Here is a 144,179-nt window from a genome sequence, read left to right as displayed (position 1 = left end):
TTTATAAAATAACCAATTCTTATCATATATTCTCTAGAAATCATACATGAAAAAATATTTAATTTATTATTTTTTCAAATATTTTTATTTTAAATATCGTATACATTTGATATATTTATAGTATTACATTTATACAATTTTACATATAAATCATCACAAAACATCGTTTGAAAAATATTAATACAAATTATATTATATTATATTTATGTCTATACTTTCTTTAAATATTTTTATATTTCAATTGACTTTATATTCAATTTCACAATCTGACAAAAAAACTTAATTGATACAAGAAAAGAAAATAATAATATTTTTTCAATATAAGTAATAATATCGTGACTATCTAGATTCATTCTCATATTATTATACTAAAGGTATATATATTTCTTAAATAACGAGATATTCTCAATTTTTCTTAATTATACTTGCATAAAAATTAATTGATTAATATAATTATTGCTATTTCATTATTATTATTATTATTATTATTATTATTATTATTATTATTATTATTATTATTATTGGTTTTTTTTTTTTTTTTTTTCGAAATAAAGTACCTTGATCTGATCATATGTACACGTACATTTTTAAATTTAATAGTCATCGTGCAAATTTACTTTAAAATTCCATATTATTTGATTCTTACACTCAACATTCAACTTATCGTGTAAAGTTTTTATTATACTACTATGGCAGCTACAACACACATTAATCCACAGCGTTTTCAACATCAATATTTTATGTTTTAGATAAATATTTTAACATTAATACATAATATATAACAATTATTATTTTTTGATCAAACTCATAAAATTTTTTTTTTTTTTTTTTAATAATTATATAGAATCAAAATACTTTTTTTTCTAAATTTATTGATTAACTTCATATGATAATTAAAATAAACAAAAGATTCTGGAGTAAGTTTTAAAGTAAAGATTTTTAATAAACATTAAATTCAAATCGTATACTATAATCGTATTAAATATATTTAATAAATTTGCCAATAGTATTCGGGCAGTCACGTAGTGACTGTAGGTTGCTCGTAATTTATTAATTAATAATCGTATAAAAAATCAAATTTAACATTATTATTATATTTATTATTTTACATACTCAAAATTTTTATTCATCCAAACTCTGCCATATTCGCTAAAATTTTTTCGATATTCATATCAAATATTCACCAATAAGCGGCAAAATTTAACTGTCTTGTTGAATATTATTAAAAGTTGAATTAATAAAATACAGAATAATTATTCTTCAATCAAGTTTGTATTGCAATTAATATGAATTATAGTAATTAAATATATTATTTTATTGAACAATTGGTAATAAGAATAAAAAAAAAAACCCTCAAATAAAATAAAATTTATTATAAAACAGTTAGTTTATTTTTATTTTAAAAATATAAATTCCAACATAATTAACTATAATCGAGACATATATTATAAAGTATATGCTATATAAAAAAGTAATAATGCTCATTATATTTTTTCAATATATTGGATAATATACTTAAAAATATATAATATAAAAATTTTTTTTTTAATTGAGAAAATGAATATTAAACATTTCAGTTTAACTGAGAAAATAAAATGAAGAAATATCTAAAAAGATCCAAATATCCCAATATATATATATATATATACATATATATTAAGTAGATTTTGGAGTCAACATACAACTCTGACTATGAAAAACTGAATTAGACTTTTTTGGATTTAGATTATGATGTAAGCTTGGAATAAACCTTTTAAAATTGAAATTTATTTTTAAATTCAATGATACCTGCATAGAATTTAATATTTGTCAATATATAATATTATATATCATATTCGTTCATTCCAAAAATATTTAATTAAAACGGTAAAAAAAAAATGTTGATTTAATATATAAGTATAATTTTTTTCATGCGGGTCAATTGTTTGTATTTTTTATAAACCAAGTTTGCTGTTTGACAATTTCATAAGTTACAAAATTATTTAAATTTACCTTAAATTATAAATGAAACTATTATTTTTCTAATTTCATATATATTATTAAATTCTTACTGGATTTTTTTCTACAAAGCACTTATAAAACTTATTATAAATAAAACTCATCATACTTTGATATTTATTATTATTATTATTATTATTATTATTTCTTTAAAAATACAAATATTAATAATGACAATTGACATGAAATTTGACTTGGATGCCTTATTAAACATGTTTTATTATAGTCACGAGTCAAAGGCGGGAGTAAACTTACTCTACACTATGCCCGTTATTACTAACGCTTTGCCTCGATGAGCTAGCAATCATTAACCAACATAGTGTAATTTTTTTATCAATACTTTTTTTATTATTATATACAAATTAAACTCATTTCATATCATTTGCTTTATTCTTAATCATCAATTACAATTTATCAATCATTTATTTATTACTCATATTTTTTTTTGTAAACAATATTTATTTTATAAAAATTTTCTTTAATACTAAAACATCATTTCACATTCACAAATTTTTTAATAACTTGATAGAATTAATAACTACAAATAATTTAAAATAATATTTTAGTATTGATCTTTAAACTCCAACAAATTTATATATATTTTATATATGTTTCGTAATAAAAGTGACACTTATTTTAAAATATTTTAATATCTAGAAAACAAAATGACCTCTTCTTATTGAATAGAAGCATCGGAATCTTAATAAATATTCTTTCTTTGCCTTTTTTTTTTACCACTGTAAATTGTGGTAGTATTATTCCTGTTGTTATTTCAATATAAATGATTACATACATTAAATTTTTTTTTTACAATATTTATTCAACAATTTTGCTATACTAATCATTTTTTAAGCATTCCTATTTTTATTTACGAATCAACGGCATGAGTAAATTTATACTGTTCTCTATAGCTCATTACTATCTACGCTTTGCTTCGTTCAATAAACAATTATGAAGCAACATAGTCCAATTTTTTTTTATAAATACTTTCAATCACATGTTATAATTTTCTCACATTTCATTAACTATCTTAAACAATTCTGTAATGTTAATTTAAAAAATTTTAATATGTTTTATATTTTTATTCATTAAATTTTTTAGTAAAATTGAATAAAGAAAAAAATATAAATAATACACACAATATTAAAGCGATATATTTTAATAACGTGACAATAGTAATCTCTTTTCATTATGCATTGAAATTATTTTTTTTTTTTTTTTTTTTAAACCAACAATTTTTTCTTTTTGACAATATCAGAAATTATTAATCAATCGAATTAAAAATGAAACTGTTATTTTTAAAATTATAGATAGTACATTTATATATTTGAATTTTTATAGTTTGCGCATAACTTTAATGACTTGGTAAACTGCGGTAGTACTTGAGCTAAGCTTTTTGAATGCAATTTTATTATAATCAACATTAAAAATGTAAAAAAAAAAATTTTCATCATAGTCTTAATATCAAGAGCCGAAAAAATAAAATTAATTATAATATATATTTACAGTTCTTTTCTTTTTATTATTTATTTTACTTATTTATATCAAAATTTATCTTGAGTTGACTATTGCATGTTTATATTTATTAAAAACATTTTTTAAAAAAAATTTTTTTTCTTTTAACATTATATAAGCACCTTCGATTATTTAACGTTTGTTTATATACTGTTATTTATGTGTAAATATATAATCCTGTCATTTATTTCGATAATTTATAGAACCATTAAAATCTTCTTTAATTAAAATTAACTATTAATTAAAAAATACAAATTTTCAAATGATTTAGTAAACTGTGCAGTAGTACTTGAGAATGAATTTAACTACACTTAATAACTATAACTAAATTATGCCCTTCTTTTATAACTATAAATTCATTAAACTTTTTTCAAATGAACAATCCACATTTTTATTTTCTTTTTAAAATTTTTATTTATATTTTTTATTGATCACTGTTATATTTTAATTGATTTTTCATTATTATTATTTTTTCAATTTTAATTAACTTTCATTCAAATTCATTTTATCATTATTCAAATATTTGTATTACATTGAAAATAATTTAATCTTTCTCTCTCTTTCTTTTTTTTTTTCTTTATTTACCCAAATTTCTCATATATGTTAATTTTGCATTAAAAGAACCTAAAGTCTTTTAAAACTCCAAAGCTTTAATTTTTTATCATTAACTTTATGTTCTTATATCCGTTAATTTTAATACTTTCAATATTAAAATACTTTTAATATTACTTTTTAAAAAGCATAAAATTTTTATTTTTTATTATTGTTTCAATATTATTTTTATAAAAATACAAATACTAATCGTTATAAATAGACGTGAAACTCAATTATGACTGGTTCACTGATTTTCTTACATTTGATGCTTTATTACACATCTTCAAGTCTCACGAGTAAACGGCGGGAGTAGACCTACTGTACAAGATGCCCAACATTACTGACGCTTTGCCTCAACCAAGCAATATTTATAAACCAACATAGTTTAAGTCTTTATAATTAACTTTAGATTATTTTTATTACTATAAATTACAATACACAAATCAATAATTTATTTTTTATGTTTTCACTTTTTGAAGGATAAGACTTGCCATAAAATCATAAAAAATATTTTTCATATGCCATCAATATTCAACACAATAATATCAAGTACATTTTTATATACTAATGCATTAAAGAGATACAACATTTTAATTAAAAATAAAAATTTTCCTATATTCAATGTTACGTTCTGGCTCTAATTAAATTTAAATAAAATTTTTTTTTTTGGAAATTTTTTTTTTGAAGTCTCGAATTATTTATTCGCCACGGTGGGCGAATAAACGGTTCGACTCTTCTTAGAATTATAATTAAATAATAAATTAATAAATCGTTACTTTGTTGGCGATATTATTTTATTCATCACCAACAATGTAACGGAAATCTCTTGCGATAAGAGAGTCGCCGTGGCTCGCGGATAGTCTAAACAGATGACGACGCATGAGACCCGGGCCACGACGATTCTCTCATAGGAAACCTGAGATGCAACGTTAACACTTTTGATAATGTATAATACCAAGGAGGGACAGAATCAAGGCAGTCGATCACAAGATCTAGAAGAGCTAAGAACTCTACATAAAACTGCTGGCTTGATCCTGTCACTCGGACTTTAAGGCAAAAATATATGTCCGTACTTTACCAAATACGCACTCCTTATTTTGAACTTTGGGCGCTGTCACCGGCAGCCTAATAATCTCATACCTCATATTTGGCGCTGCTACCGGCAGCCTAATACTCTCATCTGTTTTGGGCGCTGATACCGGCAGCCTAAGCACTTCCCTTCCGCATCCCAAAAATTCATGCCGAGAAGCCGAAGGTCAGGCAAAAAGGCCCAGTTCGACCGGATCATTCGAACGATCCACGAGGATCTCGGTCGTTCAGTTCACCAACGTTCCCGCCTAGAGATCGTTGCCGAGGAAGTCCTCCTCGATCCGGTAACGTTGGTCATTCCAAACCCGGTTAATAAGTTACCAAGTTCTGGTATCGCGTCGAGTGAAGTTCGTGACCCGTCGGGTTCTGGTGGTATTATTCAGCAGCTGGAGTCACTCGCCCTTAAGGAGGAACCGGGCCCTCCAGGCTCGTCTTGTCCAGAGGAAGCATCAAGGGAGAACACAGTCTTCTGGACTGGTATCAGTGAGGGTTGGCAGTTGATTCCAGTGGACGTTCCATCCGTCCGTCCGCCTAGTGGGAGCATCCCTTTCCACGACCCTCGTTAGGGGAATTATTCTGAGGCCTATTTCAAGGCCACCGGCAAGGACGAGTACGCACCGGCGGAGGAGAAGAAACTACGTAAGAAAGGGATTATTTGGGCCGACTTATGGGGCCCATAATCTCCACCATGGTAAGTCATCAAAACATTTTCAGAAAGTTGGCGCCAGTATGGAGCCGCAACTGGAATGCAAGTTTCTGAGAAAATTGAAAGAAAACTTACCGTCAACTTATGATTGCCAACTTTTGCCACCAACTTTCTCAGAAAATGTCGCGAGTGATGCAAATCCCCACTTGTGTAAAGACCCACTTACAAAAAATATGTTGGCAGCATTGATCACTTGAGAACAAACTATACATAAGAATTGCATGCAGTATAGACAATTATGCATATTTTCGTCAAACGATAAAACTACCGATCGAGCCAATGTTATATTCGAAATTTAAAAATTTGGCTGTACAATAGCGCCCTCGTAGGCCAACAACGGAAGGTGCAGAAGAAAACATAAATATTATGGATCATTCATTGGATATTACACGATAATTCAATAAGTTCAGTGAAACTGTCTAATTTCAACTTCACACTTACAAGTTATATATTATCAGTTAATTTTTAAGCACTTAAAGTTTCTTAGTGGGAATTTGCACAGCGCAAAGTCCCACTCAAGAATTCTAGTACGTAAAATATAAAAAATTATTTTTTACAAACTTGTAATCCCTATAGGAATTTGATTGATATGCTAGACACTCCATAAAATTGATATATCTTTAATTAAATAAAATATAATTATTATTACTTGAATTAACGAAATTCGAATAGGTATCAAGTGGGAATATGCTCATAGCAAAGTCCCACTAAAAACTCTAGTACCAAAAATTAAAATAATAATCTTTAAATTGCTCGTATTTTCTGTAGGAATTTAATTGACATGCTAGATACTTCATAAAATTGATATATTTTTAATTAAATGAAATATAATTAATATTGCTTAAATTAAGGTAATTTAAATAAGTAAATTTGCACCGTGCAAAGTCCCACTAAAGAATTCTAGTACGCAAAGGTAATATAATGATTTTTACGTTGCTTTTATTTTCTACATAGGAATTTGATTGATAATAGATCCTACCTAAAATAGACATCTTCAATTAAATTAAATATAAGTATATTAGGATATGTCGAAAAACACCAATAATATTTTTTATTTTTGGCACCACTAGAAATCGATAGGATATCTCACTGTGCAAATTCCCACTTGATACTTATTTGAATTACCTTAATTTAAGTAATAATAATTATATTTTATTCGATTCAAGATATGTCAATTCCAACGAGTATAAAGCATATCAATCAAATTCCTACAGAAAATACAAGCAATTTAAAAATTATTATTTTAATTTTGGGTACTAGAGTTTTTAGTGGGACTTTGTGCTGTGCAAATCCCCACTTGATACGTTTTTCGTATTACTTTAATTTAAATTTTTTTAAGTGAGTAAATGTTTTTAATTAAGTTTATCAATGATTTATTATCGAAATGTATGTATTTAATTCTTTTATTTTATATATTAATCTCAATAAAATAAATAAATTTACAACATAGTATTGGAAGTTTCTTATTATTTATTGAATAATTCCCTTACTCTAAGTTTAAATCTTTTCTCGCTATAAGTCTTAAAAATTTATCACTAAAATTACCTGATGCGTAGTTTAAAATTTTAAGCCATTCAAATGTAAGAATTCTAGACTGTCATTTTTTTCGCTACTTACTATTCATTTTATTGTCAAAGTAACTCAACGATGTTTGTTCCTCCAGCTCGAAGAAAAATTCGTGCTTCAAATGATTTACATCATGATGGATATACTTATAATAAACATAAGAAAATTGGTCAAGACCGATGGTACGTAATTCTTATTATCTCATAAATATGAAATTTATATGGTTTATAGTAATTTACAATAATTTTCGTAATTTTTTTTATTATCATATTTTTTTGCCTACTGAGTTACTGAAGCAATAAATGAACAGCCGTTTTCTTTATATTTCAATATTAAATCCATACGAAAAAAATATGTATGTCTCATCAATTTCATATTTCAGACATATATGAGGCATATATGTCTCATATATGAAATTTGCCCGCACATATATATTTTCTTCGTACGGGAAGGATGCAACAAAATTAAAAGTCAAGTTCTAAAAGTTGTCAATCAAACAGCAATGAAGTCTTTTTTTATGTGATTGTGATTAAAGTCTAAATGATGTAGGTGAGAATTATATAATGTTCATTTACTGGTCGGGCTCATTTACTGTACTAATCACTTTATAAGATACAACAATTTAATTGTTCGTCATTGAAAAACTTACGGTGGTTTGAAATCTGTTAAATTTTTTACTAAAGTTCATATCCATAGCATATATGTAACGTCGGCACCGAACCATTGCAATTAATATATAAATCTTGTAACATCTCGGATCAAGAATAATTGTAAACGTGCGTTTTGATTTTACGATTTGAAAATCGAGCGCAAAGTCTAACTGATTCTACGGCCATCTATTAGAATAATTTGTATATTAATTAACACTTCCTTAGTCACTTGGGGGCCATGTTAGAGGCCACCTAGATCGAATTCGAACTTAGACGACAGTGGGGTAGTTCCACCCCTCCAAAACTAAGATATAAAAGGGCCAGCAAATACCTGCTCGAAGACTTAGGCCCTGGCCATCAGCTAGAGTGGACTGACGACGCTTAGCGAGGTCCCACTCTAGCACCAGGACTCATAACAATTTATTTGAGTCAGCCTAACGATATCTAGTCATTTAGTCCGACATTCAAGTGCAGGCAATCGATTCAAGTGCAGGCGATAAATTCAAGCGACACTCAAGTTCAAGGATCAACTGAACATTGATTCAAGTTCAAGCGCTGGAACCTACCGCCACGCCTAAGAGTGTTCATTGTTTAAAATTAAATTAATTCTTGTGAATAATTATTTCTATAAACTGGTTCACAAAACCAAATTTTGTGAAGTTTTCGTCTGAGTGATTCGCCAAGTGTCCAGCCCGTCAGCAGCCCAGGAACCTGACCAGAATCTACGCTGAAGATCCACCATGCAGCGACGCCCGATACCATCAGTACGTCGTACTCAATAAAATCCAGATAAGATTATAATAAAATTTTATTAATTATATATCTCTCTCTTCAAGGCGACATTATCACAATATTCAATAGTTAATTTAGTCTTGGTGTGTCCAGTGAAATTTACGCGCGAAATAAATTTATTATCGCTGGACACTCAATTAATTTGAAAAGAATTTAATCTTATATAAAGGGGAATTTTGTACATATTTGGGAATTTGGTTAAATAAAATTGAATATATATAATAATTGAATTAAGCCTAAAAATTACTTTCATCACCAGTGTCTTAGCGAATAAGTTTAATTTCAGCCGCGTGTCCGGTCAAAACGAGTCGACCTACTCTCTGAGATCTATTTCCCGCGTTCAGAACCAGCAACATCATAATTAAAATTTATATTTATTATTAATAATTAATTATTTAATCGGGAAATTTTGTAACTGTGGTTCGTGGCTACTGGACACGGAGTAGCCAAGGTCACCGTTATATAATACTTGATTCAGACTGGCTTTGCCTTATTTTCTTTTAAAGGTAACGACTTGCTGACAATTTTCCGAGAAGATCTCAGCTTTTTTGACTTAAATTAAATTTTTATTAACTTTTAGAGCTTTTTTTTATCTTAATTTGAATTGATTCGTATTTTTTGATCTTAGTTTAAACTTATTCATCTTCACTTCGAGTACGACAATCATTCACCTTACTTTTGACTTGCTGAAACAAGTCGAAAAAAAGTTATTTATTCGCCTTACTTTAGACGTACTCAACAAAGTCAAAAGCAAGTATGATAATTTGTTAGTATCATTGCACATCTGCAATTTTTGTTTTAGGTATGTTGTTTGCAATCAAAAAAAAAAAAAAAAAAAAGGGAAAGGATGTCCAGGAGCTTGTAATATGTACAGGCCTCCTAGTTGCGAACTTGTTTTCTAGCCAGCTCACGGGCATGCATGTATTAAATTTCCCGAAGTTCAGGAAGTATTTGAATTTAAACAAATTTTAAAAGAAATGACCTCAAATGTACCTCTTGCTGGTCAATTAAAATCGGTTTACGATAAAGCTTCACTTGGGTAAGTTAGTTGTTCTACTTCTGATGGCTTCTGCGCATCAGGCGGGCGCATGACTTTTTGCCTCTCAAGCAGTTAAATGTTTGAAAATATTATTTTAACCAATTCCTATCTGGCTACTTGGCTTTGTAACATCCATAAGAGCAGTTTTAAGGCTGTTTTTTTACCTATTGATAAGGTACAAAATGTTGTCAAAAACAATCAGATATTTATGTCGTCAAAAAAAAATATCAGCTTAAAAGACTTGACAAGAAAAATGGCAAAACATAATTTACAAATTGAGATAACTTTTTAAGACGGACTAAAAAAGACAATTTTTCTATGAATCTTAGGATCAACATCTTATTTATATAAAAAAAACTTGACATTGAGACAAAAAAAAAAAATTTGTCCTTTTTAAGACATCTTAAATTTGTCTCTGGGCTACTTGAGTTGAAATAACATTAAAATTATACTCAAAAATATTAATCAAAATAATATTAAAATTAATTAATTCATAGAAATATATTATAAAACTATAAATTAAAAAAAAAAATATTTATCTCTTTATATTCATTTATGCTACCATTTTTATTATAGGAGAACCACAGCCGTGACTTTTTGTCCTTATTCTAAAGTTCGTTTCCAAATGGGACGAGATTACCGAGGTAATCAGCCAAGAAATCCAAAAAGTTTTGACGTCTATTCTCGATTTTTTACGACCGCCGAGGGATTAAATTTATTGGCATGTGAGTTACAAACTAAAAAAAAAATTAAAACTTATCATAAAATTTAAATGGAGACAAAAGTTATTGGTGGTGGAAGTGAAGCGTCGTTAATTCTTTTGAGTCCTTCGTTTGTATCATATTTTGATGACCGTTGTAAGAGAATGTACATCGATGGCACATTTAGGTGTTAGCCGAATTTTCGGGTGAAAACCCGTCAGCCTCAGCAATTACTGGTGATTTCGGGGTCACTTTACGGTGAGGTAGATAACAAATATAAAACAATCTTATTTTTCGTTAATAACATAATCTAGCTATTAAACAATTAAAAAATTAAACGTATTTACAGCCACTTTTGATTGTCACATATTTTTTTGTAATCCCCAGATAGGAAAGTACGACGGGCCCAGGCTTGGCTCAGGCTTGGTTCAACTATGTTGAACTCTGGACCAAGCTTGTAAGCCAGCCTTGTTCCAGCCTTGGTAGAAGTCTGGAATGATAACTGGGTGCCAAGCCTGGTTGCCAGCCCTGACCCATGCTTGGTTGCCAGGACTGGCCCATGCTTGGTTGCCAGACTTGGCCCATGCATCGAAAAAACACATAAATTCAATTAAAAAAAAAATTTATTATTATTAAAGTACTAGAGTTTGTGATCATTAACGTTTAAACTATTTAAGTGAAGTAAATAACGTGAAAAAAACTCGGTGAAAATTCTGCTGGGCTCTGGGCGCGAACTGCCGTCCTTCTGATTGCTGGGTTTGAACGCTGGCTACTGGACGAACGTACTAACGTTCAATTGAAACTTTTATATGTTCTACTTGTTCATTTTACTACAACCACTCGGTTTTATGAAATATAAAGAGCAATTTAATTTATATTTTCGATTAAGAAAGAAAAAAATAATTTCGTATTATTTATATTATAATTACATAATTTTTTAAAATAAAATTTATTAAATTTAATTGATTATTTATCAAGAACCCAGCTTAATTATCTTACTCTACCACCATAATTCCCAAGTTAGGGTGACTCTCGGCTTGGCCAAGGCTAGGTTATCTAGTGTTGGCCGATGTTAGGGTAACCATCCAACGGCCGAGGCTAGGTTATTCAATCTTGGCCCATGTTAGGGTGACTCTAGGGTTGGCCAAAGCTAGGGTATTCAGTCTTGGCCCAAGCCTGGGTAATCATTGGAATGGCCAATACTAATTACCCAGTTATGGCCCAGGCATGGGACAGTATAGGTTTGCCAAGACGGGCTTCCCAATAATGTCCCAGGCATGGCCCCGTCGTTCAACTCGGAGGCTTCCTGTATGGGTAGAAGTTATTCATAGCTGGGTCCTAGCTAGGGTCTACCGTGGAAACCCAGAGCTCGGTGAACTAGTTCTGGTTCAAGCTTGGGCCAATATTGAAGAGCTAGAGCAGGGTTACCCATGACTGGGTCTCGTTTGGGGCCAACAGCGGAAAGCCAGCGCTAGGTTGCCCACGACTGGGCCTTAGCTAGGGCCGACACTAGGAAGCCAGAGCTGGGCTTACTAGTTCTGGTTTAATCTCGGGCCAAGGATGGAAAGCCAGCGCTAGGTTGCCCACGACTGGACCTAAGCTAGGGCCGACATTGGGAAGCCAGAGCTAGGTTGCCCAGTCCTGGGCCTTAGCTAGGGCCGACACTAGGAAGCCAGAACTGGGCTTACTAGTTCTGGTTTAATCTCGGGCCAAGGATGGAAAGCCAGCGCTAGGTTGCCGACGACTGGACCTAAGCTAGGGCCGACATTGGGAAGCCAGAGCTAGGTTGCCCAGTCCTGGGCCTTAGCTAGGGCCGACACTGGGGAGCCAGAGCTGGGTTACCCAGTCCTGGTCCGTGCTTAGCCCCGTTGTCAGAGCTTGTAAGTTCCTACATGGGTCGGTTTATTAGTTTTAAATATATAGCTTTTTTTAGAGCTTAAACATACAAGTAATTTCGAGCTGTAAAAATGAATGGTTTGTTCTTTCAAAATTAATCAGCGAAAAGTACTCCAATTAGCGAATATTCACTGGACAAATAGTTTCAAGCATATGGGATTGATTTTCCGTAAATATTTACTGATTAGCAGTACTTTTTACTGATTTATTTGAAGAGACTGGAGATTGGCCTATAGGATAAATTGTTATGTAAATTTTTTATTTCATATTTTATATGTTTAGGTTTTTCCTGTAATTTACGTGTTAATGCCACGAAAAACTGAAAGCAGCTATTTAAACGTTTTAAAATACGTAAAAACTTCGATAGCTCCGGATTGGAATCCTGATTTTGTTATATCGGACTTTGAACAAGCTATCCACAATGTTGTTTCAATAACTAATCCTAATGCTCAACGAGTCAGCTGCTTTTTTCACTTCACCCATGTACGAATAATTTTTTTCAGTGTAACTTCTTCACTCATAGATCAATTTTATAAATTTTGTTGATATTTAACAATAATAGAATTATTAATTGTCATTAGGCTATTGAAAAAAAATATGAGAAAACTAGGATTAAAAAAATTAATTAAAGAAAATGATGAAGCCTATAAAATTAAAAAAATTATTATGGCGCTTCCTCTTACTCCAGCAGTTGAAATCTAGAAATTATTTTGGGATGTTGTCGCTGTAGCCACGCCATTGGTATCAAAAGCATTCAATAAATTTTTCTCGTATTTTTTTAAACAATGGATAATGTGTAATCCCCCTGAAGACTGAAGTGTATTTGATAAAGAATTATTTAGAACAAATAATCCATCTGAAGCAATAAATAAATCGATCAACACAAAATTAGGATCTATAAAAAAACCCTCACCAATGCTGTTTACACGTTAGTTTTTAATTTTTACATCAAATCCTGCTTAAAAAAAAACGATAGATTCTCATAACTGTATGCACCCTGAATAAGAAAATCGATTTAATCCATGCTAAGTATATATCTATATATTAGACGACTCAAATTATTTTCGATCATTTCAAATAATATTTCTTGATTAGGGTATTACGGTTCATGACATTCTTGATAGAACTCATTCATTTTCATAAAGTCTCTATACCAAATTATGAGAATAGATCGGAGTATGGAATTACCACGTTAATAAAATGAATCAGTAAAAAATACTGCAAATTAGTGAATATTTATTGTAGAAATAGTCTAAAAGTGTATCACTGATTCCATCAGTGAAATACTTGGGACTAATTCTCAATAAATATTTACTGATTTGCAGTACTTTTTCACTAATTGAGTTTAAAAGAATATACTATTAACAAGTGCTATTGTTTTCCTAGGCATCTCAGTTAGACATCAATGTAATCAACACCAGAAATTAATAGCGGCATCCAAAGGGGTAAACATTCGTATCAAAAACAATCCAAAAGTCGACAATTGTCAACTTTTCGATTACCATTCGGTGAAAATTCTTTGGGAAAAAGTAAAAAAAGGAAGTATCTCGGCTGTCGAATTTATAGAATTGGTTATCAATCATTTAAAATATGTTTACAAAGAAACTTTAAAATTTGTTACTGAAAATGGTAAGTAAATAAAGAAATTAACAATTTAATGAATACTGTCCACTGTAACACGGAAAAAAATAAACTTTAAAAATTAGCTTTTGAAATTATATCCCGGGTATCAATATAGAGAATTTTAGCATTCCAAATAATAAATTTTATAATACGTGTCGTCAATTTTCTAAGTATCACTTACGATTTTTAAAGTTCAAATAGTAATTTTTCTTGCATACACAATAAATTTTCATATTCATCCTATAATTATTTACGTTTTAATTTATAAATTAACGAATTACTATTTAGAATGATAGTATTTACTGATCACTTTATTACTGTATTACTTGTCGTTTCTTAATTTATATAGTTTATTTTTTTCCGTGAAAAAAAAAAAAAACTTGTATGTTAAATTATGCTAAATTTCACTCTAAAATACATCTTATTTTAGAACCGGCCACAAGAAGCTTAATTACTGAAGACTGTATTTTTCTATGAGTGATAGTTACACAGGAAAATATATATGAAATCATTCATGAGAATGGTGTCCAATTTTTGAAGCCGTCATTCAAAAAAGTTTTATTCTATATAGCAATGACCAGAGTAGAACAAAGTGTGTAATTACTAGATTTTACTTTTCTAATTATACACAGAAAAAAAAAAATGTAACTTTTTCTATGTTTGCTTAGTTATTATTGATATGCTGACATAGAAATTTTTCCTATACGAACAAAAAAATACAACTACACATGTAACCCAAGAAAATTACCTGTTTTCCTGATTATATATTGAATCCCAACTAATATTGATTAAGATATTAATTTTATTCAATAATTAAATTCTTTTAATTTATTTTTCTTTTTGTAGTTAAAACGAGAAATAGGAGCATTATATTTAATGCCATATATCAATTCGATGTAAAGAAACAGGTAGTTAAAGAATTCCATGAAAAATTACAAGAAACAATATAAATTAAGTTAATAGTGTTATATTTTATTACTGTACTGTATTTTATTTTATAAATAAAGTCTATCGATAATGTAATATTATTTTTCAGTTTTTTTTCTTTACATTAATAATCGCAATAAAGAAAAATCTAATAAATGATAATAAAGATTTACAAACAAAAATTAAAATCAAAATTTTCATTGATAATGAAGAGCTGTAACCATCGCATGATAAAATTGGAAATGCTTTTATCAACATCTATAGTTTAGTATCGTATGATAACGCTGCCAACTAGGTGGGACTTTGCACAATTGGGAATTTGCATCACTCCCTGCGTTAAAAAGTAACCGCGCATGAGCTTTTACGTTCAAATTGACTTATAGAGGGTCAAGGAGGCAAAGGGGCTTCCCAAAATTATGTAAAAAAAAGATCATTTTTGACATTTAAAAATATGATCCTAAAGTTAGCAGACAATTGAAAACTTTCTGTTTGTTTTTTTTTTTTTTTCAATAACTTAATTATAAAAAAAAATTAAAATTACGCGCATGTAGAAAAAGAAAAACGCTATTAGTGCATTGTTTTTTTTATAATAAATAAAAGTTTTTTTTTATAATATTTAAAATAATTATTTACTTTTCTGAAATTTGCTTTTTTTTCTGGAGTTTCTCAAGCACGGAAAAAAATGATGCTCAAAATTTTAATAGTTTATAGTTTATTTTCGACTTAAAATTAGTATATTCGATACTAATATCAAACCAGGATCATTGAATATACAACCAAACGGCTATTATTTATATTAAAATTTGATACACATACAAGCCCGGGTCAAAAAATTAGATCAGTTTTGAGATAAATTATAAATTCAAATGTTTTTTCTTTAATTCAAGTTTATTAATCGTATTTACTTTATATAGGAATTTAATCTGTATTCGCCCGTACTATTCCTTACCGAGGCCAAAATTAGACTTATTTTCATACGATATTTAGTCTGTTTTAATTCGGGTTTAGACTAAAAACAGACTTTTTTGTTATAATTATTTGCCTGTGTTCAATTGGTTTGAAGGACTAAAACAGACTTTATTTACTATAATTTTTAGTCTGTTTTAAATCGCTTTTAGATCGAAAACAGGACTTTTTATAAATATAAATAATAACAATAATAATCTAGATTTATAAATTTATTTCAATTTTTTGGTATTTGAAACATAATAATGCGCTTCCGTAATAAGATGTCACAAGAATTTTGATGTTTTCTACTGCCAAAATATTTTTGATTTCATCCAGTAAATAAGAAAAATTTCTTGACATTTTATGATTTTTTTCATCACTTTTATTCAATGCTATAAATGTGTACCCTGACGGTTTTAAATCAGCCTGGAAACACCCTGGGAGTGGAAACACCGTAGAATCATGGTGGATCCAGGGTGGTTACAGGGTGGGTTTGTGCCATTTTATCACCGTGTATACACGGTGGTTACATGGTGTTTTCACGATGGTAAGACGGTGTACCCACCCTGATTCCACGGTGTATTCACCGAGATTCCACAGTGTATCCACGGTGATGACGCAGAGTGTACGTGGAATCACGGTGGGTACACCGTGTAACCACTGTAGAATCACGGTGGGTACACCGTGTAACGACTGTGGAATCACGGTGGGTACACCGTGTAATCACCGTGGAATCACGGTGATAAAATGACAAAAAACCCACCGTGTAACCGCAGTGGATCCACCGTGATTCCATCGTGTTCCCGGGGTGTTTCCAGGGTGAATCAAAACCGCGAGGGTAGGCAAGACAACTAAAAATTAAGCTGTCAAAACTTTTATTAACTGCCGACATTTTTTAACAAATGGAAAATCCGAATTTTCGATTGCACCTTTACTAAAAACTAAAAAATTAATATTTTGTTTATTTCTTCATTCAAATCCAAGATAAACTCATGTACTAAAGAAATCTTTTTGATTTTTTGATTTCAAATGAAGCAGCCATTAATTATCCTGCCTATTGGAGACTTTTTTTTAAGAGACTCTTCTCTCCCTACTACCACTGGTTTGTTTTTCAATATTTATTTATGAAAATTTAGCAGAATATTCTTGGAATGATGCTTAATAATGTCACGAATTTTAAGAATTTTAATAAAGAAGGTAAGGTAAAAGCCCCCATTATAGACAGGGTCCCTACTATTGACATATTGTTTTAATTTATTAATTTTTTAATTAACTGTATGAATAATCACGTTGCTCAATACTTGTTATCAATTTTTTAATATTTTTAAATGGAAAAATAGTTCAATTTTATTTCCGGGAATAAATTATTCGCTGTAAAAAAAATTCATTTTCCCGAGTAGACCACCATCGCTAGAATGTTTTGAATTTCTTAATAATTTCGTTTAGAGTGATCGTATTTTTAGAAACGGATTTCTCTATACAGTTCTAATGTAAGTGTATCATTAAAAATTGTTTCAGGATATTTATAGTTTAAATAAACCCAGAACCATTGATTTAGACTGATAAATCTTAATTATCATTTAAAAATATCGGGTGTCAATAGTCGGTACATAAAAATTCACGTGTGTCAACTAGCGACAGGCCACAAACTAAAGTAATTAAACCTTCTCAACATACATATCGATGTATTTATTTTAACACTGTGCTTAGTAATTTCATAATAAACAAAACATTAAATAAAAAATTCTCGAAGCACGAATAGTGTCGTCGAATTTATAAAAAAATAAAACTGTCATAGATGAATTTTTAATTGTAATTATCGTGTTTTGTCGTTTTTAATTAAAATATTTGTAATTAATTTGAACCTAATTGACGGTGGTCTTTAATCATTTTTTTATAAACTGCTGCGTATGCGCATTAGATCTATCAATAATGGGATCCACGGTATGTCAATAGTTGACTCTGATACTATTTTACCCTGTCAATAATACCTACATTCAACTTGTTGCAAACAATCACAGACATTCTTATAGTGTCAGTAATGGGGGCTTTTTTACCTTACTTTAAAAAAAAATCACAAAAATGTTTTTTTTTTTTTGTATCTCAGGCCCTTTTCTCACCTTAAGTACAGCCCCCTTCTCCACCGACCCTTAATAAATAATTCGTATCAAAAAAACAAATTGAAGGGTTTAAAATAATATGAGATGTGACAACTAAAGTTTCCACGCTTCACATAAACTTTATTAATTATTTTAATACATTTAATTAAGTTCTTTAAATAGCGTTGAGTTAAACTAAAGTGTAAAGCTCACAATTAAAATATAAATAATTATCGTAATTTATTTCTTTACCTTCTAATATTCTTAATCTCGCAGCCATTCTTTTCATCATTTTCTTTTATTGTTTTGTTATCAGTAAAATGTTACTAATATTATTCTCTATTCTATTGTTTGATTAATCTAATTGTTTTAAACTTAATTTTTAAATCATTACATTATCGGTATTTTACAACTAAAAATTCGTATAAAAAGCGTTATTACAGTAGTTATTTATTTTTAAGTATTTTATTTTTCCATAAAGAAAAATTTACAAAAATTTTTTCACTTTTTTTTTTTTATTTATTTATTTGATATCTAAAAATTAAACCGACTATACTTTAAGTCGTTAATTTAATATGTAATGACGGTCGATATAGAGACGGTATAATCCCCTTAGCAATTTATTTTTAATATTTTGTATATTTGTAAAAAATTTTTATGCAAAATAAAAATAGAAAGTTTTTATTTATTTTCTTTTTTTTTCTAATTATTGTAAAGAAAAATTCATTTTACATGGCTTTTATTTTGAAATTCAAACACTGAATAAAATACCTGTGTAAAAAAAAAAAGTTCAATGCAAACGTCAAAATTTGAGACAATTTCGAACTTTTGTAATACCTCAACATTAATAGAAATACGAATATGACAAAATTATAGGATTCCCGGGCGAAAAATTTAGATCTGTTTTAAAATAAATGATAAATTCAAATGTTTTTTCTTTAATTCATGTTTATAAATTGTATTTATTTCATATAGGAATTTAATCTGTTTTTACCCGTATTGTTCCTTATCCAGGCCAAAATCAGACTTATTTTCGTATGATATTTAGTCTGTTTTAAATCGGGTGTAGACTAAAAATAGACTTTTATTACAATTATAAGCCCGTGCTTAATTGTTTTTAAGTACAAAAACAGACTTTATTTACTATAATTTTTAGTCTGCTTTTAATCGCTTTTGGATTTAAAACTGGACTTTTTATAAATATAAATAATGATAATAATAATAATCTAAATTTATAAATTTATTTTAATTTTTTGGTATTTAAAAAATGCTAATGCGCTTCTGTAATAAGATGTCACAAGAATTTGGATGTTTTCTAATGCTAAAATATTTTAAATTTCATCCAGTAAATAAGAAACATTTCTTGATATTTTAAGAGTTTTTTCCTCACTTTTATTCTATGCTATAAATATGCAGTCAAGACAACTAGAAATTATGCTGTCAAACTTTCATTAACTGCCGACATTTTTTAACAAAAGATACTAAGTAAAATAGTAAACAAAACAATCAATTTTGTCGCTTAATTTTTTTTTTTATAGATATTGCCCATAAATAAAAATCTTCTAAGTCCATGATTAAATCCAGTTTTGTCCTTGCAAATTTTCAGAACTAAAATTTTAAAAGTTCAAGAATGAATCTAGTTTTATCTGCCCGTAACACAATTGTATTTTAAAACAACAGGTCGAAAACAGCTTAAAATTTTTGTAAAAGATCAAAAACTGATCATATAGTCCAGTTAGACTAAAATCAGATCAAATTTTTCAACCCGGGTTGAATTGGAAGACAAAATAAAAACTTCATAAGGAAGTTACCAGAGAATTTGTTTATTTTTTTACTAATTCTTTCAAATATAAAGAAATTACTTTAAAAAAAAGCTAGAATTTTAAATTTTAGTTTCTGTCGATATGAAGGTTTGTGGAAGTTAGATTTCTTTGAACTTTTTTCGAACTATCAAACTCATGAGATCTATCGGAATATTGTAAATTTTGATTATTTCTGCTATTCAAGTAGAATTATTTGCAATTCAAAAAAAGCTTGAAAAAGCCAAGAATCTTAAACTTTCATACTGATAACTTTTCTTGAAAGTCATTTTTGATTTCCGGGTCAAAAAATTTGATCCGATTTTAGTCTAATTGGATTATTTGATCTGTTTTTGAATTTTTACAAAAATTTTAAGCTGTCTTCGACCTGTTGTTTTAAAAAACAATTGTGTTACAGGCAGACAAAACTAGATCAATTCTTGAACTTTACAAATTTCAGTTCTGAAAATTTGCAAGGACTAAACTGGATTAAATCAAGGACTTAGAAGATTTTTATTTATGGGCAATATTTGTTAAAAAAATATTAGGCTACAGAATTGATTATGTTGTGTTTACTATTTACTTAGTATCTTTTGTTAAAAAATGTCGGTAGTTAATGAAAGTTTGACAGCTTAATTTCTAGTTGTCTTGACTGCATATTTATAGCATAGAATAAAAGTGAGGAAAAAACTCTTAAAATGTCAAGAAATGTTTCTTATTTACTGGATGAAATTTAAAATATTTTAGCATTAGAAAACATCAAAATTCTTGTGACATCTTATTACAGAAACACATGAACATGTTTCAAATACCGAAAAATAAAAATAAATTTATAAATCTAGATTCTTATTATTATTATTAATATTTATAAAAAGTCCTATTTTTGATCTAAAAGCGATTAAAAGCAGACAAAAAATAAAGTCTGTTTTTGTCCTTAAAAACAATTGAACACAGGCTAATAATTATAATAAAAAAATCTATTTTTAGTCTAAACCCGATTTAAAACAGACTAAATATCATACGAAAATAAGTCTGATTTTGGCATCGATAAGGAATAGTACAGGCAAAAACCGATTAAATTCCTATATAAAATAAATACGATTTATAAACTTGATTTAAAGAAAAAACATTTGAATTTATCATTTATTTTAAAACAGATCTAATTTTTCGACCCGGGAATTCACTTTTTTTGAAAGTGATTTTTTTATATTTGAGTAATTTAGTAAAAAACTAAAAATTTTCTAGTAACTTCCTTATGAAATTTTTATTTTGGCTTCTAGCTCCATCCCATAATTTTGTCATATTTGTATTTCTAGTTCAAAAAAAGTTCGACAACAGTTCAAAGTTTCTCCTATTTCGAAGCTTGACAGATCGAATTTTTTGTTTTGCACAGGTAATAATTTAATGTGAGAAAAAAAAAGTTGTGCTAAAATTTAATTGATTGAAATTAAAAAAAAATAACTTGATATTTTTTAATTAATTTGTAAGCACCCTGCAGCAAACCGCTTGCTATATTTATATTTAATATTTATTTATTTTTAATATAGTTAAATATTATTCACTACGAATTCGTAAAATGTCGATAATATTAATATTCTCACTACGAGTCATATTGATTTTTTTTGTAAATAATTTACATCAATAATTAAAACAAAAAATTTTTTCACGTTAAATTTTTTCATTAATATTTTACAGTTAATATTTATGTATATACAAGATTTACATAATTTTTCACTCACTGTTCTATCGATACTTATTTTTAAACAAAATGCAGCATTTTAAAGTGAAAGTGTTATTTTAAATAAAAGTTAACTTTTAAAAATCAATTAATGAAAAAAGAACGCTAGTATTTCATGAACACATTTAATAAAAATTCTTATTCATTATAGAGTGACAAATTTCTTAAAATAATTTTTATTGAATATTGTAAATAAATATTCTACCAATTAAATAGAGAGGAAATTTAAAAATTTTTGAGATCATTTAAATTGTTAGTCAAAGCGTTCCCTGATTGAAGACTAGGGTTAAATCTGATTCAGGGTTGCGAATTCTTTAATGAGAATATTTACAATTAAAAATTAAATTTTTAATCCGTAATTGAAATTAGATTGATTAAAATTACGGAATTAATTTTTAATTGAAAAATTGAAAAATTAATTTTAATCCAGAGACGCGGGATTCAAAATTTAAAAATTAATTCAAATGTACACACGTGGGATTCAAAATCAAAAAAATAATTTTTAATCAGACAAGTCAAATTAAAAGTTTAAAAATTAGTTTTGGAATTGACATGTGGGTTTAAAATTTAAAAAATTAATTCTAATTCAGAAACGTGGGATTAAAAATTAAAAAATTACTTGTTAATTCAAACACGTGGGATCAAAAATTGGAAATTACTTTTCAATATAGATACGGTACGCAATTAGATAAGTAATCAAGATAAAAGATTTGACGGCACTCATAACAGGGAAGAATACTGTTTTACTTGACCTTCAAGTTTAAATATTTTTAAACTTACTCTTGATCGTCAGATATAATAGAATTTGAAATAAAAAGATCATTCATAGTTGAGACATCTGAGAATTAAATTTTTTAAATAATTTTCAGTGTAAACAGAAAATTTAAAATTAAAATAACACTAATCCGATGTTCGGAATTTAAAATTTTTTATTTAATTTTTGATATGATAATAGAAAATTAAAAAACGGAATGTAATTTTTGAATTCCCTTTAGCTATGGCTAATTAAAATTTTTGATTTACTTTTCAATTATTAAATATGGAATTTGAGATTAGAAATAAATTTTCGAATCTGGTTTTCTCAATTAAAATTGTTCATTTAATGTTTTATTTTAAAACGTAGATTTAAAAACTAAGCCATTACATTTTAATGCTACTTTACGAATTAAGAATTTAAAATTTAATTTTTAATTGAAAAATATAGGATTCAAAATCAAAAAATTTGTTTTGAATTCAGAGATGTTGAATTAAAAATTAAATAATAATTTTTAATTTGTTGTTTTTGGATTATGAAATATAAAAAAAATTTGATTGAAGCACTAATGCAATTATAAATTTAATGCGCTATTTGCAGCCCTGATCTGATTGTAAAATTCTAATCGGGTTTAATCGAAAAACATTAATTTTCTTTTTGATTTCTCATTAATTTTTAATCAGATTCCTTAAAAAACTTCCAATCGAATTTAATCGGAGTTTTTAATCAGGCTTTTTAATTGATATTATATCTGTTTTTGTTTTCCCATTCATTAATTATGTACTTAAATAATGTATTAACATAAGAAAATTATCATTAATAGTAATAATAAATTTGTTCTAATTGTTTTATAATTAAAAGTACCGCAAAACTTTATTTTTTCATTTATTTCACGCTACTAATTTATACTCAATGAAATAAGTTACAATTGTCATAAAATTCAATTAAATTTATACTTAAGAAAAAATAAAAATACTAATAATTAGTCAGATTTATGTCTATCCCTACCCTTCAAATTGATAGACAATAAATTCATTAATTATCTTATTAATTAGTAGTAATCCTTAATTATAAATATCCTAGACCTTACAATGAGTTTATGCCTAATCTTTTTTTTTTCATTTTTTTTTTTTTATTCCATATGCACTTTCATTCAATTATACTATTTAGAATCTATTATATATATATATATATATATATATATATATATATATATATATATATATATATATATATATATATATTTATATATATATACATATAATTTTAAAAATTTTTTACAAACTTATTTTGTAAAATATTTTTTAACCAATATAATATTTAAATGTCATTCATTTTTAGCCTTTATAATACAACTTTTTAAAATAATTAATAGTTAATTAGGCAAACTAATGAATTTATTTATTAATAAGTACAAAGACCTTTTTCTTTTATATGTTAATTACTAATATTATTATAAATATATCCCGTACGATCTTAATTAAGACCATTTGGCATCTCTTAATTTTTTTTTAAATTTTTATAACAAAATAAAAATAAAATGATACCGCAGTATAAAATGAAAAAAAAACTCGGATTTTTTTAAATTCAATTAAACGTCACTAAAACGTGACTTAGACAAGGAAGTAAAATGTTTTAGGGAAAAAAAAAATGTGTGTTAATAATAAAAGTGCGCAAAACTGTTACAAGTATTACGCGATCTCCCCGGTCCTCAGCTGTGCGTTTGTGATGACGATGGCGGTGGCGGCGGAGGTAGTGGAGTGCCGGTGATTTCCATCCATCTGCTTTCGAAGAAGTTTCTCATAGCATGCCCTGCTTTTCCCACTGGACTATCGTCTTCATTGAATACTTCACAATTAATAAACATTTGTCTAACATCAGCGCAGAATTCATCGCGAGATTTATAACTAAAAAAAAAAATAATAAAAAAAAGAAAGTAAAATATAAAATAATAATAATTTAATAAATTTAAAATAATAACTTTTTTAAACACTGAGAGAAAAAAATTTGAATTTTCAAGAATAGTGGATTTTAATATTTTAGTTACTTAGTGCCAAGCAGTTATTTTTTTTTAATTACTTGCGGAGTACTAAAAAAAAAATGTGATTTAGTGTAAAAAATATTATTAGACATTAATTTTTTTATTTAATGTTAATCGATTTTTTTTTCTTTTCTTGTAATTAAAAATGTCAAGAACATAATCCCAAAATTTTAAGTCAATCAGAGCAACCCTGACTTCACTCTTCTCTAAGTTGAAAAAAAAAAAATCACTTTTTTCTTCGAAAACTTTAAATGCATTTTTCTCGAAACTACTTTTTCGAAGTCCGTGATCACTGCAATTTGAAAACTACATGACTGATTTATTTCAAACTTAGTACACGGAGAAAAAAATATAGTAGATTTTACTAAAAAATATGAGAATAATTAGTAAATTTGGATAGTAATCTTGAAACGCTTATGAGTTATATGAAAAATTACCCGGGCAAAAAATTGCGTGGCCGCTACTTATTACGACCTCTAGCTACAGCTTCATATCTATGTTTTCATACAACTTACTCTATAATAAAGTATAAATGCACTTCCATTTCACTAGAATAAATTTCATAAGTAAAAACATCTTATAGAATATTAATAAATTGAGATACCCGCGGGTAATAAGGCCTAAGTGACAGAAATGATTTTTAAAATAACCGCCTCCGCTAAAGGCTACTCTAGTAGAAGGGTCTTGCATAGAGATCTTACGATAAATTTATAGTCCCGATACCACGTTTTCTGTCTTTTGTATTTCATCATCCGTCATACGATGTCGTAGTGCAGAAGAAATTATAAAAAACAATCTAGTCTTCTGACTCTTGAAAAGGATACTGATAGTTTCAAGTGCTGTTGTCCGTATGAAAAAATCTTATACTGTCGATAATATATGACAAAATATATGGTAAATAACTGAACATATATGGCGGCAAAATTATTAACATTGATTAATATATAATTAATCATATATAATAATTTATACGTTTAATATTATAATAATCCATATCATTAATAATATGTGTGATTATATACATGTGATATTGTATCAAAAATTATATGTCCATTTTATATATTAATTTATAACGTGAAACATATGTTTCATATTATAAATTAATTTATAATTTCAATATTATGATAGTCCATGTAATTTGTCATATATGTAATTGTATACACATGATATTACATCTCAAATTATATTCTCGTTTTATATATAAACTTATAATTTAAATATTATGATAATTTCGATATTATTATACAAATAATTTAAAATATATATTCATACTAAAAATTAAACGAACAAAAAAATATAAATAGTTGTAGTTATCATGTAACTACATAAAAATACTAAAAATATCATAGCTTACATCATATATCAATAAGTATATAAATCTATCATATATTTAAATACATATATACAAATATATGTGAACATATATTTATATAATTATATATTTACATGTATAAATATTATATGTCAGTCATATAATTAAGTCGTATATCTTAGCATATAACAAAGTATAGTATAAAATATTCTAAGCAATACTTATAAGTTATCAAGTAAAAAATATATATTACCGATATATATGTTGCACATTATAAGATCATATAATATTTCGGCAAAATTTTGTATATGGCTCCATATATGACTTCTTATAATTCCATATAATCATCATATATTTTGAGTTATACTGAAGCTCATATATTGCTTTTTCATACGGGTGAACAGAACAATCTAGTCTTCTGATTCTTAAAACGTATTGTTGCTAATTTTAAGTGATGATTCATCTCTACTTTCGTTTGTTGATGGTAAAAATTACCATTACTTGATTACATTTTATCGTTAATGTATTGAAATAAAGAGTAATGATACATTTCGATAATTAAATGCAATATTTTCGATTCTATTCAAAATCTCCCTTAGCTAGGCCTTATTACCCGCCGGTACCTTATTAGTCAAGTACGCGAATAATAATTATACTGAAATTTATTAGTTCAAAACTGATGTATACTTTTATTTTTGGTTTTTTAACTGTCAATACGCATGTTAGTAGCTTGAAGATCCCGACGATTGGTTTCTCCTAAGTCTTTTTTTTAACTGCTTCATTTTTTCGCTACTAAAATCAATTTCAACTAATTTTTTTTAAGAATTTTTTTACGATCGCAATCAGTTTTGGCAGAAAAACAAATTTATCGGATGTTTTCAGTCAGAAAAAAAGAAAGTAAAAATTTTTCTAATGACGAAATTCCCTTTTCCAGTATATATATAATTCCTTGACGTTTCCGGGTTTTCCACAAATGTGGCCACCATGATTATTTTTATAAACAAATAATTTTAGCCGACCTAAGATTCAAACCGAGACTTATTACCCGAGACCTACGACATTTAGCCACTGCGACTTTTGGAAATCATATTTTTAATAAGCTTTTAAGTTAATCATCGACGTTTGTCATCTTATTAATTTACACAACTAAATAGTAAAATTGAAATATTTAATAGTTTTATAGAAGTAGCTCTCGGTAAAATTAATATATTTTTATCTGAACCAATGAGAAATTTCGTTTCGTTATAAAAACAAATTTATTTCTTAGTGCAAGAATTTTTTTTTATTTTTAATTAAGGTAAAAGCCCCCATTATAGACAGGGTCCCTACTATTGACATATTGTTTTAATTTATTAATTTTTTAATTAACTGTATGAATAATCACGTTGCTCAATACTTGTTATCAATTTTTTGATATTTTTAAATGGAAAAATAGTTCAATTTTATTTCCGGGAATAAATTATTCGCTGTAAAAAAAATTCATTTTCCCGAGTAGACCACCATCGCTAGAATGTTTTGAATTTCTTAATAATTTCGTTTAGAGTGATTGTATTTTTAGAAACGGATTTCCTTAAACAGTTCTAATGTAAGTGTATTATTAAAAATTGTTTCAGGTTATTTATAGTCTAAAAAACCCCAGAGTCATTGATTTAGACTGATAAATCTTAATTATCATTTGAAAATATTGGGTGTCAATAGTCAGTACATAAAAATTCACGTGTGTCAACTAGCGACAGGCCACAAACTAAAGTAATTAAACCTTTTCAACATACATATCGATATATTTATGTTAACACGCTGTCTAGTAATTTCATAATAAATAAAACATGGAATAAAAAATTGTCGAAGCAAGAATAGTATTGTCGAATTTATAAAAAAATAAAACTGTGTCCTAGATGAATTTTTAATTGTAATTATCGTATTTTGTCGTTTTTAATTAAAATATTTATAATGAATTTGAATCTAATTGACGGTGGTCTTTAATCATTTTTTATAAACTGCTGCGCATGCGCATTAAATCTGTCAATAATGGGATCCATGGTATGTCAATAGTTGGCTCTGATACTATTTTACCCTGTCAATAATACCTACACTCGACTTGTTGCTATTAAATTAATATATTTTTTATTTGATTTATTGCTATCTAGGTAAATTAATTTAAATAAACAAGTAGAGACATCAATTAAAACGTCTAATGCAAAAAAGTTGATTATATTAATTTTAAATACGATTAAAAAATTCAAACAATAACAGACATTCTTATAGTGTCAATAATGGGTGCTTTTACCTTATGTCTTTCTTCAATTCCTTTTTTTTTTATTCAACCAAATAATTGGTTTTCTGAAGTTTTCATTTGTAATAAATTTGAAAACTTATCAACTAAACTGTCGAAACATTTGCTTAACGAAGTTAATTATTAAAGTCTCGCAATAATTTTCTTAAAATAAAAACAATGAATTTAATTTTAAACTCAAATTACTGATGAGTTTTTATAGAAACAATAAAAATAATGACTGTAATGAAATTTTTTTCTCTCAGTGAAAATAAAAATCTAAAACTTACGCAGTATCTTGAAGTTTTTTCTTGATGCTACTCAAGTCCATCGGTGTCTTGATGATTTTTTTATAAGTCGGAAACTGTTTGGTGTTGACAGGAAGTAGAAACGGCCAAGCCTCATCCTGCTGTTCCAACTGTTCAAGCAAAATTTTACAAGGCGCTAGCTCGCGCTGTTGCTTCTTTGTCAGATTCCTGTTGTTGCCAGTCTCCTTACGCGGCGAAGCCGTTGGCGTTGATGCTTCCGAGGGATTGGCCTCCTCTACGTTCGTGTTTGATGCTGTCGAAGGCGTTGGACTACGACGCAAAACAATACAGACAACAGTTATTGCACAAATCTTGCGCTTGGCAAGGCGTGTACTGGCTCAAATAAGCATCGAGACCTTCCTTAGGTGTAGGTTATTATTTTTTAAATTTATTTATTCATTTTTTATCAATAAAACTTAAGTCGTACAATCCGGAGATGCCTGAGATCAAGTGATTACTTGTTTCGACAATTAATTATTAGTTTAAGACTAAAATTTATCGTAAATAAATAATTTAATTAACAGAATAAATTAATTTAAATTATACATTATACCGATTTATGGTGTTTGTTATTTATTTATATAAATAAAAATGCAAATAGCATCGCAGTCTAAGTTGATGATTAATTGCATTTTTAGCATCAATGTGGAAGATTGACCCCGCATTTAATATTTTCTGGTTGTTGTAGAAAATAGGCACTTGTTCGACGATCATACGATACTTTAAGTGTTATCACTTTCCGAAGCTGTCAGTCTGACAAGTTATATAATAGCACAATAGATGTAGAAGATTCTTTATGTATACTTTTTTTTTTTTTTTAATTTCGTTTATTCAAATTTCAGCTTCTTATCCATTGCGCTCGTTAAATAATTATTAAATTAATTGTTATTATTATTGTTATAATTATTATTATTATTATTATTGTTATTATTATTAATATTCGTAAGTGGCTTTTGTAGTTTTTTTTTTCTTAAAAAACTTTTTTAATTAACGAGCTGACAAAGTTGTTTTTTTTTTGTTTTTTTTTTAAACATTAATCACCTAGCGGGCGGATGATCAGAACTTTCACTGTCTCTGACGTTGCCTCCTCCTTTGGTATGACTCCGACGACTGCTGTTTCTCTTTTTCGGTTGCTTACTGTGACAATTTGAACAATACCATTTTCCTCTTGGCATCTTTAATCAAAATTTCTTATTTAATATTTATTATTCTGTTAGATTGTTGCTGTTATTTATTACGCACCTTCGGCATCACGGGATTGTGACAGTCGGTGTGATAAGCCCTGGGACACAGCTCGCAGAGGACTAAATTTTTTCCGATTCTTTTTCCACATACTAAGCAGTTTCTTTCACCAGTTGCTTTATTCATACACTCGTGGCAATACCTATAGATAAAAATGGTTATCAGATGTAAGAAAATAAAATATTATTTAGATAACGGATTTGAAAAGATTTGAGAGGCAGTGACCCAAATTATGGCCATTTTTAGACGCCCGCTTTCAGTTTTCTAAAAATATTTTATGACCTTGAACACTCATCCCCTGATTGAAAAAATTCCGATTGGAATTCAATCGGATTTAATAAAAAAAAAAAAATTCATTAGATTGGAATTTTTAAATCAGATTCAATCGGAAAATAATCATTTTTTTCCGATTTCATTCTGAAATTTACGATAAAATCCGATTATAATTTTCCAAGACGATATAGGGGTGGGATCAATTGAACCAGTAAGTTTAAAAACTCGAAAAAAATAGAAAAATGAATTGTCCTTTTCGAATTATATTTTAATACACTAAACCTTAGTCTGACCAAAATTTCGAATCAATATCATGATTTAATTTTTTAAAATTCAAATTTTTGTGTTTTTGGGCATCTGAACTTTGTTTTTCAGCTCTTGACAAATTGTTTAATAATTTTTTAATTTTCAAATGTAATCTTAAAATTTTTTTTGTAATACCTTCTCAAATATATTAGTCATAAATTTCTAACTTCTAGTAAAATAGTTCTTGAATATTTTTTTTTAAACTAATTATTTCAATAAAATCCTATGGGGTCAATTGAACCAGTACTCTCGGGGACGGTTGAACCACACGAATCACACTGTGAGCATCAGACATGCGCGCGCATCTTGACAGAATGTGAAAACAAGCTAAACTAACCAAGAAAAAAAATTATTCTATTGACAGAAGTTTTAAAAGTGATTGTTATAATATATAATGTTATATAAAATAATAAATATTATTAGAAGTGTTGTAATTTTAGTTTTAAGCTGTAATGAATAGTAAGTTATCCATTAAAGTCATTCGTTTGTGGTTCTAATACTCTTGGTTCAATTGTTCCCGACTAGTGGTTCAATTGCCCCCTCACAGGGGACGATTGAACCATTTGATGCAGTTATATAATTTCGTATTTATTGAAAATTTTCATCATTTGTTAAGTTATGTGCTTATGAGAAATGATAGTCTGTATAATAAATTATAATTTTCTAAAAAAAAAAGTTATCATTTTGCTTTTATTCATATAAAAAAAATTGTTAAAGTATTTTTGGTTCAATTGACCCCACTCTCCCCTACTTTCGAAAACTCCGATTAAGTTTCGACCGGGTTCGTTCGGAAAGTAATAATTTATCAGATACTTTTCGTATCAATCGGAAACTAATATTTATGTTTGATTTTTCATCGAATTTTGTTAGAAATGATTTTCACAACGGTTTTTAACTTCCCGATAAGAAAATTAAAAACTTTCAAAAAACAAAAAAGTTATTGATTTCGGACCGATTTCCGAAAATCGAATTTCTAACAGATCTTGATGTTTTGAGGTTCTAGGAAGTTATTCTGTTTAATTTCAATTTGATTTTCAACCGTATGTACACGGAGAAAAAAAAATAGTCAATTTTACTAAAAAATATGAGAATAATTAGTAAATTTGGATAGTAATTTGAAACGCTTATGATTTATATGAAAAATTAATAAACAGATAAGCATATTTTACAAGTTGTTTAGTAATTTCTCATATACTGGTTATGAAGAATCTCCTATATTGCATATTCTCATTTTTAGTTATATTCAGTAAATTTTACTATCCTTGTTTAGTAAATTTTACTATATCAGAATGGAAACAAATAAATTCAATTTTTTATTAGCTTTTAACTTTTTATTATTATTATTGCTATCATTTTGATTATTATTGTTATTTATGTTATCTGTATTGGAGTTGGTGTCGATTTTTGTTTTTTAAAATACCACTTGTTTCAACCGAGATTCGAACCCTGATCCCCCACGCGCGAGTCCTTTCCTATGTCTGACGGCCCGAAGTCTCCTTTGGACAAAAGTTTCAGAACTTGTAATACACATTTGTATATTCTATCCCCACCAACTTTTAATTTTATATATACATAGTAGAATTTACTATACAAATAGTAACAAAATATAATCATGTTAGTAAAAAATACATAGCGTACAGTAATTTTTAATATTTTGTATAGTAACAAATCCTATATTGTATTAGAAAATTAACTTTCTTAAATTTGTATTTATTAATAGTACTTGTAGTAAAATTTACTATACAAATAGTAAAAAATATAATCGTCTTAGCAAAAAATACCTTACGCATAGTAATTTTGAATATCTTATTATGTAATTATTATTAATTATCAAATTTTACTAAACGTTTAGTAATAATTACAATACAGAATGCATTGTTTCATATCTTTTAGTAAATTTTACTATAGTATTGTAATGTTTTCTATACTTTTTTCCGAGTATAAAATTATTAAATTGACATGAAACTTTTACTGGTTTATTTTCCGAATTTCTTTCAACTCCCACTCGATAACAATTGTAAGTAATTTTTTTTTAATTCACACTGCAGCGAAATTATAATTTTGTTCTTTTTTCCAATTAATGCTTTAGTTTCTTTTTAATTAATTGATAAAATTTTGATTCGGTTATAGCAGTTCAAGGTCATTGAATATTTTTGAAAAGTGGAGATTATTGTCTAAGAATGCCCTTAATCTAAAATTTAAACCGATTATTTAAAAAGATCAGCTACGATCAATTTGAAGTAGTAAAGTTTAACTGTCGTTACTAACCAATCACCATCAGGAATATTTTCCATTTTTGGACGGAAGCAATAAGTATGATAGCCGCGATCACAACCATCGCAAAGCAACAGTTGATCTTCATTATCACCACTATGACAAAATTGGCAATTCTGTAAGAATAAATAAAATTGTGTACCGGAAATGAGGACAAGTAATTGAATTAATTAATTAATAAAAACTCAGATCGCTGTTCATCTTCTCACTCATAAGATAATTTAAGCAAATAGTAAATGACATTTAGAAAGAAGGATGTTTTGTTTAGTGTGTGTTAGTTTATTGTGTATGTTAATATTATTACGTGTGGATTTGAATAAAAATGATACGAATTCTGTTAGTAAGTTAGTGCGAATACCCACAGAGCTTTGAGAAGTGGTCAATAGTTGATTGTATTGATTTGTAGCTTTGAGTGAGACGCAGCGATTTCGTAGTTTTATGCAGACTGAGTTTCTAGCTGGTGTTAAACTCACAGCCTTCATGATGCTTTTGTCCCATGCGATGCTAGCTTCGAGCATGTAGAGGGCCATTGCCAATTGAGCTGATGTATGAGCCCGCGCTGTTGCTTCCCGCCAATTATTCAAACCTCGAGGTGTCGTTTCTTCTGGGGGCGGATGAGATGCCACGTTGTCTGCTGAATTTGAATTTGCATTAGCGGCTGCTGCTGCTTGTTCTGCTTTTAGGGCTGCCAGATTCGGATCACCGGTACTGAGATATGGAAGAAATTTTATTTTTTAATTCATTTTTTTTTTTAATTTATAAAATTACGCTTAACCAGTCTAATTTGTAAAAGAAAGCCCGTTATAAGCCTCGATTAAAAATGTCAAAATTATAAACTATACGCAGAGAATTTTTTATTAAAAATTACCCAGAATGTGTATACGTTGTATTACACAGCATGGTAATTTTATCAAAAATTTATCAAATTCGAGTTCACTCGGAAATATTCGGCTCTCTCCGATCATTGCAGTACTAATAGGTTAGAATCAAGGTTGCGAATTCTTTAATGAGAATATTTGCAATTACAAATTAAATTTTTAATCCGTAATTCAAATTCTATCGATTAAAATTACGAAATTAATTTTTAATTCAACAACTTTAATACAAAAATTAATTTTAATCCAGAAACGTCAGATTAAATATTAAAAAATTAATCTTAATCCAGAGACGCGGGATTCAAAATTTAAAAATTGATATTTAATTCGGCGCGAACGATTCAAAATTTAAAAAATAATTTAAATGTACACACGTGGGATTTAAAATCGAAAAACTCATTTTTAATCAGACAAGTCAAATTAAAAATTTAAAAATTAGATTTTAAATCGACACGTGGGTTTAAAATTTCTCAAATTCTAATTCATAAACGTGGGATTAAAAATTTTAAAATTACTCGTTAATTCAAACACGTGGGATCAAAAATTGGAAATTACTTTTTAATTTAGATATGGTACGCAATCAGATAAGTAATCAAGACAAAAAATTTGACGGCACTTATAACAGGAAAGAATACTGTTTTACTTGACCTTCAAATTTAAATATTTTTAAACTTACTCTTGATCGTCAGATATAATAGAATTTAAAATAAAAAGATCATTCATAATTGAGACATCTGAGAATTAAATTTTTTGAATAATTTTCAGTGTAAACAGAAAATTTTAAATTAAAATAACACTAATCCGATATTTGGAATTTAAAATTTTGTATTTAATTTTTGATACGAAAATAGAAAATTAAAAAACGGAATGTAATTTTTGAATTTCCTTTAGCTATGGCTAATTAAAATTTTTGATTTACTTTTCAATTATTAAATATAGAATTTGAGATTAGAAATAAATTTTCGAATCTGGTTTTCCGAATTGAAATTGTTCATTTAATGTTTTATTTTAAATCGTAGATTTAAAAACTAAGCCATGAAATTCTAACGCTACTTTACGAATTAAGAATTTGAAATTTAATTTCTAATTCAAAAATATAGGATTAAGAATTAAAAAATCATTTTTAATTTGTTGTTTTTGAATTATGAAATATTAAAAAATATTTAATTGAAGCACTAATGCAATTACAAATTTAATGCGCTATTCGCAACCCTGGTACTATACAGCATGGTAATTCTATCAAAAATTTTTCAAATTCAAGTTCGCTCGGAAATATTCGGCTCTTTCCGTTCATTCTAGTACTGATAGGTTAGAATTAATTACGGGGCGTTCTAACGGATTCATTCGGAATTTCCCGATTGAATTCGATCAAAGTTGAAAGTCAACCAGAAATTTCGAATTAAAATTTTCCAATCGAAGTTTTAAATCAGGGCCGAGCAATTTTGAGTGAATGTTTGTTTCCGATTAAGTTTCAATCGGATCTAATCAGAATTTTTAATCCAAGATAAAAAAAAAAGAAACTCACCAAACACCTAAAGGTGGTTTCAAATATCTTCTCTCAATAGCTGCCTCAAGTGATAGTAATCTCTGCCTCGCTTGCTCCACAGCAGTAACTTTTTCCATTTCATTGAGCTTATCAATTTCTTCAGCTTCCTCACTACCCGACCGTGGAGGCAACTTCCACCCTTTGACTTGCATACTAGCATTCGCTACTTTATCTTCCAACGCTTCCACTTGTTCCAACAACTGAGCGTCGACTCTCAAAGCCGTTGTCTCACTCCAGTCATTCGGATCATCAGGCCGTGGTACCTCAGTCTCATCTTCACCTTCAATGTGGAGATCCGTAGCCGAAATATTACCGGGATCCACATGAATTTTTCCGGTTACTGCTAGAAATGACTCCATCGTAGCCCAAGTCGTTCGTTTCAATTCTTTTTCACGCACGCCACGAGAATGCAAATGTTCCAGAAGTTCTTGAAATGTATCCACGTCAGTTATTCTCCACCATCCATAGCGCAAGTCTTTTGGCACCGGTTTAGCTTCGCCTGGTTGTGGTAACCCATTGACTTTTAAATATTCCAGTTGCGTTGCTTCGTCTTGAGTGAGAATTAATGGCGCAGGGCTTTCACACCTTTCATATCCCGGGCTCACTGGTGGCGGGAAAATCGGAATTTTAAGTTCTGTAGGTTCTGCAATTCCGAAAATCTGTTTGGTACTCGGGCCAGGTGTGTCGCAAGTTTCCCGAGGGAGGATTGAAAACCAGGGCATTTCCCCATTTTCCACAGTTATAAAGCTGCCATTGTGATCTTTCCCATTAAGCAAATGATTAATGTTATTGTATTTATCACCATTAGCCATAGTCTCAATAATTTTATTGTCAGCCTGCTTGACACCTACAGATTTAGATACTTCTTGATCGACATTTTCAACTTTACTCTTGACTTCAGCTTTCGAGTCGATCTCAATAACTTCCGTTTCCTGTTTTATTTCTTCAGACAAATTCATCTTCGTATCGTCATTGGCATCGTCATCATTTTTCGATGCGTCAATCGAATTTTCCATCGGCTCGACTTTAACATTATCATCAATCTCAGTTTTAATCTCATTGCTTTCACTCTTTATATTTTTGTCTTCAGTGTTATCACTTTTGTCATCTGGTTTCTCATCAATCTCCATTTTAACCTCTTCAGTTATTTCCTTATCCTTCCACTTTTCGTCTAGCTCAGCTTGCAAGTCAAGTATTTCCGGCTCTGCACTTTCCATAGCTTCGACAAAAATTCCTCCAGAGCACGGCAACTCCCAGTACCTCCGCCAGTACCTGTCCTGCCCAAAAACATGAGCGCGAAGTTGTTTGGATGAACTGTTCAGTTTCTGTAGTTGCTCTTCTGATTGTTTTAATAATTTGTCCAATTTTTTTCCCAGTTCTTCGCCAGATAAATTTTTGTCTTCTTCTTCCTCAGGCTGCGTTCCCTCACTCTCATTTTCTGACATGTCTTCTACTTCATCTTCCGGATGATTATCTTCAGATGGTGTTGCTTCAACAGTCGTACTGGTCGTTGTCGTTGTTGTTGCTGCTGTTGTTGTCGTAGTTGCCGCTGTTGCAGTAGTTGTCACAGCAGTTACTGTTGTTGTGCTTGCTGTCACAGTCGTTGCTGTCGCATTATTACTCTCTTCATCATTTTCTTTCTTTTCAATCGTAATCGTATCGCCTGTTTTGTTGACAATCACACCGACAGCTTCCATTCTTACTTTCCTGCTGTGCAACTGCCGTAGTTTTCTTATTTTAGTATCCAATACGAATCGTTCTTTCTTCAATTGCGCGACTGTTTCTAAACTCCCCTCGATTTGTTTTATCACAGCTTTATTCTGCAATAATTCATTACAAAGGAACCCAAGCATCTGCGCTTTATGAGTCGGATTTAAAGCTAAAAACGGTTTGTCTCTGAGTCTCTCTGACATTTTCCAGGTTTCATTGTTGTGCAAGTGCTCGTAAAACTGAGCATTCTTACCCGAAGGTGTCGAAGGATAGTCGCCGCCGTTTTGATGATGGTCAGCAAATCTTTTATCACGTTCTCTTTCCAAGCAAACACCAGTCAGAGCTTTTACTTCACCTGTCGCATTAGCGTACAGATAAATTCTCAAGACTTCGCTGATATTTGCATGGGTGATGTCGGCTTGTCTTAAACTTTGACCGAGACCAGTTGTGTGTCTCGCTGGCTGAGGTATCCCTGGGTCTTCAATTGCACAGACCAGCAAATGGGTCATAACTGACAGGATTTCTTCTTCAGCTTCTTCGTCATTCAGCAAAGCCAGTTGAAGACTTTTTAAACTAGGTAATGATTCCATATCAAAACCTAGAGTTTCACCAAAATTGTGTAAGAATTCAAAGACCATTACGATCTCGGCAAAGGCTTCACCGGATAATTTCAAACCGGGTATTCGTTTTAATTCAGGCAATGGCCGATGGTCTGTTAATTCCATATCTTCAACTGGTTTTCTTATTTGCTCGACTAATTCCATTTCCATTTTTCTTTGCTCAGCGCGTTTTTCTTTCGTGGCAATTCGCTCTGCTCGGGCTTCTAATCGTTTTTTCTCACGCTCTTCCATTCGTCGACGGTTTTCAAGTGCACGAATAAGTGTCATGTGCTGACGTCTTCGTTCTCGTTCCTAAACAATTTATTTTTGTCATCAATATTTATGTTATTTATAAACTTATGTTTCAGTTTATTATTTTTGTTAATTACGGTAACTTAAATTAGTTATTTTAATAATTATATTTAAGAGTAATCTGTGGAATTATAAGAAAATAAACAGAAGAAAAAAAAAATAACACCGTGCAGGGCAACAAACAAAAACCACCACTGAAAAAAACCAACACCTTTAGATTTTGAAATAAGAAATGAGAAGAAAAAAAATGCTTTTTTGTATTCGTTATTTTATGATTAATGTAGATAACGTTGATTAAAAATTAATAAGCGGGAAATGAATTATGCGTGAATGGTGTTAATTTGATAAAATCACTAGACTATTAGATACAATTATTAATTTTTTTTCCAGACATTTATATGAAATGTTTATGGACTTTTTTGTTTTTTAAAAAAAGCAAACAGTAATGGATTATTAATGCACGAGTACGGCTCCACCTATTTTTGGTAAGCAAAAATTCATCTACACTGAAAAAAAAAAATTAAATTCAAGTATTTTCAAGTTTCCGTAAATACTTATGAGTAATTTTTTTGTAGAATTGAATTGATTGTTATTATTTTAAGAAAACTATTGCGAGACTTTAGTAATTAATTTCTGGAAGCATGAATTACTTGGCAACAGGGTTGTAAAATCCCTAATGGAAAATTTCACCATTAAAAAAATTAACTTAATGGTTAATGGAACTTTTCGCCATTAAAGATTAAATATAATAGTTAATGAAATTTCTCGTCATTAGAAAATTAAATTTAATGGCTAATGAAATCGCTAATGCATTAAAAAAAGTAATGCATTATTTAAAACCCTGCTTGACAAGCAACTATCCCGGGTCAAAACTCGGGTCGAAAAATTTGATCTGATTTTAGTTAAATTGGACTATTTGATCGGTTTTTGATCTTTTACAAAAATTTTAAGCTGTTTCCGACCTGTTGTTCTAAAAAACAATTGCGTTACGGGCAGACAAAACTAGATCAATTCTTGAACTTTAAAAATTTCAGTTCTGAAAATTGGCAAGGACAAAACTGGATTAAATCATGGACAGAAGATTTTTATTTATGGCCAATATTTATTAAAAAAATATTAAGCTACAGAATTAATTATGTTTTGTTTACTATTTAAGGTAAAAGCCCCTATAACCGCTTAGTACCATTAGTCGCTCACTTTGACTGTTAAAGGCTTTTTTTTATAATTTCTATAAAAAAAAAAAAATTACAACTAAAAATATTATTATTGATAAATAAGTATTTGTGAATCTTCATATATTAAAATATCATGTATCTAATTATTTTATAATAGATTATGAATTTAAATTGAATGACTGTTTTCAAAATCGCGCTCAGCTGGACATTTTTTATTTTAACGTTCATTCGTTAGATTAAGTTGAGGTTACGTCGAATTCGTTAAGAATTGTTATAACTATATCTTATTAAATACATTTTTAAAAATTCATAAAATTTTATATTATGAAAGAATAAAGTAGTATAATTTATAAATTATTTGTCCAAATCAATAAACTTATCATAGTTTAATTGATATTGTCTTTGAGCGACTATAGGGCCATATGTTGATCGAGTAATGGTACATCGCAACTTTTAGTGAGCGACTATGGGTACACTCAAGGACCTTATTTAAAAAATTAATAATAATTAATTATCAACATTATTCTTCAAGCTTAAATTTTATTCTAATATTCAAAACTATAAAAAAAATATGGTTTTTTATTTTATTCATTAATTTATATTGAGTGATTCAATCTCACACCAATGAAAAGTGAGCGGGTATAGGGGCTTTTTCTTAGTATCTTTTGTTAAAAAATGTCGGCTGTTAATGAAAGTTTGACAGCTTAATTTTTAGTTGTCTTGACTGCATATCTATAGCATTGAATAAAAGTGATTAAAAAACTCTTAAAATGTCAAGAAATATTTCTTATTTACTGGATGAAATCAAAAATATTTTGGCAGTAGAAAACATCAAAATTCTTGTTACATCTTATTACGGAAGCGCATTAGCATGTTTCAAATACCAAAAAATTAAAATAAATTTATAAATCTAGATTATTATTATTTATATTTATAAAAAGTCCTTTTTTTGATCTGAAAGCAATTAAAAACAGACTAAAAATTATAGTAAATAGTCTGTTTTTGTCTTAAAAAACAATTGATTACAGGCCAATAATTATAATAAAAAAGTCTGTTTTTAGTCTAAACCCGATTTAAAACAGACTAAATATCATACGAAAATAAGTCTGATTTTGGCCTCGATAAGGAATAGTACGGGCGAAAACAGATTAAATTTCTGTATAAAATAAATACCATTAATAAACATGAATTAAAGAAAAAACATTTGAATTTATCATTTATTTTAAAACAGATCTAATTTTTTGACCCGGGTAATGAAGGCCAGAAAATAAAATCCGCCGAGTAACTGAGCACGTGGAAAAAGTTTAATTAAATTTAAAGAGTAAGCACATGGAACTTAAAAATTGGAAAATATGTGGAGCCCCTCTTAGCATAGTAACCTGCTTGATTTATTAGTTTGTTATTATTCGCATATATTATTGCTATGAATATATATTTTTTTCAATTTTTAATGTGAAATTGGGTATGAAACATACCAGCTCGACGGTGTAAAGCATCTCTCGTTGCTTGCTCAGCTCCTGCATGTACATCTGTAGCACAAAACAATCCATTCTACGAGTGCTTACAAATCCCTGATTCTTTTATTAAATTCACTATTTATCCATTTTTTTATAACTAATTTTTCGAATCATCAATTACAGCTAAATCAATCATCACGTAATTTATTTGAAGTATAAAGTTAAGATAAAAAGTTTATATTCTTAGAAGAGAAGAACATTCTGTAGAGGCATCAACACCAGATAGAATGATATATAAAGAGAAAATAATTGTAAATTTTATTTCTAATCCTGGCAAAATGTAATAAATTTATCGTGAACAATTGATTGATTATTTAAAAGTAAATATAATTAAGATTAAAATAAGATACCCGTGAAAAAATCTTTTTATAAAATTTTATTCCGAAAATGGTCTGGTAAAAAATTATAAAATTTCATTAAATTCTTCAGTCAATAAGTATTTTTTAAGAAAATGTCAGATCGCGAAAAAAAAATCTCACTAGATCTTATATTTTGATCATGGATCAGAGCATTGATGAGACGGATTAATTATAATACTTTTTAATGGAAAAATTCTGTTGACTGCTGGGCTCGAACCCAACTCCTCTCGATTCGTTGCTGCTATCCCTTGCATCGACCCAAGTACGTGATCAAGTATGAATAAATAGTAATAATTATAAAAGTTCATGAAATTTTATAAACTTTATGAATTTTGTGGAGTAAACTTTTATAAAATTATATGAAATTTTATGGGAGTCGAGCAGGGTTCCGAATTCTTTAATGAGAATATTTGCAATTACAAATTAAATTTTTAATCCGTAATTGAAATTCTATCGATTAAAATTACGAAATTAATTTTTAATTCAACAACTTTAATACAAAAATTAATTTTAATCCAGAAACGTCAGATTAAATATTAAAAAATTAATCTTAAACCAGAGACGCGGGATTCAAAATTTAAAAATTGATATTTAATTCGGCGCGAACGATTCAAAATTTAAAAAATAATTTAAATGTACACACGTGGGATTCAAAATCGAAAAACTCATTTTTAATCAGACAAGTCAAATTAAAAATTTAAAAATTAGATTTTAAATCGACACGTGGGTTTAAAATTTCTCAAATTCTAATTCATAAACGTGGGATTAAAAATTTCAAAATTACTCGTTAATTCAAACACGTGGGATCAAAAATTGGAAATTACTTTTTAATTTAGATATGGTACCTAATCAGATAAGTAATCAAGACAAAAAATTTGACGGCACTTATAACAGGAAAGAAAACTGTTTTACTTAAACTTCAAATTTAAATATTTTTAAACTTACTCTTGATCGTCAGATATAATAGAATTTGAAATAAAAAGATCATTCATAATTGAGACATCTGAGAATTAAATTTTTTGAATAATTTTCAGTGTAAACAGAAAATTTAAAATTAAAATAACACTAATCCGATATTTGGAATTTAAAATTTTGTATTTAATTTTTGATACGAAAATAGAAAATTAAAAAACGGAATGTAATTTTTGAATCCCCTTTAGCTATGGCTAATTAAAATTTTTGATTTACTTTTCAATTATTAGATATGGAATATGAAATTAGAAATAAATTTTCGAATCTGGTTTTCCGAATTGAAATTGTTCATTTAATGTTTTATTTTAAAACGTAGATTTAAAAACTAAGCCATGAAATTCTAACGCTACTTTACGAATTAAGAATTTGAAATTTAATTTTTAATTGAAAAATGTAGGATTAAAAATTAAAAAATTATTTTTAATTCTAAGATATAGAATTAAGAATTAAAAAATCATTTTTAATTTGTTGTTTTTGAATTATGAAATATTAAAAAATATTTAATTGAAGCACTAATGCAATTACAAATTTAATGCGCTATTTGCAACCCTGGATTCCACAACATTTTATAGAACTTTTTCGATTTTATGTAACAGAATCTTAACCAATTCAATACAATTTCTAAAAATTTTATAGAATTCGATGAAAAGTTTATTAAATTTTTCAAAAAAATTCATGAAATTTTATAAAGTTTTATAGAATTCTATAAATTTTATGAAAATTAGAAAAGAAATTATATAAAAAAATTTTCTCTCGGGTATTTTAATTTATTTATAAATTTTTCACGTAGAAAATTCAGTCCCTAAAAAAACTAGTGATAAAAGCAATGATATGCACATCTATCTACCACACACTCTACGTTTTATATAAATTTATCAAAAACATTTTTAAAATATTATTTTCGAAAAAATGTACCTGTTCCTTCAACATCACGGCTTGCTGTCTCTTAAGCTCACGTTCCTGAGGATAAATAAAATGATCATTTGTAGAAAAAAATTAAATTTAAAACTATAATTAAGTATTTACCTGCTGCTTTCGTTGTTGCTCTTCCAGCCGAATTTTTTCTACTTCTTCCTGGCGTTTTTTCCTTGCCTATAAAATATTGCATGGAAATTTTACCAACCCATTAAATTATTAATATAAAAAATTCAAAAAATAATTAAGTAAAGTAATAAATAACAATCGCTTTTTAATAAATATCAACTAGTCACGGTGAAATATAAAAAGCATGGCAAATATCAACCAAGAAAAATTAAATAATAGTTCGATCTTTTAATTATCTGGTTTCGAAAAGAAAATTTAATTTATTAATGAGTACATAACTGCATTAAATAACAATAAATTATCTAAGTTTTCTTTGTAATTCAATAATTTACCTGGTTCATACTTGCCATTAAATTGTTGAAGCTATTCTTTGGTTCAATTGTGCTGTGAGCCTGGTAAAAAGCTGAAAACTCACGTATAAGAGAAGTCGAAAGTCTAGACTCGTGCGGTTCGATCGCGTTTTTTAGGATACATTTTTTTATAGTATTTACAAACGACGAAACTTTTTTTTTAATAACATTGACGCCTTACTGTAAAACTATTTTATGTAACTTACGCCGAAGAATCCGCTGTTTACTTGCTAAAGTCAGCCTCATAAAATTTTTTATTAAAATACAATCCTGTCTGATTGGTCAAAAGTGTGAGTTAATATATATTTATTAACGCGACCAAAATTTCAAGACTGCACATGCGCATTTAATTAATCAGCTTGCGCATGCGTATATCAAGGCCACATCAGCTGAATTTTGCACCCCACAAAATTTTATAGAAGAAGTTTGTTTTTATATATATATATATATATATATATATATATATATATATATATATATATATATATCTATATATCTATATATATCTATATATCTATATATATATATATTTTTTTTTTTTTTTTTCTTTTTCATTCCAAAATCACTTTTGTAAATCTAATTGAGCGTTGATTAATTTTTTTTTACTCTTTTCGAAAAGTTTTATTTTTGTAAAAATATAGTACGAAATGAACTTGATTTTTTTTTCTTATCAATTTACAATAAACGAACTGCCAGTGTCAAATTACTTAAAATGTAGGGGAGCGTGGGGTCGTCCCGGTCAGCGGGTCATTCCGGTCACCCGAATTTAAAAAATTCTATCATATAATGGATTTTGAATTTATTTTTATTTTATACTCTCATTGAATTAGAGGTAATTAATGAGCCCTAACTTTACAAATTAATTACTTATTAAAAATAAATAATAAATAAAAAATAGATCGACTTTTGATCTAAAAATCAAGGACATTATCATAAGGTTTTTTATTTTACAAAAAGAAAAGAGTTTATAATTGATATGTATATAATCTACAGACATTTATTAGACCATTTTAATTTTTATAAAAGTATAATTTTCAATCCTTTTTTTTTTTAAATTTAGTTTACTTTCTCCAAAATTAGTTGGGGTCGTACCAATCAAAGTTATGGGGTCACAACGGTCAATTGATTCACTTGTTTTTTCGACTGACAATTCGTGTGTTTGTTTAATAAAAATATTAACCAATATCTTATTTAATTAGCAATTAATTAATTGAGGTAAGCTTTTTGAAAATTTAATCTAATAATTTTTTTGTTCATCAGGGGCATTTTCTTCTACAACATCGTAACATTTTTGTAATAATATTAATGAACAAATAATTAAATTATAGATGCCTTGTAAGCGAGGACGGAAAATAGAAAAAAAGTTAAATGTTGTTAATTATTAATTTTACATTTTTTTCTTTACTTCTTAAGTTTTAGTTGACTAAATAAAATTTTAATTTGATGGAATTTCAGCAATACGACTTCAGATTCTTAATTTTTGATTTAAAATTAACAATGACCGGGATGACCCGCCAAATGACCGTGTCGGGTCGCCCCGGTCAAACTTACAATTTTTTAAATTCATTAAATATTTCTATTTACTTTTATACTTTCATTTTTAAGTATGTGTCCTTGGTTATCTAGATTCCAGAGAATAAGATAAAGTCCGTTTTATGATCTAATAAGGATAATTCGAAAAATTTTGAAGGTTTATTTGTTAGACGATCGGGGCGACCCCACGCTCCCCTACATGAAAATTCACGTGTGTTAACTTGCGACAGGCCACAAACTAAAGTAATTAAATCTCTCAACATACATATCGATATATTTATGTTAACACGCTGTCTAGTAATTTCATAATAAACAAAACATTGAATAAAAAATTGCCGAAGCAAGAATAGTGTCGTCGAATTTATAAAAAAATAAAACTGTGTCATAGATGAATTTTTAATTGTAATTATCCTATTTTGTCGTTTTTAATTAAAATATTTATAATGAATTTGAACCTCATTGACGGTGGTCTTTAATCGTTTTTTATAAACTGCTGCGCATGCGCATTAGACCTGTCAATAATGGGGTCCATGGTATGCCAATAGTTGGCTCTGATACTATTACTCTGTCAATAATACCTACACTCGACTTGTTGCTTTGAAATTAATATATTTTTTATTTGATTTATTGCTATTTAAGTAAATTAATTCAAATATACAAGTAGAGTCATTTAAAACGTCCAATGCAAAAAAGTTGATTATATTAATTTTAAATACGATTAAAAAATTCAAACAATCACAGACATTCTTATAGTGTCAATAATGGGGGCTTTTACCTTAGTATTAAAATTTTTTTGTTTACTTAAATCTCCTAATAGTTATAAAAATTCTTTATTGTAATTTGTAATGACATGATAAATTTATAAATCAATGAATATTACTTATTAAAGAAAGTAATGAAATGACTTGGTTATTTTTGTCTCATATGATTTTATAAAAAAATGTGGCAACAACGCGTTATAACTTCTCAAACATCGATATTTAAATTAAAGTGGGAAAAATTTATTTCTAACCTCGTCTCGCTTTTTAATATATTTCTATCTTTTTCTCTCAGCTGTTTCCGCGACGTTGCCAAACCCCCAATGATTTGTATCTCTGTCGATGAACGAGATTAAAAAATAAAGTTTAACTTCAATTATCTAAATAACTACAACGGTAACACTATATTGTTCAAATTTTATCATATTTTACAAACATTCAAGTTTATGATATGTGGTTTTTTATTTCTTAAACTTGGGAGGTTAATAATGAAAAAAATAGAATGTCATGGAAGCTTGTCAGCCATAAGAGTCTGTGTATAAGAACTTTGAAAATGTCATTTTCGAAATTTTTTTTCTAAGAAACTAGACGATAGATCGTTTTCGAATTTTGAGAATACATCAATAAAGTACTAATTTATGTATACACTAAATTTCAAATCTTTAAATTGGAAAATTTTTTTTACATTAGATGCGCTCGAATGTCTTTAATTTATACAACACACCACCAAAGATGATTTTTTTATTGAGTCATATTATTTTTATAACTCTGACGGCATGAGATTGACTTCAGACGTCTAACAGCGTTTTTCTCCTTGCATTCATTACATAAACTATTGAATACATCTAGTGACATCGAATATTATACCACTAGATGTATAAGATACTATTATCTACAAATGAATCCATTTATAAATTTTCTATTTTTTTTTATTTACAATAAAGCAGAATAAATAATTTTATTACAATGTTAGTAATTTTTATCCACAGAAAAAAAATGGATTAATTACTAGAAAAATTTTCATTTTTATCTGTTTTATATTCGATGATAAACTGTCAATTATGATCAAATAACGTTACAAAAAATTTACTATGAATGAATAAAAAAGATAAATTTAATGTTATAAACAATATGTTATATTATAAAAATACAAACATGCATTAATTTTATTAAATCACACTAGAAGCCAAAAAAATCAAAAATAAAAATAAATTATTTTTTTCAACTCCTGACATATTTATAGGGACTATAAAATCCGCACAAAAAATATATAAATAATATATATGTCCCATATAGCCAATACATTGATGCATATATGTCACATATATATTTTTTCGTATGGGAAACAAAGAGCGTACAAAGTGTTTCTTTATTTTATTGTTTCAAGCTTCTGATTAATTTGAATAATCGCATCTCTATCCTTTTTTGAAAATTCAAATTTAAATATTTTTCTGCAATGTGACTTGAACAATTTAATTCGACTGAATAAAATAATTAAATTAACATTCGATAATTTTTTTTGTATGAATTGTAATCAATTTTTCATCACCTGCATTGTAACTGCGAGTTTTAATGCCTGTTTCGCCAGTCGGAACAAGTCAATTTCAGACCGATTCGATTTAGAGGGCAGAAACTGATCAGTTTCTTACCTAGGGAAGAAATTCATTAGTTTCTACTCGATAAATTAGATTCTGACTTCTTTTTACTTCCGTCACACAATGTCAGCTTAATTTAAAAATTTGTATTGTTAACATATTAAATTTTTTATTCACTAAAAGCCACCCGAATTTGTGTTAAAATTTTACTACAATTTTTTCTGTCGAAATTCAACATAAATAGTCTGTTAAAAAATAACACATCCATTATATGGACTATTTTTAATACACAGATTATCGTGCAGAAATATATAGTTAAGTCTGCAAAAGAATAGGCTTTTTTCCCCACTACTTGGCTATGATGAAGTCCATGGCTTTGCGCTAATGCGCATGCGCAGTAATAACAACTATAGAAAAATAGTGAGATAAATTCTATTCTTTTGCAAATTTAACTATATTTGTTTATTATAAACCACTGAAAATGCATGTCATTCCAATAACCAATCAAACTTAGTTCATTTTGATAATTAAAAAAATGAGTTTCTCTATTAAATTACGTGAATTTGTATATTTAAAATATATTATTTTGTCTGCGCTATCGATCAGAAATCAGACTCCCTGATTAAAAGGAACGATTCGAATCTTTTGCAGTTAAATACACATACACGGTGAAAAAAATATAGTAAGTTTTACTAAAAAATATGAAAATAATTAGTAAATTTGGATAGTAATCTTAAAACGCTTATGATTTATATGAAAAATTAATAAACAGATAAGCATATTTTACAAATCGTTTAGTAATTTCTACTGGTTATGGAAACTCTCCTATATTGCATATTAATATTTAATTATATTTAGTAAATTTTACTATTCCGTTTAGTGAATTTTACGATATTAGAACGGAAAAAAATTTTTATTAGCTTTTAACTTTTTATGATTATTATTGTTATTTATGTCGTCTGTATTGGCGTTGATGTCGATTTTTGTTTTTTAAAAATGCACTTGTTTCAACCAAGATTCGAACCCTGATCTCCCGCGCGCGAATCCTTTCCTATGTCTGACGGCCCGAAGTCTTCTTTGGACAAAAGTTTCAGAACTTGTAATACATATTTGTATGTGCTCTTCCCACCAACTTTTAATTTTATCTATATATAGTAGAATTTACTATACAGATAGTAACAAAATATAATCGTGTTAGCAAAAAATACATTGCGTATAGAAATTTTTTATATTTTGTATAGAAACAAACCCTAAGAAAATTAACTTTCTTAAATTTGTATTTATTAATGGTACTTGTAGTAAAATTTACTATACAAATAGTAAAAAATATAATCGTCTTAGCAAAAAATACCTTACGCATAGTAATTTTGAATATCTTATTATGTGACAATTACTAACTAGTAAATTTTACTAAACGTTTAGTAATAATTATAATACAGAATATACTTTTCATATCTGCTAGTAAATTTTACTATAAGATTGTAATTTTTACTATACTCTTTTCTCCGTGTAAGAAGGGCGATTCAAAAATTTTTTTTTCTCATCGTTTCTTTAAGAAAGGCTGTTTCGACTAGCCTGACATTAAAAATCAAATATCAATGCAGGTGATATGAAGAAAATACTGAATAGCAGGAATAAAATACGATTTCAGACTATGGTTAATGTCAGCGCACGCCTTCAGCTCGAGCAGTTAATCACCTTCGTCTGAAATCCTCTAGTTTCTTTCTTGCTATGCAACGTCCTATTAATCGATTAATCAAAAATTTAACAGAAAAAGTCATAATGACAAAATTTTGTACTTAAATATTTGATTAGTCATCTTTCTGTTTAAAAAGAAATTAAAATTCATTTTTTCTCAATAAAAATTGATGCTGAATATATCAGGAGTTGAAAGCGATAATTTTAGGGTTAGGTTGAAATAATGATATTTTGTAAAACTGAAAACAAAAAATTAAAAAAAACTAGCAAGTACATTGAAACATAAAGATTTAAAAGTTGATAAATGAAAAATTAATTATAATATTAAGATTCATGCAGAAATAGGCTAAGCAATGAATTGATGTATGCGCAACTAATTAATCGATAAAACGATTTCTTATTAAGCAATCAAAAGATAAAATTTATAAGAAAATAGATATTAACATGTGATACAATAAATCCCTCGATAATTATTTTTTCACATAAAAGTAATAATTAAAATATGAAAAATAAAAAAATGATAGCACGCTTATATTTAAGATATATAAAAGAACAAGAAACATACTTTAAAACGAATAATATGTTTTGGTTGTTTCTTCAAGAGAGTACTCTTGTATCAAGGCATGCTGGATAATCATTTATTATTTAGCTAGCTGTTATACATAGTGACAGGAGAAGTTATAGGCAAAAGGAAAGTATTATGGTAGACTTCATTTCATTTAGAAAATTTTTTTTTTTCTAATGGTTGTTACTTCCTCTTTTCCCATTTTCACTTTTATTTTATTTGTTTTTCCTAAAAATCCTTTAGCTTTTAATCATTATTTAAATAAACAAGTTCGAGCAGCACGATAACGTATCGACATTCCCAGGTTTTGAAACTTTATTACATAAAGTTATTTTTATATGTATATGTTCTGTATAATTGTTATGTGCATCGTGTATAATAAATAAATTTATGTCTATTTACGGAGAGAAAATTGTGGTAATCGTTCCTCATATAATTACGAAATATCAAACCATAATATTATGGTAATAATTACTTGGGAATATGGTATTTGAGCTATAGTAATGATTACCATACTCATGGGAATAGTTTTCATAGTCACATAGTAACAGTTACTACACTGTGAAAAATTCCCATTAAATTTTACTATGGCTGCATTGTAACACCGGACCATAAGAAAACTGATACAAAATTTACAAGTGTCCCATAGTAAACGTTTGCGCAGACGACACGATTGGGGCCTATGCGCATACGTTTTGCTATGGGACACTTATAAATTTTGTACCAGTTTTCTTATGGTCCGGTATTACAATGCACCCATAGTAAAATTTGTTGGAAATTTTTCACAGTGTAGGTGCGTATGGGAATGTTTTATAAGTAATGGTAATCGTTCTCATATTATATGTGAAATATTCCCATACTAGAATGGTAATCGTTACTATATATTATGGTGAACATTACTACATATTGTAATGAACATTACTATGATACATAATAGGGTGTGTCAAAAAAATTGATTAAGGTTTTTTTTTCGAATAGCCGAGGAATTCTGTCAGAGGATGGCAAAACAAAGTTTCTGTAAATATATGAGTTCTTAATATTGATATTTAGAGGTCGCGAATCATAATTTTCTATTTTCCAATTAAATAAAATGGGGAAAAAAATTTTTTAAGCTTGGAATTTTATACCTCGGCGATGGCTCATTGTACAGATGAGCTCAGGACATATTTTTATAGGGAATTAAACGCTCTACAAAAAAAGTCTCTTATCATTTTTTGATAAATCCCATTATTCAAAAGTTATTTAAGCTTCTAGTCAAATTTATAGTAAATTTTGAGATTTTTTTACTTTTTCGGCGATCATCAGTCTTATCAAAAAATTTCATCAGAACTTTTTGTAGACAATTTTATTCCTTACAAATTTTTATGAATAAAATTTTCCGAAATTTCGCGTTGTTCACAAGTTATTTTCATTTCAATATCTAGCCCTTAAAAAATTAGAATTCTGATTGATTTTGAGAGCTTGACATTGAAATGAAAATAACTTGTGAACTATGCGGAATTTTGAAAAACTTTATTCGTAATAATTTGTAAGGAATAAAATTATCTACAAAAAGTTCTAATGGCATTTTTTGATGAGACTGATAGTTTCGCTGGAAAAGTAAAAAAATCTCAAAATATACTATAAATTTGACTTAAGGCTTAAATAACTTTTGAACAGTGGGATTTATCAAAAAATGATAAGAGACTTTTTTTTGTAGAGCGTTCAATTTCCTGCAAAAACATCCATTGTGCATAAAAATACGTTGATTAGTTTGTGAGCTAAAAAATTCTAAAAAAAAAAAATTTATTTCCCGTGTTATTTAAATGGAAAATAGAAAAATCGATTGAGGCAAACCTTAATATCACTATTAAGAGCCTGGATTTGTACCAAAATTTTTATTTTTAGTTATACTTTCAATTTTGGATACCATAAAAAAAAAATTTTTTTTTTTTTTGAAACACCCTATTACCTATAATAATAGTTACCATATATTACAATAACTATTACCGTGATTGATGGTATCGATTACTATGATAGAATAGTAAACATTATCATGGTATTATGCTAATGATTCCCGTATTATAAGGAATTTTTAAATACTACGGTAATGGTTACTATAATAGTATGGTAAAGATTACTATGACAGTAGTCATTACCATATTATAGTAATGATTCCCGTAGTATATTATGATAATTATTTCCATAATTCGTATGGACGCCATTCCCATAATATATTGTAATTATTACCATAAATTTCTCTCCATTTAATCTTATTATTATAAAGTAAAAAATCTACAATTAATAAAGGATTTCAACAAAACAAAGATATAATAGCTTACATATCTTCTTCATTGAAATCATTATTAAATACTACGTGACTAGTTTTCAGATCTAATACAAGCGTGGTGACTCTTAGGAGTTGTGTATAACGACGTAAGTCGTTAAAAAATCTACCTCTATAATTCAATTATACATATTTATAAAAAATATGACTATTAATGTTTAATATTTATAAATTTATTATTCTGTTTGGGATTTTGCTTGAATTGAGGGCAGATTTGAGCGTAAAACGTCATCCTTACCTCCAGCAGTTCCTGATTTAGCGTTTGGGTCTGTGCTTGCTGGTGCTGGATGCTGTCCTGATGCGGTATCATCATCGCAGGAGAGGTAGATACTGAGCTACATAATGATGTCGGTGTTATGGGACATGTTGATGGTATCAACGATGGGGAAGTAGTTATCGGTGATGTGGGCATGACCATCGATCCAATTGATAATGAGGATGACGGTATTATGATATTGCTCATTGCTGATTTTTTTCCAATGAGATCTGTTGTCTCTCCTTCTGATTGCAACATATCGCGATTTCTCCAGCTCTCTGCAATGCTCACACGGTTCTTCCATATTGTCGCGACTGTACTACTTGCCAGTCCCAATTCCCTGGCGACGTCACTCTTGCTTTTCCCGCGCTCTATTTCTTGAATAATCTTCATCTTCTGCTTGATTGTGAACGCTAACCTCTTCCGACCCTGTACGCATTTTTTTTTGTTTTTGTTCGTTTCTTTCCAATCGCTTTACATTATTTATTTTACCCCGCAATCAATATTCTTCAAGTTTTAGTTTTTTTACCAATAGTTGATTTATTTTATTTTTATATCATGTAATACTTCGATAATTTAATTATTTGCGGGGACTTTGTGAATATATATATTAAAACAAGTGTATTATATACTTCGACATTGAGATTGGAAATAAATTAATTTATTAATAAGTAAGATTGGTATTATATATATCTATGTATATTAAAAAATGAAGAGGATAAACCATTTTGTCTAATAAAATATGGACTCTATAAAAGCTCCCGGCATGTCTGGCAGAGAAGGGATATAAATATAAATATATACATATATGAGTATCAAGGTGACTCAAACAGAAAATTTTTTTTTATAATCTCTAAAAACAGCCGCAAGTATTCAGAAAAATTTTCTGGAAATGTCAGCGTGAAATCTCAATCCTACTAAGAGCTCGACGAATATTCATTTTTTCAAATAAATTACCCCATTATTGACAGGGACACTACTATTGACATATTGTTTTAATTTATTAATTTTTTAATTAACTGTATGAATAATCACGTTGCTCAATTCTTCTTATTAATTTTTTGATATTTTTAAATTGAAAAATACCTCAATTCTATTTCTGGGTATAAAATATTCGCTGTAAAAAAAATTTATTTTCCCGAGTAGACCACCATCGCTAGAATGTAATAAATTTCTTAACAATTTCGTTTAGAGTGATTGTATTTTTAGAAACGGATTTCTCTATACAGTTCTAATGTAAGTGTATTATTAAAAATTGTTTCAGGTTATTTATAGTCTAAAAAATCCCAGAGTCATTGATTTAGACTGATAAATCTTAATTATTATTTAAAAATAGCGGGTGTCAATATTCGGTACATAAAAATTCACGTGTGTCAACTAGCGACAGGCCACAAACTAAAATAACTTAACCACCTTAACATACATATCGATATATTTATGTTAACACGCTGTCTAGTAATTCCATAATAAACAAAACATTGAATAATGAATTGCCCAAGCAAGAATAGTGTCGTCGAATTTATAAAAAAATGAAACTGTGTCCTAGATAAATTTTTAATTGTAATTATCGTATTTTGTCGTTTTTACTTAAAATATTTATAATTAATTTGAACCTAATTGACGGTGGTCTTTAATCATTTTTTATAAACTGCTGCGTATGCGCATTAGACCTGTCAATTATAGGATCCATGGTATGTCAAGAGTTGGCTCTGATACTATTTTACCCTGCCAATAATACCTACATTCGACTTTTTGGTTTTAAATTAATATATTTTATATTTGATTTACTGCTATTTAGGTAAAGTAATTTAAATATACAAGTAAAGTCATCAATTAAAACTTCAAATGCAAAAAAAGTTGATTATATTAATTTAAAATACGATTAAAAAATTCAAACAATCACAGACATTTTTATAGTGTCAATAATGGGGGATTTTACCTTATCAAATATTTATAGTGTACAATAGAAATATGGACAATGTTTGTAAAGACATTTTACATGAATATATGTAACTCATGCCGAAGAATACGCCGCTAAGTAGCCTCATAACATTTTATATTTAAGTACAATCCTGTCTGATTGGATAAAAGTGTGATTTAATATATATTAAATCATTACTTTTTATATTAAGTCATGAAATTTTAGTAAAATGGGTGGAATACATCCTTACTCAGATTTGAGTCGATAACGAATCAATCACTTCCCTTTTTATGGCTTTGAATTTATTTACCTCTTAACGTGACCAAAATTTTTAGACTGCAAATGCGCATTCAACTAATCAGCACGCGCATGCGTAGATCAAGGCAACGTCAGCTGAAGTTTAGAGTCTTAGATATCTCTATTAATTGATACGACATAATACCAAAAACGAAGCTGAAGCTAGCGCCTGTAATAAGTAGCGGCCAGCAATTTTTTGCGCGGCCGCTACTTATTACGGCCGCTAGCTTCAGCTTCATCTTTGGTATTATGTCGTATTAATTAATAGAGATATCTAAGACTATAAACTTCAGCTGACGTTGCCTTGATCTACGCATGCGTGTGCTGATTAATTAGATGCGCATGTGCAGTCTAAAAATTTCGGTTGCGTTAATAAGGTAATTAAATTCAAAACCATAAAAAGGGAAGTGATTGATTTGTTATCGACTCAAATCTGAGTAAGGATGTACTCTGCCCATTTTACTAAAATTTCATTGCTTAATATAAATAGTGATTTAATATATATTAAATCACACTTTTTACCAATCAGACAAAATTGTATGTGAATATAAAACTTTATGAAACCACTTACCGGCGTATTCTTCGGCATGAGTTACATAAACTATCACAGGAAAGAGTGGGGTCAATTGAACCATTAAACTTAAAAACTCGAAAAAAATTGAAAAATGAGTCGTTCTCTTGGAATTGTATTTTAATACACTAAACCTTAGTCTGACCAAAATTTCGAACCAATATCATGATTTAATTTTTTAAAATTCAAATTTTTGTGTTTTTGGGCATCTGAACTTTGTTTTTCAGCTCTTGACAAATTGTTTAATAATTTTTTAATTTTCAAATGTAATCTTAAAATTTTTTTTGTAATACCTTCTCAAATATATTAGTCATAAATTTCTAACTTCTAATAAAATAGTTCTTGAATATTTTTTTTTAAACTAATTATTTCAATAAAATCCTATGGGGTCAATTGAACCAGTACTCTCGGGGACGGTTGAACCACACGAATCACACTGTGAGCATCAGACATGCGCGCGCATCTTGACAGAATGTGAAAACAAGCTAAACTAACCAAGAAAAAAAATTATTCTATTGACAGAAGTTTTAAAAGTGATTGTTATAACATATAATGTTATATAAAATAATAAATATTATTAGAAGTGTTGTAATTTTAGTTTTAAGCTGTAATGAATAGTAAGTTATCCATTAAAGTCATTCGTTTGTGGTTCTAATACTCTTGGTTCAATTGTTCCCGACTAGTGGTTCAATTGCCCCCTCACAGGGGACGATTGAACCATTTGATGCAGTTATATAATTTCGTATTTATTGAAAATTTTCATCATTTGTTAAGTTATGTGCTTATGAGAAATGATAGTCTATATAATAAATTATGATTTCGTAAAAAAAAAAGTTATCATTTTGCTTTTATTCATATAAAAATAAATGTTAAAGTATTTTTGGTTCAATTGACCCCACTTTCCCCTCTGCTTCTAGTGACATCGAGTATAATACCGATTCCACATGATGTATAGAATGCTATTATTTGAAAAAATAAATAAAAATTTCACACGTAATTTAAATTGGAAAATGAATATTCGTTGAGCTCTTAGTAGGATTGAGATTTTGCGCTAATTTTGAGATAATTTTTTTTTAGACTCAAGACTAACTTTTAACACTCGAAGTCTTACCAAAAAAAAAATACAAAAAAATGTTTTCATTTGAAGCACCCAATGTATATATTTGAATTTATTTATAATAGTTGAGTTTTTGAGTTTTTTCTACATATTAAAGCGAGATGCATTTTAGCAGTACGTTGCTGTCAAGTAACAACGCTATTTTCTGAATCTTATAGAGGTATAAGGTTTAAAATAAAATTAATACTATGAACATCCAAATAAAATAAAGGATCTAAAACATGCTGGGCTCTCCTGTCACTATCGCTAGCGTATCTCACTGTGTTTTGTGTTCTTAGATTCGCGTGCTTAGGTTTATTTACTTCTTTATTTTATATTTATTTATGAAAGACAACTAAAGATGGGTTCGATTCATTCGATATCTTTGATTATTCAAAAAGATGTTTGAATTTTAATAAAAAAAATTTTTTTTTTCTTATATATGCACACAAGAAATTGAAAAAAAAATATGTTTTGTACATATAAAGTTAGTTTTGAAAAAAATTAATGAATCTTAAATATTTCTTACAAGAAATATTATTATTTACAACTTCAAACTTTTTTTTTTGCGAACTTGCAAACAAAATAATTTAAAAAAATAAAGCAGCGATTTAGTATAAAGTGAACTTTATTTAGTGGTGATTATTGCATTGTTTCTAATGTGTTGTAAATGGAAAAATGCAATATATGTAGACATATATGTATTTATGGAGATACAGATATAAATATATACTTGTGAGTAGTTTTCAATGAAGTTTTTTCTAATTTTTGTGATTTCCATTCACAAATAAGTTCCAAATACATAAAATAATATGACGATATTCTGTCCCTGTTTATCAATTCTAGAAAATTTCTAGAATTAGAGATACTGTCTATAAATTTTTACCCCATTCGAATAGTAAATAGTACTAGAGCTATTTTTATTTTTCGAGTCTCTTATGAAAATTTGTTGGTTTACGGTGTTTTAAGAAATCTCTCCAAAAATCGACGGTAAAAAAATTTCCAAGAGGTCACGAATTTTAAAAATATCAAAAATGATCGAAATTTGAATTTTTTATTTCAAATTTTCTTCTTTCTCGTGGCAGCAATAGTTTATATTTGTGAAATTATGACTTCGCTGGAAATTTAAGCTCAAAATTTAAATATTTAAACTTCGCTCAAGAATTTTGAATGTTTCCGTGCTGTCTTTTGAACATTTTTGAGCGACCCTTGAATATTAATAATAAAGCTTTTTGATTTTTTCATCATCAATTGGCATGACAATCAATGAAAATATAACCCGAGAAATAAAAATAATAAATTTTTAACATACTTTTTTATTTTTTAAATCAATTTTTAGGTTTTTTCGCTTATTCAGAACTTAGCAAATTTTATTGTTTTAGATTGTCCTGTATATTTTTGGTTATGCAAAAGTTATATTTTAGTGAAATGACAATAATTGAGTTATAAAAAAATACAAAAACTAATTCAAAGTATTAGTCACATATTATCAGTTAATATTCAAAATTATTGAGCGCCGTTCAAATATTTAAATTTTGGGCTGAAATTTTCAGCATGGACATGATTTTACAAACATAAACGATTGCTGCCACGAGAAAGAAAAAATTTCGAAGTAAAAAATTCGAATTTCAATCATTTTTGATATTTTCAAAATTCGTGAGCGACCTCTTGAAAACTTTTTATCGTCGATTTTTGGAGAGACTTCTTAAAAAATCGTAAGCCAAAAAATTTTCATAAGAGACTCGAAAAAAATAATCGGTTTTTTTGGGCCACCCTATTGTGCGCACTAGAATAAAATTTTCATCTTCCGATTAAAAAATTTTCTATTTACTTTGTATGCCAAGTGTCTTTTTTTAAAAACTCCGGAACTCGGAGTGACGTTAATTCTAATTAACGCATTGTATTAATAATAATTGTCATGAAGTTAGTTTGTCTCATCAATAAATATTTTATTTTGCCTCAATATGTCATCTGTAGTTTTTAATGATACTCATTTTGAGATTTATGAATGTTTCTAGCGCTCATATGAGCATTAAAGGAAATTACTCTCGACCATACAACACTCGATATTTTAAAAATGAATATATATATATAATTGATAATTTAGAGATTAAATTGCTATTAAGTTTTAAACCCGTATATTTATCAAAAGATACTAGTATATACTATCGCGTTCATTCATGCTAATTCTTATTTTCAACGCAAGGAAATTAAATTACGTGAGTTATGGCATCATCAAATTAATTAGAATAAGCCCTTTGGCAGCCCGAAATTACGTCATTGAGTTATGTAAGTCCTTTCTGGGAATTTAATTCTACAGATAATGTCTGTGCCATCAGACGAAGCTAAAATGCTTCTTAACAATTAATGATATTGATTAGTAGAACAGGTTATTCATTAGCTTCGCGTTTGCACATTTCAAGCACCGTTGCTGAGTAAACACAGAGAATTTTATAGTAATTATCCAATAATTTTAGGTGACAGTGAGACAACACGATATTCTTGAGAATTATTTTGTTTGTTTTAGTAATTTTTTTTTTAAATTTTATTAAAATATACTCGAAAAGATAACTTTTTTTACTATATCGCATACTAATATTTTTGACTTTGCAATTGTTTTTTTATGAGCTTTTCAAACTCTAACAAGTTACGGTTTATGCTACAGTTCAAAAGTTTAAGAAACGAAAATCATTAATAAACAAGCGGTTTTTAAATTTTAATTCCCGATTATGTTCAATAAACTACATGTGTTGAGGCAGAAATCAATGTAAGTGATCGAAATCAAGATTTGAATGAGTTTTGGCTTAGGTCGGAGCAATAATATTTAAAATATCCGAGAAAATGATTAAAAACTGTGTTTTTTCGATTTTCTCGTTGACAATATGGTTTGGACTAAAGAACAAGTTTGATGGCATTATATGATGATCAAAAGAGACCATAATGAGGAAAAGTTTGTAAGATTTTAGACACATTTTAGTACAGTACATTTTTATTTATATGGAAAAAATAACATAGAATGTTATTTTTTTAACTTTTCAACGCTGATATCTTTTGAACTAATTCACCGATTTTGACGTTTGAGGCGGAAATAGGCGCGTTCTATTGAATTCTAGAGCTGATTAGAATTTGAAAGCGATTGATTCAGCCGTGTCGAAGATATTTGAAAAAAACCGTTTTTTACCATTTTTTGTCCAACGATATCTCTCGAACAAATTAACCAATTGAGATGGTTAAGGCGGTATTCGACGCGTTTTATTGAGTTTTAGAGCTGATTAGATTTTAAAGTCGATTGTTCGATTCGTTTCTGAAAAATCAATAAAAAACTAAAAAAAAAATTTTTTTTTTTCGTAATTCGCATATATTTTCGAGTCTAGTGGATCAAATGATCTGAAATTTCCAGGAAAGTTGATGGCCAACAAGCTCTTTCACTCGCCGCCTTAAACATCCAAATCGATTCATTAGTTAAAAAGTTATAGACCATTCACACACACACACACACACACACACACACACACACACACACACACACACACACACACACACACACACACACACACACACACACACACACACACACACACACACACACACACACACACACACACACACACACACACACACGCGCGCGCGGACATCATTCTGAAAATAGTTAGAATAGCTTCCTAGGACCTTAAAACGTTGACATCTGATGAAAACTCGATTTTTGAAAATCGGGGTGAAAACAATAAGTTCCCGAAATTTTTGAAAATCATCGATTTTTAAAGTGGGAAGTTAATAATTTAAATAGTTCCTTTAAATAAGTACATTAAAATTATAATCGCTTAGTCTTATGAATTGTTAAATCATAAGTAAATTTACGTTGAAGTACAAATCAAAAAGCATCCAAAAAATTTTATTATTTGATTTACTACACGGAGAAAAAAATATAGTAATTTTTACTAAAAAATATGAGAATAAGTAGTAAATTTGGATAGTGATCTTCAAACGCTTATGATTTATATGAAAAATTAATAAACAGATAAGCATATTTTACAAGTTGTTTAGTATTTTCTCATATACTGGCTATGAAAAATCTCCTATGTTGCATATTAATTTTCAGTTATATTTAGTCAATTTTACTATTCCGTTTAGTAAATTTTACTATCCCGTTCAGTAAATTTTACTATATTAAAATGGAAAAAAATAAAATAAAATTTTTATTAGCTTTTAACTTTTTATGATTATTATGGTTATTTACGTGATCTGTATTGGTGTTGGTGTCGATTTTTGTTTTTTAAAAAATCACTTGGTTTGAACCGAGATTCGAACCCTGATCTCCCGCGCGCGAGTCCTTTCCTATTTCTGACGGCCCGATGTCTCTTTTAGACAAAAGTTTCAGAACTTGTAATACATATTTGTATATGCTATCCCCACCAACTTTTAATTTTATCTATACATAGTAAAATTTACTATACAGATAGTAAAACAATATAATCGTGTTAGCAAAAAATACATTGCATAGTAATTTTTAATATTTTGGGTAATAACAAATCCTGTATTGTATTAGAAAATTAACTTTCTTAAATTTGTATTTATTAACAGTACTCACAGTAAAATTTACTATACAAATAGTAAAAAATATGATCGTCTTAACAAGAAATACATTACGCATAGTAATTTTGAATATCTTATTATGTAATTATTACTAACTAGTATATTTTACTAAACGTTTAGTAATAATTACAATACAGAATGTACTTTTCATATCTGTTAGTAAATTTTACTATAAGATTGTAATTTTTACTATACTCTTTTCTCCGTGTATAAGAAATCTGTTGTAGAATGAAACTTTTACTAAGACGGCTATAGAACTTTTTCTAATCCAGATTATGAAAATTGTCTCCTTGTCTATAATAGTAAATTTTTTTTCCAATGATATCCCTGAATACAAACTCCGATTGAATTTGACAGGAATCGGATATCTATTAGATTTAATCGGAAACAAAAATTCAGTCAGAATTGTTCGGAATTGATCCAGGAATCCAATTGAAATTTAATCGGAGTTAACCAGGAAATAATACATTTATTTTTCAATCGGATTCGATCTAATCAGGTTGGAGTTTTTGAATCAGATTCAATTGGAAAATAATCATTTTTTTTCCGATTGACTTCTGATTTCTGATAAACTTTGCATCAAATTCAATCTTAACTTTCCGATAAAATCCGATTAAAATTTTCCAATAAAATTCAATCGAAGTTTTCAATCACGAATATATTTACATATATCTTAAATGTTAACTTAACTACATTTTTTTATTTTTAAATTAAAATTAACCATGTTAATTTTATCGAAACATTCGAATACTTTTTTAGAAATAACGTCGCAGAATTCGCATCAAAGTCCGCGATGGCTTTCCTAAAATAACTTGGAAACTAAAAGTGCGATTAATTAAAAATTTTAATCAGAACTAAATCTCAATAAATATTTTTAATTGCCATCAAACTCATTCCAATTAATAAATATTTGTGATCCTGAAGTCAAGAAACAAACACCGAATCAATAAAAAAAAAATAATGCACGTGTACAGAATATAAAAAACTATGGGTGCATTTTTTTGAATAATTTTTTTTTGTTATTAATCAGTATCATAAATAATTAAGAGATCCGTGGAATATAAATAAAAAATAATTCAAATTTTTTACCGCGAATAATGTTCAAATATGGCGGGAAATCACGTCATGTATTTAGATCTGCTTTGAAAATGGAAATCATAAAAATTAAAACATTATTCCAACAAGCGTTACCTTAATATATAAATATATTTATATATATAAGCAGAAAGGTGATATTTTTTTAAACCTCACGTCAATTTATAACTGTTTTATTGTATCTATTAGATTTTGATTTTTCTCCACATACTAAATAATATAAATAATTAGAAGGCACTAATGAGACCTTCAGTTTTTTCTTTAAAAAAAACTTGGTTTTTTTTGAGAATGAAAAATATTTAATTTATTTAATACAGGATTACGATACACGTATTTTGTAAATAATTAAATTAATAAATAATCTTTAATTATTGTTTTTTAAAATAATTTATATTTTTGTGAAAAATTTTATATATTTGGAAAATTTTTTTCCATATTTTTAAGATAAGACTGAAAGATGCATCAAGAAATATTTATATTTAGAAAGTAAGTACGGTTGGTAAATATTATTTTACACAGTTGAAAATTTTGTATTAAATTAAACACAAACAATTAGTAATTTGGACATTTTTTGTGTAAACTTAACACACGGAGTGTTAGTATTAATTTAAAGGGTATGTTAAATTATTTTTTTTTTTTTTTTTTGGGTTGAAATTTTCTAGAACATGTTGAAGGATAACACAAATATTGTGTTAATTGGATATATATGTATAATAGAGTGGCCCAAAAAAACCGACTATTTTTTTCGAGTCTCTTATGAAAATTTTTTGGCTGACGATGTTTTAAGAAGTTTCTCCAAAAATCGACGATAAAAAAATTTCAAGAGGTCGCTCACGAATTTGGAAAATATCAAAAATGATTGAAATTCGAATTTTTTACTTCGAAATTTTTACTTTCTCGTGGCAGTAATAGTTTATGTAAAATCATGTCCATGCTGAAAATTTCAGCCCAAAATTTAAATATTTGAACGGCGCTCAATAATTTTGAATATTAACTGATAATATGTGACTAATACTTTGAATTAGTTTTTGTATTTTTTTATAACTCAATTATTGTCATTTCACTAAAATATAACTTTTGCATAACCAAAAATATACAGGACAATCTAAAACAATAAAATTTGCTAAGTTCTGAATAAGCGAAAAAACCTAAAAATTGATTTAAAAAATAAAAAAGTATGTTAAAAATTTATTATTTTTATTTCTCGGGTTATATTTTCATTGATTGTCATGCCAATTGATGATGAAAAAATCAAGAAGCTTTATTATTAATATTCAAGGGTCGCTCAAAAATGTTCAAAAGACAGCACGGAACCATTCAAAATTCTTGAGCGAGGTTTAAATATTTAAATTTTGAGCTTAAATTTCCAGCGAAGTCATGATTTCACAAATATAAACTATTGCTGCCACGAGAAAGAAGAAAATTTGAAATCAAAAATTCAAATTTCGATCATTTTTGATATTTTTAAAATTCGTGACCTCTTGGAAATTTTTTACCGTCGATTTTTGGAGAGACTTCTTAAAACACCATAAACCAACAAATTTTCATAAGAGACTCGAAGAAAAAATAGTCGGTTTTTTTGGGCCACCCTGATGTATAATTACTTTAGATTAATTTTCTTCAATATAAAAAATATATTAAAATTTTTTTTCCAATATTTTATTTCTGACTTATGAGTATAATTTTACTGTATGAGTATAATATATAAAACTATCCAAAATTATATATGGCCAAAACTTTTATATAATTTTATATAAACATTTGAACATAATCATATAAAATGCTTTTTTTTGGGTTTGTTGATTTTACAACTATTTTATCTTGCAATACAAAACATTACACTCCACTGTGTTAAATAATTAACACATAAAATATAACCACTTACTTTTCATACATGAATACACAAAATTTCCAACTGTGTACATATTTACTTAAAAATTTCAACTTTGTTTATAGAAATAGAAAAAAAATATCAATTTTTTTTAGCTATATTTTTAATGTATGTGTATATAAATAGGTGTTGTGTAAAACAAAGAGTTAACATGCGACACACATGACAGGTAAAAAAATACCAAAAAACACAGGTACTCTAAGTAGAAAAGAATGATTGGTTACAAATATAACAAAACTAGATTTAAGTCGAACACACGTTTTTTTAAAACTATTTCTCGACTAAATTTGAGAAAATAAAAAAAGAACTTTAATATTTCAAGTCGCTTTTACTCACCTCCAATAATTGTTGATTTCTAATCTCACGCTCTCTTCTTACGGCTTCTTGTCTCTCTGATTTTTCTTGTTCTTTAAGTAATCTACATGTTGACAGAATGACAATTATTACAAGCCGATTATAAACTTAAGAAAAAAAAAATGAAGAAAAAAATTTAAAAAATCCAAAATCGCACACCTCAAACACTCATGTAATAATCCGGGTAATTAATTAAAGTGGCCTAAATGAAATGATTTAAAAATTCTCAGATTTCCCAATTTTCCAGTAAAAGTTCTTAACATTTTTCTCTGATTCAGAAATTGTATTCGTATCATTGAGATAAGGTAAAAGCCCCTATTATTGACACTATAAGAATGTCTGTGATTGTTTGAATTTCTTAATCGTATTTAAAATTAATATAATCAACTTTTTTGCATTGGACTTTTTAATTGATGACTCTACTTGTATATTTAAATTACTTTACCTAAATAGCAATAAATCAAATAAGAAATATATTAATTTAAAACCAACAAGTCGAGTGTAGGTATTATTGGCGGGGTAAAATAGTATCAGAGCCAACTCTTGACATACCATGGATCCTATTATTGACAGGTCTAATGCGCATACGCAGCAGTTTATAAAAAAAGATTAAAGACCACCGTCATTTAGGTTCAAATTAATTATAAATATTTTAAGTAAAAAGGACAAAATACGATAATTACAATTAAAAATTTATCTAGGACACAGTTTTGTTTTTTTATAAATTCGACGACACTATTCTTGCTTCGGCAATTTTTTATTCAATGTTTTGTTTATTATGGAATTACTAGACAGCGTGTTAACATTTGTATTTGTGACCTGTCGCTAGTTGACACACGTGAATTTTTATGTACCGACTATTGACACCCGATATTTTTAAATGATAATTAAGATTTATCAGTCTAAATCAATGGTTCTGGGTTTATTTAGACTATAAATAACCTAAAACAATTTTTAATAATACACTTACATTAGAACTGTATAGAGGAATCCGTTTCTAAAAATACGATCACTCTATACGAAATTATTAAGAAATTCAAAACATTCTAGCGATGGTGGTCTACTCGGGAAAATAAATTTTTTTTACAGCGAATAATTTATTCCCGGAAATAAAATTGAACTATTTTTCCATTTAAAACTATCAAAAAATTGATAAGGAGAATTGAGTAATGTGATTATTCATACAGTTAATAAAAAAATTAATAAATTAAAATAATATGTCAATAGTAGTATTCCTGTCAATAATAGGGGCTTTTACCTTAATTTATGTGATTTTAAAAAAATATCCACGTATCGAAAATCACCCGAAGTTCAAAATTTAAGATTCTAATCTAGTTAAGACTTTTTACCTCAAATCTAAGAATGACTCTTAATATTTTGATATTATTTACTGCTAATAAATAAATTTATCTGTAAAAACATTTTTCAATGTCAATCCATCTATGAAATACAACGAATTTTTAGATTTCACATATTCATTTATTAATAATACCTATTATTAATTCATTTAGTATATTAATAAACACGTATTAAATACTAATAAAATTTGAAACGGGATTTTAATAAAATTTTTATTTGTATTTAGTAAGTGTTTTATTTGTGCATTACCATAATAAGGTAAAAGCCTCTATACCCGCTCACTTTTCATGGGTGTGAGATTGAATCACTCAATGTAAATTAATGAATAAAATAAAAAACCATATTTCTTTTTTATAGTTTTAAATATTAGAATAAAATTTAAGTTTGAGGAATAATGTTGATAATTAATTATTATTAATTTTTTAAATAAGGTCCTTGAGTGTACCCATAGTCGCTCACTAAAAGTTGCGATGTACCATTACTTGATTAACACATGGCCCTATAATCGCTCAAAGACAATATCAATTAAACTATGATAAGTTTACTGATTTGGACAAATAATTTATAAATTACACTACTTTATTCATTGATAATATAAAATTTCATGAATTTTAAAAATGTATTTAATAAGATATAGTTATAACAATTCTTGAAAAATTTGACGTAGCCTCAATTTAATCTAACGAATGAACGTTAAAATAAAAAATGCCCGGCTAAGCGCGATTTTGAAAACAGTCATTCAATTTAAATTCATAATCTATTATAAAATAATTTGATACATGATATTTTAATATATTAAGATTCACAAATACTTATTTATCAATAATAATATTTTTAGTTGTATTTTTTTTATAGAACTTATAAAAAAAAGCCTTAAACAGTCAAAGTGAGCGACTAATGGTACTGAACGGATATAAGGGCTTTTACCTTATGTGCTTTACTAAATACAAATAAATTGTATTACTATGTAATAAAAATGTCTCCCGGTGTAGATGTCCCATTGAATCTGATTAAAAAAATTCTATCGGATTTAATCGGAAAATAAATTTCTTATTTCCTGATGAAATCTAATGCAATCTGATAGAAAAATTTCGATCGGATACTTGGAACGATCTCGAGCAATTCTCATTGAATATTTGTTTCCGGTTGGATCTAATAGAAGCCCGATTAAGTTTCAATTATATTTAATCGGATTTAATCGGAGTTCTGAATCAGAAAAAGTGTCCGATTGAGTTTCAATTAGATTCAATCGGAGTTTATAATCAGAGATTCGCTTCGCGTTTGAGGTGTGCAAAAATAAACAATAAAAGTAAAAATTCCCATTACCTCGCTTGCTCTTTATGTCGCTGCGCTTCTTCTTTAGCGAGTTTTTTTGCGTAGGCAAGTTTGTCTCGTTCATATTGATTATTAATTCGTAAATCTCTAAAACCACCAGCAGCTTTAAGTTCATCTAACCTTCGTGCAACTTCTTGCGCTCCTAATCTCACAAATTCAGCTTCAGCTAACCCCATCGTTGGCTGCAAAAATTCACCAACAAGAGGACGAGATGAAAATGAAAAATTTCCCGGCGTTATTTCAATTGAATTTTGTAGCTCGAGAAACTAAAAAAGAATAAAGAAATATTAAAATAAACTAAGGATTTATAATCGACAAATAAATTTGTTTTGATATTTATGTATAATTACTTTATTCAAATCAGTACTGTTTCTAAATGTTTTACCACATGGACTGTAGTATAAAACGTCACCCTTAATAATTCCTGTTTTTCCTAAACCTTTGATGATTGTTTCCCTCTTCCACCCGCGTTCTAATGGAACCTGCAGATCTTTATCACTGGGATTCAATTTTCGTCTTTTGGCGCTAGATGTACCATCGGGATTGTCGTCATCCGTGTCAGTCAGTACATCTGTGTTACTTCCGCTTTCACTGGTAACATCCATGTTACTTTCTTCACCTGACACCTCCAGTAATTTGTTTTTCATTTTTTCCTGCAACGAACGCTACATTGGAAATAATTTTTAAAATTTTAAATCATAAAAACTTAAATAATGTAACTTTAAATTTTCCCAATCGATCAAACGGTGCCTCGAAGTGAAAATTAAATAAAACAATTATAATTAAAGCTTTAATTTTTTCATATAAAAATATATTTAAAACAAAGAAACAAATGAATTTAGTATTTGAATGCCTACATAGTAATAGATATTGTGTATCTGTGTTAAATTTTTTATCTTAAATTTACACATATTCAACACTTGATAAGTGTTAATTTATATAGACATCAAAATTATTAATATTTATCAAGTGTTACTTTAAAGTTAATGCAAAGTTTAAACAGTAAAAAATAGTGAATCTGTGTTAAATTATTAATGTTAAATTTAGACACAGTTAACACTTAAGAAGTGTTAATTTATATAGAGATCGAGATTATAATAATTTTTTAAGTGTTATTTTCAGAGTTAACAAAAAATTTACACAGTAAAAAATATTGTTCATGTGTTAAATTTTTTATGTTAAATTTTCACATAATTAACACTTAAGAAGTGTTAATTTATATAGAGATCGAGATTATTATAATTTTTTAAGTGTTCTTTTCAGAGTTAACAAAAAATTTACACAGTAAAAAATATTGTGTATGTGTGTTAAATTTTTTATGTTAAATTTGCACATAATTAACACTTGAGAAGTGTTACTTTGTACAAAGATCAAAATTATCAAGATTTATTAAGTGTTATTTTTAAAGTTAACACGATTTATTCAGTTTAAAATATTGTGTAGTTGTGTTAAATTTTTCGTATGGATTATTTTGCGTTAAATTAACACAGTTTAATGTGTTGCGTAAAATTATTTCTTCGCTAAATAAAAATATTTTTTTGTTTTTATGAAAGCAATTAACTGACTTACTACTTACAACTGATATGAAATATTATGTGATTTTTTTTTAATCTAGACTCTAATGAAATAATTTTTTTCTATAAAAAGATAGTTCAATGTTAAACAATAATTGTTATCACTTTTGATAACTTCAAAACAAAATATAAATTATATTTAATTAATCTCTATGGTACGAAAATAAAATGTAAGAGTCAACTTTTTTTTTGTGTTGCTATTGATACTTAAAAAGGGATGAATTTACTTCTCGTATTACCCTAATTTTTTGCTAAAATTTTAACACAAATTTAGTATCGAAATTCAATACAAATAGTTTGTGTTAAAGAAATATTATACACAAATTTTTGAATCGTTTTATCTTTTTTTATTTGTGTGAAAAAAAATAACAAAAAAAATTAAAAGTAACGCAAAAAATTGTTAATATTCTCTGTTAATAATTCTAAAAATTTTACACATTCAAATGTTATCTGCAACACATGTAAAGTGTTGATTAAACACTTTTATTTGTGTGATTTTGATACTTATCAAAATTTGTGTATATATAAACTTAACAAACGACTATGGTAAATTTAACACATTCTTAGTGTTACTTTAATGAATTAACACGCGCTCTATGTTAAAGTTAAATTTAAAAAGTGTTAACACTTGTTTGGACAGTAACACTGAGTAAATGTTCCTTCTGTTTCAATTAACATGTTTTTGTGTTAAAAATGAACTGATCGAACAACACAAAAGCAGTATGTTAAATTAACACACAAAAATGTTAAATATTTAACATAAAATTTTTAACACAGACTTTTTTCTTTATCCAAGTACGGAAAATTTTTGACTGTATACACATTCCAGCTTTTAGTTAATGAAAATTTTGATTTATTGATAGTAAAAATTTTCATGTTCAATTGACTTTTATAAAGTTTCGATTTCACTTTCATTTTTCTAATAATTTTTCCGTAACTATCGATTGACGTTTCATCATAAATTTTGTGTTAATTTTAAAATAACACTTGATAAATTATAATTATTTAAATTTTTGTACTAGATAATACTTTCAAAGTGTTAAATAGTAGATCGATTTAAAATTTTCGTGTAAGCTACTTGTGTCAAGCTCTTAAAATCACTCAGAAATCAATCTTAATTTTGGAATTGCATTGAAAATATTGGTCGGGTAGAAAAATTGTCTAAACAAAAGTTGTAGGAAATTTAATTTTCTAAACAAAATGTCTCTTACAATTTTTTCAGAAAACTGATAGGAAAGCCGTAATCTCAAAATTGAGATTTTTATAATTATCAAAAATTTGAATCGTTCATTATGAATGTTAATTTTGGAATTGTGTTGAAAATATTGCTCGTATAAAAAAATCATACAAGACATTTTTGTTCGAAAATTAAATTTCCTACAACTTTTGTTTAAAAACTTTCTTTATAAGACCAATATTTTCACCGTAATGTAAAAAATTCTAACCATTCATTAAAAATAAAGGCAAAAATCTTGTCCCTAATTATGAGCATAGAAAGTGAAAGTAAAAGTAAATGAAAACGAAACGATTCTTACTTGATTTTTGTCATCACATTGTAAAGTAGCAGTCGCATGAAGTTGAGCCGCAAGAATATTGGATCTTAATAGCGATACTTGATGTGAAATTGGAATGTTTGGGTCGAATGCTGGCGTTGGCTTGATACCAAGTGCTCGACTTTGCGCTAGTAAAGATGCAACTGTATTTTTTTTCGGTTTAGAAACACCACGTCCTAAATTTCTTGGTCTACCATCTTTATGATGGATTGTGCTTTCACTTTCTTCACTTCCGCTACTTGGACGTTGTGGCGAATCAGCTGCATTAAAAATTTGTGCCAATGATGGGCTTGATGAGGCCGAGACGGATCCTGAATTTTGAGGTACTCGCCGCGGTTTCGGCCCGGGCTTTCTTCGGGCTAAAAAATTTATTAGATTGTTTTTATTAGCAGCAAAAAATAAATTTATTATAATTTTTAATTTCCTCAGTATGTGAATTTAAAGTGACACCTAGTAGCCACAAGAACTCTGATTAAATCCGATTGAAACTTAATCGGATTCAATTTGAAATAAACATTCAAACAGAATTAATTGGCTCTGATAAAAAACTCCAATTCAATCTGATTGAAAAATCTAGAGGAAATCTGAGGAAATATATCCGAAAACACCATGTGAGAACCCATGTAGGGTTGCGAATAGCGCATTAAATTTAGAATTGCATTAATGCTTCAATCAATTTTTTTTTATATTTCATAATCCAAAAACAACAAATTGAAAATTATTTTTTAATTTTTAATCCTACATTTTTTAATTAAAAATTAAATTTCAAATTCTTAATTTGTAAAGTAGCGTTAGAATGTAATGGCTTAGTTTTTAAATCTAGGTTTTAAAATAAAACATTAAATAAACAATTTCAATTCGGAAAACCAGATTCGAAAATTTATTTCTAATCTCAAATTTCATATTTGGATTAGAAATCAAGCCGTGATGTTGAAGGAACAGGTACATTTTTTGAAAACTATATTTTAAAAATGTTTGTAATAAATGTATATAAAACGTAGAGTGTGTGGTAGGTAGATGTGCATATCATTGCTTTTATCACTAGTTTTTTTAGGGACTGAATTTTCTACGTGAAAAATTTATAAATAAATTAAAATACCCGAGGAAAAATTTTTTTATTTAACTTTTTATGTAATTTTTATAAAATTTATGGAATTCTATAAATCTTTATAAAGTTTCATGAATTTTTTTGAAAAATTTAATAAACTTTTCATCGAATTCTATAAAATTTTTAGAAATTGTATTGAATTGGTTAAGATTCTGTTACATAAAATCGAAAAAGTTCTATAAAATGTTGTGGAATCCAGGGTTGCAAATAGCGCATTAAATTTGTAATTGCATTAGTGCTTCAATTAAATATTTTTTAATATTTCATAATTCAAAAACAACAAATTAAAAATGATTTTTTAATTCTTAATTCTATATCTTAGAATTAAAAATAATTTTTTAATTTTTAATCCTACATTTTTCAATTAAAAATTAAATTTCAAATTCTTAATTCGTAAAGTAGCGTTAGAATTTCATGGCTTAGTTTTTAAATCTACGTTTTAAAATAAAACATTAAATGAACAATTTCAATTCGGAAAACCAGATTCGAAAATTTATTTCTAATCTCAAATTCCATATTTAATAATTGAAAAGTAAATCAAAAATTTTAATTAACCATAGCTAATGGGGATTAAAAAATTACATTCCGTTTTTTAATTTTCAATTATCATATCAAATATTAAATAAAAAGTTTTAAATTCCGTACATTGGATTAGTGTTGTTTTAGTTTTAAATTCTCTGTTTACCCTGAAAATTATTCAAAAAATTTAATTCTCAAATGTCTCAACTATGAATGATCTTTTTATTTCGAATTCTATTATATCTGACGATCAAGAGTAAGTTTAAAAATATTTAAACTTGAAGGTCAAGTAAAACAGTATTCTTTCCTGTTATAAGTGCCGTCAAATTTTTTGTCTTGATTACTTATCTGATTGCGTACCGTATCTAAATTAAAAAGTAATTTCCAATTTTTGATCCCACGTGTTTGAATTAACAAGTAATTTTTTAATTTTTAATCCCACGTTTCTGAATTAGAATTTGAGAAATTTTAAACCCACGTGTTAATTTAAAAACTAATTTTTAAATTTTTAATTTGACTTGTCTGATTAAAAATGAGTTTTTCGATTTTGAATCCCACGTGTGTACATTTAAATTAATTTTTTAATTTTGAATTTCTCGTTCCGAATTAAATATCAATTTTAAAATTTTGAATCCCACGTCTCTGGATTAAAATTAATTTTTAAATTTTTTAATTCAAGTTGTTGAATTAAAAATTAATCAGGTAATTTTAATCGATATAATGACAATTAAGGATTAAAAATTTAATTTTTAATTGCAAATATTCTCATTAAAGAATTCGCAACCCTGAACCCATGTAGGAATTTAAGCTGGAACCCTTATCGATGTTATTAACAGGGATGATAAAGATTCTCGCTCTGGGAAAACTAACTACTTTTCTTTTTCCGTGACAGTATCAAATAATTATTGAAGAAGTTTTGGGGATGGCCTGCAGGGTCAAGCAGTTTTTAGAATTTTTGTTTAATAAAATTAAAAAAAAAATACTTACACGTACGGTCAGATGCCAGCAATGACTGACTGAGATTACTCAACTGACTAAGAGATTGATTGCCTGATATCAGCGGACTGCTACTCGTAGATGCTGGTTTTAGAGAAAGATTCAAAGGAGCATCAGTGTCATTTGAATTGTTCATGTTGCTGGTAGTGTACAAAGGCGGCGCAGGTAAAACTGATCCATTCGTCGAATGTACTGGCAGTTTAATAACTTCGACACGATCTACAGGCTCTCGATATTCATTCGATTCATTCTGTAGAGATGAAAATTTTTTTATTTTAGATTCATTTTTCCTTTTGATATTAAAATGCAAATAACAAAAATGAATACCCCTGATGAACGATTAAATTTTCGAGGCTCCATTATTAGGGATGAGGTTGTGTTGGTCTGCTGAGAACCAATCGCTTGCACTGACGGAGGGTGAACGCTGACACTTGGGGTATCAAGAGATATAGTTTTCTTTCGACCGCGATTCGTTGTTCCGGGAATTTTCGGCCCTACTATACTCGATGTATATTTTATTATTTCTGTGTCTGGAGGTAATCTAACTCCACCCAATATACTATTGGGATCACTGAAATCCGAGCTAAAATCATAACGTCATTAGTATAAAATATAATTAATATTTAAAATTATTTTCTTAAATTATGTTACCTTCCTTCCTTTGGAGGCGAATTACTGGTTGCCATTTAAAAATAATATTACTATAGTACGTTATTTTTATGTAATATTCTTTAAAGACAATTTAATCCTTTGAAGCATACTTTTACTTCACATAAATTTCAGTATTCATTAAGAGCCGAGTTCACGTTTATGAAATTTGTTTTTAGAGTGAAAAAGATCGACGTATTCTTAATTATTTAATTCACACGGAAAAAATGATGCTTAATATTTTAATAGTATATTGTGTGACAAGGGATGAAACAAGACGATTTCAGACTAAGGTGAGGTTGGCTGACATCACCCGCAGTCTGAAATCGTGTTTTATCCTGAGTCACACATTATATTTTTCATGATATCCTGTATCGGAACTTGAAGATTCAGTGTCAGCAGCTAGTAAGAAACAAGTTAATTTCAAGCCCATGATAAGGAGAACTGTTAGAGAATGAGAAATTTGTGATTTACAGTCACTTATTAGATAGTAAATAATACAAAAATATTATTTGCACTTATTTCTTAGTAATTTTATTTGGGTAATTAAAACTGTCACTTAAAAAATGAAATGAGTAAACTGAAGTGACAAGTAAACAAATGAGAGTAGTAAGGCTGCAAATGAACATTAAATATATTTAACACAAGGCAGAAACAATTGTGTTTCTTTCCAAGGGAAGAAACACAATTGTTTCTGCCCGCTGTGAAGGGATTTGTGAATTACGAATTTGCTAGCAGTTGTGCAGAATCGGCTTGAAATTAGCTTGTTTCGACGACCTGTAGAGACTCTGAAACTTCAAGTTTCGATTCTGGTATCATGAAAAAGTTTGTAGTTTATTTTCGACTTAAAATTAGTCTATTTGATACTAATATCAAACCAGGATCATTATGTATATTACAGAATGGCTATTATTTATTTTAAAATGTCGTACGACCATTTTCCTTCGAGTTACAACCTGTTGAAAATTACTAAAAAATTTGAAATTTTTTTAGCATCCCTTAATTTTTGTAACCAGTGTATTTTGAATTTATTTTAATCATTACATTTCTTATTAAATATTTTAACTTGCGCATTTTTAACATCAAATAATTAAAACTAGGCAATATAAATTTATTTTATTGCCATTTTTTATGGTTTCTCGCATGATTCAATTATCAAATTTATTTATTAAAAATGAAAATATGATAAAAACTTTGAATATCTAAATGATACGAATAAAATTTCTAAATCAGGGAAAAATGTGAAAAACTTTACTGGGAAACTGGGAAATATCAGCAAATTTTAAAATCATTTCTTTGTGGCCACCCTATTATATCTTTTTTCAATTCATTTTTTTTTTATTCAACCAAATAATTGGTTTATTGAAGTTTTTAATTGTAATACATTTGCAAAAGTATCAACTAAATTGAAAAAGTATTTGTTTGTCTCAAGTAAGTAACGCGTCTAGAAATTAATTACTAAAGTGCAGCAACAGTTTTTTTAAAATGAAAATTATTGATTTAATTTTACAAAAAAATTACTTATTTTGAGTATTTATGATAACAAGAAATATCATTTTTTTTCTCTCAGTGTAGCAATTAAAGAAAAAAAAATAAGAATCTTTAATATATTATGAGGATATTTTGTCGAGAAATCGCACCTTACTCAATAAACGACACACAAGTCTTCCCGGGTCGGAAAATTTCATCTAATTTTAGTCTAATTGAATTATTCGATCGGTTTTTTTTTATCTTTTACAAAAATTTTAAGCTGTTTTCGACCTATTGTTCTAAGAAACAATTGCGTTACGGGCAGACAAAACTACATTAATTCTTGAACTTTAAGAATTTTAGTTCTGAAAATTTGCAAGGACAAAACTGGATTTAATCATGGACTTAGAAGATTTTTATTTATGGCCAATATTTATAAAACAAAAATTGAGCTGCAGAATTGATTATTTTTTGTTTACTATTTACTTAGTATCTTTTGTTTAAAAATGTCCGCAGTTAATGAAAGTTTGACAGCTTAATTTTTAGTTGTCTTGACTGCATATTTATAGCATTGAATAAAAGTGAGAAAAAAACTCTTAAAATGTCAAGAAATATTTCTTATTTACTGGATGAAATCAAAAATATTTTGGCAGTAGAAAACATCAAAATTCTTGTGACATCTTATTCGTGAAGCGCATTAGTATGTTTCAAATACCAAAAAATTAAAATAAATTTATAAATCTAGATTTTTATGATTATTATTTATATTTATAAAAAGTCCAGTTTTAGATCTGAAACCGATTAAAAGCAGACTAAAAATTATAGTAAATAAAGTCTGTTTTTGTCCTTAAAAACAATTGAACACAGGCAAATAATTATAATAAAAAAGTCTGTTTTTAGTCTAAACCCGATTTAAAACAGACTAAATATCATACGAAAATAAGTCTGATTTTGGTCTGGATAAGGAATAGTACGGGCAAAAACAGATTAAATTCCTATATAAAATAAATACGATTTATAAACTTGAATTAAAGAAAAAATATTTGAATTTATCATTCATTTAAAAACAGATCTAATTTTTTGACTCGGGTTCCGATTAAAAAATATTTTTCAAATAAATCAATTAATTCCATTAAAATTTAAATTGCTGAAGTAAAAAATTATGCTTCAAATAATTAATTAAATAATTTATGAACGTTTGATGATGAATAAATAAATAAAACTACCTAACAACGTTTGTTTGAGTCGTCGGTGTACTACTCGTTGATGGGGTTGAATTACTGGTATGAGTTGTAGTATTTGTTGCTAGAGTCACTGATGAGCTACTTGTATGACTTGGAGTGATCGTATTACTTGTATTACTAATGCTACTGCTGCTTGTAGCTGGTTTGTGACTCTTGCTTGACTTAGCTGTAAGTAAACAATTAGTTACCATATTAAAATATATCAAGAAACAATAAATTTTACTTTCTAATAGCTTAGGCAGATTCGACTGAATACACACTGGTCTATAATTCTCGAATTTGTTCTTCGTATTGTCATGAATGGGTTAAATTAATAAAAAGAAAATTAATTACTGATTTAAAATTAAAATTAAAAGCCATTGGGTCGAATTTAAAGCCCCCATTATTGACACTATAAGAATGTCTGTGATTGTTTGAATTTTTTTTATCGTATTTAAAATTAATATAATCAACTTTTTTGCATTGGACGTTTTAATTGATGATTCTACTTGTATATTTAAATTAATTTACTTAAATAGCAATAAACTAAATATAAAATATATTAATTTAAAAGCAACAAGTCAAGTGTAGGTATTATTGACAGGGTAAAATAGTATCAGTCAACTATTGACATACCATGGACTCCATTATTGACAGATCTAATGCGCATATGCAGCAGTTTATAAAAAATGATTAAAGACCACCGTCAATTAGGTTCAAATTAATTACAAATATTTTAATTAAAAACGACAAAACACGATAATTACAATTAAAAATTCATCTATGACAGTTTTATTTTTTTATAAATTCGACGACACTATTCGTGCTTCGAGAATTTTTTATTCAATGTTTTGTTTATTATGAAATTACTAAGCAGAGTGTTAAAATAAATACATCGATATGTATGTTAAGGCGGTTAAGTTACTTTAGTTTGTGACCTGTCGGTAGTTGACACATGTGAATTTTTATGTACCGACTATTGACACCTGATATTTCTAAACGATAATTAAGATTTATCAGTCTAAATCAGTGATTCTGGGGTTGTTTAGACTATAAATAACCTGAAACCATTTTGAATGATACACTTGCATTAGAACTGTATAAGGAAATCCGTTTCTAAAAATACGATCTCTCTAAACCAAATTGTTAAGAAATTTAAAACATTTTAGCGATGGTGGTCTACTCCGGAAAATAAATTTTTTTACAGCGAATCATTTATTCCCAGAAATAAAATTGAACTATTTTTCCATTTAAAAATATCAAAAAATTGATAAGAAGAATTGAGCAATGTGATTATTCATACAGTTAATTAAAAAGTTAATAAATTAAAACAATATGTTAATAGTAGGGACCCTGTCAATAATGAGGGCTTTTATCTTATTTAAAATTGAAATTAAAAGTTGAAGCTTGCAGGGAATTTTCTTTAAATTAGTCGAAAAAATAATTTCGATGTAAGGTGCCCGCAGCGCGTTTGCGCTTGAGGTGTACAAAAACAATGTCAATGTAAAATTATTCATACTAACATTTACTAGATTTGTGTGATGATAAAGATGATGAATTTAGTAATGAAGCAGGATATGGTGGCAAAAGACTTTCAGCGCCTGGTGGAAAACTTGGTAAACCAGCAGCTCCTTGTAGCCTTGCTAAATAATCTTGAGCAGCTAAATGCGATGCCATTGTCCACCATGCAGCACTAGCAGGATTAATACCTGAAAAAAAAAGCAAATATATAAATTAATAATATGGAACAAAGTATTAAATTTAAGGATTGAACTGATTAAGTAATAGATTACCTAGACTCGCAGCCTGGCTGGCAGCAACACTCAAAGTACCGAGACTTGCATGAGAATACGGAGGTGGAGGTGGTGGAGCTGAGGCAGTGGAATGACCTCCGAATCCAGGTGCCGCACCACCTCGACCTAATAGTGCATAGGCCGATGGCAAATGATGAGCACCGAGCCCATAACCACTCGACATCCCTCCAAATAACGAAGGTGTGGTGCTGTCACTCCGTGGCCAATAAGCTAAAAAATGTTAAAATTCAATTTATTTAGGTAATTCGCACTGTTAAATTTGTAATAATTGAGTTATATTTAAAATGATATATCTATGGTTTGATATTAGTATCGAACATACTAATTTTAAGTCCAAAATAAATTACAAACTATTAAAATTTAGAGCATCATTTTTTCCCGAGTGTATTCAAACAGTACATTTTTTACGTATTTCACGCTATATTCCTTGGTTCTTTTTTAGTTATGTCTTTCCTAACTTTTCTTACTTAAGGGGTAACGGTAACCGATTTTCAATTCAATTTAATTTACGGACAAACACTGGAAACCTAAAATCAAAAGTCTTTAGTGTTTTTTAAAACCTCAATAGAGGGCTAGAAATTTCGTATTTTCAAAAATTCTAATTCGTCTCTAAAAAAAATTGTTTTAAAATTGTCATTTACTCTACGAGTGCAACAAAGATAGTCCCGTTTATTTTTCTGAGTGTGAAAAAGAGGTCCGGTAGCGTATCCCCTTAAATATGCAGCTGGGGGCCATCTCTTCCCGTGTAAATTTTTGTTCGTAATGAAAAAGGATTTAAATTTTATCACGAAACTTAGATTATGACGTAAATATGACTATTATTATGAATTTGTCAAAAATTTTCAAAATTATGATAAATGAAACAATGAACACACGCTCTATGTTAAAGTTACATTTTAAAAACGTTAACACTTGTTCCGGGCCAATTTAACTCATCTTCGATCGGAATCTTTAGCTAAATAATAAGTATAGGAAGTTTTATTAAGATCAGTGTAGAATTGCGGTTGTTATCATGGGAGAACAGTTCGTTATATCGTATGTATAAACTTTCAAGCCAATCAGATTTTTGGAACCACTTGACTAGCTGAGTTAGATAATGCTAAAATTTTTGGAAAGTTACGTCATGACAAAAAAAATATAGTTAGATCTCGACTAGAAATTATCCCCAAGCATGCATTGGGACCCCATTGGTTATTGATGGTGCAAGCCCGATAGGGTTATCCCCTATTGGGATATGATTGGGAATATATCGGGTAAGCCCAACATTAAAATAAATAATTTCGATTGGGTTCACCCAATTCGGATAGAATTGGGAACATTGATTAAACCTTAAAAATAAAGAAAAAAAAAACTAAACAGCAAAACATATTTTTGATCTTTTGCAGATTATAAATTTAATTATAAACTTAAAAAAAAACTAAAACTTTAAGGGAAAAATAATCCATATGAAATATCTACTACTTTCATATGTTTATATATTATGTGTTAAGATAAAAATCGAATAGTTGAATATGTTAACACCAGTGACGCACGTGGTGACAAAATCTTGTGACTATAATACAAGCAAAGATAAGTTCAGACAGGTTCACGCATAAAACAAATAACTAGTATGGACAAATCCCATATACATGTGACTCTTACATTGGAAAACGTTCTAAGTAACTCATAAAGGCGTAATTTTTTCAATCTTTTACAGTTACAATACCATGCAATATAATTGATAGAAATAATATTAAAAAAAGTGCTATTGCAGTGCGACATAATTGATAAAAATATTAATAAAGTGCTAATATAGTGAATATAGGTTATAAAAATTACTTCTCGTGCAAAGTGAGAATTTGTGAAATAATTAATTTTTTTTGTTAGTTAACACTAATATAAATTAACAGTAATAACGAAAGTTGAATAAATAAAAAAAAAATTGTACCGTAATGAGAGGATTTAAATAAAAAATTCATTGAAGCAAATTTTTTTTATGTTGGGATTTTAGTGGGATTTTATTGGGTTGGCCTCAAGTTTTTGTAGGGTGTACCCAATTGAAACCCTATAGGGTATGCCTAATTGAGAAATAGTTGGGTATACCCAATTGGGACTTAATAGGAATGATCCGATTGGGATCATCTTGGGCTATGCGTTACATCCCAACGTTGGGTTCCCCATTGGGAACCCAATCGAGTACCAATAGGTCTAGAAATTTATTAAAAAAGTTTACTATTAGATAATATGTTAAAAAATAAAACAATAAAGAAAAGAGGAATAATTAATTATATAGATGAGTGAGCATTAGTATGAAAGTTGGTAAAGCATAGAAAATTGTTGCGTCATCATAGGGTGAAATGTGCGTGTTGCTTTCCAGCTATATACATATGGTTAAGCTTCCCTAGATTATTCAGTTACGAACCAGTATCAGTATTAGTGATATAAATATATACTTATTGTGGCTTCACTTATATAGAAAATTGTGATTAATTTAAAGGGGAAAATAAAGATATCGATATGAAATAAGAAAATGATCTTTTATCATTGTATTAAGACATTAAAAAAAATTCAAGTCATGGGATATTCATTATTTTTAATAAATGAATTTATAGTTAAAAGTTTCGAAGTATATTCATTGAATCATACAAAAAAACAAATCCTGTATAAAAAAAAAAAAAAAAAAAAAAAAAAAAAACTGTCAAGTACAGCTTCAACATTTATTTATAAATTACAATACACTTTTCATTATTAGAAAATTCAAACCAGAATATCCCAAGTGAATAGTAAACTGCAAAATTGTAAAAAAATGTGAATACCAAAAAAATATTAAGTGCGCATTTAAAAAAAAACTATTATATGCAAATACACTCACAGAATTTTACGGTAAATCTTACATAAAGAATTCATAGGAAAATTATTTTGGTAATAGTAGCATGAGAACAGTATGAAGTTTGAAATTATGGTAAAAATAATCGATGGCATAGAAATTTTTTAAATACATCGAACAGAATTTACAATGCGTATTGTAATTGCACGACTCATGATGCGAAGCATCAGAGAGTGCTTTACGATCGAAAAATTTTTTTCGCCAATCTTCGGTACACGGAAAATAAATTGTAGTAGTGGCAACAACAACTGGAGTTTCATTTACCACAAGCTGTAGTATAACATGAGACAACTCCAAATTGTAGTTAGATTTACTACAATATTGTAGTTAAGCGCCAACTATCGAAAAAAGTAAGATATGCTACAGCATGCGGTATTTGTAACTCCAATCGTAGGGCAATTTACTCGATATATAGTTACGTAAAAATAAACGGTATATAACCTAAAATTTTTATAAATTATTTTTAAAAATCACTTATTGAGTTATTTATATATATTAAACATGGTAATTATTTACAAGTGGAGTCTATCCATGCTGGGCCATGTTAAATTTTTTTTGATCAAATTGATCAATTTTTTTTTTAAATTGTTCATTGTTTTATGTACTTTGAAAAGAAAAAAATACATCAATATTATCACAAAAGATAAAATAAAAATTTTATCCAAAAACATGAAAGCCGATTTTTTTCCAACTTTTAAAAGCAAAAAAGCTATCGAAATCTTTCATTTTTTTTTTATCCCAACATTTTTTATCATGCGCCTTAAGAACAAGCAGAATAAATAAAATTAAAAATTATTAATTTTTCACCAAGATAAGGCCAAAAATAGAGTGGACCCCACTTGTAAATAATTACCCTAAATATATTTTTGGGTTTGAAAAAAGTCAGATGATTATTTATGAGACGCTTTAATAATCGAGTATACACAACAGGTTAACCCCAAAATGGAGAAATAGCGGGAAGCGCATCTTCTGTAGTACTCTCAACTCTCGCCTGGAGTATTTGTTACTGCAGTGTGCAGTAGAATTAACCGCAATATAGGAGTGAATTCAACTTATTAACTTAGTAAAATTTGTCGCATATGTAGTAACTTTTATCATTTATGTGGTATTTTTAACTACAAACACATTTACTGCAATCTTGTAGTAAATGATACTACATATTATTTTCCGTGTATAATATTATAGGAATACTTCCCACACTATTATGGGAATACTTCCCACACTATTATGGGAATACTTCCCATACCATTATGGGAATACTTCCCACACTATTATGGGAATAATTCCGATACTATTATGGGAACGGCACCCATATTGGTATCGAAACTATTCCCATACCATTATGGGAATAGTTTCCATAATGGTATAGGAATTGTACCCATACTATGATAGGGATAGTTCTCATAATATATAGGAACCATAATTAATCCTATTATGTGCTTAATGTGAAGTAGTTTACTAATCTTTGTAGATTTCTAAAAACTACTATCAATTATTTCAAAAAGTACACGGAGAAAAAAATATAGTAAAAATTACAATCTTATAGTAAAATTTACTAACAGATATGAATAAATACATTCTGTATTGTAATTATTGCTAAACGTTTAGTAAAATTCACTAGTTAGTAATAATTACATAATAAGATATTCAAAATTATCATGCGTAATATATTTTTTGATAACACAATTGTATTATTACTATCTGTATAGTAAATTTTACTGTAAGTATTTTTAATAAATACAAATTTAAGAAAGTTAATATTCTAATACAATATAGGATTTGTTACAATACAAAATATTACAAATTACTGTACGCAATGTATTTTTTGCTAACACGATTATATTTTTTCACTATCTGTATAGTAAATTCTACTATGTATAGATAAAATTAAAAGTTGGTGGGGATAGCATATACAAATATGTATTACAAGTTCTGAAACTTTTGTCTAAAGGAGACATCGGGCCGTCAGACATAGGAAAGGACTCGCGCGCGGGAGATCAGGGTTCGAATCTCGGTTCAAACAAGTGATTTTTTAAAAAACCAAAAATCGACACCAACACTTATACCGATAACATAAATAACAATAATAATCAAAATGATAGCAATAATAATAAAAAGTTAAAAGCTAATAAAAATCTAATTTTACTTTTTTCCATTCTAATATAGTAAAATTTACTGATCGGAATAGTAAAATTTACTTATCTGTTTACGAATTTTTCATATAAATCATAATCGTTTCAAGATTACTATCTAAATTTAGTAATTATTCCCATATTTTTTAGTGAATTTTACTGTATTTTTTTCTCCGTGTAACTAAATATTATAACTTTTAGGTATAATACGTGATTTGTTAGTGAAAGTTTATTAATTTATGGTATAATCTATTAAAAAGTAATGATTGGGCAAATTAAGAATTGCTATCTTAGATACTGATTTTTCCAGCCAAAAATTGCAAAAGTTACTAACTTTTATTTTATAAATTCGATATCACTGATCAATTATTCGCTTAAAATATCATTTATTCATCATTACAAATTAATTTACAATATACATAAATCGAATAAGTGGTAAATAATAACATAAAAAATTAGTATACTAGATACTGATTTTTTGCTCATGAAAATACCGGAAATTTTTACCTCTTATTTTATAAATTCTATCCCATTGACTAATAATTAATATAAATGTTGTTTATTCGTTATTATAAATTAATTTAATTTATTATATACATATATCGAATAAGTGGTAACTAATAAAATGAAAAATTCGTATACTAGATCTTTATATATTAATACGTACATTTACTAATTTATCGGTTCCTCATTTTTTGAATTTTTCTATGTTTATTTAAATAGTAATAATCGTAAATAGCAATTTATGGATTCTTCTTCATATTAATTTTAATATACGAAATTACAAATTTTGCTCTTGTATGTGTATCAAATTTTAATATAAATAATAGCCATTTTGTAGTATACATAATGATCCTGGTTTGATATTAGTATCGAATATACTAATTTTAAGTCGAAAATAAACTACAAACCATTAAAATTTTGAGCATCATTTTTTCCCGTGTAGACTCAAAAAAATTAATTGACAAATTAAACTCCTAAAGTTCTGAAGAAAATTTTGTTTTGCCCGAAAATATCAAAAGTTATGCTTCTAAACAATCACCGTTTTTTCATTTAACAAGCACATATTCCAATTCAGTACAATTTGTTCTATTATGACTTCTAAAACCAATGATGGTAAAATAATTTAGCCGTTATAAAACGAAGTTTACTTGACATTTTATTTTTTTCAATTACATAAACATAAAGCATTGGGGTGCAAATCTCACCCTTTTAATCCCTCAGGCGGTCGAGCTCTACTTTTTTTTGCTTATCAAATACAAGTGCTTGGATGCTGTATAGATCCGCTCTGATGCTTTTACAGTCACGAACGAATCACTAAGCAAGCAAAGACCAACGGAGAGTGGAGTAAGGGGAACACGAGGTTGTCCGGACTACACTACAACGCAAGTATAGATTGTATGAAGGGTAGGAGAAAAATGAAAAAAATAATGAGCCTAGAAATGGCGTAGTTGACACGAAATATGTACGAAGAGAATACAGGAAAGAAATAAAACATAGAAACCAAGTGATTACTCGCTACCAATTGCTCTTACGGAACTGCCCTAACGAGAATGTCATTTTTTTTTCCTGAAAAGTGTATTTGGATTTTTTCCGAGATAAGGAGAGAAAAATCATATTATTTATATATTTTACAAGTAACCAATCGCCTTTATGTTCGCGACTCAAAATTGAAGAAGTTGTTTTTTAATTTTTAAAATTTCATATTTAAAGAATCATAAAATATAAAGATAGAACGTAAATAAAAAATAAAGAAATAGATATAAGATAAACAGAGAATGAAAAAAAATAATAAAAGGAAAAAGGGAATTGGTATATTTGGATGTTTTCAAAGAATGGGCATTGGTTTGTGACAGTGAGACACGATGGCGGCAATGCGGATGAGACGGGAGAATGGTGAATAGAGAACGTAGAGACTCAGGGGATGATGTGGAGACAAGGGGAAATGCGGCAGTTCCAGAGAGAAACGACGAACTGAGGTGGCAGGCAATCAATAAATATACAGAACCAATGAAAAGAAAGAGTAAGAGAGATCGGCTTATACACGGTAGCTTATATATGATTCAATAGTTATTGCTAGACGTTGTTGCTTAGTTTAAAAATTTACCAAATAACAAAATCTCATCTCGCAACAAACAAGTAAAGACGTAGATTTTCCAATGACTGTCAGAGATGTTATAATATTTTACAATCACATGCATACTAGGGTGCTTCGTTTGAATCGAATTGTTTTTTTCATTCCCCATTGAAAATCGTGTTTTACATCTACATGGCAAGAAATGTTTTGCGGATATCCCTATGCCAGTATGGGCGTGAACGCTATACAGCTTGGTATCCAAGATTTTCATACGTTGTAAAATTGTATGCATAGATGATTCGACCATTGCGGAAATAGTAACATTGGCGATAGCTGTCGCGGACGTCACAATATCAGTATGACCGTCAGGCCCACACTGCGTTACCGTATCCACAATGCTTCTGGCAGATAAACCTAGTCTAACTATTCACCTTTTTAGTTTTGACGGTAATACGATAGTACACATTGATTGGCACGCCAAAAATTATGGTGGGAACTAGTAGCATTGGATCTTCGGCATTGTAGTATAGGTCTCAGAGCCATGCTGTGTCGCCGTGCCTGCTAATAATCTTGGGCCTAGTCGGTCACCACTGAGAGCGCTCAATTTAGTTCATAATCCAATGGCGAACTAGTTCGTACATATATATATATATATATATATATATATATATATATATATATATATATATATATATATATATATAAATAATTAGATGAAAACTTGAGAAAACTCGTTCACAAGGCACAGATGTTGCAGTGATACAAAATCTTTTTAGAATATATGCATATAAGTGAGGGTATGTATGACGTCGTTCGTGCCACCACTACAGAGGATCTCCCTTACGATCTAAGTACTCCTCATTCAAATACTTATTAATTTTTATTTATTCATTAGTTTAAAACATTTACTTAAAGTCCGCTATTAGATGTGGATAGAAGTTGTTAAGTATCGATATCGAAATATCAAGGTGCGCACAGTAAAAGTAAATAATTCGGTTGGTCACATAGCGCCACTGTCTAGTAAAGTGGACGCTAAAAAAAAGTATGAAAAGAACTAAGAGCGAGATCATCGATGAACTAGTTCGCATAGTTCACCGAAAGGAGCACTTCCCACCTAGGTCGTTCGCGAACTACCCAAGACTACCTGCTATGCATATGTGTGAGCGATTCAATAGCTCCAGTACTATACAGTAGTAAATAATGCCATACTTCTGGGACTCGTTACAATACTGTCTTGGAATATTTCACATACTATTTTAGTAACTGTCTTGAGACCATACCAGCATGGTGATGAACGTCATATATTTCTTACCGTGCATGGAAAAAAATGCAGCTCGAAATGAATTAGTTATTACAGTCGTCAATTAAAAATATTTGCCGAAAAAATTTACAATCCAAACAAAACTTACTATTATTAGTGAAAAATTTCTTTTTTTTGTTGATTCTTACACGGAGAAATTATTCTCGTTTGAAATGCTATGATGTTATAGTATTAGCGGACCATGTTGGCCACCTGACGGAAAAACTACTATGACCATAGAAAAATTTCCAGTGGCTGTATCACGATTTACTGTGACGACTGTAAATTTTACTATGATCATAGTAATTTTCCATGTGTTTACTTCAATTTCCGCCAGGTGGCCAAGATTGTCCAACTTTACTATGGCACCATGAGAAATCGCACTCATGCGTCAAGTTGTGTTTGTATGAATTTCGCAAAAATTATTCATTTATATCGCGATTAGTACACTTTGTAAGATAATTAATTTTATATCATCTAGACTGCAGTTTTTAAAACATTGATGATGTAAATTGCTACTTAGTAGGTAAAAATTACTATTTGCCATTGTAACTTTTAATACGTGAGATATAATATCATGTGCATTATATTTTATTTATATTTAGCATATACCTCAAGATATTGGAATGGTACTTGAAGCCGAGTGGTTCGCATGCTTGCTCCTGAACTTGAATATTAGGCTTGGGTTCAAATCCGACAGTGGTAAAAAAATCGTGGATTGGTTGATAGTTGAGATATATATATATATATATATATATATATATATATATATATATATATATATATATATATATATATATATATATATATATATATATATATATATATCGTTATCTTTTACAAGTTAGCGATTTCACTAAATTGGGTGTAAAATAGTTACTAGTGTATGTAGTTGAGACGTCTCTAATTTTTAAATCTATGTTTTGGATTTTTGAGTTAGAAAAGAAAAACTCAACTCATTAGTGTTTAAAATTTTAGATTTAGGATATTTCATAAACTATTTATTTCAACGATTTGAAAATTAAATGAACAGAGCTTACAAAACTTCTTGATTGTGACAAAATATATTCAGATTTATCGTTCATTAACTATCGAACGATAAAAATTAGTTGGCACACAAGCGGACGTGCATCTAAAAATGGTCAGGATCAATACTTCAGACCTTAAAACCCCGACATCTGTTGAAAACTCGAGTTCTGAGCCAGACAAAAGCTATAAATTCTTTTTTTTAAACGAATTTTTGGTTTTCACGAAAGGAATTGAAAAATTCGGCCCTAATTTACTCCTTCAATCTAATAGTGAGTGTCGTAATTTATTCAAACGATGCGTATGAGGGTATGCTTAACTTTTTTGTGAGATCGCAGTTAAAGATTTGGCCACACAGTTTTTATATAATAGACAATATAATTATATTTAAACAAAAAAAGTAAGTCATCAGTATATTGTCTGATAAGAGATGAAACGAAATGATTTCAAGCTAGCATAGTTGGCTAGGCCGGAAGCAAAGGCTGACTAGCCGAAATCTAAAATCATTTGATTCCGTATTGCACACTATTTTTAATGATCCAATGAATACCAATTTTGGAACTTAGTGTATTACACGGAGAGAAATTAATAGTAACCGTTTCTGGTACGTTTATGAAATATTCCATGCTGTTGTGATAATAGTTACTTGGAAAAATGGGATATAGGTCCATATTTTCTGGGAAGATTCCATTACTATAGAAACAATTCTCATCATTATGGTAACAGTTCCCATATCGCATGGTAATAGAATTATTGTAATGATTACCATACTCATAGAAATAGTTCCCTAAAGCAAATAGGAACAAATCCTATAACCATATTGTAATGATCTCTAAGTGCATATGGGAAATGAACCCTGTGTAGTAACTATTCACATAATATATGTGAAATACTCCCATATATTATGATAATCGTTCCCATTATATTATGGTAAACGTTACCATATATTATGCTAATCATTTTCTTACATTATGGGAATGATTACCATACTATTACAGAAAGAATTACCATAGTGGCATAGTAACGATTACCATAATTTCATAGAAACTATTTCGATATCATATAGGAATTATACCATTTATAGGAATGATTACCGTAATATGTATGAGTGGCGTTCCTATAATCGACATTTCCAAAAAACCAGTTACCATGCGTTATGGGAATCATTCCCATAATATATTATAATTTTTACCATAAATTTATCTTCATGCAGTAGCCAATTACAAAAAAATAAATTTGAGGTTACTAATGGTATGGAGAACTACCAGCGTATTTAAAGTTACTGTCACTTACGGATATAAATTAGTAAACTAGAGAAGCTGACAAAGGGAGTAAAGTAGGGTATTCTAACCAGCGTGTGTAATTGCTCACCCGAGCCGAGGGCAAGGGTGGCAAATACACGAATTGGGATGTCATCTTTCTCCAGAGTATGCATTTTTTTTTTCACTAGATCTGTGACTAAAACTTCAAATTTTGCTGTTGTTTGCGGAAATATTGACTTAACTTTTTACCCGCTAAATGAAACAGAAGTTTAAACTTTCGGTACAGATATGGCGAAAAGCATTAAATTTGTCGGCCTTTTAGCAGAATCAACTGATTTTGAAATTTCGGTATCAATCAAAAACTCTGTTAAGTTTTCAATGTATTTGGATTATAGGTTATCGCAAAATTTAAAATTATAATAATATTTCGAGTTTATAGAATGGTAATTGTTATTTATTGAATAAAATAAAATAATGAAATGACTCTGGCATTTTTGACTCACATAGTTTCATAAAAAGATGTGGCAACAACGCGTTATTGTGTTTTCATACGATTTTTGATAAACGGATTTCATTATGATAAATACATTTTAACTTTGTCTATTCTCTCAGATGATTCTGTAAAGTTGCCAAATCTAATCAACTTCTTGATGAGCTATTTCGATTACCGCAACGTACGTTCAAATCTATTGATTCGTTCCAAAGCTGTTGTACTATAAGAATTGACAAGTTGAAAATTGAGGTTTATTTTATGGTATGCTAACAGTTAATTGACCGATTAAGACAAGTCTCGCGAAAATGTAAAGAGTTTGAGTTGAAAAATTGAAAAACTTTCAAGCGATTTAGCAGAAGGTTATGAATAATTCGAAAAGAAATGAGGAAAGTTATTTCACAAATATATTTGTCACCTATAACTCACAGCCATATTAATCCATATAGATGGTTCGTCTAACATTTAGAACCGTTTGCCAAGCTTGGGAATGGAATGAATTTTCAGAACAATCGATTGATTAAACAGTTTACAAGGTGTTAAGCAAAAATTGTGAAAAGTACGTTGGCTGATTAATTATGGCCACAAATATAAGTCTTAATGAATCCTCTCGATATCTAGGAAATTAACTCTCTAGAAATGAATCAGTAAAATTTCCTGCGAATTAGTAAAGACGCAGTGGAAACCAGCTATAAATATATTAATGGTTCAATAAGTGGTAGGGCTGGGGGAATAGTGACTATCCACTGATTCACAGTAAATTTTACTAATTCTTTTTTTAGAGAGTATCTATATCAATCAGCTACTTGAAAATTGGAACATGCAATCACACATACATATGCACTTTCAGACATCATCCTGAACACAGTCTGACATGCTTCTCAAGACCTTGGAACCTGAACATCTGTTGAAAGTCTAATGCCGTAAGATGGACAGCGGAGTCGAATTTGAAATTTGTGACAAAAGTAAGAAAAAGCATGAAAAAAACATCAAAAAGGATTACTCGACCTTGAGTTTAAGTTCCAATGATCGGACTAAAACCAGGACTTATTTTTAACTAAGAAAATTTTGGTGATTTTTCTGGATTAAAAAAAATATTCTTAAGCCAAGGTATCCTTTTTTTGCGAGTGTGTAACAACCCGAGATAAAATAATCATATCTAACTATATATAATTATACATGACCATATATAGTTATGTATGATTACATCCAAATTTCTGTGCAATTACACCGAATCATGTCTAGTTATATATGATTATATATGGCCAGATATGACACTTGAACTCAAAAAAAAAATGATTATATGTATCTATATAGAACCATATACGATCATATATCATTTTATCTGATTATGTATAACCATTTTGAAACATATAATCACACGTAACTATGCATGACAATATAACCCAATAAAAGTATCATACCTACTAATATATAATTAGATATGATTATATGTAGTCATATATAATTATATCTAATTATAGTTACAGTCGACTACCCGTCGTGAGCCTGGACAAAGGGACGTGGGGGAAAATTGTCTTTGAATTTCGGTCTCCCCATTATGGTACGTTTAGTATTGTTCTTGACTACCCGTTATAAGCATTTTTTGTTCATCATTTCAAACATTGTATTTACAGTTTATTGCCTACGTCACTGCCGATTTTCTTAGTGATTATAGTACTAAAATAAAGAAAAAATGATCCTTTATCACTTGAAGGCTGATATCTCAGCAGCGAGCTGTCGTATAAAAAAAAAAAAAAAACAAAAAAGGCAAATTGTAACTGAATAAATTTCCTAAATGAGTTATGAATTGATTTCTTTGAAAAATCTTTTCCCGGCTCCGTAGACTCAAAAAACAAAACTAAAAAATTAAAAAAATTTTTGTCTCGAGCAATTTCTTATGATTACGCAATAACCGTGGCTCACAAAATTTTTTGCTAAAAGATCTTTAAACTAGAGATTTCAAGCTTCAAATTGCTTTTTTTCCGATGCTACCATTTTCCACGAAAATACAGCCTTCCAAAAATCACTGAAAAGTTTAATAAAATTTTTTTGTTCCTTTAATTTTTTGGATAAGTATATATGAAACTGAAGTTAGCGGCCGTAATAAGTAGCGGCCACGCAAAAAATTGTTGGCCACTAGCTTCAGCTTCACATAAGTATATCTAATCGTTTAGATATGATATCTAATCAGATCCAATCATTTTTTTCAGAACGGAATAATACTTGAATTTAGATTTTCTGTGATGCCTACGGCTCGAACAACCAACCTCATTTCGCCTCGAATCGTTTACACGTTGTGTTATTTCTTTCCACACAACATAATGTAATAATACACCTGAAATTTATTAATTTTGTTTTTACATTAAAAAAACACTTACCGCCAAAGAGGGCGCTGGGATCTAGGAGCGGATTTGCTTGGTCTGCATGTAATTTGTCAGAAACGGAAGTGTTCCCCGCTCCCGTCGTAGCAGTCGCTGTAGTATCGCCACCTCCACCTCCGCCCGACGCAGAGTTCTCCTTCTCCATCCCAATTCCTGTAAAAAAATTCAACAATTCGTTTTAAAAATTTCTTTTAAACTTCATAATAAAATTATTTTATTTTTATTACGATTTTTGAAAGAATACATCCATTAATTACTAAAAAACTTGATCACTTTACGATAAGGTTGAATAATAGATGTTTATTGACACATGTGGTTAAATTATGTCACAGTGAAACGATTGAATTTCTATATCAACTCAATTATCTAACAAAAGAAATACAAAAGAAATCATCGGATGCAAGTAAAAAAGTTCCTATGATTTGTAAATAAATTAGTATTTGTCTCATATGCATCCCATAGAATCAGCAACTTGAGGTTTATTTTTATTTAATAAATGCTTTTATTGACTTAGCAGACAAAATCAATAAACATAAATATTTACATACGAAAATAAATATGAGAAAAGTATCAGTTAATATTTGTGAGCGTAGCGTCAATGAATATTACTAATTTAAATAACAGTGAATATTTTATGGTTTTATCTATTATAGCAGTTATTGTATAGAAAAATTCTTCGAGTACATTGAATTCACAGGAATTTTCAGCGATATTATCTGACGAATAAAAATCCGAGTCAAAATTAAAAAAGTAGCTTGAGCCTCAAAAGCCTCAATGCTTCTGATGTTCGACTAATCGCTGAAAGTACTGTATTGAAATGAATCAGTGAAACTTCACTGATTCAACCAGTGAATCAAGCGATCACTGGTTCGAACAGTGGCTAAAAGTTCACTGATTGAGTCAGTGAATTTTCGCTGATTCATTTTAAGAGAGTAATGTAATGTCCACAATGCCCTAAAAATCGGGTGTGAAAGAGTATATTACCATTTTGAAATGATGTTTTATTTCAACCCTCTACGACCTATCATACTTTTAAAAAACTAACACTAATGAGCCAAAGATTCTGATTATTTGATTCGATTCGAATACTACTTGCATATCCTTATTATTATTAGTAACTTAGACGGTGTCTTTTTTGATCTTACGATGTATTACTAAAAATTTATTTATGCAAGGTGAAAAAAATATAGTAAATTTTACTAAAAAATATGAGAATAATTACTGAATTTGGATAGTAATTTAAAACGCTTATGATTTATATGAAAACTTAATAAACAGATAAGCATCTTTTACAAGTCGCATAGTAATTTGTTATATACTGGCAATGGAAAGTCTCCTATATTGCATATTTATTTTTAGTTATATTTAGTAAATTTTACTATCCTGTTTAGTAAATTTTACTGTATTAGAATGGAAAAAAATTAAATCAAATTTTTATTAGCTTTTAGCTTTTTATTATTATTGCTATCATTTTGATTATTATTGTTATTTATGTTATCGGTATAAGTGTTGGTGTCGATTTTTGTTTTTTAAAAAGTCACTTGTTTCAACCGAGATTCGAACCCTGATCTCCCGCGCGCGAGTCCTTTCCTATGTCTGACGGCCCGATGTCTCCTTGGGACAAAAGTTGCAGAACTTGTAATACATATTTGTATATGCTATCCCCACCAACTTTTAATTTTATCTATACATAGTAGAATTTACTATACAGATAGTAAAAAAATATAATGGTGTTAGCAAAAAATACATTGCGTACAGTAATTTGTAATATTTTGTATTGTAACAAATCCTATATTGTATTAGAATATTAACTTTCTTAAATTTGTATTTATTAAAAATCTTACAGTAAAATTTACTATACAGATAGTAATAATATAATTGTGTTATCAAAAAATATATTACGCATAGTAATTTTGAATATCTTATTATGTAATTATTACTAACTAGTAAATTTTACTAAACATTTAGTAATAAGTACAATACAGAATGTATTTATTTATATCTGTTAGTAAATTTTACTATAGTATTGTAATTATTACTATACTTTTTTCTCCATGTATAGATACATGAAGAAGTCGTCTTGAGCTTATAAATATTTAAAATGATACGCAGTAATAAAACAACATTACAAAGATTCAATTCCGTATAGCAATAATAGATTCAATTTTATGCTTCCAGCGACTAAGTACTACGGCAGGGAATAAAATTTCGAGTAGATTTGCGGTGAAGCTGTGCGCGTCGTTACAGCGCAGGTTTTTACTTGTTTCATGTAACATATATACATATGGGTCAATAATATCAATCTTTTAGTCTTGAAGAAATTATAAAAAATGTACATGCATCTATGCATTGAATAATTGTACGAATTCTTTAGACGTTGCATCAAAATAATTGGAACTAATGCACTTATTGTGTAAATATTCAAACTTATAATTAACCTATTAATAAGTATTTATGTTTATCTATAGTTGAGAAAATATTTAAAAGTTATAAGTGATGAATAAGATTTCAATTAAGATATTATCCATTTAAATAAATTAATAAAAAAAACATTGTACTCATAAAGTTCAAGTGATTAATGGTAATATATGCAGCCTGAATATAAAATTAATTGTATGATAAAATGTATATAATATTTAAAAACTAATAAATGATTTTTTATGCTTTGTTTACATTACTTATCATAAATACTCTTGAGAAAAATGAAAACTAATTATTATTTATTCATTATTGTCAATTATCCATTGATGATTATCGTTAATTTACTTATGATCGTAATTTATTCTAACGAAAAAAAAAAAATCAATTTTCATGAATCATTTAAGATAAAAGCCCCCATTATTGACAGAGCCCCTACTATTGACATATTGTTTTAATTTATTAATTTTTTAATTAACTGTATGAATAATCACATTGCTCAATTCTTCTTATCAATTTTTCAATATTTTTGAATGCAAAAATAGTTCAATTCTATTTCTGGGTATAAACTATTCGCTGTAAAAAAATAGTATATTACACACCAAGAGAGGAAAGTAGAACATTCTAACCCACGTGTGTAATTGCCTACCCAAGTTTGAGATGAGAAAGAAAGTCGTTTTCTTTTATGATAAAACAAATGATGAAAACTAGCGCATGCGCTATTCTTCTTACGAACAGAGGTAAAAATTTAAACTTTCAGATGCAGATCTGATAAAAAATCCACGAAGGAAGATAGGACATTTCAATCCACATGTTTGTTACCCGCACCTTCGGTTCTGGGGTAGGCAATTAAACGCGCGTGTTGGAATGACCTATTTTCCTCTTTTGGTGTGTAATATACTATTATATTATAAATATAATAAATACACTTTCTACATAATACTGTTATTTTTCGGACTGATACTCAAAGGTTCAGTGATATCTATAACCAGTTATTAAGTACATATCGAAATAAGATTGAACATAGGTAAAATTAGATAATGTAACATTTTATTCGAATTTAGCGCGTTTTAGTATACATTTAAAATAGATCTGACTTGTCATATGGTGACTTAGTGTTATTGCTGGGTGCGGATCTAACAAAATAGTTTTCCTATGTTATTTAAATAGGATCACGTTGAGATCGATGATGGACCTCTTCAAATTGGAATTGATGGCTGAAACTTTAACTTAATTGTTCTTAGCGCTGTCCAACAAATTTTCATGTGAAAGAACACCCTAATACCTCATATTGATATTTCTACTAACAAAAAATCTATTACTTTGTTTTAATATTCACAATAAAAAAAAAAAACTAGGTTCAATTTAAATTTGAAAATTCCTACATTTTTGATATTTTGTACTACACAGCCTAATATGTTTATTAAAAATCTTTCAAATTCAAGTTTTCTCGAAAATATCCGTCTTTTTTCGTTTATTCTAATATTCATAGACTAGAATAAATTACGTGACGTATTGATGCGTAAGCGAGCATCTCTATGTAAAACATCTTATAAATTTTTTTTTTGTATTATATTTATAGATGTGTATGTTAATGTTTATGAAATTTTTGAAAAATTTAGTTGATGGACTTTTTAACGGCGATTTATTTGAAAAAACAAATTATAATTTATTTTACAAAATTGAGATGGTTAAATTTTGCTGTTACTAAGTGGTTGCATGTGTTGAGCTAATGAATGCATCTAATCCATTTGTTTCTACTTTCTTTTAATTATAATTTCCCGGGTCGAAAAATTTGATCTGATTTTAGTCTAATTGGACTAGTAGATCTGTTTTTGATCTTTTACAAAAATTTTAAGCTATTTTCGACCTGTTGTTTTAAAAAACAATTGCGTTACAGGCAGACAAAACTAGATTAATTCTTGAACTTTGACAAATTTTGGTTCTGAAAATTTGCAAGAACAAAACTGGATTAAATCATGGACTTAGAAGATTTTTATTTATGGCCAATATTTATAAAAAAAATATTAAGCTGCAGAATTTATTATGTTTTGTTTACTATTTACTTAGTATCTTTTGTTTAAAAATGCCGGCAGTTAATGAAAGCTTTGACAGCTTAATTTTTAGTTGTCTTGACTGCATAATTATAGCATTGAATAAAAGTGATAAAATAACTCTGAAAATGTCTAAAAAAATTTTCTTATTTACTGGATAAAATCGAAAATATTTTGGCATTACAAAACATCAAAATTCTTGTGCCATCTTATCACGGAAGAGTATTAGTATGTTTCAAATACCAAAAAATCAAAATAAATTTATAAATCTAGATTATTATTATTATTTATATTTATAAAAAGTACTGTTTTTGATTTAAGAGCGATTATAAACAGACTAAAATTTATAGTAAATAAAGTCTGTTTTTGTCCTTAAAAACAATTGATCACAGGCCAATAATTATAATATAAAAGTCTGTTTTTGGTCTAAACCCGAGTTAAAACAGACTAAATATTGTACGAAAATAAGTCTGATATTGGCCTCGATAAGGAATAATAGTACGGGCAAAAACAGATTCAATTCCTATATAAAATCAGTACGATTTATAAACTTGAATTAAAGAAAAAATATTTGAATTTATCATTTATTTTAAAACAGATCTAATTTTTTGACACGGGTTTTTTTAAAATTTATTGCTTTTATTTTTTTTTTTAACGAATAGTTTACCTCATAGATTGATTTAGCATAAGCAATTACGATGCAGCTGGTAAAAATTTGTAAAATAAAATTTAATATGTTTCTTTGTGAAAATTACAATGCTCATTTAAATTATGTTGGATTTACCCGAAAATTTTCTATGCTATTAGCAATTCTTACCATAATTCCATACTGTCCTCATGCTACTATAACTATAGTGATTTTTTGATAAATTTTTTATGCAAAAAATACGGTAAAATCCTCTGAATGTGAATTCCTACTTATACAGCTCTATGGAATATCTCAAGTGCGCCGATAAATATTTTATGTTTGGGATGTTATAGTACCACCGATTTACTGTACTAAGTTGATGACACAGCACAGATTGATTTAGTGAGAAAAAAGAATACCCTATTAATAAAAATAAATTTGCAATAACTTTTTAGCGCTTATACATTACATAAATCTGGAGAAAAATTGTCTTTTCTATTGAACATGCGCACATCGAGTTGCAAGCAAAACATAATCTAACCCGAACTTGGGCGCTAGAGGATCTGAATAAATTCCAAACAGGAGGTTCACAGTTACTAGCGCAGATGCGATTGAACAGCTGATCGACTGTTTAACAACTTCGACACTGCATTGAACGAAAATCTATATTTATGATTTAATCCAGTTCGTAGTCGTCCAAAATGTATAATAATGCCGGGAATTCTTTTCAATAAATTCATTCAAATCGACACTGAAATTTTGATAGGGTAGTTATTGGGTACATGTGAAAAGTTGCGCTAATATGTTGTTTTATGTTTAAAAAATAGACAATAATATTGAATTGAACATAACTATTACTAAATATATTGAAATTAAGGTAAAAGATCACATTATTAACAAAGTGGAAGCTACTGAAGCTTTATTTAGTAAAAAATTTTGTGTCTTAATAGAAATGTGTTGTTAATTTTTTAAAAGCAGTTATAGTTTAATACTATTAACAACGTATGAAATATTACGTGGTTCTTTTAGTCTTGGTTCCAAAGGCCCGCTCATAAAATACATCACGCAAAATTTTACTTTTTTAGAACCCCACCCCTTCGTCACGCTATGGTGTATTTTCTGTGAGCTTTCCTCCATTAATAGTGCGTCACAAATGATAGACCCCTCCTCCGTACATGATATGTATCAATTAATTGTACACAAATTTCTATAATTAAAAAAATTTTTTTTATTTTCAATAATAAAACACTTATCAATTTCTGTGCTATATGATACACCAAAAAACCGAACATAAATAAATATATCAAATTATTGAGCCATTGTGACGGAAATGTATACGCAGAAATATTTAGATGGACGGAAAAGAATGATGCTCAAAATTTTAATAGTTTATAGTTTATTTTCGACTTAAAATTAGTATATTCGATACTAATATCAAACCAGGATCATTATGTATACTACAAAATGGCTATTATTTATATTAAAATTTGATACATATACAAGAGCAAAATTTGTAATTTCGTATATTAAAATTAATATGAAAAAGAATCGATAAGTTGCTATCTACAGTTATTACTATTAAAATAAACATAGAAAAATTTTTAAAATAAACCGAAAAATTAGTAAACGTACAGATTAATATATAAAGATCTAGTATACGAATTTTTCATTTTATTATTTACCACTTATTCGATATATGTATATAATAAATTAATTTATAATAACGAATAAATAACATTTTATATTAATTATTAGTCAATGGGATAGAATTTATAAAATAAGAGTTAAAAATTTTCGGTATTTTTATGAGCAAAAAATCAGTATCTAGTATACTAATTTTTTATGTTATTATTTACCACTTATTCGATTTATATATATTGTAAATTAATTTATAATGATGAATAAATGATATTTTAAGCTAATAATTGATCAGTGATATCGAATTTATAAAATAAAAGTTTGTAACTTTTGCAATTTTCGGCTGGAAAAATCAGTATCTAAGATAGCAATTCTTAATTTACCCAATCATTACTTTTTAATAGATTATACCATAAATTAATTAACTTGCACTAATAAGTCACGTATTATACCTAAAAGTTATAATATTTAGTTACTTTTTGAAATAATTGATAGTAATTTTTAGGAATCTACAAAAATTAGTAAACTACTTTGCATTAAGCACATAACAGTACTAATTATTGATAACAGATTCCGCTTTTTACTATTATTTATTAATTTTTAGTATTCTGTTTTTTCGTGTGATATAATTGCGACTAAATTAACCTTTTGCTAAATAAATTTCTCGAAATTCACATTTTCCTCGAGAATTATATTGTCTCGTAATTTCTCTACTGATAATATTTATCCGTTTCAGGAAAATGAATTGACCCATACATGCACAAACCCAACCTGAGGAACTGATGTCGGCAAAGCATATTTTAATAATATTCAGAGAATTCTATTCATGTAGGTGACCAGAGAACAGAAAGGAAGATTAATTAATACCTCCTTCGTAAAGTGATTGTTTTATCTTTTGTTATACTATTATAAAAATTAATTAAAACATATTTGAAATTTTCGCGCCATTATTCGCTATCGATAGATCAATAGTTTTATCCTAAGAAAATTGGACTACCGATTATTATTTAAAATAAATATCGGTAGCAGAATATCGATATTTTTGTTACTGCTACCCATCCCTACACTGTAAATCGAAGTGTTTTAATTTAAAACACCTAAGTGTTTTGTTGCCATTGTAAACATTGTAGCCACTTTCTAAACGTTTGCAAGTGTGTAGAAAGTGACTACAATGTATTTAAATGGCAACTAAACACTTAAGTGTTTAAAGTTTAAACACTTCGATTTACAGTGTATATCACAGTAATCGACCCCCATTCGTGCGAACGTATTTTATGAACGGCCCCTAATAAAAACATTGTTTACTATAAAAAAATAGTTCAATGTTAAATATTAATTGTTATCACTATTGATAACCTCAAAACAATATAGAGATTATAAGTTAATATCAAAAAATATTTTTTTGTTTGTTTAATATCATCGAATAAATGTTTAACATTCATAAAAATTATTTCGAAAAATTTTCCAAAAATTTTTTAACCTCCAATACTTTGATGTACAAAAATTAGCCTAACTAAGTGACATTTGAATTCCCGCGGGTTAAGTGTGACGACTGCAACGTTGCTGAGTTGTGATTACGGTACCCCACCACACGTCAAGTATTTTAAAATTATTTATATTTCAAAAATCAATATTTTCTAAACAAATCGGTCGAGAAATTCAGAGTTTTTTTCAAAAAATTTTTAATTTTTTCATTTAACAGTAGATAAGTTTTTAAAAAAAATGATAAGAACCGTTTTCAAGATATTTAGGAAACTACATGTTTTATTATACTTGGTAGATCTTCAGAATGTTAATTATGCACTTTTTGATTGTTAATATCGTCTCACAATCGGTGAAAAAATTTCGTTTTTTTTTTGTTTTTTTTCATAAAATATTAGACATTTTTGTTAATCTCATGTATTAATTTCATCGCATTCCTAAGAAAAGTCGTTTTGCGAGTGAACTACCTTAAAGTGTTTAATTTACTCCTTGTATGACCTGAATTTATTGTCGAAATAAAACGCATCATTTTTTGCTGTGTACTGACGAAAAACATTACCGAGATATCGATACTTAAGGAATAATTTAACGTTATTTAGTTGGCCACAATTCGAAAAAATGACCAGATATGTTATACATAACTTTTAAATAATTACACACATACATTTTACATAAATTATTACTTACAGTTAATTGTGCGTTCTTGAGTCATAATAAATGCCGGCGCCACAGAAACCCATTTTAACTGCAATAACAAAAAATTAACTTTTAATTTATTCGACCAATTAGAGTGAATAAATTACAGACAAATTTTATTTATTAGTACCATTGCTATTTAAATTTCACATACATACAATGAAAACAAAAGCTGAATCCTGTCAATAATTTTATCAAGTTTTAATATGATGGATGAATTACATATAATAATATATGAAGCATTATGTATATTTATATCTACAGTTGTACAGTAGTTAAATAAATATTTTCTAATTAGAGTAGTATTTAAAAGTTTAAATACTTCTATAACAACATGTTCGAATGCTCAGCTTAGAACGAAATTTAAAAAAAAGTATAAACTTAATTTCTATAATTTTCTAACCTTACTACCTTGGAACATAAATCGCGTGTTACTATACTTGAATAGTATATTTTTTCTCTTAGCCGTCACCTGGACAGGGTGTTCGTACCAGGGAAGCCGTGTAACCCTCAACGATCTTTAACAAAGACTCAAGGCGTAGCTACCTTTCGTATATGTTAATGTACGAGAAAAGTGAGGGAGAACAAAAGGTATATAAAAACGTTGTTTAGTTATAAATAGACAGAACTGATATGGGTTTGAAAGTGCAGGGATAGCTACAGATGGTATGAACGCAAAATAGTATACCTGCTCCAGGTAGACTGACCCGTATCGACCTGCGAGTTACTATCGACGTGCAACTAAGAAAAATTATGTTGCTCTCTACAATAATTTCTTGAACATTCTATCTCGGAGGATGACATGTTAAGTATTAATATCATAAGTACAAACGGGTATATAGAGACCATGTCGTTTAATCCGTTTTTGAATGAATGTTTCTTTTCTGGGTTTTGATGATAATTAACTACGTTGATAATAATTCGATGTAACTTAATAGAAAATCAGAAGTCGTCATAACTAAAAAATAGTTAGAGCATAATAAAATTTGGCATTGAGAGATAAAATACATTCTCCAAACGCACTTGTATCTATTATGTATCTTGGAACTATTGTGCATCTGCACGGAAAAAACAAAATATTAAAAATTAATAAATAATAGTAAAAAGTGGAATCTGTTATCAATAATTAGTACTATTATGTGCTTAATGCAAAGTAGTTTACTAATTTTTGTAGATTCCGAAAAACTCCTATTATCAATTATTTCAAAAAGTAACTAAATATTATTACTTTTAGGTATAATACGTGACTTATTAGTGAAAGTTTATTAATTTATGGGATAATCTATTAAAAAGTAATGATTGGGCAAATTAAGAATTGCTATCTTAGATACTGATTTTTCCAGCCGAAAATTGCAAAAGTTACAAACTTTTATTTTATAAATTCGATATCACTGATCAATTATTAGCTTAAAATATCATTTATTCATCATCATAAATTAATTTACAATATATATAAATCGAATAAGTGGTAAATAATAACATAAAAAATTAGTATACTAGATACTGATTTTTTGCTCATAAAAATACCGAAAATTTTTAACTCTTATTTTATAAATTCTATCCCATTGACTAATAATTAATATAAAATGTTATTTATTTGTTATTATAGATTAATTTATTATATAGATATATCGAATAGGTGGTAAATAATAAAATGCAAAATTCGTATACTAGATCTTTATATATTAATCTGTACGTTTACTAATTTTTCGGTTTATTTTAAAAATTTTTCTATGTTTATTTTAATAGTAATAACTGTAGATAGCAACTTATCGATTCTTTTTCATATTAATTTTAATATACGAAATTACAAATTTTGCTCTTGTATATGTATCAAATTTTAATATAAATAATAGCCATTTTGTAATGTATATAATGATCCTGGTTTGATATTAGTATCGAATATACTAATTTTAAGTCGAAAATAAACTACAAACTATTAAAATTTTGAGCATCATTCTTTTCCGTGTAGCTGTTGATAAAAAAATAAACTATTATTATTATTATCATTGTACTCCATTTCGTCAATGAACTAACTGTCATATTTTAATTTTTTTTTTAATTTCAAATAAAAAATTATTCATTATAAAATCCCTTAAGCCGATATTTAAATATTATAAAAGATATAATCATAAACAATCAAAAACATAAAATATTGTTTTTAGCGTTTTTTTGAAACTTTAACAAAAGGCTGAAAATTTCGTATTTTTAAAAATTCTAATTCATCTCCAAGAAAGGTTGTTTTAAAATTTTCATTTACTTTACGAGTGCAACAAAGATAGTCCCATTTATTTTTCTGAGTATGAAAAAGAGGTTCGATGGCGTTTCCCCTTAAGGTTAGGTTATCCCTGTACAAATTAATTACTTAATAAATTCAAATTTACCCTTTTTATCGAGTCCAAATTTTAACTGTCTGTCAAAAAACGATCTGAGGATCTAGTACTTACTTTCAATGTTAAGATTTTTTTTTTTTTAAGAAAATTCATTAAATATATTTACTGCTCATTTATCATAAATCTATAACTGCTCTTTTTATGAAAATTATAACAATAATCTGCTTACCTCATATGCAAATGTAAGTAATAACATAAATTTAATAACTAGAACAGCTGATATTAAAGTTATAAATAAATAAATAAGAATGACTGTTCAAGAAATGAAACCAGACGGTACTGATCAATGGACACTAGCTCAACTCCTGAAGTACAAACGTTACGCTTCTATTCCAAAACCAGATATTGCTCGAGGTAACATCCGCTATGGTTAACCGCAAATCCTTACCCTAAATAATACTCATAAAACAGCCATAACGACGACTTCATGTCAGTACTTATGAAACGATTATTTATATCTGCTTAAAATTGAAAATGCGAGTATTATTACAATTAGATAACAATTGATTAAATATCATTTACATTAGTAAAGAATATTGCTTCTGTGTTAAAAACGTTCCGTTAAATTTTTTGTGTTACTATTTAACACTTTAAAAGTGTTATCTAGTGTAAAAATTTAAACTATCAAAATTAGAATTTACTAAAAGCTGAAATGTGTACACAGTAAAAAAATTTCCGTACTAGTGTAAAGAAAAAATTCTGTGTTAGAAATTTTATGTTAAACATTTAACATTTTTGTGTGTTAATTTAACAAACTGCTTTTGTGTTGTTCGATCAGTTCATTTTTATCACAAAAAAATGTTAATTGAAGCAGAAGGAACATTTACTCAGTGTTACTGTCCAAACAAGTGTTAACACTTTTTAAATTTAACTTTAACATGGAGCGCGTGTTAATTCATTAAAGTAACACTAAGAATGTGTTAAATTTACCATAGTCGTTTGTTAAGTTTATATATACACAAATTTTGATAAGTATCAAAATCACACAAATAAAAGTGTTAAATCAATACTTTACATGTGTTGCAGATAACATTTAAATGTGTAAAATTTTTAGAATTATTAACAGAGAACATTAACATTTTTTTGCGTTACTTTTAACTTTTTTTGTTATTTTTCTTTCACACAAATAAAAAAAGATAAAACGATTCAAAAATTTGTGTAAAATATTTTTTTAACACAAACTATTTGTATTGAATTTCGACACTAAATTTGTGTTAAAATTTTAGCAAAAAATTAGAGTAATACGAGAATTAAATTAATTAAATTCGTCCCTTTTTAAGTATCAATAGCAACACAAAAAAAAATGTTGACTCTTATATTTTATTTCCGTACCATAGAGATTAATTAAATATAATTCATATTTTGTTTTGAAGTTATCAAAAGTGATAACAATTATTATTTAACATTGAACTATCTTTTTATAGAAAAAAATTATTTCATTAGAGTCAAGATTAAAAAAAAAAATCACGTAATATTTGATATCAGTTGTAAGTAGTAAGTCAGTTAATTGCTTTAACAAAAACAAAAACACATTTTTATTTAGCGAACAAATCATTTATAATGCGAGAAGTTCATTTAGCACTTTTTAAATATCAGTAACAACACAAAAACATTTTTAACTTTTACATTTTATTTTTATACCGTAGAAATTGACTAAAAATAATTTATACTTTATTTGGTGATTTAGTTGTCAGAAGCGATAACAATCATTATTCAACATTGATTTATTTTTTGATGATGAATAATTTACATTTAAACATGTAAAAGTTTAAAAACAGTAGCCGAGAATGTTAATATTTTTTTTTTACACAAATAAATGATATCCAAACAATATAAAAATTGGTGTAAAATTTTGTTCTAAGACATAGTATAGTGTTAACTTTTCCAAAAATTTTTTTACTGTATATCATATTGATAAAATAGACTAATTTAAAATTTTTAATTATTTCGGGTAATATAAAAATTATGTTTCATTAAATAAAATGTGTTTTTGTTTTTTTGAGGAGATTCGAGCGAAATTCGAGTCAAAGTAGTGTCTGAATTTTTTATTTACTTAATTCTCCTAATAGTTATAAAAATTAATTATTTTAATTTGTAATAACATGACAAATTTATAAATTAATAAATATTACTTATTTATTAAAGAAAGTAGTGAAATGACTTGGTTACTTTTGTCTGATATGGTTTTAAAAAAAGCTGTCACAACAGCGCGTTTTAACTTCTCAAACATCGATATTTAAATTAAAGCGGAAAAAATTTATTTCTAACCTCGTCTCGCTTTTTAATATATTTCTATCTTTGTTTTTTCTCTCAGCTGCTTCCGCGACGTTGCCAAACCCTCGATGATATGTATCTCTGTCGATGAACGAGATTAAATAATAAAGCTTAACTTCAATTATTTAAATAATTACAACGGCAACACCATATTGTTAAAATCTTATCATATTTTACAAACATTCAAGTTTATGGCATGTGGTTTTTTATTTCTTAAACTTGGGAGGTTATTAATGAAAAAAATAGAATGTCATGACGGAAGCTTGTCAGCCATAAGAAATTAAAAAATTCTTTTTACATTAGATTCGCTCGAGTCTCCTTCGAAGATAGTGATTGATTTACTATTTACAAATGTTATAAAATATAACGTGATTTTTGAAAAATCATGACTCTTATAAAAAAAAATTGTTCACTCCCAAAAAATAGTCCACTTAATTTATTCTTAAGCGTTGTAGGAGAAAATTAACTACTGGATTTTTTTTTATTAATAATATGTAAAAAATTCCGTAGATCACGAATATAATAATAAGAAATCTCAATTCAGCGGCGTTTTTTAAATAAATAATAAAATAACAATAGGGAAGCCGAGACACCGCGTATTTTCATCAAAAAACTTGTATCTATTAATGTAAAAACCCTATGATGACTGGTATTAAATTAAAGGGCAATAAATTCAGAATAAGAAATGTCAAAAATCAATCTCCTGGGGCTTATTATGTTCGCGAAAAAAATTAATTAAAAAAATAAAATAATTAGTTGTTTACATTTTGTCACACTGTCGGTAACAGAACTGCAGAAACTGAGCTAGAGGGCGCGTGCAAGCCCGGGCTCAGTGGTTTTCATCTATTGCAATTTAAAATGTTCTCACCATTCCGTGTTCGTTCTTACATTAACATCGTAATAATAGTATTCGCGTGGAGTTATTTTTTTTTTATTATTTATTAATTTGATTTTTTGAAATGAAATTAAATTAATAAATAATAAAAAAAAATAATAATTTCTATAACACAGAATGGTGAGAACATAGGAGATTGGTTTTTGACATTTCTTATTCAGAATTTATCGCCCTTTAATTTAATACCAGTCATCATAGGGTTTTACGTTAATAGATAAAAGTTTTTTAATGAAAATACGCGGTGTCTCGGCTTCCCTATTGTTATTTTATAATTAATTTAAAAAACGCAGCCGAATTGAGCTTTTTTATTATTATTTTCGTGATCTACGGATTTTTTTTACATATTATCAATAAAAAAAAATCCAGTAGTTAATTTCCCCCTACAACGCTTAAGAGTAAATTAAATGGACTAAATAGATGAATGTTAAATAATATTTGTCATAACTTTTGATAACCTCAAAATAATTTAGAAATTATATTTGATGAATTTCTATGGTACAAAAATAAAATCGAAAAATTTACATTTTTTTATATTGTTACTGACATTTAAAGTGTGAAATGAACTTTTTGTATCACTCGACTTTTATATCAAAATTTTTAACACAAATGTGTCGAAAAGTAACAAATATTGTTTAGACTGTTTCTTGACACAGAGGTCATGGTGATTTTAACACAAAATATTTTTTACAGAGTATAGTCAATAAATATTTAAAAAAATACCAAGGTTCCGTTTCATAAAAACAAAAATTAAAATTAAATATAACGACCCGTAATTTAATCATTAAAAAAAACTATAAATTTTACTTACATAAAATTCAATTATTCTTTCACGGCTCTCCCACTTAAATTTCATTAATTGTCAATAAGTATCATTAAGACTAAAATATCGATAAATAGAAGGTTATTTTAGGAGAATCTCGGAAAAAATATGAATGATGATTTACAAAACATTTAATTTGCAATGAAAAATCTTTCGAATTTAATTAAATTCTTTAGCACTCATGGACTCTTTTTCTTTCCATTAGAAGAGTGTACTCTTAATGCAATTAAAATTTAAGTATTTACACTTATCTTATACTTAAAAGCATCTTTACTGTTGCCATCTATACTTCATTCCGATCGCGAATGATGAAAAATCTGTTTTATCGCCATAACAATAAGAAATTCTATTTATTTTACTGACACATACGTGGCGTTGCTTACTCATGGTGAAAAGAGAGTAGAGAATAATGCTAGTAAGAGATGCACAATCAAAAGTTGTTTTTTATGTTCATAAATTTATTCACTATAATTTAATGTAAGAATGATATTATTTGACATATTGAAAAGAGTTACTTTTTGAAAGTCTTAGGGCTAATTTTTCAAATCTGGTTTCAATATCGCTAGTATATATGTACACTATTATATTAATATATATCAGCAATTATAATTTAAACCCGAATTGAAAATAAACCCAGTTGGAACAACTAGCCCTTAGTTCTAACTCTTGAAATTGGACAATTTAGATTAGAAAGTTTTCCGATAGTTAACAACAATTGAGAAATACAGTTCCCTGATTAAACAAACCGATTTACTCAATGCTAAATGTATATCTATATTAGGGTGGCCCAGAAAAAATGAATATTTTTTTTTTGAGTCTCTTATGAAAATTTGTTGGTTTGCGATATTTAAGAAGTTTCTCCAAAAATCAGCTCGATAAAAAATTTTCAAGAAGTAGAATTAAATTTTTTCGAAAATTTCTAAAATTCGAAAGAAATTAAAAAACTAAAAGTGGACAAAAATCGCCCTGATTAAACAACAAAATTCAAAATTTTAATTCTGTTATATCCTGTCGAATCCTGCAAAACAGAATTCAACTGAATTGAATATTGGAATTTGAATTAAACAGAATGAAACCGATTTAAAGATTTCAAATTCGTTTTAATTCAGTTTAATTCGGATTCAGAACCAGGAATTCGAGCATTATTTACCGAATATAATTATTTAAATTCGTTTTAATTTGGTCAAATTCTGGTTTTCCTGCCGAATTAGACAGAATTCATTTTTAAGTTAGGTACCGAATTAACAGAATTTATCCGAATTAAATAGAATTAAAAATTTAATTTTGTTTAATTCGATCGAATTCAGTTGTTTAATCAGGGTCGGTGAATTGGAAATTTTGTTATTAACAAAAAACTAGAAAAAAATAAATACCGCGTATCTTGAAATAATTTTTAAACTGATTAAATGTATTAAAATGCAGTACATTTTTTTTGAGTTCACAAGATAAAAATATTTAGGCGCAAGAGACACAATTTTCTTGAGAGAAAATGTTCTTGAAACAAAGAAAAACATTTTGGATAATCTCATCATTCAGAAAGAAAATATTTTACTTGAACTAAGTGAATCTTTTTTCCTGTGTAAAATAGTATGATTGCTTATTACACTCTTCTAAAAAGTAACTATTTATCAACAAGCCTGATACTAAAATTTTATTTGATTCATTTTGATATTCATGTCAAATAGTTAAATTTAATCCATATTTTCAGTGATGTCGTCTGAATTTTAGCCAGCTTATTTTTAACACTAGGTAAATGACCCTACGACGGGACGTATTCCATGACCTGGACAGTTCCGTATTCATTGAATATCAAATATCATGTGAGCTTAAACGAAGTGATTGTTATTTTGACAAAATTAATGAACTTTTCGTTGACAAAAATGACAGAATATTTCGCAGTTAGCGCGCTTTTGAAAAATAAATTTTCATAATTTTGTTTGGAGATTATCACAAATAAAAATAAAAATTTGAGAAAAAAATAATTGTTCCTTATTGGATAATCTATAAAATTGTGTAGCTGTTATTATACCTTAATATAATTTTCAGCTCCCTAATAACGTATTAAATTTTTAAAAAAATAAATTGATTCAGTCATCGCTGAGAAATAAATTGTTTTATTTTTTTATTTCTCAAAAATCGATTGATATAAATTCACATACCGACATACCTTGGGGTCTACTTACGGGGTCATCGCATTTCTAGTACCTGCTACCCATGAAATATCATTAAGATATTCACAAAAGGCACTTTTACCCTACTTGTGCTACATCATCTTAGAATCATGTGGGGCAAGTGTGCGTACACCTGCCCAACATTACATTAATCCAGATTCATATTGGGGTAGTTGAGTCGTGGAAGCAAACATTCATACGCTTTTAAAATTCAGAGACGATTTACCACGTTTAAAAAAAGATATCTGCAATTTAATTTTATGTTTTTTGTACATGTAGCATGGGAAAAGCGTGAGAAAATGACGAACTTTTTAGTTTTTTCCTTGAGAAACAGTCACGAGTAAATGAGGCGGCAACGCTGCAATGGGTAGAAAGCGCTAAAATACAAAACGGCTAAATTCATATAATAAAATATCGGGAATAATATTAGTGGATAAATAATTATATATGCTTCATTAATAGTTATCAATTTATTTACAACGAAAAAAAATGAATAAATAAATAAATAAATTAAGAGTACATTTTGAAATGCGCTACAAGTAGCTGCTGCAGCTTCTGAATTTTGAAAATTTAAATAATTAAATAATTTTTTTCGCTTGTAGCCTGTTGTGGATTTTCATCTTCTTATCCAGTACTTTTTTCCTTAATGAATTTTTCTTTATAAAGTACTCGGTCTTCCATACTTAGTTTTTTTATTTAAATAACTATCAAAATAATTTAATCAAATGTTTACGTTTAGATCATGTCTACACGGAAAAAAAAAATGCTCAAAATTTTAATAGTTTGTAGTTTATTTTCGACTTAAAATTAGTATATTCGATACTAATATCAAACCAGGATCATTATATATATTACAAAATGGCTATTATTTATATTAAAATTTGATACATATACAAGAGCAAAATTTGTAATTTCGTATATTAAAATTAATATGAAAAAGAATCGATAAGTTGCTATCTACAGTTATTACTATTAAAATAAACATAGAAAAATTTTAAAAATAAACCGAAAAATTAGTAAACGTACAGATTAATATATAAAGATCTAGTATACGAATTTTGCATTTTATTATTTACCACTTATTCGATATATGTATAAAATAAATTAATTTATAATAACAAATAAATAACATTTTATATTAGTTATTAGTCAATGAGATAGAATTTATAAAATCAGAGTTAAAACTATTCGGTATTTTTATGAGCAAAAAATCAGTATCTAGTATACTAATTTTTTATGTTATTATTTACCACTTATTCGATTTATGTATATTGTAAATTAATGTATAATGATGAATGAATGATATTTTAAGCTAATAATTAATCAGTGATATCGAATTTATAAAATAAAAGTTTATAACTTTTGCAATTTTCGGCTGGAAAAATCAGTATCTAAGATAGCAATTCTTAATTTGACCAATCATTACTGTTAATAGATCATGCCATAAATTAATTAACTATCACTAATAAGTCACGTATTATACCTAAAAGTTATAATATTTAGTTACTTTTTGAAATAATTGATAGTAATTTTTAGGAATCTACAAAAATTAGTAAACTACTTTGCATTAAGCACATAATAGTACTAATCATTGATAACAGATTCCGCTTTTTACTATTATTTATTAATTTTTAGTATTCTGTTTTTTCCGTGTATAAGCTATAAGTGAGTCTCGGCTGTACAAGGCGAGTAAGAGAATAAATATGCGACGCCCATATGGATTTTTTTGATAAGGAAGAACAATAAAATTCACAAATTCGGTTAGTATGGCCCAATCTTAAAATTAGCCGGAATAGCTAACGAATAGTAAATTCGATTTTCGAAAATCGACAATGACTTCTCATTTTTTTGAATATCGTCGAATTTCGTAGTGGGAAATAAAAAAATAATAACAATAAATTAAATCTCAACCATAAGATCTATCATATTGATTTTCAATGCTTTTATCTAGTAATTAAAAGATGTGGAAACAATTTGATGCGAGTAAAACAATCAAAAATGTATGTGCGAGAGTAGAACACATGCAAAGCTTTCAAACTTGAGGTATGCAGTAATATAAAGTAAGAGTATTTAATCATATATATTTATATATATTAACAATGTAAGAAAGGTCATTTATACACAAATTGATAATGAACTTCAAAAAGTTATTAAGACGCATGCTCTCTGACAATCCGTTAAAATGTATATGTTCGAAGTAAAAATCAATATCGCGGTTTATTATTCTGTGTGACCATGTGTAGGTGGCAATGATTTGAAATTATTTTTTTTCGATTATTGTACAATCAATAAATTTATACATAATGGATATTTCGTCGAATCTCATACGTAAAATTAATTCTTGTATTATTGACAACAATAGAATTTAGGGTAAAAATAATGGAGTGTCCTACAGGAGCTTAACTATATAACTAATAACACAAAGCGATTGTAAAAGATGAATCAAATAAGTAAAAAGAAATTCTCCCAGTGCTTTTAGTCAGCTTTTCTTTTTCAGTAACGATTTTGATGATTATACATGCACACAACCTACCTATTGACTCACCAGTACTTTGACTTAGAAATTTTTAAAGAGTTATAGACTTTATGAGCCATACTCTTTAGCAATTAAACGTAATTAAGCGCAGTGGTATCAGATTATAAATATGTAATTCAAATAAATTTAATACAGTAAATACATGTGTAATTTTTTTCCTTTCAAAGTCAATGTCCAGAGTGGAATATCAATACCAGAAATGAATCATTCTACTGAAAGTTGTCCACTCCTAATCATGATTTTGAAAACTATTGCAAAAAATTTTAATTCGGGTTTCTCAGAATTGTATTTAAATTAAACACGATATTTTAATTGGTTATATAAGACGTCTTATACATGTATTGCAAAAACTTCTTTATTTTTTCACTAATAAAAACTTATTATAATCATTTTTCCTATTAGCTGATTATAGTCGATTAATTTGAAAAATATTGATAGTTAATCAAAATATTGAGACCGATCCCTTTCATTCAAATTTGGGCGGTATAATATGATTTTATGACCTTCGTCAGATTTATATTTTTTCAGATCAAATCAGATATGCCCGGATCTCATAGTTAGATCTGATTTGATCTGATTGAGTATCTGTACCCGTATAAAAAAAATCATATTTTTATTATAAATACGAAAATATATAATTTCATAAAACGGCAAAAATTTATCTATGAATATAATAAGGGAAGGGGAGGAGGAAAAATGGGCCCCTTAAAAAATGAGGGCTTTTATGTAACATAAATGTCAGCCTATTTTGCCCCCTGGGGTCCATTTTGCCCCACTCTTTCCTAATAATAAGTAACTTAATACTTTGAATTAATTTTTGTATTTTCTTACAATCCAATCATTATTATTTGACTAAAATATAATATTTGCATAACCGGAAATATACTAGACAGTCTTAAACAATAAAATTATCTTAAAAATTTTTAATCGAGCTGATTTTTGGAGTGTTCTGAAAATATTTTAAGCCAACAAATTTTTATATGAGACTCGAAAAAAAAGTCGGTTTTATAGGTCACCCTATTAATTATATTATAATATAAATTGTGTTATATTATTCAGTATAATTTTAGAACATAAACTTTTTTTTGCGGGTAGATCTGAAATTTCTTGATGGGTTTGTTATACTAAAATGTATTCTTTTCTCGTTTGATCAAAAAATTGTAAAATTGTGTAATATCAAGCAATCAATAAATTTGAATTTAACTGGCGCTTTAATGTATTAAATAACTAACACAAAATTTTGAACGAGTAAATTTCCAAACATAAGATCACTGAATTTTTAACTGCGTACTACCTGATAATCGATGCATTCACGTCATGGTAACTTTAAAAAGAGTCTAAAAAGATAGAGGACACTAGTGTAGTGTGTACTGGAATATGTGAATATAGTAGTAGTAAGATAAAGAAAGAAGAGAGCAATATTCATCGGGTGCACACTGAGGCACGTTATTTCGTGGCACGCATACAAGTCAAGTTTGAAAAGAAAACGTTGATGGTGGTGGAATGGACGAGAACAAGTCACCAGACGAACGAGTTTGGTAAAAGTAATATACGAAACACACTAATGCAAGCAGGTTAAAAAAATCCATGCCTTTTATATATATATGAGTGTGTCGAAAATTAAATAAATTTATTGATTAGACCATTTTCTCCAAGTACTGAATACTAATAAAAATGAAGAAAATCATACCATATTTACTGTGTAGATTGAATATTAGTCAATAAATATTTTGAATTCCATGTGAATCGGGCTCTCACGACAGTTTAACATCGTTGCAGCGTACGATACTTTAGAATTCGTTATGTTTTTAGACTTGCAACAATAAAAAATATGACGATCGACTTAACTCGTAAACCGGTCCTGGAATTTCCCACTGTCTATCAGCTCTTCAGTCTTAAAGACGTTATTAGATGAGTTGTTGAGCTCTTTGAGCTCAAAAGTATATTTTTTTAACGCAGTTTTTTGATATTTATTATTAAAAAAAGTATAAATACGTTTTTTATAAATTTGTCAAAATTATTTGTTAAATTGATCAGAAAAATAAATAAGACCTAATAAGCCTTGATAATCTTTTTCAATGAAAGCAAAGTTTGTTTAACTGGATTTATCTATTGAAAAGATGTCATCAGGCGAAATTGAAAAAAAGATTTTTTTTTAAGATTTAAACAATTCTTGCAGTTATATTAGACTGTGTCAGAAAAACCGACTATTTTTTTTTTTTTTTTTTTTTTTTTTTCCAAAAATTATATGGAAAATATGTTTCGAGATGATGAAAAAAAAATACTGTTAAAGTTTGAGCTCTTAATATTAATATTATAAACCGCCTTATTGTAATTTTCAATTACCCATTTGAATAACATAGGAAACTTTTTTGTTGAAGTTTGGAATTTTCTTACTCATCAGGAAATCAGTGTATCGGAAAAATCAATAGAATAATATTATTGAAAATTGAACGCTTCACAAAAAAGTTCGATTATTATTTTTCGATAAATTTAATTTTTAAAAAGTTCCCGTATGAAAATAACATATATGGTCAAAATATATGATAAATATCAGAAAATATATGTGGCGAATTTAACTATACTTTCTGATATATTTTTTTTTATATTAAAAAAATATAATATTCATTATAAACGAGTCCATATATGTTTAGCATATATAAAATATGTATGTCAATCATATACAAAAAATATATTTTTATCATATATGAAAATATATATTCTTGTCATATACGAAAACTATATTTTTTTCATACATAAAAATATATATTTCTATCATATACGAAAAATTTACTTTGATCATATATAAAAACATATATTTATATTGTGTATGGAAAAAAAAAAGTTTCTTATTCGTATGACCAACTCCAATTAAATTAGATCTAAATTTTAGTATACTGTTTAAATTGCAGATAAAATTTTCAAAATTAGTAAATTTGATGCGAATATATGATATACTCATATACATATACATACACCGAATAAGATATATGCTAAAATATAACAAAGAAAATATATGGTGCCATATATAATATAAATTATATGCTACCATATATTTCATTTCATGTAAAATTTTATATCTTTTGAATATAAAAGAAAATATGTCAATACAATATATTATAAAGCCAATGTAAATGTATATATAGCTTCATATAACAAATATATAAGTTACATATATATGGAATACATGTATTTACTACTGTATATAATTTTATATTAAATCGGCGAAAATCACTATATGATTTTTTATAATATGTCATATATTATTATTATTGATTATTATAATATATCATATATTTTTTTGATGCAAACATATACGATTTTATATATTTTAACCATATATTGTTTTTTCATACGGGTTATTCGAGGTCAGTGTTACATTCATAATAAATTTTAGAATCATTTGACTTTTCCGGTGAAACCATCAGACTTATTATAAAATATTATAGGACCTTTCTTGTAGATCATTTTATTTTCCATAACTTATCTTCAACAAAATTTTAAAAATTCCTGAAAGCTCTTTAGTTATTTGCATTTAGATGTCAATTTGTTTCAAGATGTACTCTGGCTAATTTCGATTTATTACTTTTAAATGCACATAAGTAAAGAACTTTAAAAAAATTTTTGCGACTTTGTTATAGATAATTTGTAGAAAATAAGATATACTCATTTTTTAATTCAAAATTAAAACGAAAATAATTCGATAGCACGTGAGATTTTTTTTTAATGATAGCCAACTATTTACATTTGAATAGTTGGAAGTTGTAATTGTTTCAAATTCCGGAAACATTTTTCGTAAGCTATCTTCAGTGATTTCATTCAAACATGATAGTTATCTTGCTCCCGTGATTATTTTCCGAAATTATCTTCATATCATATAAAAGTATTTTGAATAATTACTTAAAAATAAATTTCAACTCGATACCCGAATTCCGAAGGCTTACGATGAAACGTATGAAATTTGAAGAAATGATCTGCCATCGAGTTCAACCCAAAATAGACGGCAACGTTGCACTATAGTGAATAAAGCGGGATATTTGAATTTGAAGAAGATAAAGACCATTTCATCAACGGTGGATTCACGAATACATCTACATTAGGATCTCCAGCCCAAGACTTCACACACGTACTAATATAACTGTTGCGGTGTTGCCGATAGTTAAAGCGCTATACCTTATTATTAAAGATTAACTCTATTTTTTTAGTGAATTTTATATCAATCACGTCAATTTCTGTTGAAGTAATTCTTTGTATATATGACAATAACTTTGATACCTTACAAAATTTACAATGCGCTTTGCGATGAACAGCATTATAAATATGTTATATTGCGAGGCTTTAAGAGGCGTCTGTTTTTTTTTCTCTATCACACTCAAGTCGACGAACTGTACTGTCCTTGTTGCACTTGCGCAGTAAATGGAAACTTGTTTCACGTTTTTCTCTTAAACAAATGAACATTTTTTAAAAATGAAAACGCAGATTGCTGGATTATGGAGCAATGCATCGAGCCTCGTTCTCAATTTTGCGTTTAGAGGTTTTGTTTGAGAGCAAAGCATGAGCAAAAATTACTATAGACCCAGCTTACATGAAATTTACATAATTTATTGCACAGCCACATTTTCAATACAGGATGTAATTTGTAGACCTCTTTGAGCTTCAAATTTTACTGAATATGACATTTGTGCGCAAACATCATCAGTGTAGTCATAATTAACATTTTAATCGTGCGTGCAATTTTACATTGACGAACACATACATTCTAAAAGTCGAAGTTACCGATGTAGTAATTTTAGCGTTAGATATTTCCGTGTGTATGGCAAAGATTGTTACGGAAATGACATATTATTGTAATTAATAATATAAGAATTATAATGATTCGAGAAACGATCTCTAGTGTCGCTTCTGGTTGACTTGGCAGCATCGTACGCTCACCAGTCCTTGTTCGTGCCAAGCTTCTATTGGCCTCACACCATCATCGAGCTCCGCTTCTTTTGCTACGACCTCATTCCATCTCACTCACAATTCTCAGCACAACCAATGTGCCTTTCTCGATTCTCGAATAGAGGCTTAACCGCCTACTCGTTGCGTTCCCGCATGCGTCCTCTCTCTTTACTCCTTCTTCACCAAACCCTTCTAAGCCCCGACCCTGGCCTCCCAACATCCCGCAGTAGCCGCCGTTACCTCTCGACGACGCACTCGTCCATTCTTATACGCAGCCGTTCGTTATGATTAACTTTGCAGCATCATATCATCTTCCTAAAGCACATTCGTCAATTAAATTATTTCATCCTTTCTAGCGGATCATTCATTTATCATTATTTACGATATTTTTAAATTCATTTTATTTTTATACTGTTGAGATGGCACAGGTGAGATAAGATTGATACTTATTTAATTGAAGGTAATTATGAAATAACCGTACAATTATATTACTGATTTAACACTAATGATATATCATCATATCCAAGGCGTAAGTATTGAAAAATTCTCTTAAGTTTATAGTTAAAAATTTTATAATTTTTATGGAGAAATAAAAAATTTCGAGATGCATCCACTTACAGGCTTGACAAGTCTGTTTCCACCAAGCGGCGACAAATTACAATCCATGGGCCATGCGCGCGTTCGAAACGGTTGATGAAAAGAGGAATGAGGACATTTAAGAACAGGGGAGGTAGAGAGAAATGGCAGAAAATGAAAAGAGAAGTCTTTGGTTGGATTCACTACACACTCAAGACTACTAGCCGGGGTTTCGTCTATTCCCCTGTCCCCTCACAATTGCCGCAACCCCCAGGAGTTTCTTCCCGATTGTTCCACCGAGCTTCAAACGTTCCTCTTACCCTCTTGCATTTTCTTGCTCTCCTCGTTTGTTGCGTCTGTTCTCAGCAACCGTTGCTATCTCTTTGGTATGTATGCGCCTGTACTGTGTATATATATTAATATAGTATACGTGTATACTTGAATCTTTCGCTCGTCTCACATTATCTTTCTCCCTCTTGTTACTGAGTCCCCTTGCCACGACGAACAGCAGAACCAGCGACTGAGCAAGATAGGGACAGACTTATAAATGTCACCAAAAAGCTGATGTGAATGCGAGTTTTGTGTGATTTAAAGATTGTTTCACACTGTAGAAAATTATAGCAAAGCAACTAAATACTTTGAGTATTCTTATAATCGAACATAAAATAATACGGTCGCCTCTAAAAATTTATCGTTGTGATTTACTTATTTAACAGGCAATTTGGCACTAATTGACTTTATAAAATTTATTTTTGTTGTGTTCAATAATGCTGCCTTTGTTCCGAATAAAGGTGTTGATAAAATTATTTGCCATTTTTTGATTAAACGTAATGATAACAATCTTTATCTTCAAAATTTAGTTTATTGCACACTTTGAAAGCAAAAGCGTTTACTTTTTTTCGCTTGAAAATGTCTTATTCCATGAGTAATAAATTTAAGCGTAACTATGAAATTCAATTACTTTTTTGAAAATTACATGGATTGCAATCTCTATTAAATCAAACTAGTAATATTCAAGCTGTCTTAGCACGAAAAAATGGTAACAATTATTTAGTGACCACAGTCAATACTATGCATAGTATTAATACTACGATTGTTTACTGTGTGAAATAAGGCTGGTTTCTACATTAGCATGTATACGATCTTACACTCAGAGGATATTACAGTATCTTTTGCCCCACAAATTTATAGAAAAATTGAAATAACTGTAGTAATAGTAGTATGCAGATTGTATAAAATTATGGCAAAGATTGCCAATAATACAGAAATTGGTCAAAACATCCAACAGAATTTACAAACCGTTATAGAAAATTTTTGAGTAATTTTTACTGAAGAATTTTCGATGTTACGTGTACTATATATTTCTAATTATTTATAGATCACTTTTTCTAATAATGGCTTTGTTGGTATAAGATAAAAGCCCCCATTATTGACAGGACCCCTACTACTGACATATTATTTTAATTTATTAATTTTTTAATTAACTGTATGAATAATCACGTTGCTCAATTCTTCTTATCAATTTTTTGATATTTTTAAATGGAAAAAATAGTTTAATTTTATTTCTGGGTATGAACTATTCGCTGTGAAAAAAAAATTATTTTCCCGAGTAGACCACCATCGCTAAAATGTTTTAAATTTCTTAACAATTTGGTTTAGAGAGATCGTATTTTTAGAAACGGATTTCCTTATACAGTTCTAATGCAAGTGTATCATTCAAAATGGTTTCAGGTTATTTATAGTCTAAACAACCCCAGAATCACTGATTTAGACTGATAAATCTTAATTATCGTTTAGAAATATCAGGTGTCAATAGTCGGTACATAAAAATTCACATGTGTCAACTACCGACAGGTCACAAACTAAAGTAACTTAACCGCCTTAACATACATATCGATGTATTTATTTTAACACTCTGCTTAGTAATTTCATAATAAACAAAACATTGAATAAAAAATTCTCGAAGCACGAATAGTGTCGTCGAATTTATAAAAAAATAAAACTGTCATAGATGAATTTTTAATTGTAATTATCGTGTTTTGTCGTTTTTAATTAAAATATTTGTAATTAATTTGAACCTAATTGACGGTGGTCTTTAATCATTTTTTATAAACGGCTGCGCATGCGCATTAGACCTGTCAATAATAGGATCCATGGTATGTCAAGAGTTGGCTCTGACACTATTTTACCCTGTCAATAATACCCACACTCGACTTGTTGCTTCTAAATTAATATATTTTTATTTTATTCATTGCTATTTAAATAAACTAATTTAAATATACAAGTAGAGACATCAATTAAAGCTTCCAATGCAAAAAAGTTGATTATATTAATTTTAAGTACGATAAAAAAAATTCAAACAATCACAGACATTCTTATAGGGTCAAGAATGGGGGCTTTTACCTTATAGCAACGATACCGATGCATTAGTATATACATTCGCCTCAGCTACTCGCTGTACCTTTTAGGTCTATCAGCGGTCATCGTTATAGTTAGTCAATTCAGTTCCCGTCACAACCACTTCAAAGTTATACATTTATTATTCAATTTCGTATACATATTATTGTATTTTATATTGTTTTAACACTTTCTTTTTTTAATAAAGTTAATAAAGTGTTACAAATATTATCTCTCTTTTTATTGATCCTACATATTATACTCTCTATACCTTCCAAACGCCATTCTTCCAATAGGCTTAAAAGTGATGCTTTACGCATCTTGGGTTGTCAAAATTATATTTTGGTTTTGGAGTATAGATTTTTTTTGCTTTTCCTGCTTTGAAAAGTGTAAAGTATCGAAAAAAGTAAATTACTGAACATAGTCTAATTTTGGAAATTAAATTTCCATTAGATGTCAACGTTTATAGAAGTCTTAGGAACCATTTTTTATTATTTTACATGACGTCTGAGTGTGAATATATATTTACCCGAAAGTATTCAGAAAAGCGGTTTCCTAAATTTCGCAGATATTGTATGTACAGAAAAAGGGGGGGTCATGAAACAGGGATAGCTTAAAATATATGTATTTATGACATGTTTTAAGATAATTTGGGGAAATTCAGGTTTCCTAAAAGTTCGTTTTCAAGCGTGAAAACTAAAAATTTCATTTGAAATAAATAATTTTATTGCTACTGAAAATTAGAACTTAATGCGGAAATATAGAGTTAGAGCAGTTTGCAACAGATTAAAAGTGGTATTTTGGAACACGTTTGGAACACGCTATTATCTTTAATCGAAATTTTTGGACAGTCAACCAATTTAGCTGATTTTTTTGGCAATCGAAAGTGTTAATCAAAACTTGGATTTGTTGAAAAAACGAGATTATTTGGTCGAGTGGATTCTGGAATGTTAAAGAAAGAAATTATAATCCAGATCTTTTAAATGTTTTTGATTGCCGTAAGATTAACTAAGATCGGTTAATTAACATGATAATAATTTACTTACATGTTTACGTCACTTTATGATTGATGAAATCTGTCGATACTAAAAAGTGGACTCATACGCTTGCGCCCGTTATAAGCCTCGTATTCTATTGAAAGCCAAATAAAAATTTCTAATGACAAGATGAAAGAGAGGCGAATGATTCAAAAACAATAGATAACAGAGGAACACAAATTGATTTCTTTGAAGTTCATGACCGGCGCAGTAAATCCATTCGGGCAATTTCATGGGGGCTAGGATTTTTTCTTTCCATCTGGGTAACAAATAAATTAAAAAATCTGGAAGGCGTTCAAGACTTATTTTGGAATGAGTGAACCAATTCAATTAAAACTTGAGACAATCGAAATTTCGTTAAGATGAGTTTTAAAATAGTTAATGCCAATCAGAAAGATATCGACTATTTACTTACTTACGCATACTTTCCTTTATTTTCTCGGAAATTTTCAATTTTCATAGCAGAAAGTTATAAAATATACAAGTAAACAAGATTAAGGATTATGAGCAAAATTCTATTAGATCGATAATTACGGCCATAACACGTGTGCCATAACACGACAAGGTAGAAAATTTATTTAATTATATGACAACTATATTGATTAAATACGTGTTCTTTAAGTAAATTCGTATCTAAAGATGAATGGTTAGATTATTGATTTGAATAGAATATATTACTCAAATGAATTCATTGATATACATGTTGAAACAATAGATAGTATTATGTTTGGATTTTCGAATGGAGACAAAATTGCTACTATACAAAACAGTTATATGACTTTACTGAAGGAATTATTCAAGAATTATATGCTATCCAAGTTGAATATTTGTAATTATTTGAAGTATTTGAATAAGAAACCATTAAAAATATACCCGATGCAAAGAAATATTTAAAATCTGATACGCATTAAAACGCGCTTGTGTGCGTACATAGATGGCACAAATAACCGTATTGGCATTGAGAAAAATAATTCAAGGATTCAAGTTTACGCATTTACTTGATAAAAAATTTTTTGAATCAAGTAGACATTTGCTGGTTTAATGGTGCATTTATTAAGTGCAAGTAGATCTTATGAATCAAGGATTATTTGCACGGAGGAAAAAATATAGTAAATTTTACTAAAAAATAGAAGAATAATTGCTAAATTTGGATAGTAATTTGAAACGCTTATGATTTATATGAAAAATTAATAAACAAATAAGCATATTTTACAAGTCGTTTAGTAATTTCTCATATACTGGTTCTGGAAAATCTTCTATATTGCATATTAGTTTTTAGTTATATTTACTAAATTTTACTATCTTGTTTAGTAAATTTTACTATATTAGAATGGAAAAAAATTAAATTAAATTTTTATTAGCTTTTAGCTTTTTATTATTATTGCTATCATTTTGATTATTATTGTTATTTATGTTATCTGTATAGGTGTTAGTGTCGATTTTTGTTTTTTAAAAAGTCACTTGTTTCAACCGAGATTCGAACCGTGATCTCCCGCGCGCGAGTCCTTTCCTATGTCTGACGGCCCAATGTCTCCTTGGGACAAAAGTTTCAGATCTTGTAATACATATTTGTATATGCTCTCCCCACAAACTTTTAATTTTATCTATACACAGTAAAATTTACTATACAGATAGTAAAAAAATATAATCGTGTTAGCAAAAAATACATTGCGTATAGTAATTTTTTATATTTTGTATAGTAACAAATCCTATATTGTATTAGAAAATTAACTTTCTTAAATTTGTATTTATTAAAAATACTTATAGTAAAATTTACTATACAAACAGTAAAAAATATAATCGTCTCAGCAAAAAATATATAACGCATGGTAATTTTTTGAATATCTTATTATGTAATTATTACTAACTAGAAAATTTTACTAAACGTTTAGTAACAATTACATACAGAACGTATTTTTTCATATCTGTTAATAAATTTTACTATAAGATTGTAATTTTTATTATACTTTTTTCTCTATGTACTTGACTCAATAACATATTTTATTACCTTTAGATATTGCTATATGATAATAACATATTTACTTGCAACGGCAAATTATTCTTCTCACTGTATGATAGCATATCATACGCCTATTAGAAATTTTAATAATAACAAAAGATAAAATTATCACAAACAACAGAAGTTGGAAAAACCCGTTTTAGAATAAAATATAATGTAATCATTTTTAAACTTGGCGTTGATAATTTTTTCTGGTGTAAATTCATTGACTGATATAAATTATTGTTTTTCAAGTTGAATCTTAGAAAAAATGGAGAATACAGTTATTTTTTAAGACTGCCGCTTACATTGTTCCGTTTTATTTCTATTTTAATGAACTATAATTTTCATCACAATTTTTCTTATTGTAAGCAAAATAAATTGGTTAAGTCCAAAACAGTGAAGTATTGTATTGCTTAATACTGACATTCATAGCTATATTCAAACTATATTGGTATCCTAGTGGGCTCAAACTGAGATCAATAAAGCAGTCCTTTATAGACTTGACTACATACGACGTGGGCAGAAGCTTGGTCAACCCTCTCGGCTCGCGCTCTCTAGTATCCCTTTATCAGTCTAGCTATCTCGCTTTGATTCCCGCTCACGCGCAACTAGCTCTGTCTATCTTATACCTACTCTTTATAATATTCAGTTGGTTTTGTGGTCGTTTGCCACTCGTCTTATTTCTTTTACTTTTTGTGGGACCAACCCCCGTACCAACAAGTCCATAAATAACCAAACGGCTCATCACGAATAATTTGAAATTTTACCGAGACTCACGAATGAATACTACAACAGAATTTACTTCTGTATAAAACTGAATACAATTTCCTAAGCTCGGGAAAACCAAATCGTATATGGCTGTATATAACTATATAGTACATTTTTATATATAACTATATATGCTCATATATTTTCATTCATGGGTATATATATTTATACATAGCTGCCAGTTATTCAAATAGCTTATGCACGGAGAAAAATATCATGATTGGATCGATCTAATGGATAGTGATATGCGCATCGTGAAGGAAGCGATCTGTAGAGCTACCGACGCGATCCATTCTAGTCCCATTCATGATCCACTGTCAGTACTATACGTATGAATACTCGCACTAACCTCCAAATAGATAAACGATATCGCAACAGGCTGTATACTGTGTCGTGATGGTCACGATACTTTTTTCTCCGTGTATGCTAATATATAACATTATATCTTCTGATTAAGTCATATATGACTATATATCTAATATGTAAAATAGTAAACGGAGAAAAAAAACCAGTAACCATTGCTGGGCGAAAATGTAATCTAGTCAATGAGGGTGCTTGGACAAAACATTAACTTGAGTATAGTAAAAGCATATTTTACTATAACTATAGTTATTATATTGACTGGATTACTGCTCTGCGCAGCAATGGTTACTGTTTTTTTTCTCTGTGCATAAAATAGATAGTGCACTATCATCGATCGTCCATGAATTGTAAAGATTAATTAAATTTTAAATGCTTCCAAGTAGGGTAAGCCGACCAATAAATATAAGGTTAAGTTTTTCTCATGCTTATTAAGAATATAAGTAAAATATAGTAGTTTACAAAAAAAAAAAGAACAAACTGAGAAAAAAACAATACTCCCGTAGTAAATGGAAGAAACCTCTAGCAGTAGGTTGTCGCCTAATGAATGGAAGCTTAGGCAATGCAACAAAACTATTATATTAATTAACAAACAATTTTAATTACTTAATTAGTAAGTTAACAAATAGAAAAAAAACTGATAAGGATTGAATGTTATGTCCATTTATAGGTTTTAGTTTTTTTTTTTGTGCCACGGGGGAGAAACCTTTAAAACAAAAAGGCGGGATATTTAAAAAATATTTAACTGAAACTAAGAAATTGAAAAATTAAATTAATAATTTATAAGATGAATAAAAATTCATAATAAAAAAGAAATAAATGAATGTTATAAAATAAAAGTAATGATTAAAAATGAAATGAGCGATTGAGGTGTGTACTTTAGGATTTTTCAACATTTTTTTTAATTTCATACAAAGCCAGATCACATTTTTTTCATGTAATTTTTTGAAATTGTAATATATATTTTTATTACAAAGCGGGCATGTGGGGTCATTTTTAAAAAATTTTTTCAATTTATCATTTTTCAAATTAAAAAACTTTTATATCTATAACAGTACTATATGAATCGTTTATTTAAGAAACCCCGTAAGTCATGTTTTTTTCGAAATTGGATTTTTTGCATTTTTGGGTTCGTTGGATGTCCCTCCATAGAAATTAATAAAAATATGCATCCAATCAGCGTTTAAAAAACAACTAACGGAGTAACAGAAATTTAATTTTATTGAAAAACCCCATAAGTCAATGACTCTTGATAAGTTTATTAGTCATATTGTTGAAATAACATCGACACTAGACTGGTTCAAAAAAAGCGACTGGTTTTTTTTTTTTTCGAAACAATTCCATTTATACCTTTGAGGAGGTGTAGATAGATGCCTGTTAAAAGGAGAGCTCTTAATATTAATATTTAGAGGTCGCTCATCGCAGATTTTTATTTCCCATTGGAATAACATTGGAAAAAAAATTTTTAAACTTTGGAATTTTATATTTCGGTCTAGAAGCAAAATGCCGGAATGAGCGATACTTATTTTTATCGAAACTTACTTGCTCTACAAAAAAGGTGTCTTATCATTTTTCGACAAATTCATTCCTTCAAAAGTTATTCAAGGTTAAAGTTTAATTGAGAGTAATTTTAAGTTTTTTTTCTTGATTTCTGACAAAATGTTAAAACTTATCACTTAAAATCATAAAATCATTCATGAAAATTTTATGAATGATTATCTAGGGAAAAGTAGAGCCAGTTAAAAATTCTAGATTTGCGAAGTTAAAAGTTTCACGTTCTAGATTTCCTTAAAAAAATAGATGAATAAATAAAAAGATGTCGATAAAAAAATGCCAATCTTGAAAGAAATACTGTTTAAAATCCATCAATATATAAAAATTTACTGTGGTTCTTGCATTATTTTCGAGCTCCTTCGGCACTTTAGATAGTGATTTTCACAAAGGTTTTTGAGATAAAAAACACAAAAATAATGAAATTTAGTTAGGCCGATTAATTGTATCTATCAAGAGTTATCGTGTTTACAAAGTTTCATAGGTAACAATTGACAGCACTGGTTTCTTGAGTTAAAATTTTTTTTTTAAACTAATAAAATAACGAATCGATTTACAACCAGGTTCAAATCGTTCGTCAATAAATCATTTATATGTTAGTATACAATTTGATTAATTTTGGTGTAATTAAAAGAGTGTAGCAATACTTTCGTGTAAATGAAATAATCGGAAAAATTCGTTCATAAAGCACCCTTAGCGCCGAGGTGTGCAAAAGAATTTTTTAAATCAACATTGTTATCGAACATGCATTCAAGTACTATAAATTTAATTGCCAATACTTGGCAGATAAAAAGTTTTTCAATAATGGTTCCTGATAGTTCATTAAGATTTTTATACTGCCAATTACAGTTATTGTGCAAGTCTTCAATGATCTACTATAACATACTGTCTTTAACAAAAGTGTCCAAGCCACTTAGAATTTGAACAAATTTTTTAAAATGGAATATTCATTGGATTTTATATACTTGGATTTTTATGAAAATTTCATCTTGAGACATGCAACCCTTTATCAAAAATTAAGTTTCATTCATTTTTAAGCTTTCATTAATTACTGCCCTAATAATTTTTTAGAAAGCTGAAATTTTTAGGACAGACAGTTTAGAAACAGGTTCACTAATAGAAAAGTAATTGGAAGAATCGGTGGTTAGGAACTTTGCCTTCTTTTATCCAGGTAAGGCTTTTTTAAAGTTTGGAGCGACAATGGAAAGGGGGAGGGGAAGGGCGGAGTACTTAAGGAAATACTAAGTTTTCGGGGACTCAAGTACGTTAAACCTTTTTTTTTTCAATGATATTTAAAGCAAATAGAAAAAAATTTCAGCTGCCGTTAAAAAAAATTTTACTCTTGCAGAAAATAGAGTACCCCCTAAAAAAGGTGAAAAAAAAAAAAAAATATCAAATTGGTTAAGTAAATCTTTTAAGAAGCTTCTCTAGGAAGCTATTCTGACTAATTTCAAGATAATGTCCGAGTGCATGTATGTGTGTAACAATTTAACAGATATTTCAGTCTTCTTTACTTTCTTTTTATCGAGTACAAGCAATGCCACATAAGTGTTATCACAGAAAAAATATTTAACAGTTATGATACTGGAATAAATTTTCTTCATTAATTGAAACTAAAACCAAAAAGCTATAGATGGTTACAAGGGAACGTCCAAAGAATTATGTCGAGCTTAAATAAGTACAAATAAGATTAAATGTAATGTTACTTGAAAAGGGTTGAGTGGGACATCTTTTTTGTATTCGCTCATAAGATAAGTGACCCATTTTTTGATCATTTAAAAATTGCGAATGATATTTCGTTGAGATATAAATTATAATATCAGCAGTAAAATAAAATTTAACTGTACAATTGATTATTTTAATACATCATCAACAAATTCTTATGATTGTTATAATAATTATATAAAATAATTTGATACAAAGTACCGATACCTTTTAAAATTTTTAGAGTTCATTTGAACTAATACTGTACTTATAAAATAGCCTTCGAATTCATTGTTTAGATCTAAAGAAATTGAGAAAAAAATAGCGATAATGAATCTGCTCTAACTCTTTTACTTTCAATGCAACTCATCCAACTTGAGCTCAGGGTAGAGATTTAAGATGAATCAAGATAGGGTTCAATCAGATTATATATTTACTTTAATTCTTCGTGATAAAATTACTTGTTATTAATTATTAATCAAAAGTGAATGTAATAGAGGTTGAATAAAGTATTTTATTATTGGTAAAAATATTTTTAATTTATTTGTTTCACATAAATAAATTATGTCTACTATATAAGTTGGGCTATGATCAAAATTATGAACGCTCGCTGTTAAGTCAGTGACTATATCCGCCATTAAAATTAACTGGTTCACCGGTGAAGTTCACTGAGTAACCAGTGGGTTTAAATGGCTGCCAAGACCACTGGTCGAATCAGCGAGTTTTACTAGTAAACGCGTAGGGTTTCACTGGCGAACCAGCAGAATTCCACTGATTCAAATTAAAAGAGTAATTTTCTACTACTAATGTAGATTTCGTATGGACTATATTAAACAGTTACATAGATGGGATTATTCAGTAAGCTACTTTTCGTAGGAATCGAATCTGACTATTTTTAAGATGATGTCTGATGAGTGTACGTATGTGTGTATGTAAGTATTCTATTACTTTTGAATGGATTGACCGATGATCTTTGATACGGCATTCAAAACGACATCAATTCCTGGATTAAGTAAGAAATTGAGCTCGATCGGTAAAATTTATTCCGAGTTATTCCAAAAATATAATTTTAAAACAAACATTTTCTTCGGATAATTTTGATCATACTTTATGAATTGGTTTCAAAATCTAATCAACTCTAAACTCAAAAATTTGTATCAAATGCTGCATTAGAGGCTGGAAAATTACATCGAATGCTGCATGGAGTTTAAAAGATATCGGTGACGAAAAACTAAAAAAACAACAAATAACCTAATTATTTTTGATTTTTTCAATTTTTGTAGATCAAGGCAAAATTTTTTTCGAGCTCGAAAAAATCAATCATAAAAAAGCTTGATCAGCTCGAAAATATTTTCAGAATATTGTTTTCGAGCTCAGAGATTGTAAATTTATAAATAAATTAAAGCACTGAAATAGAATTTGATTTATTGAAAAATTATATATTTGGGCATTCGAGCCAATTTTTTTCATATGGTCGAATTATTAAAAAGATTTGTAAAATTAATCATATTAAGTATTCAATTACAATTTTGTACATTTTAAAATTATCATTAAAAATAATAAACAAGTAGAAGTTCAATTTGAATATGATTGTCTTAAAAAAAAAAAGTAATGAAAAATTTGCAAACAGTGTTTTTTTTTTAACTTATAATAATTAAAAACAAAAGATATTTATTTAATTTGTGAATTTATCAAGTCTCATATTTTACTTCAAGGTAAACGAAATATTTCTTGCGTGAGAGGATGTACTCTAAGAAAGAAAAAAGAGAAGAACTGAAGTCGTTAAAAGCCTCGAAATACCTGAGGAACAAGTTGAAAAAAAAGGAAGACGAGCAAGGTGAAGGAACGAGTGCATCTTCTCTGTCGTTTTTGTTCTCCCCAAGTATGCATATATATAAGAAAAAAAAGGTTGGAAAATCAAAATGTGCACACCTCAATCGCTCAATAAATAAAAATAGTAGGGAAATTAAAATGTCAGCTAAATTTTTAATGGATTAACGTTTTTAATTATAATTAAACCAAAAAGGTTTGAATAGGGATTTTCAATAGGATTATTGTAGGCATCAAACTACCGCAAATGAAAAAAAAAAAAATTAGCTCAGTGTTATTTTCCGTGAAATAACAAAATCACATTCGCTTAATTAATTGACGCTAAAGGTTTCTTGAGCGAAATCAATTATTCCGGAAATAACATGTAGAAAAATGAACACAACGTTATATAATAGTTATTTCATAAATTGTATTTACCATGATATAAGTTTTAGCCTATCTTAGTGCACTATAAAAAGTGTAGAGATGATTAAACATAATTAAAATATCCGAAAAAATCGAGTGTCTAGTGTACACTGAGTGCTTCGCAGTTGAGGTGTAATATAAATAAAATAATTTAAAAAATGTGAAAAATTGGCACCGAAATTTTATTAAGACATGCTATGAAAATCTTTTTTTTTTGCTAGATATTATTACATCTTTACCATTAAACTAAATTTTATTTAAGGGATTGTTATTCTAAAACTCTTTGAATTATTTTTCAAGCTATACTCAGAACAAACAAGAAACGCGTGCTCTCGGAAAACGAATTAGTGAAAATCACTATTTGGCAGTGAAAAGTATACCACTATTTGAATTAGTGACATACTTTTCACTAGTAAACAGTGATTAGTCACTATTTTCACTATTTCAAATTCAATAAAATGGTAACCCAGGTCGAAAAAATTAGATCTGTTTCAAAATAAATGATAAATTAAAATATTTTTTATTTGATTTAGGTTTTCAAATTGTATTTATTTTGCATGGAAATTTAATCGTTTTTTGAACGTACTATTCCCTATCTAGGCCAATATCAGACTTATTTTCGTATGATATTTAGTCTACTTTTAATCGCATTTAGATAAAAGACAGACTTTATAAATAATAATAATAATAATAATAATCTAGATTTATGAATTTATTTGAATTTTCTTGATATGGGAAACATGCTAATGCTTCGTAATAAGATGTCACAAGAATTTTTGGTTTCGAATGCCAAAATATTTATCGATTTTATTCAATAAATCAGAAAAATTTCTTTCTATTCATGACTTAATCTAGTTTTACGCTTGCAAAGAATCAGAACTAAAACTTTTCTAAGTTCACGAATTAATCTAATTTTGTCTGCTCGTAACGCAATTGTTTTTTAAAACAACAGATCGAAAACAGCTTAAAATTTTTATAAAAGATCAAAAACAGATAAACTACTTCAAATAAAGATTAATGAGTCCAAATGCAGTCCAGTTAGACTAAAATTAGATCTAATTATTTGACCCGGGTACAAAATAGGTGGCAACATATTTATGAATAATGAATATTTCGATATAATGAGGATACTAAACATATTATTAAATAGAAGTATATTAAGCGATAAAATAATAAAAACGGTGTAATTATAATGACGGTGTGGTCAATACTCATGTGAGACAAACTGCAAGATGATATTGCAACGATAAACTAGATGATAGTTTTGAACGTAGTATCAGAAATGCAAGTGGCCCTTTTCTTCGAATGGTTGACTCATCGTTATGGACCTGAGCACCGTAAGCGTCGGTCTCCTCTTTCTCCTCTCTACTCAACTCTCGCGTTCTCTCACGAAGTATTGAACGAACGAGCTTTGGAGTGAAAGAGTGAGGGGAGGAGAAAACAGAGACAGCAATAGGACCGGTGGCGGGTGAGAAAGACGAGGTCGAAGTGTGTTGAAACAGGAGAACCCGAGAGAGCGGGAGCAAGAGAGACAGCATAGGGTGGCAGCCCGCTGGCATACACCACAGCTAGAGAGAAACATGTCGACTATCTATCCCTCTTGCTTTCCCACTCGGCCATCCGGTGAGTATACCTCCCATCGCACAACGCTAAAGTCCTCTCTGAAATGCGACGGTAACACTCGTCCTCCTCCTTTCCCTTCCAGGGTTGCCGCACCCCCGAGCGTGAATCGCGTCCTCTTCCGTCTCTTCTCTCTTTACCTTATTTGCACTCCTCTACCCCTTTACTCTCCTTGTGCAAAACGTGAACGAGATGCTCACTGTTCTTGCCCACTCTGTACCCTCCTCTCTCTCCCAACCAATGTCCAATTCCCCCTTCCCCCACCCTTCCCCCCACAATATATATACATTGCAGTTACCATTAAACTTCCAATTGCGGAAACTGCGAAAACAGAAGATCTACCGACGTGCGTTAAGACAACGTCACTGTAGACATCGCTAATTGGAAATAATCCTGGACGTTACTATACTATTATCAACAGTACTATAATATGTTTCCTGCACAAACTTCTCGACTGATATCATTACTGCGAGATTTTAATAGTAACAATAATCGTAACATGATTTTATCGAATGATGTGTTGAAATTATAGACTGTTTTAATTGTATATTTTATTAATTAATTTGATATTGTAAGATACACACATAAATATACACATGTGTGTGTATCTTACATCTATTTAAATTATAATGAAATGTCTGTTGTATCACTAAATCAGTAATATACTAGGTCAATGATAACTATTAATCGGTCAATTAGAAAAACGGCTCTACATAAGATTAAAAATAATAATAATAATACATAAGGCATATATATTTTTATTTATAATATCGTTAATAGCAAAATAAGAGTATAAAAATGTATTTACCTATGCAACTTTTTAATCGATGCCAAAGTCACTGTTTTTATTTTTGAATCACTTATACTTTTCGATATATGTATATGTACATGTAATTTATACATGTGTATATATATATATACATATATATATATATATATATATATATACATATGTATATATATATGTATATATATATATATAAATATTTTTTATTTTACATATAATAAACTTCACAATTTAACTTTACTGATGCCACGTTGCACACAAGAAATTTAAAAAAATGTTGTTTTGCATAACCTCATTGTTTACACTATCATTTTATTATATATATGTATAACTTTGTTTAAACGAATATTAAATTTTTAGTTTGTTTTGGCAATAAACGTAAAGCTTCGCACTTGATTGTTTATGTCACCTGTTAACATCATAATCACGTGTAATCATATTAAAATATAATATTTATCGTCGAAACATGAATTGCGATCATTATGAAATGAGTAATTTTTATTAATTTAATAAATCAATAAAAATTAAAATAAGTAAAGATATCAAGCAGCTCTATTGTATTATATGCTCTTGTGTTGAGAGAAATTTATACTCGGCACGGTTACGATGGTTACGATCGATACGCACGACGATTATTTCGGGAGCATACCGGCTCGTCCCCCGACGATGGAGACCCTTTTCATCCCCCCGGGAATGACAGAGTGAGAAAGAGAATTCCAAGCACGACTGCGACGCTTCGACGAGCCATTTCGAGGAATAGAACCAAACCTACCCCCCCCCCCCGAAACGCAACGACGTATTTTTCAAGCCGAATCACGAGCCACATATAATCGATATATCTATCGACGCCCAAGCCCTACCGTCAAACAGCTTGTATATATATATATATATATATATATATATATATATATATATATATATATATATATATATATATATATATATATATATATATATAACAATCCGATCGTTGAATACTAACAAATCCTACAATGTGCTGATTACATATTTTTCATATATATTTTAAAAATAGAGCACTACATCTTCGCTTCGAGTTAGAGGTGAGCAATACAACAATTTGATGTTTTACATGTGTTCGACAATAATGTAGAGTACTGTAGGGAAAGTGTGCGCAACCCCATGCATTTCAGCCCGAAATGAATGGGTTTGCGGACACTTGCCCCACATAGCTCTTTACAATTTGAGATTAAAAAAGGAAAATTACATCAATGCTTAGTCATATTTATCTGTTGTCTAGTATACAGGCCTGGCATAACCATTGTCTATATGTATTATATGAATTTATATAATACGTTAAGAATTTGTTTCGCAAGGCTCAGTTCACTCGGTTAGAAGTACGAGATCTCGATCGATCCCTTGCGGCAAAACAAAAAAATACGTCTAGCTATGGCTTCTCCGACAAAGAAACCGTTGCTTCGTGAACTGGTCATGTACGAACGCGCCTTAGGACAGATACTATGATTCTCTCGTAAATTTATTCATATTATAAATGCAATACTCGACGCTCAGATAGTCGATAATAAAACTAAAAAATAATGTTCGTATGTAATAACGATTACTGGCTTAAACTGATTAACAATAAATAAAAACATAAACAATAAACATGTTTTGTACGAAACTATACTCATGACCGTTGTCTTAGTAATGAAATTGATTGGCCTCCATTTCGATACACATCAAATTAATCCCTGCATAATTTGTTATTTTTTAAGCCTATTTTTATTTACTACCTTCCTTATTCTATCACCATTAATACCCTCTTAATTCATTGGGGAATAATTTTTCTGAGCTTTTCTTTTAAATTTTTAGTTGGTAAGATGTATTAATTAAAAAACGCGTTTCTTTCGGAATAAAAACGCGGGTTACGATCATTCAGGTCGTTAACGGTAAATGTCGAACATTTACGTTTGCAAAACTGGCTCTTCACTCAGTCACCCACATTAATATACAGCACATAAGTTTACTTAGATGATCTTAATTTTTATTACTAATCAAAACAATCTTACCTAAACCATAAATCACGTCTTGAGCCATCGTCTCATTTTTATCATTATCATTATTATTATTATTATTTATTTTTTTTTGTTGAGAAACGAGAAAATGCTTATTACACACAATATATCACACTAATTTATTATTTTTATTTCCAATTTCTTTTTAACTTATCTCCAACGGCGCTACCTATCTTTTGCACTAGCAGAAATGCGCAAGTATATTCTCATCCAAATGGTGTAAACCCAATGCACCTTGTCGTTTATGCTCGTCTTATTTTAACGCACAATATCTCTCGTATTATAAATAATGTGATAATTATATATTTAACACAACACTTAACTACACTAGTAATGTAAATTAAAGAGTATTGTGGTTAATTGATGAGTTAAACCGGTAGAAACTAGTAAATACATCTACACATCGCGGTCGCCGATGGCTGAATGACGCTGCGCACAGAAATGCTTGAAGCGACCTCACAATTATTTCTACATCTTTTTTTCTTTGCTCTTTATGAGTCTTCTAGTGCCATCTCTAGTACGTTTAAACTATCAGACATACATTCATAATAGATAGTTTTTTTTACGGTTCTGGACGCGATGTACTACATACCGGGTCTATCTAATGGATAGTGAATCATTTTCTTGATTTTTATGTCTGCTTCGATCTAACCTTCATCATCAATTTATAATTTACTCTAAAATTGAACAATAAAATATACATATATATATATATATTAGGGTGTTTCATAAAAAGACTATTTTTTATTAAATTTTTTATGGTATCCAAAAATTGAAAGTAAACTAGAAATTAAAATTTGAGTACCAATCCAGGCTCTTAATAGTGATATTAAGGTTTGTCTCAATCCATTTTTCTATTTTCCATTTAAATAATACGGGAAAAAATTTTTTTTTTTTTTAGAATTTTTTAGCTCACAAACTAATCGACGGATTTTATACACAACAAATGTTTTTGTAGGAAATTGAACGCTCTACAAAAAAAGTCTCTTATCATTTTTTAATAAATCCCACTGTTCAAAAGTTATTTAAGCTTCAAGTCAACATTTATAGTAAATTTTGAGATTTTTTTACTTTTCCGGCGAATGTATGAGTCTTGTCAAAAAGTGTCATTGGAACTTTTTGTAGATAATTTTATTCCTTACATATTATTATGAATAAAGTTTTTCGAAATTCCACATTGTCCACAAGTTATTTTCATTTCAATGTCAAGCTCTTTAAATCAATCAGAAATATATTTTTTGAAGAGCTTGAACAATGAGGAATTTCGAAAACCTTTATTCATAATAATTTGTAAGGAATAAAATTATATAGAAAAAGTTCTGATGAAATTTTTTGATAAGACTGATAGTTTCGCCGGAAAAGTAAAAAAATCTCAAAATTTACTATAAATTTGACTTGTAGCTTAAAAACTTTTGAACAGTGGGATTTATCAAAAAATGATAAGATACTTTTTTTGTAGAGCGTTTAATTTCCTACAATATCACTTATTGAGCCTAAAAATCCGTGGCTTAGTTTGTGAGTTAGAAAATTCTAAAAAAAAAAAATGTTTTCCCGTGTCAATTAAATGGAAAATAGAAAAATAGATTTGGGCAAGCCTTAATATTTTATTAAGAGCCTGGATTACTACCTGAATTTTTATTTTTAGTTATACTTTCAATTTTTGAATACCATAAAATAATAAAAATTTTTTTTTTTAAACAGCTTAGTATCTGTGGATGCATAATTTAATTTAATTCAATTAGTAATGCTTTTCCTATTTTACAAATATAAAGCCTTAATAGAATAAAGAGGAATTAATGAAGATTCTGAATCATAATTTTTTTAACTTCTAATAGAAGTACATACTTTTAGATGCTGACTAAATAATAAGTTAAAGAAAATAAATGGTATCTATTTTGCGGTATTTATATGCTAATTATCGTATGTCACAAGAAGCTTGAATCTTCAAATCATTGTTCAGGATGAGAATTTTTGATTTGTACATAAAATGAGAATGATCAACAAAAAGTAGAAATACAAAAAAAAAAAAAATAATAAGCACAATTCAGGCATGCGCGAAGAACAGATAAAGATGAGCTGCTATAATAGAAGAGAGAAATTATTGTATGACGAGACCAATGAACGACACCCAGAATAGAGTAAGAGAACAAACGAGGACAGCAAGTAATGCAGTAAGGAAATATGTAGAGAGGAATGAGCCAGACAAAAAAAGAATCCTACAGCAAACAACATAGTTGTAGTTTCGCTTGTTGGCTATTGGGCGCGAGGAGGGACAAATATATACGCTAAAATAAAATACGTCGTTTAAAGTAGATACGATATTTTTGAGATCTGATAGATGGTATGCACTTATCTGTTATTCTAAAGCTTAGGATCTAAATGAATATTATGATAGCTGCATGACATGGAGTTTAAGATTTTGTTCGCGTTACCTTCTCTTTTAAATGAATATATGCATCGAACTCGAAAATTTCTAATTAAACATATTCTGAAAAGTCTTCAGTGCAAACAAATCTATTTAATTATTACATAGTTATTTTAAATTGCCTCAAGTAACTTTCCGACATTTTCTTAAAACACGTTTGATAAGATTATAGATTAATCATTCAATTAGTCATCTAATCGTAGAAAGATTCACAAACATTGAAACAGATTTTTTTTCAAAAATATAAAGTAACACTGATAGCCGCATTCTAAATATAATTGCTTAGCAAGTCCTACAGTGAAGCATCTACGGCTAACTTAACGACGAATTTCTGGTAAGCCTTGGCTGGATAATACTTGCGTGCAATTTGATGCAAATCTACTGCCGTCATCTGAATGTAAATTGACAAAAAAACGTCATTCTCTGACAGTAACACTTGTACTCAAATTTTGAATTCATGTACAGACAATTTACTGTCAACTTAAAGGTAACTGCTTGCTCTCCAACACTTTCTTTTAAGTTGGCTTCAGATTACGGCTGTAGTTTGAAGGTGGCTATCAGGGAACTTATTGATAGATAACGAACATATATTTCTTATACCCTGATAGCCACCTTAACCGTAAGTTTTCAATAATTTGGTTGTCAACTTATCCACAATCAACTGCCGTATTCTGACGTCATCTTTGCAGTAAGAGTTGTAGAGTAAGGATTACCTTAAACTTTCCTTTTAATTGAAGGTAATTTTGACCGATATGGCAGTTTGCGAAAATTTTCCAGTTTGTATTCATCAGTAGATAGTTTAACAGTAGTTCTTGGTAACTTACCGACCAACTTTCCAATTTTGATGCCTGGTAGAATGAGAAAATTCCTCAATTATCGACATGCATAAAAAATTGTCACTAGATGCCGTTATATCATCGCTCAGACAAAAATGGGCAGTAAATTAACCACAATTAAGTTGGCGCGAAAATTTAATATTTTTTAATGAAAGATATACCAAAAAATTGCTCTCAAAATGCTCTTTCAGAATCTACAATTGCTCCAGTCACAAAATTAATATTTCATTAATTATCATCAATTAAAAATACAAAACTAATTTTGTGTAGGGGAGAGCGGGGTCAATTAAACCAAAAATACTTTAACATTTTTTTTATATGAATAAAAGCAAAATGATAACTTTTTTTTTACGAAATTATAATTTATTATATAGACTATCATTTCTCATAAGCACATAACTTAAAAAATGATGAGAATTATAGATAAATACGAAATTGTACAGCTGCATTAAATGGTTCAATCGTCCCCTTTGTGGGGGCAATTGAACCACTAGTCGAGGACAATTGAACCAAGAGTACTAGAACCACAAACGAATGACTTTAATGGAAAATTTACTATTCATTACAGCTTAAAACTGAAATTACAAAACTTCTAATAATATTGATTATTTTATAACATTATATATTAGAATAATCACTTTCAAAACTTTTACCAGTATAATTATTTTTTTTCTTGGTTAGTTTAGCTTTTTTTAACATTTAGTGAAGCTACGCGCATATGACTGATGCTCACAGGGTGATTCGTGTGGTTCAACCGTTCTCGAGAGTACTGGTTGAATTGACCCTATATGATTTTATTGAAATAATTAGTTTAAAAAAAAAATATTCAAGAACTATTTTACTAGAAGTAAATAAATTATGAGACAATTTGACAACAGCTAAAAAAAAAGTTCAGATGCCGAAAAACACAAAAACTCGAAATTTTTAAAATTGAATCATCATATTGGTTCCAAATTTTGGTCAGACTAAGGTTTAGTGTATTAAAATATAATTCCAAGAGAACGACTCATTTTTATGTTTTTGTCGATTTTCTAAGCTTACTGATTCAATTGACCCCACTCATCCCTACAACTCAATAAATAAATTTTATTTTTATTATTCATCGCTGTAATAAAATTGCTCCCCTTCTTTTCTACCGAGAGCAATGATTTATTTAGCAAAATATTCAAATTTAATGCTAATTAATTGATATCATAATTACACTACATAATTTAATTAAATTGTGTCGTCACAAGTGGTAGTGGGAGCAGCGCAGGGGGTGGGAGAAGTGGTGCGCATAAGTACGGCTCTCTGAAATTGGCCAGAGGAAATTAATTTTTTTAATTTTTTTTTTTTTCACTAATTCGTTTGTTTGTCGCTCGTTCGATTAATCGATCAAATTAACTTTTGTCCGATAATCTTTTTTTTTTAAATTATATTAAAAAAAAAATTGACTGGAACCTGGCTCTTCCCTGCTTACAAAATCCGATAGGTTCTTATAGCTGTATGTGTAAGACCCTATACTTAACAATAGCACTTCTCATAGAACTTATTCATTCTTATAAAATCTCTATAGGAATTTATGAGAATCTATTGGATTCTATGAGATTTTCTAAACAGGGTTGATAATATGGAACTGCATTGTTTATTTTATAATTTTGTTTTTCAATCTTAACTTGCCATTGGTTAATCGATCAAAATACAAGGTTCGTTTGATTTTATTTTCTTAATAATTCATTGTTTTAATATAAATACACCCACAAAATTGCACATGATCAACTGAATCCTACTGCGCGTGCGCAAATTTCAAGTCATCGCGCGGCATATTCAAATAATAACAATAACAATAAAAGTAATAATAATAATAATAATAATAATAATAATAATAATAATAATAATAATAATAATAATAATAATAATAATAATAATAATAATAATAATAATAATAATAATAATAATAATAATAATAATAATAATAATAATAATAATAATAATAATAATAATAATAATAATAATAACAATAATAATAATAATAATGACAAAAACACTAATGAAAATAATTATAATAAGAATATTCGTTACCATTCATGAATATATTTGCATGAAAATATTGAAACTAAACAAACCAATTAATTTTCCGTTGGAAGATTAGAAAATAAATAGTAAAAAAACTATAAGCTGCAAAAGTAGATGTAAATATATTAAGATTTTAAATTTATATTGTTTCAAATAAATTTACTAGCATTTTCCATCTCAAAAACAGAGCTTGAAAATAAGAGTGAATAAACATACCATAAAAATTAGTGTAATTTATCGGTAAGTGCGACGAACGTAATTCTACCGAATGATTTTAATATGAGCCGCAATCAATGTTCGGCGCACATCCTTGTAATTATAATTTTAGGAGAAACCCATCATCCTCGCAGTTACCAATCAATCACACTAATCTTAATTACGTGACTTTGAGATCCGAAAATGCTAACAAATTTACACTCGAACGATCGATTTCAAAATCTGATCAGCTCTAGAATTTGATGATACGCGTCGATTGCCACCTTAGCCATCTTAATCAGTCACTTTGTTCGAGAGATATCAGGGGAGAAAGAAATGGTAAAAAACAGTTATTTGCGAATATCTTTGAAATTACTTAACCAAACAATTTTAAAATTTGATCAGCTCTAGAATTTAATGAAATACGTCGATTGCCGCCTTAACCATCAAAATCGATTGATTCGTTTGCGAGATATCGTTGTAGAGAAAAGTAGTAAAAAACAAGTTTTTCCAAATATTTTCGAAGCAGCTAAACTGATTGGTTTAAAATTTTAATCAGCTTTAGAATTCCATGAAACGCGCGGATTGCTAGTTCAAATGTCAAAATCAGTTAATAACTTCAAAAGATATCGGCGTTGAAACATTGAAAAATTAACATTTTAAGATATTTTTTCCGGATAGTTAATAATATGATGTACTAAAATTTTTCTATGTGTAAAATCATAACATCTATTCTTCTTTATGTTTTTTGTCGATCATCATATAATGTCATCTAACTTGTTTTTTAGTTTGAATCATATTATCAACAAAAAAATTGAGAAAACGCAGTTTTTAATATTTTTCTCGCATATTTCAAATTTTATTGTTTCTGACATAAGTCAAAACTTATTTAAATCTTGATTTCGATCTGTGACATTGACTTCCGTTTCTATACACTGATTTTACTGAACATAATCGGGAGTTAAATTTTAAAAACTGCTTCTTCATTGATGATTTTCGATTCTCAAATTTTCAAACTTCAGCATAAAACCTTACTTGTAAGAGCTTAAAAAGATCATAGAAAAAAAACTGCAGGCAATTGAATTTTCGAGCTCGAAGAATTATTTTATTAGATCGCAGATTCCGATGAAAAATAACAACAATATTCACAGCGTCGGTACCAGCGAGCCAATGAGAAAGCTAGAAGCAGTAGAGGGGATATTTCCTTTGCTGTGGTTGGTGCGCGCTCCCCAATAGAAAACAATTGCACAAACATTTCCGCGTTGGTAACTGCGAACCAATTAGAAAGCAGTATGTTGAAATTTAGCGGTGGAGATGGTAAAGATCAGAGGTTACTTAACGACCAGACGGTCATTACAAGTCATTTCCAGCTGACAACTTACCTTGTACGTCACGTGAAATTATCCAAGCTTTCAACTTCACGCATCAAGATGAACTTCAACTACTCAATGAGTATTCCGTTGAACGTTACTGGTCACACATTTAAGCTGACTGAAATCAGCAAGAAGTTGTACACGACAGAGTCTGGATCTGTTGAGGTGAAGGAGTCACCCTTGTATCCAAGACCAGACATCAACGAAACATGGAGTTTCCGTATGGAGCTAAGCCACGACCGAGAGGATACCTTTTGGCTTTCCTTGGGCATCCAACCGTCCAAATCGAAAGACCTCAAGACGAAATACACCGTGCAGTGCTTTGCCCTTGACTTGCTCGGTAACTTGATAACGCTCACCGAGAAGTCTGCTCCGTTCAAGGCCTACGACGATTATATCCACTTGGGCAGCTGCATCAGACGATATGACAAAGACGACTTCTTTGGTATATTACACGAAGCCAGCGACGAAGTTTACATTATGGCACAGGTGACAATACTCCCTAATTAAATACTTAAGTTCAGACTTAAGTTGAAAACGGCCCTTTTCAGGGCCACCAAATTTTTAAATACGTAAAATACAACTCAAGTTTAATAACTTTCAACTTAAATCCTTACTCCAATATTCTTCCGTTATTAATATTCAGTGATTAACTGCTTAATAAAGAATATTATATCTTTAACATATTTTGCAACATAATTTATAATGTATCTCAGGTTGTATATGTATATTTATTTTTACGGATAGTATCGTGTGAAAATACCGCCTTTTTTTTCCAGCTCACGACTCTCCATCATAAGATACTCAAGTTTCCGAAATTTGGGTTGAAAACGGCCCTTTCCAAGGCCACTAAATTTTTAATTCGTAAACGATAATCCAAGTTTCATATACCTCAACTCTTATCCTTTTCCCAAAACCCTTCCGAAATTAGTAATTATTTGTTAAATGCTTAATAAAGATAATAAATTTTCTAACATTTATTACAAATTTATTACAATAGTTACGTAGTATAGTAACTGGATCGTGGCTCAATTGGGATGATAGCAAAAAGAAGCAAAAAAAAAAAAAAACGTTTATTACAATATATTTTATGATGTCTTTCAGATTATAGATATCCTACCAAAAATAGATTCTCTGTATAAAGTCGCGCCAAGTACACGTTTAAAATTTTTTAAAAGTAAAAAAAAAATTCTTTTTTACAAAAAAAAAAAAGTCAAATCGAAAAAATACCAAGTACCTAATATGATGCAAAATCATAACAAACACTTTCATAAAATTAAAAAAAAAATGGTATAACAAAATTTCAATGTACTTGGTGTGCTTACAAAAGAGTAAAAAAAAAACATATTTGATTTTATTAGAAATTAATTTTGCTTGAGTACATGTAGTAACGCACACCAAGTACATTGAAATTTTTTTTTTTAATTTTATGAAAATATTTGTTATGATCTTGCATCATATCAGGTACTTGGTATTTTTTCGATTTAACTTTTTTTTTTGTAAAAAATAATTTTTTTTTTACTTTTAAAAAATTTTAAACGTGTACTTGGCGCGACTTTATACAGCGAATCTGTTTTTGGTAGGATTTATTTTTTTTTGTAGTGTTATTATATTTTTCGATTTTTAGTATTATTCGACGCATAATTCATTGTTTGTCAATAATAAAGTATTTATTAGAGATCTATACATATTTTCAACGCAATTACTAAATAAAAATGATAATTTAATTGATCTGTAGATAGCACTAAATGATATATATATATACACTGTAGATCCCTTATTAGAGAGGTAATTTTTAAATATAGACATTGCGGGTAGTTAGATAGAACATAAGAAAGTTAATCACGGATTATATTTTGAAAATTTTTAAAATTATCTGATGCATCATTAATTGTTAGTCAATAATAATTACTTAATTAGAGATAATTATACGTATTTTTGACGCAATCACTAAGTAAACATACTTCAACTGATCTACATTTATATCTGTACATACATATATATATATAGCACTAAGTTGTCCGATTTTGGTACTGTTTAGCAGATATAACTTTATATACAACAGAACGAAATTCAAAATTCTGACGTTATTATTGACTACAAGTTGTTACCAACATTTCTAGAAAGTTGACGATAATCGACTGCCGCAACCTGACGCCAACTTTCTGAAAAAATTTAAGTCAACTTTCTGTCAACCGTGTCAACTAAGGGAATGCCAACTGTTAGTACACATTTTCTCAGAAAATAGACGACTAATTGCCGTCAACTTATGGAAATGCCAACAATCTTTGTGGCCAACTTGATAACAAGTTGCTGCAGTTGGTTGCCACTAGCTCGCTTCCAACTTGATTATCAGAAATCGCTTATGGCTGAAGTTGTATATCTCAGCTCCACTTACTTAACTCCTCATTATAAACCAACTCAATGTAAGCCGATCGGATTTATTCTGATTGCAATCGTTTTTTGGTCGTTTGTCGATCAATGTCGGTCTATCAAAGTTGTTTGTGAGTTAATTGCTTAATTATGAAAAAGTAAATAAAAATTAGCCTTTAATTTTTTCCATTTGACCCTTCCACTTCGATATTTTATTAATTTTTTCATTCAAATTACTAGGAAATCGTTTGTCGATAATTGCCGGTTAACACAAAAAAAAAAACAGTAATTTATTTATAATAAAAATGTAATTAAGAAACTAAATTTGCCATTAGTAGTCTTTAATAAAAATAATATTTTTTTTTGTGTAACAATAATAAATCTTCCGATTAAAAATAATTATATGTTTCCATTCGTTAAAAACCCGATTTTCAAATTTTGCTAATAAGGTATTGACAGGTAGCGCCACAATGTTAGATGTACGAAATAACCCTAAAAGCAATTTAAACACGATTTTATATAATTATTTACATCCAATTTTTAAGTCTTTTATATCTCTTCTTAGATTTCGTTTAAATAACGCTAACGTTTTAGAATTTTTAGTATCTTCATTTAACTTATTAAATATATTAAAACCTGGATAATTTATCGTTTTTTCTGCAGTCTTTGTTCTCTTTTTTATTGATATTAGATTATTTTTTTGTCTTGTATCATACTTGTGTTTTACTTTACGAATTTCTCGATTTAAATATTCTGGCTTTAACTTATTAATCATTTTATATATTAATATACATACATTTTACATTAACTTTTCTTTAATGGACATAAATCCTAGAGTTTGCAACATACTTATTATCGGTGTATATCTATTAACTTTAAGAATCCCTCTCATGGCTCTATTTTGGCTTCTTTGGATTAAACTCATACATTCCTTGTTCATATCTAACATTATCGTGCTGCAATATTCAAAATGTGGCGATATTAATGATTTATAAATTAATATTCGCGTCAAATATCCTACATCGTTACTGATTCTTCTCATAAAGCCTATTTTTTTATTCACTTTTTGCAAAATGTAATAAGCATGATTTACAAATGTAAGATGTTTATCAATAATCACACCCAAATATTTTGTTTCCGTAACTTCGTCTATTTTTTCATTACACATATTAATATTACATTTTCCGTTAACTTTTTTCCTTTTATCATGCATTAACATAAAGATTGTCTTCTTTGTATTTATTTTAAGAGAATGTTCCCTCAGCCAAACGTTCAAATCGATCAAGGTTGTATTAATTATTAATCCTATATCTTCGCAGTTATTTCCCTCATAATATAATATTAGATCATTCGCGAATAACTTGCATTTGAAATGATACCTTTTTGCAATTCTAACAATGTCATTAATATACAATATGAAAAGCAGTGGACCAAGCTTTGAACCTTGCGGTACACCATTTTTTACTATATTTTTTTCTGACAATACTTTTCCATACTGAACTTGTTGCGTTCTACTTGTCAAATATGATGCTAACCATTTAATTGCCTTACCACTTATACCATAATTCATTTCTAGTTTGTCAATTAATTTATTTATATTCACCGTCTCAAACGCCCGCTTCAAGTCAAGAAACAATACTCCAAACATTTTTCCGTTATCAAAACCGTCTCTCCATTCACCTATTACCTTTTGCAAGGCTGTCTCACATGAATGTCCAGTCCTAAATCCAGATTGCTCATCACTTATTATATTATTTCTTTGTACATGATCTTCTAGCTGTTTTTTAATTATTTCTTCTAATATTTTTTCCAATACAGGTAGCGTGTTAATCGGTCGATGGTCTTCAGCTCTTAAACTTCCTTTGACTTTCTGGATTGGATAAATCAGAGAATTTTTCCACGCTTCAGGAACTATACCTTCTTCTATGCTACTATTAATTAATTCAGTGATTATACTTGTGTTGACATTCCATATTTTAATAATAATATCAGTAGAGATGCTTTCATTCTTTCCCTTATTTTTATCTAATTTTTTTATAATTTTGTCTATTTGGTTTACATAAGCAATTATAAATTCATCTAACTTTGTTTCATAAAGTACAGGATAGGATTCCAGTTCTCTACGTTCATTTACTTGCAGTTCCTCGACAATTTTATCTATACTTTCAATGAAATAATTGTTGAACTTGTCAGCTATTATTTTCTCATCCGTATAACTTACTTCATCGAATATAATTTCTTTTGGTCCCTCACTTATTCTTTTATGACCTACAATTTCCTTCAGTTTTTTCCACATTCTC

The 144,179-nt window shown here is 28.3% G+C and overlaps 2 protein-coding genes across 9 annotated transcripts in view; both read right to left on the bottom strand.

Moving 5' to 3' along the window:
* Positions 1-23,779: 23,779 nt before the first annotated feature.
* LOC103574240 (bromodomain adjacent to zinc finger domain protein 2B) lies at positions 23,780-133,058 on the bottom strand. Of its 8 annotated transcripts, XM_053739721.1 has the most exons (24): positions 132,617-133,058; positions 130,611-130,998; positions 99,514-99,571; positions 90,604-90,759; positions 77,049-77,279; positions 76,779-76,964; positions 75,259-75,442; positions 72,242-72,497; positions 71,906-72,164; positions 69,274-69,650; positions 66,515-66,829; positions 66,156-66,430; positions 63,453-63,534; positions 51,635-52,081; positions 42,554-42,619; positions 42,443-42,487; positions 40,155-40,208; positions 34,863-37,504; positions 32,825-33,170; positions 32,457-32,578; positions 29,610-29,751; positions 29,409-29,542; positions 28,350-28,637; positions 23,781-24,341 (listed from the first exon to the last, which is right to left on the bottom strand). In XM_053739721.1, exons 4-24 carry the CDS (start codon positions 90,749-90,751, stop codon positions 24,146-24,148), a joined length of 6,795 nt encoding a protein of 2,264 aa, XP_053595696.1. In that variant the 5' UTR covers positions 90,752-90,759; positions 99,514-99,571; positions 130,611-130,998; positions 132,617-133,058; the 3' UTR covers positions 23,781-24,145. The 8 variants fall into 8 exon arrangements, with proteins under 8 accessions (XP_014299015.1, XP_053595696.1, XP_014299012.1 ...); XM_014443526.2 differs by lacking the exon at positions 130,611-130,998; XM_014443528.2 differs by lacking the exon at positions 130,611-130,998 and having other exon boundaries at positions 66,515-66,817.
* A 9,294-nt stretch (positions 133,059-142,352) lies between these two features.
* LOC106693924 (uncharacterized) overlaps positions 142,353-144,179 on the bottom strand; it is a 2,838-nt gene continuing 1,011 nt past the window's right edge. The window contains exons 2-3 of the mRNA XM_014443525.1: positions 143,259-144,179; positions 142,353-142,371 (exon numbers count right to left, since the gene is read on the bottom strand). The exon at positions 143,259-144,179 is cut by the window's right edge and continues 424 nt beyond it. Of these exons, the coding sequence (XP_014299011.1) occupies positions 142,353-142,371; positions 143,259-144,179 (940 nt within the window). The remainder of the gene's footprint in view (positions 142,372-143,258) is intronic.

Source organism: Microplitis demolitor, chromosome 6, assembly GCF_026212275.2.
Source record: "Microplitis demolitor isolate Queensland-Clemson2020A chromosome 6, iyMicDemo2.1a, whole genome shotgun sequence".
Classification (NCBI taxonomy): Eukaryota; Metazoa; Arthropoda; class Insecta; order Hymenoptera; family Braconidae; genus Microplitis; species Microplitis demolitor.
This window is presented reverse-complemented; position numbering and strand designations above follow the sequence as displayed.

Excerpts from the sequence above, each read along its gene's own strand:
- LOC103574240 (XM_053739721.1), bottom strand. The coding sequence starts at position 90,751 with ATGGAGAAGGAGAACTCTGCGTCGGGCGGAGGTGGAGGTGGCGATACT. Across the intron at positions 72,165-72,241 it reads AATTTAATCGTTCATCAGGG|AATGAATCGAATGAATATCG; the intron begins GTATTCATTTTT and ends TCATCTCTACAG. Across the intron at positions 33,171-34,862 it reads AAACCACCTTTAGGTGTTTG|TACCGGTGATCCGAATCTGG; the intron begins GTGAGTTTCTTT and ends TCCATATCTCAG.